The sequence below is a fragment of the Esox lucius genome, chromosome 20 (assembly GCF_011004845.1).
Source record: "Esox lucius isolate fEsoLuc1 chromosome 20, fEsoLuc1.pri, whole genome shotgun sequence".
In the NCBI taxonomy this organism is placed as follows: Eukaryota; Metazoa; Chordata; class Actinopteri; order Esociformes; family Esocidae; genus Esox; species Esox lucius.
Genome location: NC_047588.1, coordinates 15,888,771 through 16,032,949, shown reverse-complemented (window position 1 = coordinate 16,032,949; position 144,179 = coordinate 15,888,771). Strand labels below are relative to the sequence as shown.

Sequence of the window (144,179 nt, the reverse complement as noted above, 5' to 3'; positions counted from 1 at the left end):
CTCCCAGGCCAATAACCCCACAGTGACTAAACCAATTTTCCACTTCCCGCATGCATCAGCTGATTTCAGCATCCCTCAAACCTTTCCTCATTCTTATCATATTTGAAAAATGGAGTTAGTAAACATGTATTTTTCTCCTCCTTCTTCCCCAAATCCTATAAGCATTTACAGGGTGAACAAGTCAGGAGGCTTTAAAAGGCATGTTTCACTTAGAGAAGGGTCATAAATCCAACTGAGTTTGTAGGATAGTGTGTGTGTGTGTGTGTGTGTGTGTGTAAATAACACATAAAGTATGTATTGTTCACATTATATCTGTGTGTGTATGTGTGTGTGTGTGTGTGTGTGTAGGCAGGCGTGTGTGTGTGTAATACTAAAACCGGGTGTGAATATTGTTGCATTTGATGCATCTTCCCATGTGAAGTAGATGGGGGTTCAGCAGGGTGAGAAGGTAAAGGGTCTGTGGTCAGGAATGTGTCTTCGCTCCCCTGCACACCGCCAGGCTCAGCTGATCAACAGGAGGATATTCTAGGATAACTAACTGTAACTTGCAGTGCTGGGGCCTATGTGGTCATAGCTTAATCAACTGTCTTGGCTTTGTGTGAGGACGTGTGTGTGTGTGTTTGTGTGTGGGGTTTATGGAGTCCTTTCGGTATCTGCCAGGCCATCTCTAAGGGTCATCTATTACAGTGAAACAGGTTGCTTTTACTGATAATTCAGTGTCTTTTTGCACATAATATTGAAAGCATTGTACAGATTATTTTGTAATGTAGAGATGGCATGTTGATACCAGACTACAGAGAAGTACCAATACGTGTTTCTATACATCGTGGCGTCCAAAGCGAAGCCATTCTCAACTTGACAGTGTCTGTTTGTGCTTCTGTGTGTGAGTTTGCACACCTGCCCCATTAGCGGTTTCTGTGTGTTTTAATCAGATGAAAGAGGTTGATAACCTCTATGCTTATGCTAATTAGCTACAGTGGTCTATAATGAACAGAGGAAAGCCCTCCGATCACATTACACACCTCCCTCTCTCTCTCTGATGAGCTGATGGCTATCACACAGACTGGGCATAAAGTCGATTAGTTCCTCACATCCAGGCACGCACACGCTCAGACGCTAGCAGGCATGGCACATTGGAAGGTTGCCTTGCTTCTTGTTTTTTTGGGGGGCGGTCGGTAAGGGAGTGCTACATCCCACATCCGCAGGTGTTTGTGTGTGTGTCCTGTTTTTCTGTCGGCACAGCAGTGCGTGTGTGTAACAGCCGTGTAAACTTGACTGTGATGTCAACATCCCTCCCTCAAGGCACACTGACGCCCACCTCTTTATTCAGACCATCTAAAGGTGCAAAGTGGGTTCCCATTTTCAGTCAAGTCTCTCCAAATCTCCCGTCAGTACCCATCAGGCCAGGAGAGTGTCAGGCCAGTCCTCACAGGTGCAGCCTGGAGAAGATGACAGGCTCTCTTCAGCAGGGCTTAACTCCTCCTGTGGGGCCTTCGCTATGTCTCCCCCTGGGGCTAATACTGTAGTTATGCCTTTAACTCCGGTACTTTACCTTCCTCTTTTTCTTCACATTTTAAGTCAGCTGAAACAAAAGGTGGCTTCGCTGGGATGTCTTTGATGTAAGCACGCGAAACAGCAACACCCCTGTAAAAACCTGAACCACACAGCGCATCTTCTATTGACACGCGACAGACACAGGTTGAGAGGTTGAAACACAGAGGCATGGGATTGATCAAAGGTTAGCTGGCAGTCTGATGTTTTCATCAGGTGAGTTCTGACACATGATGACTGGGGATGTATTTATAGTTGTTGTTAGTGGTGAGGTTAATTGCAGTAATATTGAATTGAGGCATGTTGACAGTAATTTGCCAGAAAAGATAAATATTTCAACCACATAAACTACACTCCCTAGCCTGATATCCTCCATGTCTCATAATTAGCTGGAAAACCAGAGATTCTATTGGTGGGTGGTTGTGGTAGATGGTCGGCTCACTGACTCAATTAGAAGAAATTCTAAGTTCATTCAGTGGATGTGACAACGGGAAAACAAGTTGCTAACAAACAACATCCTCCTTCCCATGGTGTGAATGATCGCAAGTGTGAGAAGTTACTCCTGTTGTTGTTAGCCGGTTTTAGGAGTAAGCAGTGTTGTGTTTGCCATTTTCTGTTTTCCTTAGGAAGGAAAAGCGCTTTATGTCAATAGCCTGTCGTGAGCTGTTGGCAGTTCCCACTCTAGAGCTTTTGTTCCTAAACTAATCAGTTTGTCATCCATCTAGACTAAACCTGAAGTTTTTAGAAAGTTATCAACAATCAATTCCCACTACCGTCAGAGAAGTGTGTGTGTGACCTGGTTTGAGCTCAAACTCATAGACAATTGAGAGGGCACACCAGAGATGTTTGCCAAGGCCCACAGCTAATTATTTTGTGCTATTAATAGCCAGAATTGAAAATTTGTTGCAACATTCTTCAGTGTCAGGAATCAAATGAGTCCTAGCAGTCTGGGATTTAAGCTGCTATTATCGCCAATACTATTTCCTAAATAAAGCTTAATTTGCATACCGAAATCACTGAATGTTTGATAATAAGTGTTTCATTAGACTATGTTGTTCTCCCTCACTCACTCTGTGTTCATTATTGTAATTGTTTTTGTTTGTTTGAGCAATGAGACAGTTTGTTTAAAATAAAAGTTTTTCAACGCTCAAACTGCCTTTCTCTCCCCTTCTCTCTCTCCAGTCCTCTGAGAGAGCTGCTGATGACATCATCAGACGAGGCCAGCTGTAATCTGGTGTTCTGTGTGGACTGGACGGCGCGGTGTCAGTCTTGGCCACCCCACCGTGTAGCTGGGGCTGGATCTGGGCTGTTCTTGCTGGCACTTCTACGACAAGGCCCAACTGTTTGTGGAGCCAGAATGGAGATTAGATTGACTGCTGCACTTTTCTGGGATTCCACTTGTTTTTTCTTCTTTTAACATGTCTGTTGCCCTCCCCCTCTCACTTCACTCCTCTTTTCCTTGTCATTATCTACAGCTGAGGGGCCCGACTTGTGTATGTGTGTCTTCATAGATCCATGTATAAGTGCGTTTGTGTGTTTGTATGTGTGTATCTGTGTGTGGAGGGGAGTGGCAGCAGTTGACTTGAAAGGCCACTCAACCCCAGATATGGCTGTCGCCAATGTTGTCATGCTTTGGAAACTCCACAACAAAATTGCTGCATAGTTATCACCGTGGTCTTAAAACATAAAGCGCAAGCACCAAATCTGTTAAACATTTTCAGCAGACGGGTTGGTAGGTTTCCATGTATGTGTGTGTGTATGTGTGTGTGTGTGTGTGGTGTATAAATCTGTGTGCATATGTGGGCGATAAGAGGGGAGGTGGCGCCATTCCTACTCAGCAGGACCACATTCCCATGCCGGCCACATGTTTTCTATAAGCCAGCTGGCTAAAGCATGTATGTTATTATGGATGTGTTTGTATGTAAGGATGTGTGTTATTATGAATGTGTTCATATGGAAAGATGTGTGGTATTATAAATGTGTTCATATAGAAGGATGTGTGTTTTTATGGATGTGTTCGTATGGAAGGATGTGTGTTATTATGAATGTGTTCATATGGAAGGATGTGTGTTATTATGAATGTGTTCATATGGTTGAATGTGTGTTATTATGAATGTGTTCATATGGTTGGATGTGTGTTATTATGAATGTGTTCATATGGAAGGATGTGTGGGATTATGAATGTGTTCATATAGAAGGATGTGTGTTTTTATGGATGTGTTCATATGGAAGGATGTGTGTTATTATGAATGTGTTCATATGGAAGGATGTGTGTTATTATGAATGTGTTCATATGGTTGGATGTGTGTTATTATGAATGTTTTCATATGGATGAATGTGTGTTATTATGAATGTGTTCATATGGAAGGATGCGTGGTATTATAAATGTGTTCATATAGAAGGATGTGTGTTTTTATGGATGTGTTCGTATTGGAAGGATGTGTGTTATTATGAATGTGTTCATATGGAAGGATGTGTGTTATTATGAATGTGTTCATATGGTTGGATGTGTGTTATTATGAATGTGTTCATATGGTTGGATGTGTGTTATTATGAATGTGTTCATATGGAAGGATGTGTGGTATTATGAATGTGTTCATATAGAAGGATATGTGTTTTTATGGATGTGTTCGTATGGAAGGATGTGTTTTATTATGAATGTTGATATGGAAGGATGTGTGTTATTATGAATGTGTTCATATGGTTGGATGTGTGTTATTATGAATGTGTTCATATGGAAGGATGTGTGGTATTATGAATGTGTTCATATAGAAGGATGTGTGTTTTTATGGATGTATTCATATAGAACAATGTTTTTTCATGGGTGCGCTTATGGAAGGATGTGTGTTTTCATGGATGTATTCGTATGGAAGGATGTGTGTTCTTTATGGATGTGTTCATCCAGAGCAGGGCTATTCAAATCTGGTCATAAAGGGCCGAAACACTTCTGGTTTTTGGTTCTACCTGCTAGTTGATTGTCTTCACCTGGCATCTCAGGTCTGAATCAGTCCCATATTAATAGTAGAGGATAAAAGCCAGACATTGTGGCCCTTGAGGACCGGAATTTAATATTCCTCATATAGAGGGGGTGGGTTTTTATAGATGTGTTAATATGGAAAGATGTGCATATATGGATGTGAAGGAAACAGTGGACGTGCTCCTCATAGGTAAGTTATGTGACTAAAACATCAAAACTGACAGTGTGGCCACTGTTCTGGTGGAGGTACTGAAGGACAAGGTCCGCATCATGTGTCTCTGTAGATGCCAGTTGCGTTGCTTGCTTGTACATGTGTGTATAGAATATGAGAGTGTGTATGTATGTGTGTGTATGTATGTGTGTGTGTATATATATATGCACGTGCGTGTGTGTGTGTGTGTGTGGGTCTGGGGAGGGACATCCTGATGCCATTGTTAGTGAAATCTAATCTGGGTGTGTGTCGTACTGGGGCAGCATTGTGCTGAGCTTGGGGCTTCAGCAGTCTCTTTCTCCATTAATGCTACATTAGCCAAATTAGAGCCTTAATTGGGAAGGCAAAGAGAGCTAAGCGCTCTTAAAGGGATATGGGCGCTAGGATGTAAGTGGGGCAACTGACTTAAAGGGGAGGTTGTTTTGGTGTGTGGGGAGGTTAAATGGATGGTGCTTACCTGATAGGCATTATGCTAGCTACTATGGGGTGAAATGTTTATTGTTTATCATTGAAAATTTACATTTTAAGGAACTGGGAGTGAGATGAATTTCTCCAACCTTTGTGGAAAATGTTCTAAAGTTGACAAAATGGTCCTGGGTTGATAAGCTAGAAAAAAAATTAACTGTCTAATAGTGAGAACCACTCTTGTTGCTCAAGCAACCTCATAGACTGTGTTCTGAGATCTCTGCACTTAATGTAGTATAATCTTATTAGTGTGTCCCCCTCTTCGCCTTTAACCATGATAACGGTGGCACCAAATGGTGTGGTAGAGCAGGGATATATGGGGACACAAAGACACACTTGACCAAATTCCATTTAAAATGAGGACTGGAAATGAAATACCCTTAAAAAATGAATGTACCTACACCCTAGTCCCTAACCCTAAGGGATGTTTTCCCTACATCCTAGTCCCTAACCCTAAAGGCTGGTTTCCCTACATCCTAGTCCCTAACCCTAAAGGCTGGTTTCCCTACATCCTAGTCCCTAACCCTAAAGGCTGGTTTCCCTACAACCTAGTCCCTAACCCTAAGGGATGTTTTCCCTACATCCTAGGCCCTAACCCTAAAGGCTGGTTTCCCTACACCCTAGTCCCTAACCCTAAGGGATGTTTTCCCTACATCCTAGTCCCTAACCCTAAAGGCTGGTTTCCCTACATCCTAGTCCCTAACCCTAAAGACTGCTTTCCCTACATCCTAGTCCCTAACCCTAAAGGCTGGTTTCCCTACAACTTAGTCCCTAACCCTAAAGGCTGGTTTCCCTACATCCTAGTCCCTAACCCTAAAGGCTGGTTTCCCTACATCCTAGTCCCTAACCCTAAAGGCTGGTTTCCCTACATCCTAGTCCCTAACCCTAAAGGCTGGTTTCCCTACATCCTAGTCCCTAACCCTAAAGGCTGGTTTCCCTACATTCTAGTCCCTAACCCTAAAGGCTGGTTTCCCAACATCCTAGTCCCTAACCCTAAAGGCTGGTTTCCCAACATCCTAGTCCCTAACCCTAAAGGCTGGTTTTCCTACATCCTAGTCCCTAACCCTAAAGGCTGGTTTTCCTACATCCTAGTCCCTAACCCTAAAGGCTGGTTTCCCTACATCCTAGTCCCTAACCCTAAAGGCTGGTTTTCCTACATCCTAGTCCCTAACCCTAAAGGCTGGTTTTCCTACATCCTAGTCCCTAACCCTAAAGGCTGGTTTCCCAACATCCTAGTCCCTAACCCTAAAGGCTGGTTTCCCAACATCCTAGTCCCTAACCCTAAAGGCTGCTTTCCCTACATCCTAGTCCCTAACCCTAAAGGCTGGTTTCCCTACATCCTAGTCCCTAACCCTAAAGGCTGGTTTCCCTACATCCTAGTCCCTAACCCTAAAGGCTGGTTTCCCTACATCCTAGTCCCTAACCCTAAAGGCTGGTTTCCCTACATCCAAGTCCCTAACCCTAAAGGCTGGTTTCCCAACATCCTAGTCCCTAACCCTAAAGGCTGGTTTCCCAACATCCTAGTCCCTAACCCTAAAGGCTGGTTTTCCTACATCCTAGTCCCTAACCCTAAAGGCTGGTTTTCCTACATCCTAGTCCCTAACCCTAAAGGCTGGTTTCCCTACATCCTAGTCCCTAACCCTAAAGGCTGGTTTCCCAACATCCTAGTCCCTAACCCTAAAGGCTGGTTTTCCTACATCCTAGTCCCTAACCCTAAAGGCTGGTTTTCCTACATCCTAGTCCCTAACCCTAAAGGCTGGTTTCCCTACATCCTAGTCCCTAACCCTAAAGGCTGGTTTCCCTACATCCTAGTCCCTAACCCTAAAGGCTGGTTTTCCTACATCCTAGTCCCTAACCCTAAAGGCTGGTTTCCCTACATCCTAGTCCCTAACCCTAAAGGCTGGTTTCCCAACATCCTAGTCCCTAACCCTAAAGGCTGGTTTTCCTACATCCTAGTCCCTAACCCTAAAGGCTGGTTTTCCTACATCCTAGTCCCTAACCCTAAAGGCTGGTTTTCCTACATCCTAGTCCCTAACCCTAAAGGCTGGTTTCCCTACATCCTAGTCACTAACCCTAAAGGGAGATTTTGCCGACAAAGAAAAAGCCTCGTCATGGACACAAACAAATCAAGCTCAGTGGAGTTGTCCTAAACCTAAATCCTAAATTTGACCGTAAGCCTAACTCTAACCCCAAACCTAACTCCAACCATAACTCTAAATGTATCCCCAAACCTAAACAATTTTATTTTGTAATTGAGGACCAGCCAAAATGTCATTCACAAAAATGTCTAACTCAAATATTGTAAAACGTACTTGCACTTACTGTGCATGCACATGCACGCACACACACACACACATACACACATGCACACACTAGTGGCTTCTGCATAGAATAATGTTCTTAGGTCCTTCTTGTGCCTTTTAGAGGTCTTCCTGATAGCAGCTAAATACAGCTCCGGAAATTATTAAGAGACCACTGCACCTTTTTCTTTCCTTTCCAAAAAAGTCGAAAAGGAAACTTTTGAGTGACGAACAGAAGGGTTAAAATTAAGAGACCACTGCAAATTGAACGCTTCTGTTCCTCACTCAAAACTTTCCTTTTCAACTTTTTGGAAAAGGAAAGAAAAAGGTACAGTGGTCTCTTAATCTTTTCCGGAGCTGTATAGAACGTTTAGGAGTACAGAACGTTTTGGACTCATGGTCACCACTGAGTCCAAAGCAAGATCTAACAGACTCACTTGAATTTCTGGACATTTGTCCGGGGAGAAAGATGATCATCTATTCGGATGAGGTACAGTAAAATGAAATCAAAACTCAAAAAGGTTATAGTTACGTATTAAGATTAACAATCAGTTACTGTAGCATAATGCACCCAAGCTGAGCTTCTAACGGGTGAACTCCTCATTCCTCATTCAGAACACAGTTTTTCACAGCCCATTCTTTGAAATCTTTGTTGTTGCCTTAACTGCCCATTCACCATGTCCTTTGACAATACTCTAGCAAACAGGCAGTTTATCTAACTGTAATGGCACTCACCAGTGCCCGTAGTAGCTATCAAGTCATATATATAGTAGGCGTTTACCCCACCTTTAAAATAGACTTCTGGTGCATGTTGGCTGGAGTCCAAGCCTTACTACTGATTCATGGGCTGTTTTCAGTCCAAACAGAGTGGCATCCAGGTATTGTGCAGTGGGACAGCGGCCGGGATGTAGAGACAGTCAATCACCTTGTGTGGTCACGCTCTCTATTAATAAATGCAATGATCCAGACTGCTGTTCATATGTTTAGAGGCTGTTTTCCCAATGGGAAATGTCACCCAATGTGAGAAAGAGAACGAACTGGTTATTATTTAATATTGTTATGGTATGACAGCTGTAACGGCAAGAGGCACAGGGAACGGTCGTATGACAGGTATTCAAGGTCCTTGGAGGCCATTTTAATTAATGGGAATATCCAGAGGAGCAGAGACAAAATCAGAACTGAGAGGCAAGCCCCTTTGCCGGGAAATGGGGTCATCTGTGTGGCCTCCCCAGTGGTGGTTTCTGAGGTATAGGTGTGTGGACGAAGCTCTGGCAGACACTCTGCCCCTTGTCTCCTTGTCTGCCTTCCTGCTTCTACAGCTCCTAAGTCTCTGGAGTAGAGTGGCATTAAGGACTGTGGGGTTTAGAGTTGTCCTCTTCTTTTTCCAGTCTTATTCTTTTGTTTCTCCCTCGAGCTGCCTCTCTAGACACTTTTTATCCTCCCCTAAAGGAGAATTGATTGAGCTGCCCTATTTTAGGGATTCATGCTGAGCTCCATACATGGGCAAATAGTTCTCACAGGGGCTAAAATATCTAAATTTCTCCTTCCACCTGTCCTAATGTCTTTTACCTGGACTTTTCCTCTGGTCCAGCACTGTTTCTATAATGACTGTGCATAGGGAACGAGGGACATTATCTCCAGGCACGTCCCGCTTTATCGCCCCTCTGGTGGTGAGACAAGATTTTAACTTGTGGTTGATTGATCAATGATAGTGATGGGCATTCTGACTCTGTGGAGCACTCTAAGGGAGTAGGCCACAATTATCCACAACATTAAGGTAGTCCTACCAAAGAGGCTGGTCTCTGACGGGGATAGTACCTTTGTCAAATTGTCAATATCGCAGAAAGGAAAGTTAGCCACCTACCGGTGCTTAAAACATTGCCAACATTGCAGCCCGTGGTCATATGACTCTATTTATATGTCAGCTGGCCCTACAGTCTCTCTCAGAGGCCCCATGCTAGCCCTGCAGCCTTTCTCAGAGACCCCAAGCTGGCCCTACAGCCTCTCTCATTGGCCCCATGCTGGCCCTACAGTCTCTCTCATTGGCCCCATGCCGGCCCTACAGTCTCTCTCAGTGGCCCCATGCCGGCCCTACACGCTTTCTCAGAGGCCCCATGCTGGCTCAGTGGCCCCATGCTGGTCCTACAGTCTCGCTCAGAAGCCCCATGCTGGCCCTACACTCTCTCTCAGAGGCCCCATGCTGGTCCTACACTCTCTCTCAGAGGCCCAATGCTGGTCCTATAGTCTCTCTCAGAGGTCCCATACTGTCCCTACTGCCTTTCTCAGAGGCCGCATGCTAGCCCTGCAGCCACTCTCAGAGGCCCCACACTGTATATTTATCTTGTTTTCAGGTTAAATTCCCTACCTTCATTAAAATAAACATTTTATTTATTTTTTATTTTCAAGCTAAAATTGTATTCGATTTTTCCGCTTATTATTTTTGGAAAATATGCCTTGAATATCCTGTAATTTGTCTTGTTCCATTGGCAGATTATTTCATTTAATTCAAGCAAATATATCCTCAAATATAGTTACATTGTCAACATTTTGTGCAGTGCATGCTGGCTGGACTATGGTTTGTCCTTGGCTAAAAAGCTGTCCCTCTAACCCCTTTAGATGTCCAGATGAACCATAAAGCCTCTCTATGTAAGTGGGTTACTAAGCCTGTGATTTGTAAGCAATAGAAGTTGTCCTGGATAAGGGCACATAAATATTGTCTAGTAATGTTTTTAAATGGGGAGGCTGGAGGAATCCAGAGAAACCTCTCCATTTCAATCCTGGTAAACGAGGACAAACAGGATTAGCTTAGAGAGCTAGTGGGCTGGGGAAGGGAAAGAATTGGAAGGTGGGGAGGGTTGAGGGGTGAGTTGGGACTTTCAACAGCTCTCACATCATGGGACTGGATGTTGCCAAAGAACGAAGATAGAGTGGTTAAAGTAACCTATTCTCTTAGTGGGTAGTATAATATGGCCCATTGCTGGATGGAGAAAGCAAGATAAAACACTGTTGGTGGGTCAAGAGAATAAACAGTTGGCTGTATTCAGGAGGCAGTGCAGGAGAATTGGAGCCAGAAGGTGGAGTGAGGCTAATAGAGAGAGCGAAAAGGGTACTGGCTACTCTCAATAGTAGAAAACACATGACTAACCAATTTGTTTGATGAACGCAGCAATACATTTTTTATTGTTGTCAGAAACATATTTTTGTGCTGCTATTTAGTCCAGATGGTAATGTCCTTGTGATGATATTAATGTTCGTGGGCTGATGATAATGTCTATGTGATCATGGTAAAGACGATGCTGTCTTGGTTGTGATTGTAATGATGGTTATGTCCTTGTTGTAATTGTAATGATGATTATGTCTGCTTGGTGATGGTAATTATAGTAATGTCCATGTGATCATGGTAATAGTGTTAATGATGATTATGTACATGTGGTGATGGTAATTATGGTAATGATGTCCATGAGATTATGGTAATGTCCCTGTGATGATGGTAATGATGGTAAAGTCTGTGTGATGATGGTAATGTCCATATGATGATTGTAATGACCGAACCAGCTAGCCATCTAAGAGACTATACTGCACACTACACTTGTTAATGTTGAGCTAACGTTTCTCCTTCACCTGACTGCTATCACATCAACATCTGCCATGTTTGCTGCCAGCTCCAGGTGCCTCCTCTTCTCGCACACACACTCATGCTCTGACATTCCTGCCATTCTCAGTCAATTCAGAAAGGTTGTGAAAATGGCTGAGCTCTTCATGTCCAGCAGCGGTAAAGGTAGAGCTACATGTCGATCATGGGGCTTGTAATCAAATAACTCAATCCCTATAAAAGCAATTGTAAGGTTATTATCTTCTTAGGGCCCCATTTGTGCCGAGTGGCACTTAGGAGAAGGGATTCGAGAGACTAATCTTATATTTGGGGTTCTTAGTCATCAGATTGGCCCATATCCTGCTCATGGCCAATGTCATTGTGCTACTGTGCCACGGTTGGTTTCATCCAGTGTGAGAATGATGATGGGGGTCGCACTGACCTCTCCCACACTGATGCGTGTATGTGTGTATGCATGGGTGTGTTTGTGGGTGGGTGAAAAAGTGTGTAGCTCATCAATGAGGTCACTATCGAGTGTGTGGCGGTGCTGCTGGTGTGTAAGGTCATTTAGCACATTGTCACGGTTTTGGAGCAAAGTACTGTATGCAGCAGAGAGCAACACACATGAATATGAATGATCTGTTGGCTGGTTTCAGTCTTGAAACCTGGTTATATAACCACAATGCGTCATTTACAAATGATCCTATGAACAGGTTCTGCAAATAGGAAAATGGGGTAAAATAAACAACCCGGAGAAATAATGGGACTAAATAGTTTATTAGTAAATTGCTTCAAATGTTTTCCGCAAATGTTTTCTCATTGAGTCAAATCTATGTACTCACCAGTGTTTTGTGCAACATACTTGCTTCAAACCATACTTAAAAATACTTCTGTTACACTGACCACAGCAATCTAACAAGAACCTTGTTAGTGAACATTACCAATCAAATCTGCTGACTGAATGGAACCCAGAACACCTTTGGTTGGTTTGGTGGCAGTGGTTCCAGGAGGATCTGTTATTCGCTTCCCAAGGACAGGCTGTCAGTGAGCTGCTCAGACGATGGATGTCACCAGTGTCAGACTAAATAAACGAGGGCAGCCAGGCTTATTTGTGTGGTGTTAACAGGTCAGCGAAACCCCGAAGAGGTCCAGGGCCACCACCCAACATGCAGGTGAGACCAAGGGAAGACTAATTCCCACACACTGAAGAATTTGTAGGGAAAATATACACTGAGGAACAACGCACATACTGTATACATACACACAGTGGACAAACACATGTGGTATATACAAAAATCCGCTCTGGACTAACACACACATAGTGGACTATATACACAGTGTGTTTGTGCTTTTCAACCCACACACAGGTACACGCACACACAAACACGGACACACCACTGGAATAAGCTCATGAGTAGTCCAGCCAGTATTGATCTTTAAACACAGGATTATACAGTCTGGCTCTATAGGCTTAGCCTCTTTTAATTCCCTCACAGCATAGATAGACTAACTCTGGCTCTATACATATCTGGATCAATGCAAATCTAGTTATATCCCAGCGGTTCAATTTTAAATGAATTCCATTAACCATAAGTAAAAGTTTTCTTAGATAATGTGATTAGTGGCCTCTCACCGATGGAGTTTCTCTGCAAGCAGTGACCCCCCCCCTTCACTGTCTCTCACTTTGTCTTTTGCAGCATTTACCATCTCCTCTGCCAGTGTGACCTGGAATGGACAAGGAAGTGACGATAACATTGAGACTCAGACACACACACACACACAAACCCAAACTATTCTCAAATCACAGTTATTTATGTAAGTCTCACATCACAGTGGTACACCACACAAAATAGTATTTGTATATGAAAAGTATTTGTCCAGTAATTTATTTTGCATAATAGTAATCACTTATTCCATTGTGAAACTGGACTATCCTGACCCTGATAATGTTCTCCTTGCAGTTTTTAATTGTATTTGTTTCAGATTGTTCTTTGTTTCCAGTTTCCCAGTTCGTTTTAGTGTACACTTTGAAGGTAATTAGATTTCTTTGTGCCTTGTCTTACAGTCATTTGGTTGACTGGATCAGTGTGTTATTGTCATGCACTGAGGCTGTGGGATGTTTAGGGGTGTTAGCAGTATTAGGTTTAGCACCAGCTGGCTAACAGGACCACTCTCCATGCTCAGTTCTTTGTTGTACTGACAGACAAACGAGGCAGGTCACTTATTTCAGCAGTGGCACAATTTTGCTGAGCCCTTTTACTATGTCAATTACAAGGGTGAATTTGATCAGCTTTGTGCACTGGTTATTGTTATTTTTCAGACACACCATACTTTACCATATGAGCCAGTCAATTGACTTATTGCTTTAAGACTTTACAAATGACATCAGTATCTAGGTTCAGTTAAATAAAATATTGGAGCTGTATCCGGGAAAACAGTTGCACACAGACAAACAGTACCTCAGGCCAAGGGAGACGACCAAAGTTGTCCCTTCCCTAACAACAAGCCATATGAAAACAAACATGGACTGGCCTTCAGATGAAACCATGTTGCCCTCCACATCTTGTCAATAACACCTGCCCAATGAGAGAGGGAGGATGGGGGCGTGGTGGATGTGGCAGGTGATCTCAGTCTTATTACAATTATGGTACCACGCTGCTTTGATTAAGGGACAGGTAAGCAATGGAGATAAGCTGACACCACCTTTCATATATTAAGCTCAGCCATTGCAATGCTAGTGTAATCTAGGCCTAACCATAAAGGGGTAGTGTACAGCATAACTAATTATACTGTAAAACAGTTTCTACAGGAAAACTGTTTCTACACTAATACTGGTTCTAGGGGTCTAACTGCTGGTTGTCGATTCACCTCATGACCACTCTCTCGCTGTCCATTGGGCTGACGGTAGCTGCTTGCAGAGCTCTGAAATACCGCAGTAAAACCCTAACAAGCTGCTGACAGGGCGCTGAATCAGGGGGCAGAAGCAAGAAAAACGTGGAGATGGATTTAAGTATGCCTCTCGTCATTAGCGTCAACATAATCAAATGATTTTCCTCATTCAGAACTTCTCGGGCTGCTGGGATGATGACGGTGGCTGTGGAGAGTGCTTGACTTTGGCCAGGAGAGCTGCTACTGTATCTAAGAATAACGTGGGCCTCGTTGCCAAACAAGCTCACTTAAATAGCTCTTAATTGAACTTATCTGTTTTTAAACACTCCCTAATACAATGTGTTGGCAGATACTTTGAAAGTCCCACTGCTAAATGTCTCCCATTTCAATACCAACAAGTTAAATAGTTAAAGCACCTACATTAATACCTTTTTAAAAACCACTAACGGTAAAATAAAAGCACAACAGCTTCCTAAATATAAGCTTTTTTTTCTGGTAATTTTCAGCTATTGCCCTAAGCCATAAGTGCAGTGTTTGTTCATTCTGATGCCAAGGACGCTCAGCCAATGTCAGGCTTCTAAAGTGGTCAACTCAAGACAAATTCATGTATATAGTCACTGATGGCATTGGACATTAACTCATCTCAACATTAGACCAATTTTTAAATAAACCTTTTTAAGTCTACACATGTCAGGGTTTTTCTTGCTCTTGTAACCTTTGAGGTTTCCCTGCCACTCTCCTCTCTGTGTATCCAATGGTCGCCCCCTGGAGTTCAGAATCAAATGTTGCAACTGCTGTTGATAGGAAGACAATGAGATACTGCGGTGCTGCTTTAAGTTTTGTTAAGGTCACTGAAACCATAGCTATAGGTTTGGAAGGCCTGAGGGGAATGTGTGTGGGAAATTAATGCAAGCTAGATAATGTGTTTGCATGCATGTGTATGTTTCTATGTGTGTGAGATTGAAGTCCAATTATACAATACCAGGAGTGTCCACAAAGGTAGTAAAACATGGACCATTCTAAAACATTGCATTTTAACAGGGTTACAGTAACCCACTAGAAAAAAGGTTATTTCAGGCTTAGGTTAAGACTAGGTTTAGGGTAGGGATTAGGTTTAATGATAGTGATTAGGGGAAAGGTGCAAGTGATTTCTGCTTTTCTGGTCCCCATACATGTTAGGGTGTGTGGAGACACTGGGAGTACTATTCTGGGTCTGCTGTCCATGTTTTTAGCGTGTGTGTGTGTATACATATGCCTGTGTGTGTGCCAGTTTGTGAAACTGTAAGTAGATGGAGTCTTTAGTCCAGCTGCATGTGTTTGTTTGTCTTTGGTCTGAGGGCCCAGCCCAGTGACAGACGTGCAGTCCTAGCGTTCTTCCTCCTTCAGCCTCTGAGAGAAATATGGTTCTGTGGAACTCCCAGTTCCCATGAATCCAAGCTGTGTGTCCCAGGCTGGCAAGGAGAGAACACCCCAGCCCAGCGCATCAATGCATCAACGCCACCGCCCTCTCAATCTACATGTAGCCATCTCTTCCCAGTGTGCCAGCAGAATGAGCGTGTGTGTGTGTGTGTGAAGCTGAAAACACAGCTCCTTTGTCTGTGCCTGCTTGCATAACTCCTCTTGATTCCCTGGCTCTCAGTTCTCAGTCTCATTGTTCCATCAGTGGTGAAAATCACAGCAGTGTTTAAGTGCATTTTTTGACAGTACCTTTACAAAGGAGCAGAGACACCAACAGTTTCAGTGTGTTATTCTTTATACCCAGTGGAATTGGTGTATGGAGTAGTGTGGTACGCTGTTACACAGTCAAAGCATAATTGAGTTGAAGTGTTATTCGTATCTGTTAGATTAGTGGGCTCATTCAATTGAGGCAGGTATGAAACACATTCAATTGAGGCAGGTATGAAACACATTCAATTGAGGCAGGTATGAAACACATTCTATTGAGACAGGTATGAAACACATTCAATTGAGGCAGGTATAAAACACATTCAATTGAGACAGGTATGGAACACATTCAATTGAGGCAGGTATGAAACACATTCAATTGAGGCAGGTATGAAACATATTCAATTGAGACAGGTATGAAAAACATTCAATTGAGGCAGGTATGAAACACATTCTATTGAGACAGGTATGAAACACATTCAATTGAGGCAGGTATAAAACACATTCAATTGAGACAGGTATGAAAGACATTCAATTGAGGCAGGTATGAACTACTGCCACTTTGAGGCTGGGAAATAGCTTAAGTAATATAAAGATTTAAATAAAGGGACAAATAATTGGCATTGGAGGTATTGTTATTATTGTAATGTAGGGGAAGGTGATAAAGTGAGGAACATCCGCACTGAACAAACTTTATCTTGCAGCAATTAGTCACAACAACATAGCCACTACCCAGTAAATTTCATGTAAACTAACTACCATTTAGATCTATCTTTTCAGACCCCATATCTTTTCAAACAGTCAACTCTGCAGTATTTCGATTATAAAATCACTTTCCAGATTAAACCCTGAAATATAGGGCAAGAGTTGATTGATTTTACACTTAATGAATGTAGGATAGCCCTGGCTGTACTCATTTAGCAATTTTTTCATTTACTGTTTTTCTCAGTTTATGCCTTAATAATTTATTTTAATTTACTCTGAATTTATTGTGAGTGTCACCTCTAACCACTGAATTTAATTTGTGTTAGATTTTAGCAGACATCCCATCCATTTTCTACTTGGTGTAAGGCTATGTTTATTTATTGAATCATGTTGGGCACCGTGTGTGCTAATGTTGCCAGTAAGAGCAAACCAAAAGATGTATAAATTACTTTTACATGTATATAGTACTGTTTAAAAGATTGGGGTAACTTCGAAATGTCCTTGTTTTCCGTGAAAACATACATGAAAATAGTTTGAATAGTAGGAAATATAATACAAAATGAGTAGGGAATATGGTCATTGACAAAGTTAAAAAGTATTGTGTCAAAGAATCCTCCATTTGCAACAATTACAGCCTTGCAGACCTTTGGGATTCTAGTTGCCAGTTTGTTGAGGTAATCTGAAGAGATTTCACCCAATGCTTTCTGAAGCGCCTCCCACATGTTGGATTGGCTTGAAGGGCACTTCTTACTTACCATACAGTCAAGCTCCGCCCACAACAGCTCAGTACAGTTGATATCTGGTGACTCTGCTGGCCATTCCATTATAGACAGAATAGCAGCTGACTGCTTCTACCCTAAATAGTTCCTGCATAGTTTGGTGCTGTGCTTTAGGTCATTCGCTCCAATAACGTGCCGTCCACAATGTATGGCATAGTGTTGCAAAACTGAGTTATAGCCTTCCTTCCCTTAAGATCCCTTTTACCCTGTACACATCTTCCACTTTACCACCACCAACACACCCCCAGACCATCACATTGCCTCCACCATGCTTGACAGGTGGCATCAAGCACTCCTCTTTTTTAGTCTGCATCTCACAAAAGTTCTCCTTTGTGATCAGAACACCTTAAACTTAGATTAGTATGTCCATAACACTTTCCAATCTTCTGTCCACTTACTGTGTTCTTTTTCCCATCTAAATCTTTTTGTTTTATTGGCCAGTCAGAGATATGGCTTTTTCTTTGCAACTCTGTCTAGAAGGCCAGTATCCCAGAGACAACTCTTCACTGTTGATGTTGACTGGTGTTTTAAATTAAGTACTATTTAATGAAACTGCCAGTTGAGGACCTGTGAAGCATCTGTTTTTGTCCTCTTGCTCATTTGTGCAATGGGGCCTCCCACCCCTCTTTCTATTCTGGTTAGAGCCAGCTTGCACTGTTCTGTGAAGGGAGTTGTACACAGTAGTATGGCAATCTTCAGTAGTATTGAAGATCTTCAGTTACTTTGCAATTTCCAACATTGAATAACCTTCTATTCTCAAAACAAAACTGACTAGTTTCATTAAAAATCTTTTTATTTCTGGCAATTTTCAGCCTGTAATGGAACCCAGAATTGCTGATTCTCCAGATACTTAACTATTCATAAGAAGACCTGTTTTATTGCTTCTTAAATCAGCACATCAGTTTTCAGCTGTGCAAACATAATTGCAAAAGGGTTTTCTAATGATCAATTAGCTGGTTGCTGATAATGGGCCTCTTTACGCCTTTGTAGATGTTTCATAAAAAATCAGCCGCTTCCAGCTGCAGTAGTGATTTACAACATTAACAATTTCTATACTGTATTTCTGATTAATTTTATGTTATTTTAATGTACAAAAATATAGCTTTCTTGTCAAAAACAAGGACATTTATGACCCCATACTTTGGAGTATTTGTTTTAAATGTTCCTTAAATATGTAAGCACGGAAAAGCTATATGTAATTTACAGCCTGTTTAAAAAACAATCTCTCTGTCTCTCTCGTTTTCTCTTCTTACACTTAAAGAAATAATCAGTAGTCCTATGATAAATATATGTGGTGAATAGCTATCGTAAAATTGCCTTGGTTCCAGGAACAGCAAACAAACATAATCCGTTCCGCCTCATCATCCGTCCAAAATGACAATGCTAACCGTTAGCTAATAAGCAGTGGAACCGGGCCGGGTCTCGTTTGTAGGACAGCCTTTAAACGTTAGGCCTGTGCACACCTCCAGGCTCATGCCTTTCTATTGGATCGCCAGCCAGCCTTGGATGTGAAACTAAATAAAGATGTTTACTGACAGCCTAATGAACGGATGGGCCCTCTAGATTTAACCTTGATGAATGGTTTGCCCAGGTGTTTTCAATAATGACAATAAGCACTGCAAGCCACAAGCCCACTGATACTGGTATAATGCATTATTAGACCATTAGAGGCAGGGGAAGGGAGACCACTTATGCACTAGCCTATCAATAATGCTGTGTCCCAGTCTGCATTTAGGCCCAGGGAATTAGTCATACTGATATTCTATTTAATAAAAAAATCACAAAAAGAAGCAGAAAGAATCTCATTACATTTTAACAGGGTTACAGTAACCCAGGAGGACCGCAAGTTTAATTTTCATAAGAGCATCCATTCCTCAATTATGTCAAGCAGAGAAAATGTAAATGGCAAATGGAATGCTAACAATATCTTTTCCAGCGCATTGGCAGATAGGAGAGCTGGGGTTTGGAGAGGAGGAGGAGGAGGCGAGGGAGTAAGTGTGTGTGTGTGTGTGTGTTTCAGTGAATGGGTATGCATGCGTGCGAGAGAGATTTTGTCAATACTGTCTCCCCTTCTCTCTCTCACTTCAGTCTCCCAAACTCTCCTTCTCCCTTGAAGTTTGCCTCTTTCCACCCCTTTGCCCCTCCCTCCAGCGTGCCCCACCAGCCCTAAGCAGAGAGGTGAAGGTCTGTGAGCGGGAGACTTAGCAGGAGCTCAGAGTTCTGAGGATGTCTGGTGTGGCTACAGACCGACAGAGACAGGGATATCTCTGGTTATTTCTGCTCTACTGTATGAATACCCCTAATCGGAGAAAATCTCAAACACTCGTAGCCTGACAGTATCCTCAGGGGACGGTTATAGAACTGACTGAGTCTAACACCAGTGCAGGTCCTGGCGTAAGGACACAGAACTGAATACATATTATTTGACCATTCAGTACATCTGTCAGGAACACACACAGACATTATTGTCCTTACAGGGTAGAATGTGTAATGTATAGAACAACTTTCACCCAAATACCTCAGTCTCAGACTTCGGTTAGAGGTGTCACTTTTGCGGCACACACAGATTCAAAGACACACGTGCACACGCACAGACACACACATGCACACGCACAGACACACGCACACACATACAGACACATGCACACACACAGACACACGCACACACACAGACACACACACTCCAAAGTGTCACTAGCCAGTATTGGCATGTAGCTATCAGCGCCTGGTGGCTGGGGCCTCTGCAATAATAAACTGCTAATTGAACGTCTGCTCTGAGCAGCCTGTTAGCGGGGAGCCAGGCTGCCGCTGAAAGATTACTGCAGCACGCAGCCGGCCCGCAAAGGTGCTGAAAGAGGCTATTACGCCTGGTCTCTGTACCTGGAGGAGTGTTAATATAAACCTCCCTCTCTTTCACACTCACAGGCACGTACAGTTTCTCAGGGAGTATACTGATGAACAGGACTACTGTCAGCCTCTGGAAAATGAGCATTTCGTCATTACATTTTGAAGTGTCATTATTGTTTTGCTATGGTTTTTATTTTAATTAGTTATCAAGAAAATGTTGTACAAAAGTTCAAACCAGTTATAAACAAATCAGGTTTGGCCTGTAAAGACTTGAGACATAACACTAAGTTATTATTACAATTACATCAGGTTCCTTCCTAATTTAAGCATGTATCATTTCAGTAATGAGCAGGCCACCTGAAATAAAGGAGGTGTTTAAGCATTCAGAGGCATAGTGAATCATTTGAACTCTAATTTAAAACATCAGGATTAACTCAACTCTGCCCCTCCAAGCCAGTTCCTTTCCATTTTTTCATTACAAGCCCCTAATCAGGGACTTATTTAGACCTGGGACACCAAGGGGGTGCAAGTATTGATGAGGTAGAACAACAAAACCAGCAGTCTCCAGACATGGTGGGTAATATTTGAATACTCCAGGTTTAGAGTATCCATCATGGGTCAATACATCTTTTATGTAAAACTGATGGGAGGTTTTACAGGAACTTGAAAATGTGTTACATTTAAGAAACACTTCCAAGTACCCTGTTTGCAGGACATTAATATTATTGTATATAATTGTTATGATATATGGACAAACAACAGGAACATGCTTTCTGTTTTACGGTTGATAATTAGAATTTGAGGTGAAAAGAGACAAAATGTATGTGAACATTTTAGGGTATTTTGAATTACACAAAAAATAGAAATCTTTGTCCTCAGAAAGAGAGTAGATTTTTTTCCAATGCTTAATGGTTCGTTACTCAATTTACTACAGAAATTTGAAAACGGCTTTCACAAGAATCAGCCACTGAACTTAGAATTGACACTTACTACTGTTAACACAGGAATGTTGTGTGAGAGTATAGAAGAATATAAAATAATATAGAGAAATAAATACAGCAATGACCTACAGACTTTTTCAGATCCGAGTCTGGATGAAAATGTCAAACAGGCATCATCAGCAGAATAAACGGTAAAGAAATCGTTCTACTTTCCACAGCCTGGATCCAACCCCCACTGGAGCAGAGGGCTCCAGTGAAGAACAGGCCCTTATGCGGCGGCATGAAGCCATGCAGAAAGCTCATAATCTTTTAATACACGCACAGGCAGGAAAGATTAAAATGTTGGGGTGTTGACAAATGACAGAAGAACCTCCTCGAGTGTATAAGCCGCTCTGAAGAAGTCACACACTACAGGGTCTCAGCGATCAGCCAGGACTCTTCACCTTAATTAAAGTAATTGGCTTTCCCAATAGTCGATCAGGTACATCTGTATGAGTAAGAGGCTTAGCAGAAATATTTCTGGTAATGAGAGGGAGAGGGCACAGCCCAGGGGCAACAGGGTGTGCAAGATAGACAGACAGAGTGTGTGTGTGTGTGTGTGTGTGTGTGTGTGTGGGTGCGTGTGTGTGTGCATATGTGAAATCTCAAACTTATCCATGAATCCATACCATTTTGACACCAAAACGTAGCTAAATAAAATGAATGAACACGTTAATGTCCGCTTCAAAATGCAGCACCTGCTGGGAGCCATTAAATGTGCATATGTTCAAGCCTCTCTCACATACCACAAAGCCAGCCTGTCCTTTGACACTGTCTCTCTTTGACAGACAGTCACAGAGTGCTGTCTGATTGTGTCGCCATTAGCTGGCCGGTCCCAGCTGGGTCAGTGTAGGGAAAGAGCAGGGAGGTAGGGCCCCTTGGTATTGTGAAGAAGCTGAATGAGAGGTCAGTGTATTGGGCTAATTACATCACAGCCCCTATTCAGCATGCATGCGTGTGTGTGTGTGTGTGTGTGTGTGTGCGGGCATTCGTTCATACGTACATGTGTGTATACTCTTAATAATATTAGCCCTGATCCCAACAAGCTGGATGGTTGTATAGGACTTGCGTTTATATGGCGGTCAGTGGTATCATTTCTTGATGTGTCGCTGCTAGTATTGCAGGGCTCAGAGCCAGTGTTAATGTGTAGCACATAAATGACGTGCTTTTTACACTGTGAACTCCTAAACTAATCCTGTAGGCTGCCTTGCGCTGCTGCGCTTCATCTCTCTCAGTGCCCTACCCAGGCCTGGCCCGGTGGCGTAAGCCCATCATATGACTGCATGCCCTGCACATTGGCCTAATCATATGGAAGAGATGATCACAGGGCAGGAAATCGCAGTGCAGGGCCAAAGGAAACAATCTTTCTGCACGGGCTTAAGCCAATCATGTCCTCTCCCTCAACTCATAGCGGCTGGACTTCTCTCACCCTTTCTCTATATTTCCATTTGTCTTTATTTCCCTCGCTCCCTCTAGGATTCATCTGTGAGATAATTGTTCTGCTTCTTGTTATTGGTCAATTTATGTTATCTTTCTCACTCCGTTAATGTGTAACACCACTACGTTTTTATCACAAAAGTACAAGTAATGGAACCTGAACAAATTGAGCATGTCTCTCATGTCCTGGCTTGCCTTGATAACAGGAAACAGGCAAACAGGAAAGAAGCCTCACATTTAATCCTCTCAGTTTTAGTCCTTCTCATAGAGAAACATAGGCCTTCACAATGCCATAGGCCTTCACAATGCCATAGGCCTTCACAATGCCATAGGCCTTCACAATGCCATAGGCCTTCACGATGCCTGTTCAGACCTTGTGACCTTACCTGATGGGAACTCAGTGACCGTATTTTTCCTCAAGCTGATTTCTCTCCTTTATTAAAGCCTTTATCTCTCCCTGGGCAACCATGCAGGTGAGGCAGGCTGGTTCTTTGTCCCAGGAAGCCAGGGATAGGAAACCTGGAGGTCAAGGCATGCCAGAAATCTGCCACTGGTATTACCAGGATTAAAATGAGGCCACCGTATGTGGTCAACCTGAACAGGTGTGCCTGTCACCATGCCATCAAGTGCCATGACAACCACAGGGACAGAGCTCTTAGTAAAAGGCTGTCACAAAATCTGTATTGTCAGCTCTCTGTGCTTTAAACCCAAGTTCTGTTCACAAGCAGAGAGTGAGAGCAGGGCTGGACACTCGAGGCTGGAGTATTGTGGCTTATTAACCACTGGAGAGGACTGCATTGGTCCAGGCTTTTGTGGAGAGAGGTCAACATGACAAAAGGGGTGAAGGCAAAATGAATCCCTTTTCTTATGGGGATGAATTCTGGTCTGGACATACCATCCTTCTTAACTTTGATAAGCACATTAAGGTCAATAAAATACGTTTGTCCAGGTGATTAGAATGTTTTTAAATTGTTTGGAAACAGGCTACTAGGGGGCAATGGTGAGTGCTGTGTCATTTAGGTACGCTGACGGCCCACCTGGGCACTGGGGATGGGAGTTGAAGCTTGACCTCATCAGGTCAAAGCCTCCAGCTCAGCTGCATCACTGGAAGACCAGGGTTTGTGAAGGACACTGCAACTGGACATTACCGTCTGGGTTTGGATGGCTAGTAATGGAACGTGGTTGCCTTGCCTCTTCATACTCAAGGAACGTCTTGGTATGGCTTGTGAGCTGAATTGGAAGACACATATGTAAACATCAACTGTCCCACATCCACTGAGAGTTGCTGCAACAAAGCAGGCCTTAATAATATCGGATAACCCTCATCATCCCAGTGCAGGTTCCATGATAACCTTCACTGTATTTTAAACCTACAGCTGTTTATCTCCTTTGCTTCAAATCATGGATGTTTGCTTTCACTTAACCCATAGACTTTATCTGCCACTGGACAAATGTGAAATGCTGATGTGAACGTGGTACTGGGAGATCATGTAGAATCGCCATCCTCTCTCCCTCCATGTGGGTGAGTGACAGAGTCCTGTCACGACAAACTTCCCTACCGCCCCCCACCTCTACACACACACACACACACACATGCCCAAAACCTTGCACTGATTTGACAGCCGCTCTCCCTCTCAGTCTGATTGATGCTGGGTTGCGGCCGCAGCCCCTGGAGAGGTCTAATTGAATTGGTTTCCAGAGAATACTAATGGGGCGTAATGTTGAGATAACTGATACCCAAAGAATAAGTGATCATTGACAGCATGTGTTTCTTGCCAGTAATAAACATGTCACAGAAAGGAGGAGCCAGTTAGGGCATAATTCATTTCCCCTGACACTCCCCCTTTGTCTCACACCAGGACTGCCTGCTAGAAGCGTTCTGTTTAATTAACGTTACTAGTATGACCAGATGTGAAGTTGTACTACCGAAATCAAATCAAGTATGTCATGCTATACTAGATTGTGTATACGGTAGACTTATCATAAAAGTGACATAACAACTGATTCTAAAAGCCCAACCAGTGTTGTGATGAAACAGACAGACAGATACATGCACATGGACCCGCAGACACTGTGTGTGATGGCAGATCTACCCCCACGGTTCCTGGTTACTTTGGCAGTGGTGGGCTTCCCTGGCTCTGACGCCTCCCTCAGTTCTCTAGCTGGACCATCTGGGAGGTATTTGGGTAGTGGAGACTTCAGTTAGCTCAGTACATAAACACTGGTCATTTATTCACACTTCAGCCTGCAGACGCTGCGCTAGCCTAGCTGACAGTCAAATCCAGGTCGAAAACAACTCTCTTTGCAGACCTGCAACCATTTCATTTATGTAGCCAAACTGTGTAGGTGAAGGGCCACATCGAAAAAGATCCATGGGAGCACAAAAATGAAAAAAATAAATAAATACATCCTAATAATGATATTTCCGACAAGAAAACTATTTCATACAACCAAGACGGCTGACAATGATGTGGCCCCATTAATTTGACACGGACAATATCTAAAGGCTGGGAGAGTGTAGGACGTTGCAGCTTCCGAGAAACTGAAAAGCAAACACCCTCCCTATTCCCAGCATGTCATTTAGTCTCAGCGTGAGGCGGACAGTCTGGGGCGGCTGGTTTCAATTACCCCGGGGCGGTCGGCAGCACCCAGCCTCCTGGACAGGAGGTGTCATCAGCAACTCTGGGCTGGGCCGTCCTGCCTGCACCACGAATCGACTGCCCCATCTGCCTCTACGTTCGCCCGACCTCCTTCCTGCCAGCCCAGCAGGCGCTGCTGCTGCTGCGCTCTGCTTGGTAAAAAAAACAAATTCCCTCAGTGTGTCTGCAAGCTGAGCTAACAACAGAGCAGTTTTCAGTGGCTAGTACCCTCGCAACTGGTCCCACCAGCCTCCCCCAACCCACCGCGCCTGTTTCTGACAGTCCTGACGGGGCACTAGGTCCCAGATACTGTATTTAGGCTGTCTGGTCACCATGAATCAGACAGAGCTCCAGAAAATGCCACCCTGAGCTTGGCATTAGGATAGGAGGGGAGGAAAGGATTGGGGGATTGGGCTGCGATGTTGAAAGCATGGCATGTAGAGGACTGTGGTGAGGATATCATGTGACATGCATGTGTCTCTGCAAGCATGGCTTTGGGCCGGAAAAGGAGAGGCCAGAGGAGGACTGGTGCTGTAAGAATCTGGGGTACTCCAAAGAAAACGGTTCCAGGGTGGTGTAACAATAAGCATCCTGTCAGATTCTGTATGTGGATATGGAGGTCAGTGACAGGGTGTTGGAACTGGTGGGGACTGTGTCTCTCATCTAAATATACCAATTTTTAATTCTGTGTTATTATGCTGAGATTGTGATCCAGAATTTATTAAATCATTCCAAAGGCCAATAGTATTATATTGTGAAAATATATATTTAATGCTATTAAGGTTCACATAGCCCTTTCTCCTTCAGTGAAACTATTTGACACAATGCTTTCCTTAGGGAGAGGTTGACTACTGTCCACTGTAAAAAGGACAGTCCCTTCAGATTTGGATGTGAAAGGGAAACAGTAATTATCTTCATGCTCTGCATCAGTGGTAGGGATAATGTTCGGAGGGTTGCCTCTGATGGAGGACATCAGAAGACTCTAAGGTTCATCACCCTGCCTGGCTTTCAGCATCAGAATAACATTCCCACATTCTGCACCGGCACCTGGCCAGACAGACCTCTGTGAGGGCCTCTCAGGGTCCTCGCTCCTCATTCTTCCTCAGCCGTGTTTCCCAGAGAAAGTAGGCAGCTCCCATGTCCCAGGGCCAAAATGACAGAGAACACCAGGGAAAACAAACAGCGTGCTTGTTTACGGAGATGGTGAGAAGCAGTCATAATGTCATCACCAGAAGGCCTTTTAACCACTAGCGATTTCTGTCCCTCTCCAAGCCAAATAGTTGAGTTCAGAGGCACTTTCCTGAAATCTTCTAGTTTTGCCTCAAATGCAGAGTGACTCTAAGACACTGTGTATCTGGTCACCTGCCACAAAGGTTGAGGATGGTATTTCTGATATTACAACAAATACAGTACAGGCCAAAAGTTTGGACACACCTTCTCATTCAATGCGTTTCCTTTATTTTCATGACTATTTACATTGTAGATTCTCACTGAAGGCATCAAAACTATGGATGTACACATGGAATTATGTACTTAACAAAAAAGTGTGAAATAACTGAAAACATGTCTTATATTCTAGTTTCTTCAAAGTAGCCACCCTTTGCTCTGATAACTGCTTTGCACACTCTTGGCATTCTCTTGATGAGCTTCAAGAGGTAGTCACCTGAAATGGTTTTCCAACAGTCTTGAAGGAGTTCCCAGAGATGCTTAGCACTTATTGGCCCTTTTGCCTTCACTCTGCAGTCCAGCTCACCCCAAACCATATCGATTGGGTTCAGGTCCGGTGACTGTGGAGGCCAGGTCATCTGGCGCAGCACTCCATCACTCTCCTTCTTGGTCAAATAGCCCTTACACAGCCTGGAGGTGGGTTTGGGGTCATTGTCCTGTTGAAAAATAAATGATGGTCCAACTAAACGCAAACCGGATGGGATGGCATGTTGCTGCAGGATGCTGTGGTAGCCATGCTGGTTCAGTATGCCTTCAATTTTGAATAAATCCCCAACAGTGTCACCAGCAAAGCACCCCCACACCATCACACCTCCTCCTCCATGCTTCACGGTGGGAACCAGGCATGTAGAATCCATCCGTTCACCTTTTCTGCGTCGCACAAAAACACGACGGTTGGAACCAAAGATCTCAAATTTGGACTGATCAGACCAAAGCACAGATTTCCACTGATCTTATGTCCATTCCTTGTGTTTCTTGGCCCAAACAAATCTCTTCTGCTTGTTGCCTCTCCTTAGCAGTGGTTTCCTAGCAGCTACTTGGCCATGAAGGCCTGATTCGCGCAGTCTCCTCTTAACAGTTGTTCTAAAGATGTGTCTGCTGCTAGAACTCTGTGTGGCATTCAGCTGGTCTCTAATTTGAGCTGCTGTTAACCTGCGATTTCTGAGGCTGGTGACTCGGATGAACTTATCCTCAGCAGCAGAGTTGACTCTTGGTCTTCCTTTCCTGGGGCGGTCCTCGTGTGAGCCAGTTTCGTTGTAGAACTTGATGGTTTTTGCGACTGCACTTGGGGACACATTCAAAGTTTTCTGAATTTTCCGGACTGACTGACCTTCATTTGTTAAAGTAATGATGGCCACTAATTTCTCTTTACTTAGTTGATTGGTTCTTGCCATAATAAGAATTCTAACAATTGTCCAACAGGGCTGTCGGCTGTGTATCAACCTGACTTCTGCACAACACAATTGATGGTCCCAACCCCATTAATAAGGGGAAAATGTCCACTAATTAACCCTGACAAGGCACACCTGTGAAATGAAAATTTCAAAGTGAATTGAAAAATTCTTCAAAGTAGCCACCCTTTGCCTTGATGACACCTTTGCAAACTCCTGGCTTTCTCTCGACCAGTTTCATGAGATAGACACCTGGAATGTATTTTAATTAACCGCTGTGCCTTGTTAAACGTTTTTGAGGAATTGGTGGATTTTTTTTCTACTTAATGCATTAGGGTGGATATACAGAGGTTGACAATGTAGGGTTGGTATACAGAAGACCATTATGTCTCTACTGTGGCAGTCCATATTATATATAAAAAACCCTCTAAAAGAGAGGATTACTTTAGTTAATCCAAAATATTTCATTAAAATCTTTATGCTCTGATTGTTGCCCCATGTCAGCAAAACCACTCACTTTCAAACTTGGAATGTCATGGCTAACTGAGTTATGATAAATGTTCTACTTATAAATTATGCACACATAATCAACACATTACAAATCCAGCCTAAAATGGGAATTAAAAAATTATTTTGTTAATTTCAAAAGTTCCAGACTGCATCTTTAATCAGTGATGTCCTCATTACAATTGTATGTACTGAATTGAGATAAAAGGCGACACATCAAACATTTACAACAAAGTATCTACAATATCTCTGCTTCTTCTAATCAACTAATGTACTCCTCCCATCCCAAATGGCCTTATATACTTTAGATATTTATCCAGTCCCTTATATCGTCATCTTTTTTGCATTTATTTTCTGCTTCCATCAGCTCTCGTTAAACAAATCCTAGGTTACTTTGTATACAGGGAAGTATTTGGTCTGTAACACATTTTTGTGACACATTTCTTCCAACCTGACGTAAATCACAATGCAGCGCGAGAAAAACTTGCATATTGCTGTATTTTTCTGCAGGAGATCAGAGTGTCACCCGGTGCCCAGGGCCACGACCACCTCTCCCCTGTCTACCCATGTTTCTCACCACCTCATGACACTATGTCCTTGAGGTCAACCAATATAAAAACCCATGCTGACCACACTGAAATGTATTATTTAATAATTTCACTACCACCAACCAACACAGCCCAAATGAGCTTCGGAACTAGATTCTTAGGTTTGGATCTATACCAGGACACGGGAGCCTTCCCGTCCCTGCAGTAACTGCACTAAATGAGGGCCCTGTAGCTTCCAGCGGTGTGGCTCCCCTGTCAGCTGTCCAAGCCCACCAGCCTTGGGTTCTTCCAACACAACCCTGCAACTGATGACTATCTTTCGATACATTTTCGATTCATTTTCCCCCCAATGTTGTTGGCAACATCCAGTCTAGACTTTTAATGTATTTCAGCATTATCACAGCAACCATACACTTTTGGCCTGTTTTACCTCAGACAACCAGGTAACATCTACTTTATCCAACATGACGAGGCCATCATTGATCAAAAGTCCCCTACACCACTAAACCCCAGTAATTGAGAATGAAATGAAATGCTATAGAAATAACTAACCATAATACGGTAACAATAAGTTCATTTAATCTATTATTTAATAATTACAGGTGTTTTTAATAAAGTCACTGTAGTGTATTTTGTATTGCAATCGGTTACTCTTGTGAGATAAAAACAGCCGTTAGGAAACTAGTCTTGCAGGACATGTACGGTAAATAGCAAGTCATTTAGGCTAGTTTGAGATGGTGTTATTCACACCTGAAACTGCAGTGACACCTAGTGGTTAACCAAGACCGGTGTAAACCAGCAGGCAGAGAAGTCTCGATTGGTCCATTTCTGGAAGATTTTGTGTCACGATGAAAATGCATTGATAGTTTTTAACATATTATTTTTCTAATTCAATATTGGTTTTAATATACCAGCATAATCTATAGTACTGGTTTAATTTTAATCAATCTTCCTGTTTTTCCTATCCACTCCCAAAGATAATCATAATTTCCCATGCAAATAGCATCGCAGTGGTATTCAGAGCGTTATTAAAAAGCTTTATCATAAGGCTAGAACAGGCCCCGCTCAGATCGCGTTAGGATTCTACTTGTGTTCCAGCTAGTGACCCAGCAAAAACAGAAAGTATTTGTTACGTTCTACAAAGTTGTATTGCTTTGTAAATGGTTGCAAAATTGGTACAGATTTAATCAATATACTCACAGTAATTGAAAATGCTGCTTTAAAAAAAAGGTTGAAATCAACTCTAATAATTGTAATGATTGACATTTTTTACTGTTTCCGCCGTTTTCTTTTGTTTCCGCTTGCAATTAAGCTTTTTGTTGCTCGGGAAGCACAGTTTCAATTCATGATTTGGACCAACTGCGTAGGTTTGTACTGTATATTGGGGGGGGGGGGTCGGGGTCAGGATTTTCACTCTTTTTCGGGGGGGTCACATTGACCTGTCTGTAATATTGGGGGCGGGGGTCACCGTTTCTAACTTTTCTAAAACGTTTCTAATATTTCTAAAACGGTTCCTTACATCAACATTTCCGCAACGTTGTCAACCTTTCCAGCTTGGGTTTCCATGGTTACTAACACGTGCAATTTGTAGTTCCTCCAGTGGGGGGCGAAATGTTGTCAGATTTGTGCAGTGAACACAGTCACTCAGGTAACTTGGCAAAAGGAGAAGCTAGAACCTAAGCGGAGGGTAGACAGGAGCCGTACATATCCAGATACTTCTGCAAAACGATTTTCATTGCACCAGACTAAAACATGGCTGTGAAAAGTAGAAAACAAAACGGGAAGGATCAACCGCTGCAGGCCAACGACAGGGGTCCTCTTGTATCGCCAGGTAACGGGAAAAGTAGACGAGCAGGAAAAGATTGCAAAGGCAACCCTTTCAACAGCTTGCTTCACAATAAAAATGGACAATTTTCGGGGTTATCTTTCATCAGAAGTAAGCTTGGCCTTACTCCGTCTGCTTTTGTGAAGCTTGTATTCACAGTCGTTCTTGGTAAGTGTCACAGACAATACAATAGCTAACGTTAGCTAGCTACACAGCACTGTACTTGTACGTTATGTTGTACGTTATGTTGCCAAAGTTGGCTTGCTAACTTAGTAGTTAGCTTTGTTAGTTATCAGTAAAGTTTGCTTGCTTCTTAACGTAGGCGCAGTGTACAACCAAAATGTAAATAGCTGGCTAACTGTACGTTAGCTAACTTAGCTAGCTATCAGTGACAGTATCTTCTACTACTGACTCTACAGTACAGTAGCATTTGCAGTGTGTAACGTTGCATTTCAGATCATGTAGCTGATTAAACTAAACTCCGCTTAAGTTTAGTTTCATCGGCTAAGTACGTGTACTACTGGACTTCTTGTCAGTGGTGGTCGCCAACATGAGAGTACAGTATATAACCCATGTTATTTTGCTATATATAATATTAAACCCTCTGAGTACTATACATTCGTAATAATATTTACCATATTTAGCTCATGTTTGCGATTATAGCAATGCATTGTCAACGTTTTGTTTTTGTATTCCCCTTCTTAGCTGCTTTGGCTGGCTATTTACATTGGTAAGTACAGTAAAGATAACCCCTGTGTAAATATCACTGCACGTCTTATTAAATATTTTCTGTAAACCGCTACGTAGCTATTGTTGTATATTTTTTTAATTGTCGCTGCCCAGATAGCTAATTAGACAGCTCTTCAGATTCTTTGCATGTTAACAGTTACATGTAGCAACGGTAACGTTAGATAACTAGTAGGGTTAGACATGTCCCAAACGCCCAAATATGTATTTTCGTAGGCATCATCTTTCTCGCCTCTTTGAGAATGACAGACACTTCTCGCATCTGTCTGGACTGGAAAAGGAAATGGCATTTCGGACAGAAATGGTGAGTCGTTAAACCTGATAGAGAAACTAAAAATAACAGTTACTCAAGTTGTGCTTACTTTTATGATTGCGTAATTGTAGGTAGCTAGCAGTGGTAATTTTTTTTTTTTATGGTGTCATACTATAACTTAGTTTTCTCTTAAGTTATGTTTCTAAACACTCTTTAAAGGAACGATCCTCCCAAAATCAAATATTTGTTAGAAATTGGAAATATATAACAGTTTATGTTGTGACATTTTTATGCATTTAAGTTGCCATGAGATAGTAAGTGACTTAGTAACCCCAAAATGCAGTGCTGCCTTGAATGGCTGGCTAAGTACATTTTTGCCAGAATTGATGGGTAGTCTAGTATCTAGCTTGTGATGCCTGGTTTGTGGGTTTCAAAAAGGTGTCCACACACTAGGGGTGTGCCGAGTTCTCAGACCAAAACTGGATGTAAGGAATTTTTTGAGTACTATTATAATACAACTTGTCATTTGTAACTATCCATGACTGGAAGAAACTAGTATCTTAAGCTGCAGAACACATCTCTGTTGCTCCAATAACACAGTTGGCTAGTTCTACAGTCTGTAAATTAAATTGTGTGGTGTAGGTCCTGCTCCCTGCTTATCATTCTCCCTGAGATACACCACGCCAGTCAGTTCACTCAATTGTCTAAAGGCATAACTTCCCTTCTCACTTCAAACATGTTGTGAGTCAAAATCGCTATTTATTGTTGCACTAGCCATCAATGTAGTCTGTTTAATTGAGGCACTATTATTTTATCTTTATCTATATATGACCTCGTATTTAGTAGCCTACATTGTATGTCGATACTCCATTGCTGACATCTTTGTCATTGGCTATTAAGCCCATTCTTGTTTTCCCAGTGTTATTTATTCTTGCCCAGTAATTTAGATTTTACAAATTTTATGGCATAAGTGTCAAGAGAGAAAGGTGTTCTCCTTGATGTTTCTCTGCAAAGGGCAGATGAAGATCGTGGACTGCCTGATTGCAATCTATGGGGATTTTATTTTAAAGCCCTCATTTAGGCTATTATTGCTTGAAATGTGTTGTGCCAGTGATGAACAAAAATCAACCACCCTCAGTTGTTTTGTTAGCTGATATTTGCTGAGCCCCAAGTGTTTTGCATAGCCAGGATTGTGTTAATTAAGTGTGCATTGCCAAAACCAGCAGGCGCTTTGTTTCGATTGCACTGGTTATTTTAGAACTGCAAATCCGACTGACGTCTTTTGTCTGAATCCTGGAGAACTGCCCTACATAGTCTCGTTCAGCAATATCAGAGACTATTTGGCATGTAGTTGCTTACCCCTAGTGCTGTGAACCATAAACTAGCATTCTTTTGTTGTGTAGGTTAGTTAACAAGCCTGCTTAGAAAGACCTGTGCACCTACTTCTGAGTTATAACATTGGACTGCTGTACAACATTTGAGAATGTCCACCAACGATTATTGACTTGTCTGTGGTAAATGTGAAAAGAGTCTTGGAATGGAAGAAGTCAGATGTAAAATAGGTCTCTCAGAAAAGCATACTGTTATGAAATATGAGACCTCATGGAAATTCAATGCATTATTGTAAAATGCATAAATAAAATGCAATATAATGAAAAACCTTTTCTAAATAGTCTTAACTATTCACACATCTTTATTTTGTTCCTCCATACAAAGTTTGTGTGTGATAATATATACCTTATGATCCATTCTTAGGGCTTATACTACTCCTACTTCAAGACCATCATTGAAGCCCCAACCTTTCTCAACGGCCTGTATCTGGTCATGAATGATCAACTTACAGAATACCCACTGATTATAAACACCCTGAAGAGGTTCAACCTCTATCCAGAGGTAAAGGTGATCATTGTTGTCACTGGCCTTTGATTGGATGATAGACAGTGTATTCATGCTGAATTCTCCTCTGCTGTCTAGGTTGTCCTGGCCAGCTGGTACAGAATCTACATAAGTATAATGGACTTCCTTGGGCTACCTACTAAAATGTGTTGGTCAATCAATAGAGGAGAGGGCATGTCTGCAGTGGACGGCTGTGAAGGTATCAATCCAGCCTTGTTTGACCTGAACACTTACTCACTCACAAGGGCATTATTTAATCGAACCAGCATAATAGTAATCATTAAGAAAAATGATTATTCCTGTACCACCCAGTTTCTGTGGTTAATCTGAAATACTAGTTAAATAACACATTATTGCCGTAGATTAAATTGAATATGCAACACATTCTGTGGAGAACATATATAATATATCTTTTTTAATTTCAATTTCAGCACGTGCTGTATTTCAGTACACTAGAATCAGTGTTATTTTTCGGTAAGGAATTTCAAAAGTGCGAATTTGAAAGACTACCAGATAATAGCAAAAATATTTAGACTCTGAGTAGCAAGTTTTCTCTTGGATGTTAATTTTAGACCTCCATTCACAGGCTTGTTGAAGTCAGGCTTAGCGAGGAAAAATGTAATTCTGTTTTGAATGAACTGTGCTCTATTCATAAGTAAATAAAGCCATTGCAACTTTTCTGCTTAAATGTTGTTCTGAAAAGTTGTTAGGTGATGCTACATATGGGGTTTGAGACTGTCGTGCCACCCTTTAGAGTTTAGTATGAGGTTTTTCTCTTGCAAAACAGCTAATTCTTTCTACTTCATCCACACTTATATTTTAGCAGAAGATTGTGACAGGAGCCACATACCGCTTTAGAAAACCCAGCATTCAGTGTTACAGATCCTGTTATGCAGTGGGGCAAAAAAGTATTTAGTCAGCCACCAATTGTGCGTGTTCTCCCACTTAAAAAGATGCGAGAGGCCTGTAATTGTCATTATAGGTACACATCAACTATGAGAGACAAAATGAGAAAAAGAAATCCAGAAAATCACATTGTAGGATTTTTTATGAATTTATTGGTAAATTCCTCAGTAAAATAAGTATTTGGTCACCTACAAACGAGCAAGATTTCTGCCTCTCACAGACCAGTAACTTCTTGTTAGAACTTGTTATTAGTATAAAAGACACCTGTCCACAACAGGGGTGTAAAAAGTACAAAGTAGAAGTACTCTGCTGTGTTCACCAGTTTTGGGAAGTTCCTGAAGAAGGGTTAAATGACCATGTAAACAGAGTTCATAACTCATCAGTGTCCTTAATTGATAATTTACACTCTTCCTTTTTATTTAATTGATCACTAGTTAGTTTTGAACTCCCTTAACCTGGTTATTTAGATCTTAATTAGATACTTCCCAAAAGTGGTGAACACCGCCAAACCCAGTTGAGTACTTTTACTTTGTACTTTTTACACATCTGGTCCACAACCTCAAACAGTCACACTCCAAACTTCACTATGGCCAAGACCAAAGAGCTGTCAAAGGACACCAGAAACCAAATTGTAGACCTGCACCAGGCTGGGAAGACTGAATCTGCAATAGGTAAGCAGCTTGGTGTGAAGAAATCAACTGTGGGAGCAATTATAAGAAAATGGAAGACATGCAAGACCACTGATAATCTCCCTCGATCCGGGGGGATCATTTTCACCCCATGGGGTCAAAATGATCACTAGAACGGTGAGCAAAAATCCCAGAACCACACAGGGGGACCTAGTGAATGACCTGCAGAGAGCTGGGACCAAAGTAACAAAGGCTACCATCAGTAACACACTACGCCGCAAGGGACTCAAATCCTGCAGTGCCAGACGTCTCCCCCTGCTTAAGCCAGTACATGTCCAGGTCCGTGTGAGGTTTGCTAGAGAGCATTTGGATGGTCCAGAAGAGGATTGGGAGAATGTCATATGGTCAGACGAAACCAAAATAGAACTTTTTGGTAAAAACTCATCGTGTTTGGAGGAGAAAGAATGTTGAGTTGCATCCAAAGAACACCATACCTACTGTGAAGCATGAGGGTGGAAACATCATGCTTTGGGGCTGTTTTTCTGCAAAGGGACCAGGACGACTGATCCCTGTAAAGGAAAGAATGAATGGGGCCATGTATCGTGAGACTGGCCAAAATACCAGCAACAGTGTGTGAAAACCTTGTAAAGACTTACAGAAAACATTTGACCTCTGTCATTGCCAACAAAGGGTATATAACAAAGTATTGAGATTAACTTTTGTTATTGACCAAATACTTATTTTCCACCATAATTTACCAATACATTCATTAAAAATCCTACAATGTGATTTTTTATCATGGATTTGTCATTTTGTCTCTCACAGTTGAAGTGTACCTATAATGAAAATTACAGGCCTTTCTCATCTTTTTAAGTGGGAGAACTTGCACAATTGGTGGCTGACTAAATACTTCTGTGTAGTCCGGTTGCAATAACGAAAATGTACATAGGAAAAGGTTATGTTTGTTTTTCAAAGACTGGTATAGTTTACCACATGGAACACACATCCACATATTTTAATGGGGTTTAATGAAGGCTTTATTCTCATCAGCACCTTCACATTGCATGCACAATTATTAGGCAAGTGAGTATTCTGATCGTATTATTATTTCTATGCACATTTTCCATACCATATAAACTTGAATGCTGATTGGATTTAATTATTTTCAGGTGATATGTATTTGTACAGCTTTATCAAGGTGTACATAATTATTAGGCAGCTTTCTGACCTCAGATAAAATTGGCCAAAAAATTGAATTAACTGACACTGAAAAGTCATAAATTGTAAAATGCTTTTCAGACTCATGCAACACTCTTGAAATAGGTAAACTATTGAGGCATGACCACCGGACATTCAAACATTTGTTGCAAATAGTCAACTGGGATGCAAAAAATGTATGGAGAAGAAAATATGTAAATTAACTGCAAAAGACTTCCAGAACTGCAACCTACCTGGATTGTCCAGAAGTGCAAGGTGTCAAATGCTCAGAGACATGGCCATGGTCAAGAAGGCTGAAAGAAGACCACCACTGAATAAGATTCACACGCTGAAGCGTATTGTTTGGGCAAAGAAATACCTGAAGACAGATTTTTCAAAGGTTTTATGGACAGATGAAATGAGAGTGACTCTTGATGGACCAGATGGATGGGCCTGTGGCCATCACTAAAGGACACAGGGCACCACTTCGAGTCAGGCACCAGCAAGGTGGAGGAGGGGTACTGGTATGGGCTGCTATCATTAAGTATGAGGTAGTTGGACCTTTTTGGGTTGAAGGTGGACTGAAACTCAACTCTCATACCTACTGCTAGTTTCTGGAAGATACTTTCTTCAAGCGGTGGTACAGGAAGAAGTATTCAAGAAGTCTATGTTCTTTATGTAGGACAGTGCTCCATCATATGCATCCAAGTACTCCACTGCTTGGCTAGCAAGCAAGGGCCTCAAAGATGCCCGAATAATGACCTGGCCCCCTTCCTTACATGACTCAAATCCTATTGAGAACTTTTGGACCCTTCTAAAACGTGAGACTTACAGTCAGGGAAGACAATACACCTCTTTGTACAGCATTTGGGAGGCTGTGGTTGCTGCTTCAGCTAAAGTTGATCATGAACAGATCAAGAAACTGACAGACTCTGGATGGAAAAGGATGAACATGAAAAGTATGAGCACAATACAGCACAATACTTAGTTGGGGCTCCTTTTGTCTGAATTATTGGACCTCAGAAAACACAGTGGACCAACACCAGCAGATGACATGGCACCCCAAACCATCAATGACTGTGGAAACCTTACACTGGACTTCAAGCAACATGGATTCTGTGCCTCTCCTCTCTTCCTCCAGACTCTGGGACCTTGATTTCCAAAGGAAATGCAAAATGTACTTTCATCAGAGAACATAACTCAGCAGCAGTCCAGTCCTTTTTGTCCTTCTGACACGCTTCTGACGCTGTTTCTTGTTCAAGAGTGGCTTGACACAAGGAATGCGACAGCTGAAACCCATGTCTTGCATACGTCTGTGCGTGGTGGTTCTTGAAGCACTGACTCAAGCTGCAGTCCACTCTTTGTGAATCACCCCCACATTTTTGAATGGGTTTTGTTTCACAATCCTCTCCTTGGTGCGGTTATCCCTATTGCTTGTACACTTTTTTCTCCCACATCTTTTTCTTCCCTATTTCTATTAATGTGCTTGGACACAGAGCTCAGGTCTTTAGCTATGACCTTTTGTGTCTTGCCCTCCTTGTGTAAGGTGTCAGTGGTCGTCTTTTGGACAGCTGTCAAGTCAGCAGTCTTCCCCATGATTGTGTTGCCTACAGAACTAGACTGAGAGACCTTTTAAAGGCCTTTGCAGGTGTTTTGAGTTAATTAGCTGATTAGAGTGTTGCAACGGGTGTCTTCAATATTGAACCTTTTCACAATATTCAAATTCTCTGAGATACTGAATTTGGGGTTTTCATAAGTTGTCGGTTATAATCATCAAAATTAAAAGAACTAAACACTTGAAATATATCAATCTGTGTGGAATGAATGTATAAATCATGCATGTTTCACTTTTTGAAAGGAATTACTGAAATAAATCAACTTTATGACCAGCACCTGTAGAAAGAGAGGAATTGGAGAGTATCTTAAGACATAAACCTAACTGTGTGTGCGTGTGTGTGTGTGTGCGCGTGCGTTGAAGGTATGGGTGACCCCGCCTACTTCTATGTGACATTCGTGTTCCTCCTCAATGGGCTGATGATGAGTGTGTTCTTCCTCTACGGTACATACCTCAGGTAACTGGTTAAAATTTAGCATGACAGTTTAGCCACTTTTGTGAATAGTCTTTATTGAAAATACAGGTAGTTTTGCATTGTGTTTGCCTCGTTTTACCACTACATTGGTCGTCTCTGTCTTATTCCAGTGGCAGCCGACTCGGTGGCATGGTCACTGTCCTGTGTTTTTTCTTCAACCATGGAGAGGTGAGTGTCGGCGGCACAAGTCCATGTAGACACTCATAAAAGTGGATAGGGAAGGAGATTTACAATGCAGGCTGACAATAACATTTGCATTTATCTCAGCCGAAGATGGACTAAGTTGTTCCCTCCTGCTTCGTTGCTGCCAGCAAGCCTCTTGGTTCTATTCTTCACACCAGTCAACACACTGACATTTCAATCATACGCTCACTCATCTCTTCCGTCCCCGCCCACGTGTGTCTCTTAGACCTCAGTCTGTGCTTGCTGCCATGTTTCAGTGAAGCACTTTGAATGCATCCACATTCTGCATCATTTTTATAGAAGCATTAGTGCGGTCTGTGTTGAATGATGATAAGGACTAAATGTACTGGATGAGATTATTGGGTGCATCTGTTTACAAATAGCTTTTGGCAGTTGTCATCCATTCATTGTGTATTTGTAGAGAATCTCTTCCTACACCGTGTGGTCTCAGTTGGTATAGTGCAGTGCTTGGAATGTCTGGGTAGAGTACTGAAGAAAAATATGAACATGCACTCACTACTTAATGCCTAAAATGTATATTCATTTACCCCATTTTCTCCATTCCACAATTTAGTAATTTCCAACTGTATCTTGCGGCCTTGTGTCATGACAACAACTCCCAACAGATCTAGAGGAGTTGAAACCTTTCTTCTAGGCGTCCATTCCAAGCCTTTCTGCCTCCCCCCAGGTTGTTCTGCCAACTAGGATGTCACATCGCTCATTGTTTGCAATGGCACCTTAAGGGAGTGGTTAGACCGGAAATCCATTCGTCACTTGAGGGCCCACTGAAATGTAAATGAAACTGTGTTGTTTGAAATTAAAGTGAGGCTGCATGTTCATATGTCCCTGTGTATTAGAGCACCCGGGTCATGTGGACTCCGCCCCTGAGGGAGAGCTTCTCATATCCCTTCCTGGTCCTGCAGATGTTACTCCTCACACACATCCTCCGGTAAATCACCATTCTCTTCTCCCCTTTCTTTCTCGTTCCCTCTCTTTTGAGGTTTCTCTGCTTGCCTCTTCTTGTGGTAGTGAGTGATAATGTAGAAGATATGGAATTCTCAGAAATCATCTTGATCTCAATTAATTGTGGTCTCAATTTGTGGGCAGTTGAAAGTTAGTTGGTTCAGATCTGAAATTGCCCACATGTCTCTAATTCACTTGGCGTAAAAGGCTATTCTACTTGACAATGTTTGTTTGTTCTCGGAAGCTGTCTTTGTGTGTAGAGGGCATCTGGTTGATTCACTGTCTCTGGAGACAGCCTGAATTGGAACTGTGTGCTTGTGTTAATGGATTTCTTTATCTCTCACCTCTTGCCCTTTTCCACATCACACTCTGAAGGACTCGCAACCCCAGCAAGAAGGCAATGTGGGCGCTGGGCATCTCCACTTTGTTCTTCATGCTGCCCTGGCAGTTTGCCCAGTTTGTGCTACTCACCCAGGTAAAAGTGGAGCAGAGAGAATGAGTGAAAAGGGAATTGAAAATGTGTGCTGCTTCGAGGGAGGGCAGAGGGGGAAAGGAGAGAGAGAAGACAAAGAAAGTGACAGTGAGGAGAAATGGCTTGAGAGTGAGTGAATTGGAGAACAGTAGACTGGTAAGGGAACATTGTTAGAAATGGGTGACAGGGGTGAAAATACAAACTACAGAGTGATAGCAACGGATTAGAGTAGGGTGTGATACTAATGGACTAGTGGAGAGACTGCAGGGGGAGGAGGAAGGCATACAAAAGCACTGAAGGTTGCGGTCTCACACAAACAGGATCTGCTGGCATCTTTGCCTAGCAACGGCTTTGCTTTAAGTCTGGCTAGAGAATAGCAGGCTACAATTCCCTCTCAATAAGAGCTGTATAGAAGGGCTTCTATGTAGATAACCAAGATTGTTATTACTGCTCATTGTGTATGATGAAAACTTTGACTGCTTGTTTCAGGTGGCCTCTCTCTTTGCCTCATACATCTTGGGATACCTCAGCCCCATCAAAATGCAGTCCCTCTTAGTGACACACATGGTAAATTTTTATGAGTTCTAACTAATGTCTCTGTGTCTCGGCTGAGGGCTGTGCGTTCTGGTAAGGTGTGTGGGCTTTCGTCTTCAACCAGGGTTATGTATTCTGTAAGGTGTGTGGGTTAAGGGCTGGCATTGTAAACTAGGGTTATGTATTCTGTAAGGTGTGTGGGTTAAGGGCTTGCATTGTAAACTAGGGTTATGTATTCTGTTAAGGTGTGTGGGTTAAGGGCTTGCATTGTAAACCTAGGTTATGTATTCAGCCAAGGTGTCTATGTCTGGCTACATTACTCATCTCCACCATTGCTTCTGCCCTCCGGCTTATCCTTTCAGCAACACAGTAGCTGAGGCCAGTGTGCTGGAGGGATAAAAAAAGATAGCCTTTGAGTTGCGATAATGCCGGAGATTTGTGTTGTGTGGCTGAATTATTCATCCCCCTGCAAAGAAGCAGTGTTTCTTTCCTGCCTGTATGTGTCTGCCATCATGGGTCCGTGTGTTTGTTTGTGTCCCCTGTGTGTGTGTGTCCCCTGTGTGTGTGTGTGTCCTGTGTGTGTGTCCCCTGTGTGTGTGTGTGTCCTGTGTGTGTGTGTCCTGTGTGTGTGTGTCCCCGTGTGTGTGTCCCCTGTGTGTGTGTGTCCTGTGTGTGTGTGTCCTGTGTGTGTGTGTCCCCGTGTGTGTGTCCCGTGTATGCGTGTGTGTCCCGTGTATGCGTGTGTGTCCCGTGTGTGCGTGTGTGTCCCGTGTGTGCGTGTGTGTCCCGTGTGTGCGTGTGTGTCCCGTGCGTGTGTGTCCCGTGCGTGTGTGTCCCGTGCGTGAGTGTCCCGTGCGTGAGTGTCCCGTGCGTGAGTGTCCCGTGTGTGTGTGTGTGTGTGTGTGTGTGTGTGTGTGTCCCGCGTGTGTGTGTGTGTCCCGCGTGTGTGTGTGTGTGTCCCGCGTGTGTGTGTGTGTGTGTGTGTGTGTGTCCCGCGTGTGTGTGTGTGTGTGTCCCGCGTGTGTGTGTGTGTGTGTCCCGCGTGTGTGTGTCCCGCGTGTGTGTGTCCCGCGTGTGTGTGTCCCGCGTGTGTGTGTCCCGCGTGTGTGTGTCCGTTCGTGTGTGTGTCCGTTCGTGTGTGTGTCCGTTCGTGTGTGTGTCCCGCGTGTGTGTGTCCGTTCGTGTGTGTGTCTGTGTATGTTTGTGTGTCCCTGTGCATGTGTGTGTGCCCGTGTGTGTCCCCCTTCTGTGTGTGTTTGTGTGCATGGTAAACGGACAACAGTGTTTGTTTTTTTAACTATCACACAAACCAGTTTTTATATCACCAAACATGACCGTTCCATCCGTCTCCATGTCCAGATGACGCTGGCTGTGTGCTTTGTTCTGATGTTTGGAAACTCCATGCTGTTGACCTCCTTCTATGCCTCCTCACTGGTCTCCATCTGGGTGAGCTGGACTAGCACTCTGTCCTCATGGTTTCAACACCGAGACCGTAGTTATGCCTTTAAGCACGGTGTTATGTTAAGATATTATGGTGATAACATTTCTTTTTTTCCTGGTTGCAGGGAATAATCGCCCTGCGGGACACATTTTCGGTAGCCTTCAAACCGGGTCTCCTCACATGGGTAAGAGGACTTTAGGTGTGTGTGCCTTAGATCTACACAATTAATGAAATTCACTTCAAAGTCGCCATGTTAATTCATGTTCATATCACATGCAGTATTTTGAAACATCTCACCCATGTGTAATGTCAGTGTTATAGTATGCTATAAAAGTCTCTCACACTTAGCCATGCCCTCTGTTTTAAGCAGGGCAGTTCCTCCGCAATGTTCATTAGACATACAGTATCTCACAAAAGTGTGTACACCCCTCACATTTTTGCAAATATTTCATTATATCTTTTCATGTTAGTTCCTTTTTTTTCTCTTTTTTTTTTTTTACTGCTTTTCAATAAGTCAATCTATTTCTGTGATTCCTTCCGTTCCACTTAGTGTTCTAGTGTCATTGCTCTGAAAATGTAAAAATCCATTGCATCATTGCACAAATTGCATGCATATGTAACTTTTTTGGGAAACAGGATTACGTTCAGTATGAGCATATCAGCAGTGCTATTACCCAGTGCATTGGAACAATGCATTGGAACCGGTTTGAACCCAACCCCAATTACTATTCTGATTAGTTTTATACATTTAATTAGTTTTATACATTTGAACCCAACCCCAATTACTATTCTGATTAGTTTTATACATTTAGAGCTATCATAAGCTACAAGGTAAGCTCTACGAAAAGAACTCTGGCGTCAGAAAAAACTCTGATGTTCTTCCTTGTGGCGTCGCATCTTCTCCCATGTCAAACGTGTCAGGTTCACGGCCTAATGGTGGTTATATAGGGCAGAGATGACAAGTTAAATGACAGCACTTGAAAGTCTGTTAAATCAGTTCTCTGCCCTACTCACCTAGGATGCCGTTCCCTTCTGGTTGATGCAGGGTCTGGTATGGGTTGTCTCCTGGTTGATCTGTCTGTCCTCTCCCAGGTCATGCAGGGTCTGGTATGGGTTGTCTCCTGGTTGATGTGTCTGTCCTCTCCCAGGTCATGCAGGGCCTGGTATGGGTTGTCTCCTGGTTGATCTGTCTGTCCTCTCCCAGGTCATGCAGAGTCTGGTATGGGTTGTCTTCTGGTTGATCTGTCTGTCCTCTCCCAGGTCATGCAGGGCCTGTAATGGGTTGTCTCCTGGTTGATCTGTCTGTCCTCTCCCAGGTCATGCAGGGCCTGGTATGGGTTGTCTCCTGGTTGATCTGTCTGTCCTCTCCCAGGTCATGCAGAGTCTGGTATGGGTTGTCTTCTGGTTGATCTGTCTGTCCTCTCCCAGGTCATGCAGGGCCTGTAATGGGTTGTCTCCTGGTTGATCTGTCTGTCCTCTCCCAGGTCATGCAGGGCCTGGTATGGGTTGTCTCCTGGTTGATCTGTCTGTCCTCTCCCAGGTCATGCAGGGTCTGGTATGGGTTGTCTTCTGGTTGATCTGTCTGTCCTCTCCCAGGTCATGCAGGGCCTGTAATGGGTTGTCTCCTGGTTGATCTGTCTGTCCTCTCCCAGGTCATGCAGGGTCTGGTATGGGTTGTCTCCTGGTTGATCTGTCTGTCCTCTCCCAGGTCATGCAGGGCCTGGTATGGGTTGTCTCCTGGTTGATCTGTCTGTCCTCTCCCAGGTCATGCAGGGCCTGGTATGGGTTGTCTCCACTGTCATTCTGAAGTTCATGCTGTCAGCCATCTTTGGAGCTGCTGATGATGTAAGTCTTAGAATAAAGACCTGTGCATTTGAAACAGCATAAATGTATGCCTTGTAGTACTTTTTATTGAATTAATCATTTAGCATTTCCAGACAATCCATCATACATTTATGTATGGCTGTGCAGATTTAAAGTCAAAAGGAATATCATGATCTTACTTGATGTTACTTGAAGGCTATTTTTACTTTATTTTCTCACCCAGGCTCACATCAGCAGCCTAATCAAATCTAAGTTCACCAGCTACAAGGACTTTGACACAATGATGTACACATGTGCTGCCGAGTTTGATTTCATGGAGATGGAGGTATGTCAGATTCTGTATGGGCCCTATCTGGCAAAGCAACATGGGCATTATATTTTCTCTCTGCAATACTTTACGTTCATGTTATGATTTTGGGATCCTCTGTGTGTGAATGGTTTCCTATAAATAGTAGAATGTCACATATGTGACATTTCTCTTGTCAGACCCCTCTGCGCTACATGAAGACCTTGCTGCTTCCCGTCAACATGTTGGTGGTTGCGGTTATAGCGGGACTGGTGAGACTTAATTTGTGTATGGTCTGCACAGGGCTCCACTATTCTAGCAGACATCCTTGTAATGGTATTTCTCCCATTAGATGCTTGTGACAGGCTGTTAAGCTCAATTTGTCATAATTGAGGCAGGCTTGAAGAATCGGCTGGATAATTATGTTCCAAAAATATATTGTCATCAAACATCTCTTGAAGTGTGTCCAGACGTGTTTGATCTCATTGTGGGTGTCAAATGTGGAATTAGTAAGACAAGTGACATTTTTGTTCAATATGCATGACTAGTGGAGATATAAATAGGGCTTTGGAAATGGTTAACTATTTAATATTAGCTCCATGCTCACTGTTAGTATAGTAGTCATTATGGTCAAATTTACAGTAACTTTTGGACACTCATTCATTTGTATGGCTGTACTGTATGTACCTGCTGACATTTGTTTTTTTAGCTGTGACATTGTTTGTCCCTTCATCTACTCTGCACAGACAATCCAGGACGTTTTAAGGTTCCTGGGCAAAGGACAGAAGTATTCTGTCAGACCTGAGGACGATGACAACGAAGAGTTAGTAACATTCCCTCGGTCCTCTGTCTTGTCCTACTCTCAGTCTTAATAACACACGTCGAAAAGCAAACTCCATACACTCACAAATATGACATCTTGACTACTCCATAACTGTTTTAAAAATTTTCACAGGCCGGAAATGTTGGCAAAAGGAGAGGTAAGCAAGGCTCCACATTTCCCCTAAGTTTAAATGCTGTGTACAGCATGCCAGACATTATTACCCATCAGTCTTGTCAGCTCATTATACTGTAAGATTCAAGTCTGTTTCATTCTCACATCCGGTAACATTTAACTTATCTAGCTACAATAGTAAAGATCTCTTGAGGGATATTGATGACCTGCGTCATTACACAGACTGATGGGCACATTTCTCCTGCTTTCTTTCTCTTTCATTCCCTACCCAGCCAGCTTTTCTCCCTGTGCCCTTATTATCAACATGCTTGGTCTCTCAGACTTTGTCTGATTCTGTCTCTTTCTCACACAGCTGGTGTACCATAGCCTACAGTTGGTAGCGTTTGCCGTGCTGGCGATGCTCATCATGCGTCTCAAACTCTTCCTTACACCTCATATGTGCATCATGGCCTCATTGATGTGCTCCAAACAGGTACCTGGAGTGACACACCTTGACACAACATGACACTACACACCTTGACACCACATGACACTACACACCTTGACACAACATGACTCTACACACCTTGTCACCACATGACAATACACACCTTGACACCACATGACAATACACACCTTGACACCACATGACAATACACACCTTGACACCACATGATAATACTCACCTTGACACTACACACCTTGACACCACACCGCACTACACGCCTTGACACCACATGACACTACACACCTTGACACCACACCGCACTACACGCCTTGACACCACATGACACTACACACCTTGACACCACACCGCACTACACGCCTTGACACCACATGACACTACACACCTTGACACCACACCGCACTACACGCCTTGACACCACATGATAATACACACTTTGACACCACATGACACTACACACCTTGACACAGTGCAACAAAACCCAACAAGCTTCAGGATCCCTACATTACCGCAGACCGGTCACAACACCGCTGCCATCACAGACCCTTGTCACAGACACAGATATACAACAGGTTCCTGTCTTCTGCTCATTTTGATCTCTCTCTCTCTGTGTCAGTTGTTTGCCTGGATAGGGGAGAAGTTCAAGCTCCACATGATGGTGTTCGCTGTCCTGGCCGTCATGGCCGTTCAGGGGTTGGCCAACTTGCAGGCCCAGTGGGGCATCATGGGAGAATTTAGCAACCTGCCTCAGGAACAGCTGCTGGAATGGATTAAAGACAACACCCGGCCCAGTGCGTGATGTCATCCTGCTCCTGAAACCCCCTGGTTTCCAAGACTAAAGCCATTTTAAAATTAATTTTAACTGCATCCTTCCCAAAGAAAGTTTACAAACTGACTAGGCTTGATTGGTTAAAGCATTGAGTTATTCAATAACATATTGATATCAGTAAACCTGGCCCAAGCCTTTGTGTGCTGTTTTCCTGAAGATGTTTTGTGTGGTGTAGACGCTGTGTTTGCCGGAGCCATGCCCACTATGGCTAGTGTGAAGCTTTCAACAGGCCGGCCCATCGTCAACCACCCACACTACGAGGACGCTGGACTGAGGTATGCTACTGCACCAGCTATGTGCTAGGCTAACGCCAGTTCCGTGTTGTCTAAGTATGGTTGTGTTCTGCTCAGGGCAAGGACTAAGCTGGTCTACGCCATGTATAGCCGCAAGCCTGCCGATGTGGTGAGGAGGAACCTGATGCAACTGGAGGTGGACTACTTTGTTCTAGAAGACTCGTGGTGCACCCGGCGTTCCAGGTAGCTTTGTGGGGCCTGCATTATATTGGCAGAGCTCAGCATTTACACTTTTTAGATTTAAATATTACCAATTTCTCACAACAATGCATTTTCCTGTATTTCGTGGTTATGGGAAGTTAGCAACTAATCTGCTGAAAAATTTTGACTACAAAACCCATTCTACACCACTAGGTAGAAAACTAATAATAATACTAATGTCAATATCACCATGTGAGGTAGCTACAGTGCTTTTCAAAGTATTTAAAGTCCTGTCCAGTTCTATTGTGTGAAGATAAATAGCAAACAACAATGAATGTAATTCATTATAAACTAAGTTTCTAAGACAACAACATGTTGAGAAAGTGAAGGGATCTATATAGTTTCCTAAGGCACTCTACCTTTTGGGGGGGGGGGGGGGGGGGGTTATGTCACGTCCTGCTTCAGTAACACACTGCTGTTTATACTGACATGCTTTTTCACATGACTGTATACTGCACTTTAACACATGACACAAATTTTTTTTGCTATTCAAATAAACACAAATACAATTTCCCTATGTGGGTGAAAGTTACTTCACCTCTACCTTTACTATGACATAAAATGTCTAAACTTAAGATCAAATCCAGCAAAATAAATGGAACTGATTAGAAGTGAAATCTTTAGAGAATAAATTGGGAGGTTTCTCATTTCCATAAAGGCCGTCCAGGACTCTCTTGTCACAATCAATGTCAAAGTGAATGAGTCAACAGTCAGAAAGAGACTGCACACACTTAGCCTGCATGGGAGGTCAGGAAGGAAGAAGCCTCTGCTCTCAAAAAGGAATATCAAGACGCCTGGGTAAAGACCAAAATATCTGGACAATGTACTCTGGACAGATGATTAAAGGTGGAGTTGTTTAGCAAAAACAAAACATTGCCTTCGAAGAGCATGGAGGCAGTGGCATAATGGTTTGGGGCTTCTTTGCTGCCTTAGGTCCCAACCAACTTGTCATCCCAGCTGCCCCCCCCCCCCCCCGGATTGTCCCTGTCCTTGTCCATCCAGTAATGTTTCTGACTTGGATTATGTTTTATAGACTCTGGACACAGCCCACATGCATTTATTAATTACTATAATTTGTACTGTAGTACAAATACTATTGAAATGACTCTGCACAGCCAAAAAACTGCTGGCCACCCCTCAGAGCCTGGTTCCTCTTTCTTCCTAAGTTTGGACCCCTTTTAGGGAGTTTCTCCTAGCCACTGTTTATCAACCCTGTTATTGCTTGCTCCTTGGGGTTTCAGGTTGGGTGTTTTGTAAAAGCACTTTGTGACAACTGCTGTTGTAAAAACGGCTTCAGAAAAAATAAAATCTATATTTTACCAGAGAATGCCAAAAGTTTCAACTGAACCGAAACATTGATCTTGCCACTGGACAATGATCCAAAACTAACAAACAAAGTTAAAACAGAATTGGAAGAAGAAAAAAAAAAAAGAAGAAATGGAGGGTTATGAAATGTTATGAAAAGTCCAGATCTTAATCCTATCGAAATGGTCTGGGGGTACTTAAAGCAATGCAAGAAATCCCTCAAACCAGAGACAGCAGAAGAAAATGTATTCACTGTTAATGTTAGAGACTGATAAACTGTTAAAATAAACGCCTACAATTTTTCCAGTTGTACCGCACAACACAATTCTGCTGCCAAGTGACCTTTTCACTAAACTTTTGCAGTCAGTCGTTCACACAATATTTTGCTTCATTTGTTTCATCGCTAAAAAAAATTCTCTTTCTCTGCCTTTCTCTCTTTGTCTATGTACACTCCCTAGGCCCGGCTGCAGTATGCCTGAGATCTGGGATGTGGAGGACCCCCAGAATGCTGGGAAAGTCCCCCTCTGTACACTCATGTCCAGGGACTCCAGGCCCCATTTTGCCACTGTCTTTCAAAACAATGTTTACAAAGTGCTTAAAGTTCCCAGAGCAGCTAAAGAGTTAAGATAACCACTGATTTGTCCAGTTTTAGCAAGACCTTCTAGTATTTTCACCACGTCTGACCTGGTGCAGGTTTTCATATAGTTCCCTTTTCCTTTGGTCCGTCTCCCTTCTGAGGTACCACTGCTTTTTAGGTCTCCCTTTCTTAAGGCCCTTTTGAAGCAGTGGACAAATAGGATGGCCTGAATAATAGGGTGTCACCCTTGTGCTATGATTTGTGAGGACTTTGTTTCCCCATTTATTCTATTATAATTGTTACTGCATTCTGCCAGTCCAAGGCCAGTTTCAATTAATGTGGGCTTCCTGAGCAGAGACAAATTCAAGAAGTGTACGTTTCTTTAGAAAGTTTGTTTGTGGCAGACATAGAATATATTGTATGTGTTCTGTTCATTTTGGGTTGAGCTACAATATGTCACTTTTTTGGTGTGTTTAATTATAAACACAAATCTGTGTTTTCTGTCTAATGTGAAGCAGTACTATTTACAAACATGACAAAGGTTATGTTTGTTTACCACACGATTCTTAGTATTGATCGGTAATCTGGCGGTATTCCTTCCTATACAGTATTTTGTTTTTCCATAATTTATTACTGTAAGCATTTTACTTTATGATTTTATGCGAACATATACTGAAAGTTATAAGAACAAAACTATGTTTTTGATGTCAGGCATATTTTGTGTTTGTATTTTTATGCTTTTTTGCAAATGCTTAATGTGTCTAAATAATTGTGAGTATTTAGAATTTTTATCTTCTGACATGTGATATAATTCTGTTATTGCCAAAGCAAAGTTTAGTTAAAGTACTGGTGTTACAGCAGCAAATATCAGGATGATGTAGCACACCTAACCTTTATTCTTTTAAAGAAGTAGAATATGATCATCTGCAAAATCTTTTGTCCTACATATCCATTGCAAATTGTAGCAGTGCATTAACATAGATAACTCATCCAACATCAGGGTTTTGGAATCTGATTTGATAGAGACATGATGAGTATTTCAGGCATATTTGGAGTTGTTAAAGGAGCAATATGTAGATTCTATTCTTTATGAAGAAAGCAAGATGAATTACAGTAACACACAATACACATTCAAACCAACTCTTCCAAACCAGCAAGGTAAAGATACTTTTATAATAGACATTCAGTGGATAATTGGTTTCTCTTGTTAATAGCTATTATGGCAAGCATTACAGGACTGGAAATGTATTTGAGAAACAAAATAACCAAAGAATGTCTTTTATAAAACAAACTTTTCCTTGCACTAGTGAGTTTCGTTTTTGGAAATTGCTTTTCTTACTTTAACCGCAATTGTGAACCGTATAGACTTAAAGCAACAAGGAAATAACAGATTGATTTGGTGTTCCACAATTTTCCGTTGTTTGTAGATGTGATTGTGGAGAGGGGGGGCTGCAGTGACCAGTAGAAAGTTTCTAAATTTTAGGATGCGCTTTACTATGGATCCAAAATAATTTTGGGGTAATTAAATATTGTGAAACATTATCATTCCACTATTAATGAAGATATATTATGAACATGTTCTAAAATTGCAGTGAAAAAAATTCTAGATATTGCTTTGTCATGTACAACACAGGTAGTGAAGATCATGAAATTGTAGTGTTCAACACGTGTCATTTACATATGTTGAGAAAACACAACATTTGAATTTGACACATCTCCAGGGCAGAGAAAGACTACACCCACTTGGCAGTTGTGAACTCTATACACATTCTTTCTTTGTTTATACTGCTTTTTGTGACTGAAAGTCATCCATGACTTTCAGTCATGTGCATCCATATTAAATGAGATCAAGGGTCAGATTGAAGAGGGCTCTATATCTCTGCCTGATCAGTGTTGTCTATCCCTGGGACTCACTGTCCTTTACCCCTGAAGTTAATATAAAGCAGTTGACTGCAGAATAGCTTCAATATCAGTGCCCTGTTAAAGGGTCCAAACTCTACTTTCTCTGCCGTTTCTGCTACACTGGTAGTTAACAGGCTCCTCTGCCAGATGTAATCAAACTAGAGAGCAATGTTATTTAATGTCTGGAAGATTCCATAACTAATACATCATTTTTAAACTACCTAACAGGACTGAATATATTAAGATAGTACAGTATAACAATGCTGTAAGTCAGACAATAACCCCATAGCCTAGAATCAAGAATGGTAATTCCTCTAGATTTAACATTCATGCGAGATCATGCAGTATATCTATGAATTTTGAAGCAGATGGGGTCAACTAACTGTAAAGTACTACAATATGTATTTCGCCTACTGGCACCTGCTGTTAATCATGACTGGCACATGTAGAGAAGCTCTGGAATCTCAGTTCTCTGTTTTGACAGACTAGATGCTGAAATGGTCAGATCCACAGCCAGCCTGTATTTCACAAACCCCAGTGTTCTTTCCAGTGTACAAGCCCATTGTAATATTGGGTGGTCCTCATTTCGCCATTAAAGTTGAGGCTTTTTAGCAATAAACATGAAGTTACAGGAATGTGTCCATACAGTGCCAACACAGACCCATACAGTATTGTTACATTATCAACTAAATGCAAGGTGGAAGCTGGAAATATATTTAATTGTGTTCTGGAACTTCTGTGACATTCTTTTCATGAATAACACACAGCAGGAGCTTCTGAGTTTGAATGGTTTCTTTTTGTTTGTGTCTGGCTCCTCAAGGTACTCAAGTGTTCTTGAGGTACTGAAGTGCCCGTAGTGGTGTGGTGTTGAACCACTGAACCAGAAACATTATGATGTCACTAATTTGACACGTTTCTTGTGATATGCCTAGCATTGTTGAAGATGTATTTTCTTATACTTGTCTACTTTCTGTCTTTTGAAAATAAAATGTTTCTTATGAGAGTCTCTAATATTTGTGATTATTATTTGTGAGTGACATCAAATTAATTGTGCTGGTAAATCATTTGAGATCATTTTATAAATGTTTGGTTTGGTTGACTGGTTATGTGACTCATTCTCATAAGCCTTCTTTGTAAGAATGCACACCAGAATACAAATATTACACTGTCTATAATTGGGTTTTAATACAGAGACCTCTAGTCATATATTGTTTGCTAACAAGTTGGGAAAATTATGATTTTTGCAGACCAGTAGTAAATACAAGGTTTGGAAGAGCTAATCTTGTATAGAGTTTATTACTAAGTACAGAGCAGTCGTCACAAACAGCAGTTGTCACAAATTGCTTTTACAAAACATCCAGCCTGAAGCAGTGTATCTTCTGCTTCATATGGAATGTTAGGAAAGTTTTCTGGATGTGTCATTCCAGTGGTGACCCATAGACCTCTATCTCACACAGGGTGAGGTATTATTTTCTTCCTGGAATGACAACATTGATGTATCTTCCCTCCATTCCATTACACTGGAATGTGCTGGAAAGGCCAGCTGTAATAGAGATCACAGCACACCTAAAGGATTAAACAGAAACCGTTTTAGAACAGTAACAGTGATTGAAAAATGTTAAACAGCCCATTGTTAAACTACATTTAAGGATCTTAATAAATTGTCCACATTGCTTTATGTTGCAAATCTCTTGAGCGGACGTAATGCAAAACAGGTCAATCTGAGGTTGTATGGACTTTGCAAGAGGTTAATCCCCAGTGAACCATGGTCCTATGTAAAATATTGTAGCCACTGCCATACAAAATTAGGATGTGACAACCAACAAGCACTCCAGACCTTGTGGGGTGTTCCTGGTCTGTAGTGGTCAGTACCAATCAAAAGTTCAAGGAAGGAAAAGTGGTGAATCGACAACAGGGTCATGTGTGGCCAAGGCTCATAGATGCAAGCGGGGAGTGAAGGCTTTACCGTGTGGTCTGATCCAACAGATAAGCTACTGTAGCACAAATTGCTGAAAAAGTTGATGATGGTACTGACAGAAAGGTGTCAGAACACAGTGCATCGCAATTTGTTGCACCTAGAGAACACATGACACCAGGATGCACTTTGGGAAGGAGACAAGCCGGCGAAGGCAGTGTGATACTTTTGGCAATGTTCTGCTGGGAAACCTTGGGTCCTGCCGTTCATGTGGATGTTACTTTGACACGTAACACCTACCTGAGCATTGTTGCAGACCATATGCACCCTTTCATGGCAACAGTATTCCCTGATGGCATGGGGCTCTTTCAGCAGAATAATGCACCCTGCTACAAAGCAAAAATTATTCAGGAATGGTATGAGGAATACAACGAGTTCTAGGTGTTGATTTAGTCTCCAAATTCCCCAGATCTCATTCCAATCAAGCATCTGTGGAATGAGCTGGACAAACAGGTCCAATCCATACAGGCCTCATCTCGCAACTTACAGGACTTAAACGATCTGCTGCTAACGTCTTGTTGCCAGATACCTCAGCACAACTTCAGAGGTCTAGTGGAGTCCAAGCCTCAACGGGTCAGGGCTGTTTTGACGGCAAAAGGGGGACCTACATAATATTAGGCAGGTGGTCAGAATGTTGTGGCTGATATGTTATGGCTGGTGTATATTAAGCACCATCAGGGTAGCTTTGTGGTGAAGAGGAAAAGTAAACAATTGGTTGCTGGTTCTAATGTCCAAGCTGACAAAGTGAAAGAATCCTGTCCTTCTGTCTCTAAGCAAGACAAATAACCATCATTGCAACCATGTTGTTGCTGTAAATAACTTCTTAGCATACTTACCTTGTAAAATAATGGTACAAAAATATGAACAGGTCTACTGTCCACAGGTTAAACTTGCGGTCAGTAAAAATGCAGGAGCCATGATTCATTTATGATTTTTTGTCCCCACCATGAGGCTTGACTGTAACATGAGTATAGGTTTCCGATTAGTTCTGACATAGTAGCTTTTCCCAGCATGGAAACATTTATTACAGAAGTTAATAACTGTATTCTGCAATGGAGCATTTTAATAAACAAATGAGACAGAATAACATGATAATCTGCTCATTCTAATTTATACTTTCTTATGTAAGATCATAATTCACTTTATTATAGCAATACAATAAATTATTCTGGGACATGGCTACTCATGAACAAATATAATTTTTTACAATTTCACAATTCACCAATTGTGAAATTGTACAGGCTGGTTAAAAGATAAAGTGACTTAATTGATGATAGTCAAAGAATAAAGTAATCATTAATGTAAATGTGTAAAATATTATTGTACAAAATAATAAACTTGGAATAAACAGTACATTGACAATATCAAGTCCCAGACTTCATTTTTGTCAATATTGTTTCAGATTTTTACCTTGTGTCTGTGTAGCATTGTCTAGTCAATTCATTATGTATTGTGTAAATGTTACTTTTGTAATTTCCTAGCATGTATTCTTTGAGTATTGTGAAAGGCATTTCACAAAGGCTATTCAATAATACAGAATGTGGTCCATTTATGGTCTTCAGCCAGATAAGCCCAGAGAATAACAGGTGACAAATTTTAGGGTCTTTTAGATTTCTCTGAAAAATATTAAACAATAAAACCTGTCAGTGAATAGCTTCCTGGTTCCTTAATGATTCCTAGCCTATTACACTGTGTGCACAATTATTAGGCTGCCAAAAATGTTATTACTGCCAAAAGTGTGTCAATCAAATATTCACTAAAGGAAGTGAACATTTATGCAACCAGTTATTTGTAATTCATTCTCAACAATTTGTAGGTTTAATTTTCCACTTTGACAAAACGGACCTTTTCATGATGTAACAATAAAAGGTTGATAAGTCCAACGGAGTGAATACGTCTAGCAGCCACTGTACATGGCAGTACCGGGCAATACCTATGCGACTACAACACTATATATCGCGAGATTTAATAACACTAATGTAATTTGGCAATCTGCGCCTGCGCATTATGTGTTCGAAAACTTGCATGGTGCGTGACGCGGAGAAGGAGCGAAATAGCAGCGGACAGGACAAGAAACAATGGCGACAGCGGCAACTGCAGCGGGTGGAACGGGCTCAGGGGGCCCAGCAGCCGGACCAGTGGGCCTTGGAACCGCGGTAGGCCGCAAGAAAGATGGAGGTCCGTCCTCAAAATACTGGGAGAGCGCAGAAACTGTCTCTCAGCTCGATACGGTTCGCCAATGGATCGGGAAACACTACAAAAAGGTTAGCGAGCGGTGGTTTAACCTCCTTTGATTTCCAACGTCAAGGCCCGCGTCAATAGCACAATGGAACTGCTAACTGGCTAGTAGCTAGTTATTCGGCTATCTCTTTAATTATTGCGTTCCAGTTTAGGTGCTTGAATAAAGGTAACTTCACCACCCCAAATTAACATTAAACACGTGTTTGGCTAAAGTTATTCGTTAACTAGTGTAATTAATAGTAATGTTATACTGGCTGCCAGTTAGCGTCAGCTAATGATTGTCTGTGTGACATGCACGCTTAGCTAGCTAACTCGTTTTGTGTGAACGTTAATATGAGGGGTGAACTCCGCTTAAAACAACATGCATTACCAAATCAAAATATAAGTGACAGCGGTCGCGTCTACTACTATGGTTATGTTGGTAGTTACAGTACAGTAGTAGGTAGATGTGCTTTCAAAGCTATCAACATTAGCGTAAACATTGTTAGCTGTTATTAGCTAGTTCGCTAACGTAGGTACTGTACTTTGTTGGCTGATCCAACAATGCTAGTCACGGGACTTAAATGTGTATCTTTAGCCTCTGGTAGCATTGTGATTTAGAACTGTAGACAAGTCGATTGTTTTGATAGTTGCTGCAACTATATTGATACAGTAGTAAATGCCTAGGTAGCCACCTGGATTACCATCATGATGTGATGGAAAGTCCCGATCACAACCGCTAGTGTTTGTCCTGAGCTCGTTTTCGCTTGGAAAGAAACGGGGTCACTAAGGTAAACAAAGGCTGACAGCAACGCGCTATAACGGTAATTAAAAAAAACCATTGTCAGCGTGCTCGTGTAGAGTATGCACATACCAGCCTTATATCGTGTGGATTTCCATAAACAATTATGGAATTTAACTGGAAGCGATTATTTTCAATGAACATTCGAGAGGCCTCATTGAACATTCACGTCACCCACCTGTGGTATGGTTCTGTTTACTAGTCGTTTAATCTTGTTTCTGCATTTTAGTTTTACCATTTAACGTACACATTAATATTGTGATCACATTAAGTATCTACATTTTCTGTTTGTGTGCCCATTATTGTGCCGCCCTTACTTAACAGTGGTTTTGTGGTGTCTCAGTATGTACAGGCAGACTCTCCCTCCAATAAGTCCCTGGCAGGTCTGGTGGTGCAGCTGCTTCAGTTCCAGGAAGATTCTTTTGGCCGGAGGGTCAACAACCCTGCCCTCACCAAGTTACCTGTGAGTATCACCTCCACACACATCTTCACTACAAATCAGGCCAGGAAATACAATCAGTGAACATTTTCAGATTTCACAGTATCTTTTTATGGGGAGGCTTCCCAATCATTTCTGCACATTTTGTATCACAGTAGTTTGCCCTGTCTATTTCTTAGGTGTCTTGTGTGAACATCCTTTCCTCTCTGTATTGCCTCATCAGACCAAGAGCTTCCTGGACTTCAAGGCAGGTGGCGCTCTGTGTCACATCCTGGGCTCGTCCTACAAGTTTAAGAGCGAGCAGGGCTGGTGAGTAGTATGGAATATCTTTCCTACCTTGTAGTAATAATCATAATGTATGTCAATACTCTTGTCTCCTATGGAATCACACAGGGTTTGTCATTGCTTCTAGAGTGAGAAAATGCCCTGTGAAATTGAGTTGAGGCTGAAATTTCACAGAACCGTTTTCTCACTCCCCCTTCTGTTCTTGTCTGTGCAGGCGTAGGTTTGACTTGCAGAACCCCTCCAGGATGGACAGAAATGTGGAGATGTTCTTGAATGTAGAGAAGACTCTGGTTCAGAATAACTGCCTGACCCGGCCAACTGTGTTCCTGGTACCTGACATGGACCAGAAGCAGGCCAATAAGCTGAAGGACATCATCAAGAGGCACCAGGTAAGACACAGTCGCACCAACCACATTTTCACCAGATATTCCGATGGCGTTAATGTAGCTACATTTCTGTGTGCATCCCACTCCCCTTTCTCTCATGTAGGGCTCCATCACTGAGGACAAGTCAAAGGCCACTCATCACATCTATCCCTCTCCATCACAGCAGGAGGATGGTAAAATCATAGATGTTTTATCTTACTGCCACTGGCTGTTGGACAAAAGTGTCTTTCAAGCCTGCTGCTTATCTGCTCCAAACAGTCAGTATCCACTCTGAAAATCTGTGAGTTCTGATTCAGTCATCTGCATGCGTTGCTTTAGTATGACTGTGTAATATGGTGTCTTGCAGAGGAGTGGCTGCGTCCTGTCATGCGTAAAGACAAGCAGGTGCTAGTGCACTGGGGCATGTATCCAGACAGGTGAGAGACCGCTGTTTCAGCTCCGGCTGCTGCCCTACAATACGTCCACCCACGGTCACCTGTTACTGACCTTTTCCCTTTCTCTGTTGTCTGTGTGGCCAGCTATGACACCTGGGTGTCCACCAGCGACGTTGATGGGGAGGTGGAGGACCCGCCCACCTCAGAGAAGCCTTGGAAGGTAGGGGCGGAGCATGTTAACATTCTGTGGGCTCACCCAGCCCCCCAGTCTGAAGCAGAACAAGCCCAGTCGATGGCTGCTGTGTGCACAGCTTTACTCCTCCCCTCTCACCTCTCCCAGGTGCATGCCAAGTGGGTCCTGGACACAGATGCTTTCAACGAGTGGATGAATGAGGAAGACTATGAAGTGGACGAGAACAAGAAGACTGTGAGCTTCCGCCAGAGGATCTTCCCACGGGAGGAGGAGGTAGGGTCAGGTTCTGAGGTGTGCCCTGGGGCGGGGGTGTTCTGGGTGGAGCACGCTTGCCACCAGGCTATGCAGGGTGGAATGCTGTCTTGTTTGTTTTGTGTATGTCTCTCTGTCGTGTCGCACATCCTTTCGAACTCTTCCTCGCTCTCCCCTCCTCCTCACCACCACATTCCCCTTCTCCTCCTCCCTCCCCACTCCCCTCTGTGTCGACTATTCCATCCTCTCATTCTCTCGCTCTTTCTTTCGTCTTGCCATCCCCCGTGGTTTCTGATCAGTCTTCCCGTACATCCGATCGTAAGGAGCGCAAGGCCAATGCCGCCGGCAAGAAGAGGAGGCGCTCTCCGTCTCCCCCAACCACGCCAGTCGAATCCCGCAAAAAGGGCGGCAAGAAGGGGTAAGTCCCTCATCACCACAGATCCAGGGTTGGCCTCTGTCTTAGGGTTGGCCTCTGTCTTAGGGTTGGCCTCTGTCTTAGGGTTGGCCTCTGTCTTAGGGTTGGCCTCTGTCTTAGGGTTGGCCTCTGTCTTAGGGTTGGCCTCTGTCTTAGGGTTGGCCTCTGTCTTAGGGTTGGCCTCTGTCTTAGGGTTGGCCTCTGTCTTAGGGTTGGCCTCTGTCTTAGGGTTGGCCTCTGTTTTAAGGGGAGAACATAATATTCAAAGTTCATTGTCTACTGCGAATATCTTCCTTCCCCTTGAACATTTCTCCTGTCCCCAGGAACCCCGGGCCTCACTGGAAGCGTCGTGGCCACCGTGGCGAGGAGGAGGAGGAGGAAGACCTGACCAAGGACATGGAAGACCCCTCGCCTGTCCCTGGTGTGGAGGAAGTCATGCTGCCCAAGAACAGTCAGTCGGTTTTTAACTCCATCTGGTTGACCATGCCTCTGTCCATCAGTCTCAACCCTACTTCTCCCCTGCACGGGCTCCTCCCCTTAGGCTTGGGCGGGATGCTGTATCTTGGGATATTTAGAATTGACTTAATGGTTTTTATACGTATTACATTTTGACCTAATGGTTTTTATACGTATTACATTTTGACCTAATGGTTTTTATACGTATTACATTTTGACCTAATGGTTTTTATACGTATTACATTTTGACCTAATGGTTTTTATACGTATTACATTTTGACCTAATGGTTTTTATACGTATTACATTTTGACTTAATGGTTTTTATACGTATTACATTTTGACCTAATGGTTTTTATACGTATTACATTTTGACCTAATGGTTTTTATACGTATTACATTTTGACTTAATGGTTTTTATACGTATTACATTTTGACTTAATGGTTTTTATACGTATTACAGTTTGACTTAATGGTTTTTATACGTATTACAGTTTGACTTAATGGTTTTTATACGTATTACAGTTTGACTTAATGGTTTTTATACGTATTACAGTTTGACTTAATGGTTTTTATACGTATTATATTTTGACTTAATGGTTTTATACGTATTACATTTTGACTTAATGGTTTTTATACGTATTATATTTTGACTTAATGGTTTTTATACGTATTACATTTTGACTTAATGGTTTTTATACGTATTACATTTTGTTCTGCTTTTGAAATACCTGAAGTCAACATAGGGCTGGAAATTAGGCATTTGTTTAATTTATTTTGTCACATTTGATGTTTCTAAATTTGGCTTACGTAGTTACCCAGAAAAGTTGGGCCCAGTCATTTTAGTTAGTTCTTTGAACGTCATGTTTTCGCCACACCTGGCTTCTTTGATTGTGGGTTCCTTACACCAATCAGTCAGACAGCTGATGATATTTGGGGTTTGCACAGTTGAAGAATTTCTTTGCAAACTGTCAGAAGCCATTACAGTGAAGCTCCTCTGCATATTGGTCGTCCTCGCCAGGTTCTTGACCCTGACAGTAGCTTTGTGTCATAACTAACTCCAGTGGACAAATGGTCACCTTCTATGGCCACTGGCGTGCTGGAGGACTGTGCTGTTTAAGATATATCCTGGTTTCAGCTGTACTCCGGAGCGACTCAGTAAAATATTTGAAATTCTTGTATATTTTAGTTCATAACTATGAGCTGGATTGGTGGTCTTTGGAAATAGTTTGTTTGCCCTGTAGTAATTGACTGCAGTCTACTAAATTCAGAATTTTTCTCTCACATTGCACATCCAAATACTCTGTGGCCAAGATGGTTTGAGATATTTCAGGCTGACTTATGGCAGTGTTAAGCACTATTTGGTCTGTAAGTGCTCTGAAACCAAACACACTCAACAAAAAAATTTGCTTTTTGGACCAAGTCCCACCTGTGAAGTCCCCTTTTTTTCATGCCCCTTCTATTTTTGTCTGCGTTTGAAATGTTAGCCAATGAAAGAAAAGAGCCGCCAGCTACTCTACTCACCCCTCCCCTCGCCGTTCTATTCTTTATCTCTTTCTCTCTCTTTCCTGCCTCAGTAAACCCTAAGAAAGACAGCGAGAACACCCCTGTGAAGGGAGGGGCGGTGGCTGATCTTGGTGAGTATTATTTAGAACTATTTCAGTGTGTAGCGCCGACCCAGTACACTTCTGAACTGGGTCAAGCAATGGGTATAGTGATGTCATTATGTCCTTTCTGTCTTCCAGATGAACTAGAGGACGACTCGGTGGTCTCTGGGGGCAAGGTAACATCAGCCTTAAAGTGCCTGTGAACTCAACATCAAATCTTGATGTTCACGTGACATGTATTCTCACCCAGATGTGAACCCCAGTATCAGCCAGTAATTCTAGGAAATGCTGATTTTATTGCTTTATTGCCTCTTCAAGCAATTCAGCCATTGCCGCGGATGTGCACTTTATTCTCATGAATATGCATAACACTTAGATGTCATACATAAGAAATCACACATGGCAACTGTCAAAAACATATTGCTGCAGCAGGGCTGTAGTGGTATGCATTCTTAATCAAGGGGCTATTTCTGGTTCGCATGTAAACTCAAATCAATACTTTTTACATAATTCAAAATATATAGCTAAATAAGCTGTGGCAAAAAAATGGCTAGTTGTGGTATTGATAGACCAGCATTGTTGAATCCTCCCGCTCCGTTTAAATCTCCAAGAATGCCCCCCCCCATGCATTTTAGCAGCAATTAGGATCACTCTAATTTGTATAAGGTAATTAAAAGAGCAATGGGTGTGTTTATAGCCAAATATATGCGCCCACAGTCTGTGGTTGAGAGGAGGGTTTCAGCCCCCAAGGTGCTCGAACCACGTTATGATTGTCAATACATGATTGCACTGTACCAAACCGTGACCAGCAAACATAATGTACCACAGTGTGGGTTAGGCGTTCCGCTGCACTCCCACGCAACAGACGTTACCGACCACAGTAAATACACCTACACTGCAATTTAGGGGATTGTACTGGCAACTGCCTTTTGTAGCTAATGCAAGTTGACCTGTTTGTGTAGCTGTTAATAGCACAAGATTGAACTAGCTAGTGCTTAGCATCTTTGCAGCCCTTGCATCTTTAATGTCAGCTATGCAAAAAGATAAATATTCTGAACTAGGTTTGAGATTAGAACAAACCACATGCAAGTACAGTCAGGCCCTGCTGACTGTTGTATCCTGTAGCCCAAGTAGTTTCGTGAAAAGAGCTACAGATCTAACGACCGGGTCAATCTGGCCAGTCTAACGGCTACCTGGTGGAGATGTCAAACTGGCTGGAGAGAAATAGTTGCTGCACACCTGGCTCTTGGCTGTAACACATCTTTATACGTTTAGGATCACACATTTGTGACAAAAAGACATACCTATAATCAAAGTAATTCAGTCACTTTAACTGCCCCTTCATTAAGTAAATGATCTAGCTTCCATAATCATCAAACTGTTTTACTGTATTCAGTATTACACTTTCAACAATATTTGCCTTATTTGGACAAATCTAGGAACATATTATCTTAACCCCCTGTCCTTAACCAAAAGAGGCATGAAAAACAAGCGGATGTTATAAATATCTGGCTTGGCATCTAGTCACATGTGATTTCTACTGCCTGCTAAATCTGTTCTGTTAGCTGTGAAGTATTTCAGAGCTTGTTCCCAACTCCAGGGATGTGCTGTTCCTGGTTCATCTGAAAACCGTTTTAGATGTTTATCCTCCATTCATTTGTAATGGATCCCACGCCCCGTTCCCTGCCAGTCTGTCCTGTTGATCCTTTGTGTTCCGCTGTCGCCCCCTGCAGGAGGAAGAGGAGCAGGGCAAGGCCGAGGTCAACCGCCTCATTGACTCTAGCGAGGACAACGTGACAGAGCAGACCCACCACATAATCATCCCCAGCTACGCTGCCTGGTTTGACTACAATTGGTGAGGGATGAGGCCACTGTCCTTACAGAGAGGGTGCGCATGCATGTGCGCATTACAGGGGGGGTTTATTTATTACAACTTTGTTATGGGGGATGTTTTTATTTTTGTGAACTTACGCCCGGTGTCCCTTCTCTTGAAGTATCCATGAGATTGAAAGGCGTGCATTGCCTGAGTTCTTCAATGGCAAGAACAAGTCCAAGTCCCCAGAGATGTGAGTCAGAGAAGAACCAGCCCCACCCACACAACTCACTCAACCCCATTCAATATGTACACCCACTACGTACAGTATAGCCGTTGGCTGTCTGAAACGGGATGTTACCCATTCCAGAAATTCCGTGGAGGGTTTGTAATATTTCTCTTCTCAGATACCTGGCTTACCGCAACTTCATGATCGACACCTACCGGCTCAACCCCCAGGAGTACCTGACCTCCACCTCCTGCCGCCGAAACCTGACGGGAGATGTGTGTGCTGTCATGAGGTGAGGGAGGCGAGAGTAATACGTGCGTGGAGGTTTTGGCTGTTTACGTGTCATTTGTTCCCGATGCTAGGAGCTAGATAAATGTTGCAGAATAGTTTTGCCCCCCTTACCTAGAAATGTCTGTTACTTAATGATTAACGGTTGCCCAGGCTAACGTTTCTTGTCTTAAAGCACTGATTGGTGCCATGGTTGATTTCTGTCCTGTTGGGTTCTCTTAGGGTCCATGCATTCCTGGAGCAGTGGGGTCTGGTGAACTACCAGGTGGATGCTGAAAGCCGGCCGCTCCCCATGGGGCCCCCACCCACCCCCCACTTTAACGTGCTGGCTGACACCCCATCTGGCCTGACACCAATGCACCACCGCCCCCCACAGGTAAGACAGGCGCCTACATGGAGCTTTCACTTCACCAGTCTTTTCAGGTCTGTGGATATGGTTGGGGCAATGGGAGAACTTAACGGTTAGTGCTTCTGTTGGCCTTTCTCCTGTTTTCGTTCTAGATCCCCCCTAGCCAGCAGATGCTTAACTTTCCAGAGAAGGGAAAGGACAAGCCGTCTGACCTGCAGAACTTTGGCCTGCGCAACGACCTCTACTCCAAGAAGAACCCCAAAAGTAAAGGGACCAGCGGTGGCAGGGAGTGGACTGAGCAGGAGACTCTGCTCCTATTAGAGGTTGGTCAGTCACGACACCCACTGACCCATCAGAAACCTAATTAAAGTTGCACCCTCTTATCCCGAATCTGCTCACCATTCCGTCTCCTTCCCACCAGGCTTTGGAGATGTACAAGGACGACTGGAACAAGGTATCAGAGCATGTGGGCTCACGCACCCAGGACGAGTGTATCCTGCACTTCCTCCGCCTGCCCATCGAGGACCCCTACCTGGAGAACTCAGAGTCGTCCCTTGGGCCCCTGGCCTACCAGCCTGTCCCTTTCAGCCAATCGGGCAACCCTGTCATGAGCACCGTGGCCTTCCTGGCCTCTGTTGTGGACCCCCGTGTGGCCTCCGCTGCAGCCAAGGCAGCTCTGGGTACGTCACGGGGGTTGGGGCGTTTGGCCCTGGGTACGTCATGGGGGTTGGGGCGTTTGGCCCTGGGTACGTCACGGGGGTTGGGGCGTTTGGCCCTGGGTACGTCATGGGGGTTGGGGCGTTTGGCCCTGGGTACGTCACGGGGGTTGGGGCAGTTTACAGTGTGTGGTAGAAGAAAATCTCCCTCTGGTTATATATCATGTGGCACTTTCACACAGCATGTGCGTGTGATAGTATAATATCACTGTATGTGTGCCTCTGTGTCTGACATTTGTGCGTTTCCCTTTGTCCAGAGGAGTTTAGCCGTGTCCGTGAGGAGGTACCAGCAGAGCTGGTGGAGGCCCATGTGAAGAAGGTGCAGGAGGCGGCGCGCAGCACAGGCAAGGTAGACCCTGCCTTTGGCCTGGAAAGCAGCGGCATTGCTGGAACTGCCCCTGAGGAACCTGAAAAGACAGGTAAAAACACGCACTCACGCACACACACACACACACACACACACACACACACACACACACACACACAATATAAGGTGAAAACACACAATAAAATCTGTTGCACACTCAGATTTTTGTGTGGGTGCTGTAGTCACCAGGCGGGCCTATATGATGAGGGACATTTTGTTTTATTTGATGCAATAGCTGCAGCCCTCTGAGTCTCAGCACCCCTAACAAGATTTAGAAATGTGCTTTCCAGTGTGCACGTGTAGTCGTTTCTCCGTCGGCGAGAGACTCCTCTTTGTTCAAAGGCCTTGCTTCATCCGTCGATGAATTAGTTTGATGCTCGTAATTATGCATAACTGGATCATGTTCATCTTTTAGCAGCACCCCTGATCAAAACATCATCTTCCAGCTGCCATGATCGTGTGGGTGATGTGGATTCTCACCAGTTTATTTCAGTTGCAAGCTGTAATCAGGACTGCCAGTGGGGGGCAGTGTTGGGTTTTCATTTGTTTGCTTGGTCTCTGTCTGGCTGCCGTGGTAACCAGTGGATTAGAAAGGCTGTAGCAGATGGAGCGGGGGGTTGAAACTGGGTCAATGCCTTCAGAGTCTGGTATAGCCTTGTAATTCTATTCTTCTGGGGACCAGAATACAAAGAAATAATGTTCACTAACCTTTACCTAACCTAACTGGAACTTAAACTAAACCATAATGGCCAACCCATAATGCCTAAATCTAAAAGTAACCCAATTCCAACATTGACCCAAATTGTAGGTTTGACACCGGTATTATGGTCATGAAATATAATCAAAGTAAGCTTAACAGTGCATAAGAATAGGCTACTAAAACCTACAGAGGCTGAATAGAGTGAATGCCAAAGAGAGTAGCTTATCTTAAAGTTAGGAGGTTACACAGCAGTAATTTGTCTAAAGACATCTGGTTGACTAATCATTGTCTTGATCGCCTGCTCTTTATTCTGACAGAAGGGTTTTGACCATGTTCTCACAGAGAATGCTGTAATATCTATAGAAAGTAACATCATGAATAATAAACAGTTTCTCCGCTAATTATAGGGTTGATTTTGTACACCAATCAAAGTGGATGATATGTAAAAACCCTAAACCTAATCAATAACCTGAAAATTGACCTTTTTCTCATCACTTTTTTTTGTCTTTACTGCCTCTGAAATTGGAATAGCTTTTTTAAGTACTTCATACATATGAAGCAAAGACAACTGATCTGTTCGTTTTACCCTTGATCCTGACTAGTCTCCCAGTCACTGAAAAACATCTCCACAACATAATGCTGCCACCACTACGCTTCCCTGCGTGGTGGTGGCAGTAATAGCCCAAAGAATATTGTTTCTCATGTTCCTAGGGCCTTTTTCGGTGCCTTTTGGCAAACCTCACACTGGCTTTTACTGAGGAGTAGCTTTTGGCTGGCCTCTACCATAAAGTCCTATTTGGTCGGAGTTCTGCAAAGATGATGTTCCTTCTGGAAGGTTCTCCCATCTCCACTCAGGAACTATTAGAGAGACCATTAGGTTCATGGTCACCTTCCTGACTAAGGCCCTTCTCCATCAGTTCCTCAGTTTGGCCGGACAGCCATTTCTAGGAAGGGGTTGTGGTGGTTCCAAATTCCTGTTCTTGGGGACCTCCAATGCTGCAGTTATTTTTGGTGCCCTTTCTTAAATCTTTGAATCGTCACAATCCTGCTCAGATGGGTTTTCCTGGCGCCCAATTAGACGACGGTGGTACCCCGTCCCCCGCATTCTACCGGAAGCCCCTCTGATATACTTTATATAATATCGGGCTACACACTTGAAAAGAATAACTTGTTAAATCTGCCCTATTATCCATGTCCACTTGAGCAGCTAATGCACACTACAATGTCCTCCCTACTAACATGTTACACTCCAAGGTTGTCCAGCTCTTCAAGGATGGCACATCCATACGTGCCGTCGCAAGGTTTGCTGTGTCTCCCAGTACAGGCTCAAGTGCATACCAGGAGACGGGCTGTTACACAATGAGAGCTGGACAGGTCTGTAGAAGGGCATCAACCCAGCTGCAGTGCTAGTATTTATTCTTTTGTGTGCGGTGGAACAGGAGGAGCACTGCCTGAGCCCTGCAAAATGACCTCAAGCTGGCTACTTGTGTGCATGTTTCTGACTGAACTGTCAGAAACACACTCCATGAGGGCGAGGCATGTCTTTGGAGGGTGGCACAGACCTCCACACGGTTGCCAACAGTACCCTGACTGCTGTTAGGTACCGGGATGAAATCCTCAGACCCATCGTTGGACCTTACGCTGGTGCTGTGGGCCCTGTGTTTTTCCTGGTAGGCAATCCTGGATGACAAAGGCATTGATGCCATTGACTGGCCCTCACGTTCCCCAGACCTGAATCAAATTAAGAACCTTTGAGACAGTTTGTATTGGTGCATCTGACGCTGCCAAGCAGCACCACAGAGTGTCCAGGAGCTCACTGATGCCCCGATCCAAGTCTGGGAGGAGATCCCCCAGGACACCATCCAGTCTCATCCGGACGATGCCCAGACATGTCGGGAGTGCATACAGGCACGTGGGGGCAGTACACACTAATGAGTCACATTATGAGTTGCCGTGATCAAATGGAAAGTCGGAACAACCTGTGATTTCAATTGTTTATTTAGATTTTCAGTGTGAGTTTGAATACAGCCCTCAATCAGTTGGTCATTTTGGTTTCCTATGACTGCTGTTACGTCATTTTGTTCTCAACGAGTTACTCTTCATTGTAAAGATTTTGTTCTTTAATACATTTTGTTATTCGAGGGCCGATGTGTGATTTCACTGTTTTTGAGCAGTATATAAAAAATAAACGAAATAACGGCTTTATAATTAATCACCTTAAATGTTGTTGTATTGTTATGCAATGTTCATGTTAATTTGACTTGCATAAAAAATTGCAACCGAGCTGTATCACCTACCTAGTATAGGTCCCCCATTTGCTGCCAAAACAGCCCTGACCCGTCGATGCATGGACTCCTCTGAAGGTGCGCTCTGGTATCTGGCACCAAGACGTTAGCAGCAGATCCTTTGAGTCCTGTATGTTGCGAGGTGAGGCCTCCATGGATCGGACCTGTTTGTCCAGCACATCCTTGAACTTGTGGTTGTGTTCCTGAACCATTTGTGCTTTGTGGCAGGGTGCATTATTCTGCTGAAAGAAGCCAATGCCATCCGGGAATACCATTGCCCTGGAAGGGTGCACATGCTTTCTCCAAACTGTAATGTCAGGACCCAAGGATTCCCAGCAGAACATTGACCAAAGCATCACACTGCCTCTGCCAGATTGCCTCCTTCCCATAGTGCATCCTGGTGCCATGTGTTCTACCCACATAAGCGACATGTACACACCCGGCCATCCACGTGATGTCAAAGGACATCCATTGCTCCGTGGTCCAGTTCTGATGCTCACGTGCCCATTGTAGGCGCTTTCGGCAGTGGTACAGGGGTCAGCATGGGCACCCGGACTGGTCTGTGGCTATGCAGCCCCATATGCAACCAACTGCGATGCACTGTGTGTTCTGACACCTTTCTGACACCTTTCTATCAGTACCAGCATTAACTATCCCAGCAATTTGAGCTACAGTAGCTCATCTGTTGGATCGAACCACACGGGCCAGCCTTCACTCCCCACTTACATCAATGAGCCATGGCTGCCCATGACCCTGTTGCCGTTTCACCGCTTTTCCTACCTTGGACCACTTTTGATAAGTACTGACCACAACAGACCAGGAACACCCCACAAGGGCTGCAGTTTTTGGAGATCTGACCCATCACAATTTGGCCCTTGTCAAAGTCGCTCAGATCCTTACGCTTGCCCATTTATTCTGCTTCTAATACATCAACTTTGAGGACAATGCTCACTTGCTGCCTAATATATCCCACCCACTGACCGGTGCCATGATAACGAGATTATCAGTGTTATTCACTTCACCTGTCAGTGGTCATAATGTTATGGCATGTCACACCGTTTTTTTTCTTGCCTTGATGCCGCATGGTTTATCTTCCTCTCTCGACTTCTTTCCTCTGTACTTGGGTGTGCTGCTTGCGCTGATCCCACATCTTCACGTTCATTTATTTATATTGTTAGTGACTCAAATATGTTAATTGTAGATTATTTTTTTACAATGTATATAATGTTTTTAGTAACAGTGCATACCCTTAACTGGTCGTCGATTCACCAGTCGTCTTTGTTTGTCTTGCAAACATTGTTTGTTGTGGATTGGATTTAGTTTAGGGGTTCAGTTATTTTGAAATATTTTGACATGCTTTGGTGTAAAAAGTAGTTGAGGGTTTTTACTTTTCCGTTGTAAATGTGGGTTAATTGCTCTGACTAGTTGAAGTTGTTGGGTATTGTAGGTTGGTGTGCGCTACTGAGGGGGAGAGAACCTAACTGAATACTTGTTTGATCGGGACTTGGTTGTTCCCACACGTACGACTCCCGCGGTTCTGACATAGTTGCCTTAAAACATTCAGGGAAATGTCGTGGTTTTAACAAACCCGTTTTACCTCATTATCTGCTTTAGTGCTTGAGGTAGTGCCTGTAGACATACTGTTCAGTGACTGAGATGGTGCGGTGACTGAGATGAATCGTGTAGCAGTTGGCATATTTGCCTGTGGGCATACTCCATCTCTGATTGGCTGTAGGGTTCAAGACTGACACATTTATATTAATGCACTCTTGTTCTGGCAGCAGAATGTTATTTGTTCCATTGAGAAGGATTCTGATACTATGTTGATTTGATCAATGAAGTTTATCTCTTCTGTAATGCTAACTAGTAGGGCAAACTGTTTCACTTTGTGTGTGACCTAGTGGGCCTGGGCGGCTGCACATGAGTGCAGTTTAGAGGGGACATTGCTTGTGAGGATTTCTTTTTCCAAATTGATCTGTGAAATGAAAACACAATGGCACAGCCATCCCTCAGTTGGCAACCCACATGAGTAAAAGCATGTTACCCAGACACAAGCTATCAATCAGTAGCCTGAATGCATTCAATACTCCCCAAAGCTAACGGTTTTAAAGTTTAATACTCACATGGTAAAATATCATGCACACATGGACATGCTTTTTCACTCAGCAAATGCACAATAACATTCATGCTTTCAGACTGCATAGATTGTCTGTCTGTTGGTTATGTTCTCCCCCATGCGCGCGCACACAAGCACTAATATCTAAATACTACAGTGCCTGTCTAAGTCATGATGAGTCTAGTGATTTGTACTTGTTCTTTTTGTCTGTTTCTTTAACTCCTGTCCGTCTGTCAGAACCAGCAGAAGCCGAGAAGATGGACACAGACTCCGACTCCCAGCATCCTGATAAGGTGAGGCTCAGAGGAGAAACGTCACAGCAGTCGGTGTCCCCTCATCATCTCTTATTCTTTTTTCTGCCCTTTTACCAAGTTCTTACCATCCCTCCCTTTTATTTATTCTCCTGTATGTATTGTCTCTTCTCAGCTGCTCTCTTTATTTGGTTGCCTCCCTGTGCTCTACCTTTATTTCACTGGGGCACTTGTCATCAGCCCCGAGTAAATTTAAGGTTTGAACTCTGAAACCTGGGACCGATGAAGGACTTGGCCGTGCAACACGTTTCTTGTCTGTGTGTCTCTTGTCTCAGGGTGAGTCAAAGGACGAGGCAGAGAAGCCCGGTGAGTCAGCCGAGAAGCCATCCGAGGCAGAGAAAGTGAAGAGTGAGACGACCGAACAGTCGGAGGAAGGCGAGAGTGACGGAGGAGAGGACAAGGATGCAGCTGGTACGGTGGACATATGATTCAGGCATGCTGGGAAACGTGGTTCGTTGACCGAAACATTAGGAGTCCTTCTGAATGTAGGTGAAGTCTGTGCCTCATTTTCAGATAAAGACAAGGAAGAAGCCATGGAGACGTCGGAGGAGAAGGAGGAGGACCAGGGAACCACAGAGGAGGAGAAGAGGCGGAAGCTGGAGCCGGATGGAGGGGAAGGGAACATTGCCACTGCAGCTGCTGCGGCCCTCGCCTCTGCCGCCACCAAGGCCAAGGTCAGTCTCTTCTTAGAGTGGACCGCTCTTTGTCTGTCAAACTCTCAAGGTCAGTCTCTTCTTAGAGAGGACCGCTCTTTGTCTGTCAAACTCTCAAGGTCAGTCTCTTCTTAGAGTGGACCGCTCTTTGTCTGTCAAACTCTCAAGGTCAGTCTCTTCTTAGAGTGGACCGCTCTTTGTCTGTCAAACTCTCAAGGTCAGTCTCTTCTTAGAGTGGACCGCTCTTTGTCTGTCAAACTCTCAAGCTGCAAAGCAAGCATCATTTCTGTACTCATTCTACGCAAACAGCAGCTAACATAAATATGGCTCCAACTAATGACTATTTGGAAAGCACTAAATCAGTGTTACTTTTCTCAATATGTTTATACATTCTATCTGTAAATGCAAGCATTTCATGAAACCCCCTGTCCTGCATTAAAGATGTTGAGCTGATGTATGGGCTGTGTTATGGTGCTCATGCCTGCGGGCTGTTGTGCTGCAGGGTGCCTTAGACTCACTATAGAACATTGCTAGCCAATTATAATAGCCCTCAACATTAGGAAATAGGAAGTGGCTTCCTTCCAGAACCCAAAGTTCACAAACAAGCGCTCACATTATAACGCTGTCTTTAATTAAGGGTTCATAAACCCTCTCTCCCATTCCCCTGCAGAATGTTGACATCATTGTGACAGGTGGTATTCCTGTTACTGTGGGTTGTATTCCAGGCCTGGTCTTTAGCATGGTAACAGAATGTTGACACCATTGTGACAGGTTGTATTCCTGTTACTGTGGGTTGTATTCCAGGCCTGGTCTTTAGCATGGTAACAGAACGTTGACACCATTGTGACAGGTTGTATTCCTGTTACTGTGGGTTGTATTCCAGGCCTGGTCTTTAGCATGGTAACAGAATGTTGACACCATTGTGACAGGTTGTATTCCTGTTACTGTGGGTTGTATTCCAGGCCTGGTCTTTAGCATGGTAACAGAATGTTGACACCATTGTGACAGGTTGTATTCCTGTTACTGTGGGTTGTATTCCAGGCCTGGTCTTTAGCATGGTAACAGAATGTTGACACCATTGTGACAGGTTGTATTCCTGTTACTGTGGGTTGTATTCCAGGCCTGGACTTTAGCATGGTAACAGAATGTTGACACCATTGTGACAGGTTGTATTCCTGTTACTGTGGGTTATATTCCAGGCCTGGTCTTTAGCATGGTAACAGAATGTTGACACCATTGTGACAGGTTGTATTCCTGTTACTGTGGGTTATATTCCAGGCCTGGTCTTTAGCATGGTAACAGAATGTTGACACCATTGTGACAGGTTGTATTCCTGTTACTGTGGGTTATATTCCAGGCCTGGTCTTTAGCATGGTAACAGAAGGGGACTGCCTGTCTTCTGGGTAGGGCTATAATGCGCACGCCCACCTACCCATCAGTATAACGAACTTTTCAGTAACCTTTTTAATAAAGGTTAGCACTCACTACTAGCTTAAGTTACATTAAACTAAACTGGATTGTTGTGAAGCCGCAATTGAATAGGACTTAGTAAAGCCTTTATTAAGTAGTGCTTATTCCATCTTTTGCAAAGCACTTTTTAAACATGGACAGTGTCAAATTTGACCAGCTATGTCAATGAAACATTTTCTAAAGCATGACCTATGATAATGCTTAATAACCCATATGTTGTTCTTCTGATGGCATTATGAAGCATTTATAAGCTCAATGTTATTTATAACGGGACCAAAAAACACTGCGCAGTATTGTCTTTAGAACAACTTGAGATATACTTGTCATGTTGTAATGAAACTCCATGTGTACAAGTAGCCCATTGGTTTGGTGGCACTGTTAATGCACAACTCAACCATGCATTAGATAACATCTCACTTCAAAGTGCAGCTCATGCCATCAAGCGAAAGTAAAACGGGCACTCTGAAAAGCAGACAATGACACACTTGTTTTAAATCATCTTAGTGTTTTTTCATCCTGGCTCCAATGTGTTTTATCTTCTGGTACCAGCATCACTGTCTCTCGTGTCATACTTAGAGCTAACTGATTGATGCAAGGTTTTTATTATCAATGTTAACTGTCTGTTTCGGCTCTGAACAGAAGCAGTCGGCATTGCCAACTCATTCACATCAGTTTTGCTTGCATGGCTCATCAGTATGTGTCAGTTTTACCCACGGTTCATAAGCACTTGCTCGGCTCTTATACTACCTTGCCAGTTAAGGTTGGATAGAAGGCTGAGCTTTATGTGTGTCTTCCTTCTCTGTAGCATCTGGCCGCGGTGGAGGAGAGGAAGATCAAGTCTCTGGTGGCTCTGTTAGTGGAGACTCAGATGAAAAAGCTGGAGATCAAGCTCCGACATTTTGAAGAGCTGGAGACCATCATGGACCGAGAGAAAGAGGCTGTAAGTAATGTATCTTTGTTCATCTGACACACATCCTGGCATTTAATGTGTTTGAGGAGCAGACAATAATAACATGGTTATAGAATTGAAGCGAGAGAGGGAATGCATTTTGAGTTCTGAATTAGGAAATGTTGGGAACTGTCTTTGTTTTGTGAATAATACTCTCTGTATAGACACACCTATGTAGTAATACTAAAGCTAAAGACGGTAGACATGGATGGTCCCTAGACCAGTCAAAAGGTGTGGGTGTGTGGGTGTCCTATGAGACTGTCATATATTGTAAAACTCTGTTAAGCATGGAGCTGCTGTGCGCTGTGGCCCAGTTTAGCAGCCTGATAAATAGTGCATGAAAAAGCCAGCCAGCCTTTACATAACCTTCTTCAACAGCACCCAGGCTGCCTCTTTTCTACCATTACCACAGGCTTAAAATATGATGGACACACACCTTCACACACACACACACACACACCGCGTTAGAGCACGCCTCCCTGTCCTTACTATTGCACACTTTACCATCTCCACATGTTGACTTACTGTGGTACAAACGGGGGGTGCTGGTGTAACACTTGTCATTAGAGGTGGAGAAACATTTATCCTGCACCATTAATACTTGTGAATTCATTTTCAGGGTATATCACTTCATAATGAATAGCGCAGGAACAAGACTAGCTATGTTACAGTACTTCTGTTCCTGCCAAGCGGTTCTTATGCAATTTTAAAGTGCTCTGACTCATTTCCATTTGTTTGGTTTGTAATGCGCATTACTTTCACCCAACATGTCAGCCATCGTTTTACGTTAGTGCCGATTAATTGAATAAAGCCATATGTTGTAAGTTCATGAACATGAATCGTTTTGACTCAACATGGACAACTGTTTAATTGTTGTCTGTCAACATTGGTTTCCACCTCTCTATCCAGTAACTTGTTCCAAGCCAACACCCCAGATTAGATAGGTTTCATCATCTTTTTATTTTATTATATTAAACAGAATTGAGCTACAACTGGAAAAGTCCTCTGCATGAGAGACAAACTGACTTCACTATGTCATTCTACGTTTTGCGTTATCTTCCCGGCCCTCCCCACCTTCCTGCTTCACTTCTCCAGCTCTCTCCATCCCAGTGTCTCTGTATTGTTCCTGGTAATGAAATTCGCTCATTGATTCTCTGCCAGAGAGAGTGTTGGTGGTTTATAGGGTTGGTTTTGCATGGAAATCAATCACTTTATCGACATTTCCAGCCATTCCTCCCTCTCTCCTTCCTGCTTCCAAAGTGCTCCTGTTTCACTGCCCCCACTCTTCCTCCCCACAGTCTGCCGGTCTGTCTCACTCTCTCACTTCAGTTGGCTCTGCTGACATAACTATTTTGCTAACGCGATACTACAGGTAATGATGATCCTGACAATATGGTCAATTGGTTTTTTAGAGGGTTGTAAGGAAAGATGTTAATGATTAATAGGATGATGATAGCATGACCTCACTCTCCTCTCTCCCTTTCTGTCACCCCACTTTTCCCCTCTTTTTGTTCCCCCGTCTCCCCCCTCCTCACTTACCACCGCCCCCCCTCTTCCAGTTGGAGTTGCAGAGGCAGCAGCTGCTGACAGAGCGCCAGGCCTTCCACATGGAGCAGCTGAAGTATGCTGAGATGAAGGCCCGCCAGCAGATGGAGCAGCAGCAGGCCAACGCAGCAGCCCAGGGCCCCAGTCCTGGACCCCACCACGGGCCCCCAGGGCCCAACATGCACCATGGGCCCCCTGGACCACCCCACCACGGACCCCCTCCCGCCATGCACCCTGGACATGGCCCCACCGGACCTGGGTTCCCCCCCATGGGGCACCACTCTATGGGCCCCCACCACTCACAACAGACAGGTCAGAACTAACAGACACACGGAGCACAGCTTCCCCCTGTGATTAAACACTGACACACGGAGCACGGCTTCCCCCTGTGATTAAACACTGACACACGGAGCACGGCTTCCCCCTGTGATTAAACACTGACACACGGAGCACGGCTTCCCCCTGTGATTAAACACTGACACACGGAGCACGGCTTCCCCCTGTGATTAAACACTGACACACGGAGCACGGCTTCCCCCTGTGATTAAACACTGACACACGGAGCACGGCTTCCCCCTGTGATTAAACACTGACACACGGAGCACGGCTTCCCCCGGTGATTAAACACTGACACACGGAGCACGGCTTCCCCCTGTGATTAAACACTGACACACGGAGCACGGCTTCCCCCTGTGAATAATCAAACTCCTGGAAACTGGAATGATATTCATGGTATAGGAATAACCCCAAATAATAGCTAGACAATCAAACCTTTTTTTATGGACACTGATTCTGTGATCGTGTCTCACCCAGCCTGTCCTTCCTTGTCTACAGGACCAGTAGGAGGGCCTGGTCAGCCCATGCCAGGGCGCATGATGCCAGGCCCCCTAATGGGCCCCCGCCATCCTGGAGCTCCCAACGGCATGTGTGAGTACCCACCACCCCCCTCCCCCATTCGTACCTGCCTTTCTGTTCCCATTCAAAAAGTATTTGTGTTAGTATGTCCCATACTCAAACCAGTGTGTTTTCCATCCACAGATGCTGGCCCCCCGCCTGTCCAGCCTGATGCCATGCCCCCGGCGCCCGTAGGACCACAAGCGGCTGTCCCAGCACGAGTTGCTGATAACTAAAAACCCCTCCCCCGAAACCCCTCACGCCTCACAACCTCAGCTCATTGGTGGCTTTGCTACTGGCTGGGTGTTTTCTCACATCCCAAAACTTCTCCTGGCTTACACACACACACACACACACACACACACACACACACACACACACACACACACACACACACACCCCTCCCACCCACCCAGGGCACAGCGTCCAGGGGGCTGTGTATCTGTACCCCTTGTCTAGTAAGAACACTGTTTTGTCCTCACTCAGTTTGCTATGGGGCTGATGAGATGGTAGGTTAGAGAGATCCCCTCCTGGTCACTTTGAGCATATATTGTTGTTCTCTATTTAAAAGAATATAAAACGAATTCTGGAAGAATATAGGAAAATGCCCTCTTTTTTCCCCCTTGTTTCCGTCTTACTCTTTTATAATGATATGGTAGTCTCCTGTTAGCTCTGCTGCCTCCCTGCCTTCTTACCCCAACACAACACCAGGGGGAGCTAGTTGAGTTTAAAGGCTAGTTCATCATTTCAGGGACCTGTGTGTTGGACACTGTAACTGAATAGGACCACAAGGGGTTCTACCACACACAGACACTGAGGGGGCCAGCAACCCTCCCCTCACACACTTGTCTCAATGAGAATCTACCTCTCCACTTTGCTCTTCTAAAGTGAAACACTGTAGTCAGAAGTGTGTGTGTGTGTGTGTGTGTGTGTGTGTGAGATACAGAACATTGTGTGCACAGAGACAAGGGTGTTTGATGACTGTCTGCTTGACTGCTCCGCCCCTCTTATGGCATGGGTCACACCACCGATCGAAGAGGGTGTCTACAGGGCCCATAACTCGTACCAGCCCTCCCTCTATTCACACATGGCCAGCCCCCACCATTCAGGCGTAGCATTGTAACACACACACTTTGATGAACCCTGCTCTAGTGCACTGAAGGCTGCGCTCTCTCACACACAGGCCTAATCTCCCACTGACCTTCATCCATTATTTTAGTGAGCTAAATATGGTGATCTAGCTTCAGTCACAATATGCTCTTCCTCTGTGGTGGAGTGGGCTTCTAGCTGTTCAGGTGCTGATAATGTAGCTACTTACCCTGCGTACCGCTACCTCTCGTCATCCATTTCCATTCATTTCAATGCCCCTCACATCACTTCTCTGCTAGCACTGTCGTCTTCCCGCAACCTCTTTTACCTCCCTTGTCTGTCTGCTACCTCTCTAGAAGTCCTCATGTTCTCTGCTGGCTACCTCTGCTCTGTGCACCCCTCTGCTACCTCTAGTACCCGTCTCTGACTTGCTGCCCATGTGACTGCTGCATTACCGCTCCCTCAGGTAGAAGAACACACATCTCTCACATACTTCCTTATTTTACATCTTTCCATGCTGTTAACAAACATGATGGGAACCCTCTTATATGGCTTTTGTTGTTTTATGGTAATGTATTTTAAGAATAAATTTTGTGTAGGTTGAGTTCTTTGTTCTTGGAAGTTTGTAGCATTATTGTTTTTTTTATTCAGGTCTTGGTACTTTGACCTGGACGATGTCTAATAAACTTTTTGTATCAAGGGATGTCTGATGTTTTGACTTATTCTGAAGAATGTTAGATATCACACTTGATCAAATTGATAAGATTTCTAAGAAATGGGAGGGAAAGGGCACATTTCCTTGAATATATACATCTTCCTCTCATTACGTTCACATGTACATAAAGAGGATTTACTGTCTGGAGAAATAACCATTGAGATACATTGATCAGCCATAACATTATGACCACTGACAGGTGAAGTGAATGACACTGATAATCTTGTCATCATGGCACCTGTCAGTGGGTGGGATATATTAGGCAGCAAGTGAACATTTGAACTCTGTCCTCAAAGTAGATATGATGGAACCAGGAAAAATGGGCAAGAATAAGGATCTGAGCAACTTTGACGGGCCTAATTGTGATGGCTAGACGGCTTGGTCAGAGCATCTCCAAAGCTGCTGCCCTTTTGGGGTGTTCCTGGTCTGCAGTGGTCAGTACCTATCAAAAGTGGTCCAAGGAAGGAAAAGTGGTGAACCGGTGACAGGGTCATGGGCAGCCAAGGCTTATTGATCCGCGTGGGGAGTGAAGAAGGCTGGCCCGTGTGGTCCGATCCAGACAAGCTACTGTAGCTAGAATTGCTGAAAAAGTTAATTCTGGTACTGATAGAAAGGTGTCAGAACACAGTGAATAGCATTTGCCACTGCCTGAAGTGCCTACAATGAGAATGTGAGCATCAGACCTGGACCATGGAGGACTGGAAGAAGGTGGACTGGTCTGATGAATCACATTTTCTTTTACATCACGTGGACGTGTGCATCACTTACCTGAAGAACACATGGCACCAGGATGCACTATGGGAAGAAGGCAAGCCAGCGGAGGCAGTGTGATGTTTTGAGCAATGTCCTGTTGGGAAACCTTGGGTCCTGCCATTCATGTGGATGTTACTGTACTTTGACACGTGACATGTACCACCTACCTGAACATTGTTGCAGACCATGTGCACCCGCCATTTTCAGCAGGATAATGCGCCCTGCCACAAAGCAAAAATGGTTCAGGAATGGTTGGGGGGGGGACCGGTGGGGTACGAAAACCAGTCAGTATCTGGTGTGACCACCATTTGCCTCACGCAGTGCAACACATCTCCTTCGCATAGAGTTGTTGATAGTGCCCTGTGGAATGTTGGTCCGCTCCTCTTCAATGGCAGTGTGAAGTTGCTGGATATTGGCATGACCTGGAACAACAATTGGTTTGTGAAGCACCTTTTGATTTTATTACAGTACTTAGTCTTTTTGGGTAGGAGTCTATTAACATGGTACATCTTGACGTGGCAATATTTGCCCATTTGTTTTGCATAAGAGCTCCAAATCTGTCAGATTGCGAGGACATCTGTGCACAACCCTCTTCAGATCACCCCACAGAGGTTCAATCGGATTCAGGTGTGGGCTCTTGCTGGGTCATTCCAAAATGTTAATCTTCTTCTGGTGAAGCCATGCTTTTGTGGATTTGGATGTGTGCTTTGGGTTGTAGTCGTGCTGAAAGGTGAACTTCCTCTTCATCTTTCTAATGGACGCATGAAGGTTTTGTGCCAAAATTGCCTGGTATTTGGAACTGTTCAATTAATTGCCTGGTGAAAACCTAGCGCTTTCGCATCTGCTTCAAAGGCGTTCCCGATGCACTCTGATTTAGAACAATGCTGCCACCACCATGCTTCACTGTGGGTATGGTGTTCTTTGGGTGATGTTCAGTGTTGTTTTTGTGCCAAACATAACTTTTGGAATTATGGCCAAAAACTTCAACCTTGGTTTAATCAAATCATAACAATTTTGGAGGGACGTTCAGTTCTTGGTAATGTCTCTATTGTGCCATATTTTCTCCACTTGATGATGACTGTCTTCACTGTGTTCCACAGTATATCTAATGCTTTGGAAATTATTTTGTACCCTTCTCCTGACTGATATATTTCAACAATTAGATCCCTCTGATGCTTTGGAATCTGTGGACCATTACTTTTGCTCTGAGATGCAACTAAGAAAATGTCAGAAAAATCCTACTAGAACAGCTGAACTTTATTTGTGATTAATCAGTCACTTTAAATGATGGCAGGTGTGTAATTATTTGTATTTAACATGAGTTTGAATGTGGTTGGTTAATAAGTTATAAGAGGGTGTGCACACTTATGCAACCAGGTTATTGTAAGGTTTTTCATTTTTCCCCCTCAAAGATTTCAATTGAATTATTTACATTATAGGTCACATTAAAAGTGGAAAAAGTTGTGACATGATTTGTCTTTGTCTCATTCTTTTACATCACAAAAAAAAAAAATCACAGGGGTGTGTAGACTTTTTGTATCCACTGTATATATCAATGGTTATTTCTCCAGACAGTAAATCCTCTCTATGTACCTTTGAGTGTGTGTGTATGTGTGTACATATAGCACAGCATTTAAACAATGGTGCACCTCAATCTGCTATTGTCTGATGAGTGGTCTAGGACAGGCTCATGAGTGTTAAGAGGACGAGTGGGTCTTTGTCTGATTGTTTTGCTGTTTATGCACTTCTGCAGCAGCTGTTAATGTGTATGAGGAAAAATTATAAGAATAACAGTGTCTATCCATCCTGGTGTCATTTAAACCCTAATCCCAAGCAGCAAGAGCTGTAATCTGGCCGGGGTGGGGGGAGTGTTCTCTGTCAATGGAGATGGACCAGGAGGAGGATGTTATTGAGAGGGATGAGGGGTGATTAGGTCTTGGGTTGTGGGGTCTGGGAGGGGTGTTTTTGTCCCACCTCCCACTGTGCTAGCTGAGCACCCACAGAGGGGAACAGTGAGCATGTACACATCCAGCCCTGACAAAGAATCGACCTCTAGATCATCTTCACATAAATAGATCCTCTCCTTTATGATGTGAAGGAAAAGGTTAGCATAATGCATGCCAAAATGGTAGTCCTTTTGTTTATTAGCGGTCACACAGGAAAAAAGTCAGCGGGTGGAATACAACTCCCCTCCCCAGGGAAGTTAGTGAGTTAATAGTTCTGCTGTGTGGTGGTGATGAAAGTGGGGAGGGAGGCTAACGGATCCCTGAAGAAGTTCTGATGTTTCATAATTAACACTGTGCCTCCCCCTGCCCTCCCACAGCTGTGCTGATTCTGCCACTACAGATGAGATTTATACTTCACAACTCAACCATAACTCTCCTTCTTCCCTTCTCCCTGCTTCCCCCTTCATAACATTCTCATCATTTTATTGTGACCTTAATGAAGAGTTCACTCTGCACTCACTTGTTACGGCCTCTTGATCAACTCTCATCTCCTTATTCAAATCCTCTTGTGTTGAATCAATAGGTATTAGATTGGTAGATTAACATGCTTATATCAAATATGTTTAATTGGGAAAATATGCCAAAATGGCATGTCCAGAAATCCTCAAAATATGCTAACCATATTCGCAAGAATATTGCACGTAGAAACCGCCAGAAACACGTCATCGCGTCTAATAGTTCTCACGCACAAATTGTGCAGGCTTTATAGTCATAGGCCCTCACAATACCGAATGTAAGTGGTTCATATTTAATCAAAATTAAAAGATTAAACAAAAATGTTTGTCATATTTTTTACTACTATTTTACTCTCACGTGTTTGTAGGGTAGTAGCGTAATTACGTTTAACTATTTGAGAGCTTGGCTCGAATCTGTATTTTAATTTTTGAAGTGTAGGACCCACATTTTCAATTGCCTGGTGAAAACCTAGCGCTTTCGCATCTGCTTCAAAGGCGTCCTCGATGCACTCTGATTTAGAACAATTCTTAGCAACAGCCCAGCTGTCTTGCTCACTAGTATTTTACATGTAAGTAGATACACAAATACAATAACTAAACAAATAACATTTTCCATTTTGACAAATTCATTTAGACTAATTCATTTCTGTGACTAAGACTTGACTGCTGTTAGAAAAGAGAGCTTTGGAAAGAGAGCGCTTTTCAGTGCGATCTGTTCCATTATTATTATTTACATCCAAAATGCACTCAGATCCGTGGCATTCGGTGCATTACTTTACTACAGACAGGATTGTCGTTGGAACTGTGCTATTCATCTCCTGTGGCAATTAGAGGCTGCAAGAGCGAGTCCTACGTTGCTTGCCTGTGTATGGAGCCTGGGATGACGTTAGAGATCGACTGTCAAAATATGAGTAATTAATGACGTTGTATTGCTGGTTTATTTTTGTAGATTTGTCAGGATCATGTTTTTGCAATAATAATTATTGGTATTTCCGTAATTGTTGGCTACTCCCCAAAGTAGCGGGTAATATTGACAGAGATACTCGCCCATAACAGTTGACGCTTGTTAAAACGGATCACTTTTTTTCAATAACTAGACTACATTTTAGATAGAAATTACACAAATGTCACTAAAACGTAAACCTATTTTAGACTAAAATTTGACTAAATGAAAAAGGGTGCCATAATGAACCCTTCTACACACCTGCTGTGTAGGCGTCACCAGGCTAGGCCTTAATTTGAGAGGAGAAAACTGGGGTTTAAAATATGGTTTTAATTTGATAGAAAGCAATGAGACCAGTAGTTCAGGTCTATGTGGTTGATTCACTGGCTGTCAAAATAAACAAATCCATGATAATTAACTGTTGACTATTGTGTTAGGAAAAAGCGGTGTCCCCCTCAACATCCCTACGGTACAGCATAAGCTAGGCATGGTTTGGCATGGTTGCAGTGTGCCATTACAAATACACTACCAATGCATTGCACATATAAGTATTGATTAACACAATAATATCAGCCTGTGTGAGCAACACAGTCTGGTTCTCCGGTATGTGTGCAATCATTCATTGCATGAGTGTAACCGATAGGGTCCATATCTAGTTGAAACACACAGTCCTAGCCGTTGTCAGAGGATGTTGTCATGGTGACTTTATTTTCACCGTATTGTGAGTAGTGGTTCCAACCAGGTACCATCACACAGGTAAATGTCAGGAAAAGCTGTCATAGTGCAATAATGTTCATAAGGCTTTCACCACACATCAGGCGCTTCATTCTTTTTAGTTAACTGCATCAACTACCAATACATAGCAACCAGCATCAGTAGGAGGTGCACGGCAGCCATTTTGTGCTAGAGCCTGCACATGAGCTTTTGCCGTCAGACAAGTGCTGTGTGCGGGTGTGTGTGTGCGTGCGGTGCTCCTGTCTGACAGGTTGCTGTCTCATACCGTAAGTGCTGAAGGGCATGTGAGCGAGAAGGAGCTCATTAAAGATGGACGATGCTGAAGTAGGCCACTGGTTCACACTGCCAAAGGAGTAATGGTGGAAGGAGCAACATAAACAAACCTCTTCTGCTTTCTCCCTCCACCCACCTCACATTCTCCTGAAATCAAATTAATCAAGTTATTGCAGGTATCTGACCACGTTCAGGCGCAGTAACGCCAACACTGTCAATTATTCTGTGTTTACTGTATTTTGCTATCTTTGTAGTACAGTTGCAATATTTTCTTCTCCCTATTAACTGACCTTCAACTTCGACAATGACACCTAGTATGTCCATTTAGTTCCCATTCAGCAATGCAGCTGGGTTTTCAACTTCTAATTTGAAGTTGCTCTGAAATTGCAGTGTTTCCTAATTCACTCAAATGTAAACAACCTAATCCGTAAACTTAAAAGTATTTCTCCCTTTCAGGGGTTGGCAAAATGTCCCCTACAATGGTTCATTTGTTTTACTATCTGTGCGGGGATATTTCCCATACATCAAATAATATTAGACTGACTGCCAAGTTGAAGTTGCTCCTGTCCTGTTCTGTTCTGTTGTTCTGATTTACTGTCAGTGAGTGAAAACCATTACTGAGCTGTAGCTTTGAATGGGGCTAATTATCATAGACTATGAAAGTACTTTTGGCAAGAGGTTCAGTACTCCCTAGTGCATTCTGTCTGTCTGTCTGTCTGTCTGTCTAATGTGTCTATCCATTCATGTATCCATACATTTGTCCATCTCTCTGTGTGTCTGTCTGTCTAATGTGTCTATCCATTCATGTATCCATACATTTGTCCATCTCTCTGTGTGTCTGTCTGTCTAATGTGTCTATCCATTCATGTATCCACACATTTTTCCATCTCTCTGTCTATCCGTCTGTCAATCACATTTTCAGGCCCGCACACACACACGTGACATTACCTGTGTTCCCAGAGCTCAATGCATTGTGGGCAGTGAATAAAAAAAACATTCTGTTTCGCTCCACCTACCTCATTACCTACATACCCTTTGTGTCACTGTCTATCCCCAAATGATGCAGAAGAAAAACTCATTGGCTCGACAGTAGGCCACAGACAGGGGCTTGGATTGTTCTCTGTATCTGCAACAAGAAACAAATTCAGCCTGATTGTAGCCTCAAAGGAATTGGACCAAGCATGCTTGTGTGTGTGTGTGTGTGTGTCACTTACCTCTTATTGTCCTCTCTCCATAGACCCTAAGAGATCAGCATGGCACTGGCACAATAATGATGCCAGCCACTTATGTGGTAGGCCTGTAGTTGAATCGAAGGTTCAAAAGACCCACGTAGCTGTCAGTGACAGTCACTCATGACTTTTCCTCTTAAATCATTGACCTTGTCTTTACAGAGTTACACCATGAAAACGTGGCCTGTGTGCCCATTTCTCATGTAGAGTTTTAAATGTTGTTTTTTAAGCTAAACCTCCACTAGTCTCATTTGAGCCAATGTTTCTTAAATGGTTGGGTAACTGGTGCTGGTATACAGTCCCCTGCTTAAGTACTGGGGCGGTAAATTCCAAATTGCTATTTTCGTTGTACACTCAAGGCATATGTAAATATGATTAAAAGTTTAGTATGAAGGAAAAGTACAGACTGTCACCAGAAAAATATAAAGTTCAATTTCACTGTCCCAATACCTACTGAAGGCACTGTACGAGAGGCCTTCAAATATTGACATGTGCCAAGATGCATTTTATTTTGAAACTGGTATATTTGAGGACAACTGGAAAACCGGTCCAGGAAATGTTGGAATGATTATCGTAGAAAAAGAACGGAGTGTTTTCTTGTATGACCTGGTTTAACAATTAAAATTTTGGAATGAAAGAGGTGTGTGTTTGTGTGTGTGCATGTGGGCATGCATGCTTGTTTTTCCATCTGTGTGTTAGAACAGTATTGCAGAATCCCATCTTACGTTTTGGGAGCCTATGAATGTGTGGGTGGTTAGCTATGTATATAGTGACACAAATGCTCTGAGAGCAAAAAAGGAAAAGAGAAAGAACAAGAGGGAGAGAGATGAACGAGGAAAGCGGTGGCGCGGGGTGCACTCAGAGAGAGACACGGGAGAGGTAGAGACTGAAGCAGATGAGGGTGGAGTGTATGCATGGGGGAGGGGCCTTGTTTGGTTTTGATGATTGATGGCCAGCGGAACATTCTATGTTTGGGATTCGGCTTTGGGGATAGTACGTTATTTAAAAAGGGGGTGCACAAACAGTTTAGTTATGCTCTGGTTAGCAACACATCAGCTTCTCCAAAACCCAACACAACACCAGGAATAACAGCAGGGCTCAGACGGCGATGGAGAGAAAGACTTGCAGGGAGCAGTGAGGAGAGAAAGAGAGGAGGAAGAGTACCATGTACTAGCAGTATGGGTTCTAAATGGCATGAGTAACAAAATACAGTTGGAACATGGATCTCTACAATAAAATATGTGTCTGTGCATTTTCTGACACTGGTACGTACTGCATGTATGCACCACCTTGGTAGGATCCATGCTACTCTGCATGCTAATCCATGAGATTGCAAGAGAACAAGAACCTGTGAGGTTGTTCTCCTTCCCTTGTTAAAGATGTCATGGCACATCACCAGAGTGCAAACCCCCTCACACACCCATGTCAAATGCTTTGTTTGTATACACAAATCAAATGTACATTCAAATGAATGGATTGCCTAGTGGTTAGAGCATCTGGACAGTAACTTAATGCTCGGTTGACCATGTACTTGAGCCGGCAAGGTGAAAAATCGTTCTGTCTTTGAGCAGGACAGTTGACCCTAATTGGTCCTGTAAGGCACTACTGTCTGCTAAGTGACTGAAATGGAAACTTGATTCAAACAATGCAAAGGTTATGATGTGCACTGATAAAAATGACAAACGGCACCTTCTCTGACCGGCAAGGCTGTCCATGACTGCCGATATGAAGCGGTACCTTGCTAGCCTCTTTGATGTTGGCCATGCCCAGTCAGCCTACGCTGCATGTGTGACCTAGGCCAGTGATTCCCAACTCCCATCCCACAAGTACACCCAACAGCACAGGTTTTCGTTTCAGCTCCAGACCAATTAAACTAACAGAGGACCTGATGATTAGCTAACAAGTTAAATCAGATGTGTTTGTGGAGGATAAACGTTGGAAGCCTCTGGTTTAGACCCTAGTGTCATCCATTGAGATGCTTTGCCAAGCCTTTACTGCATCCATTGTAAGCGGTTGCTTATAGAAACCAACATGTCAGTCAGTACTAGTCAGTACTGTTCAATCACTTATTACGAAGTGGAAAATTCGGGGGTTTCTTGATACCAAGCCAAGGTCAGGTAGACCAAGAAAGATTTCAGCCAAAACTGCCGTAAGAATTCAGGATACAAAGAAAAACTCAGAGGTAACCTCAGGAGAAATACAGGCTACTCTGGAAAAAGATGGTGTGGTTGTTTCAAGGAGCACAATATGACGAACAAAAATGAGCTGCATGGTCGAATTGCCAGAAAGAAGCCTCTACTGCTCCAATGCCACAAAAAAGCCTGGTTTCAATATGCCCAACAACACTTTGACACGCCTCACAGCTTCTGGCAAACTGCAATTTGGCATGACGAGACAAAAATAGAGTATCTTGGTCACAACCATAAGTGCTGTATTTGGAGAGGGGTCAACAAGGCCTATAGTGAACAGAATACCATCCCCACTGTGAAGCATGGTGGTCGCTCACTGATGATTTGGAGGTGTGTGAGCTGTAAAGGCACGGGGAATCATGTGAAAATGTATGGCAAGATGAATGCAGCATGTTATCAGAAAACACTGGCAGACCATTTGCATTCTTCTACACAAAAGCTGCGCATGGGACGCTCTTGGACTTTCCAGCATGACAATGACCATAAGTCCAAGGCCAAGTTGACCCTCCAGTGGTTACAACAGAAAAAGGTGTAGTGGCCATCACAGTCTCCTGACCTTAATATCATCGAGCCACTCTGGGGAGATCTCAAACATCTGGTTCATGCAAGACGACCAAAGACTTTGCCTGACCTGGAGGCATTTTGCCAAGACAAATGGCAAGCTACACCAATTTCAGGGCCTCATAGACAACTATTAAAAAAGACTACATGCTGTCATTGATGCTAAATGGGACACTGTATTAAGAACTAAGGGCATGTAGACTTTTAAACAGGTGTAGGTTCTCACAGCTTCTGGCACTCTCCAAAGAAATGTAAAAGGAACATTTTAAGTGAGGAAGAGAAGTGTTCAATTTGCAGTGTTCTCTTAATTTTAACCCTTCTGTTCCTCACTCAAAACCTTCCTTTTTGACTTTTTTGGAAAGGAAAGAAAAAGATACAGTGGTCTCTTAATTTTTTTCTGGAGCTGTATATTACCAATTCTCCAATGGTATACAAATGTTTGAGCACAAACTTTTGAGCACAACATATACCTAATACTTGTACATTTTCTGCCCTCCCCTATTTGCTTTCATTGCTCATTTAGAAATGAGCAATGAAAAGTCTTATTATGCCCTGGCTGTACTTATTACATGCAAGCACAAAAATAACTGCACTATAAATAGGGTAAACTATCTTCATGGATATATTCAAAATGCATTTTTTCTGATACTGTCAACCTCAGATCACTCTCAAATTAAGTATTGATTTTACAAAACTTACAGATAGAACTTGTAGGTGAGTATATATACTGTGTATATATACACTTGCACAGTAAATATACACCACCATTCAAAAGTTAAGGGGTTATTTAGCAATATCCTATTTTTCAAAAGAAAAGCAATTTTTTTTGTCCTTTAAACTAAGATCAAATTGATCAAAAATACAGTGTAGACATTGTTAATGTTGTAAATGACTATTGTAACTGGAAATGGCACATTTTTTTATGAAATATCTACATAGGCGCACAGAGGCCCATTATCAGCAACCATCAAACACAACGTGTTCCAATGGCATGTTGTGTTTGCTAATCCAAATGTATCGCTTTAAAAGGCTAATTGATAATTAGAAAACCCTTTTGCAATTATGTTAGCACAGCTGAAAACTCCTGTGGTGATTAAAAAAGCAACAAAACTGGCCTTCTTTAGGTAAGTTCATCAAGGATTTTCAGGATCAGTGTTTGTGGGTTCAATTACAGGCTCAAATTGGCCTGAAACAATGAACTTTCTTCTGAAACTGAAAAACAGAGGCCTCACAGGCCCTCAACTGGCAGATCCATTAAATAGTACCCACAAAAACACCAGTCTCAATGTCAACAGTGAAGAGGTGACTCCAGGATCCTGGCCTTCTAGGCAGCGTTGCAAAGAAAAAGCTGAATCTCAGACTGACCAATAAAAAGATTTTAAAAAAGACTCTAGACAGAGGAAGATTGTAAAAAAAAGTGTTATGGACAGACAAATCTAAGTTTAAGGCGTTCGGATCACAAAGAAGGACATTCGTGAGATGCAGACCAAATGAAAAGATGCTGGAGGAGTGGTTGACGCCATCTGTTAACCATGGTGGAGGCACTGTGATGGTCTGGGGGTGCATTGGTGGTGTTGTAGTGGAAGATTTGTTACAGGGTTAAAGGGATCTTGAAGAAGGAAGGCTATCATTCCATTTTGCAACATCAGGCCATACCTTGTCGATGGTGCTTGATTGAAGAATTTCCTCCCACAACAGGACACTGACCCAAAACACAGCTATAACCATGCAAGAACTATTTAGGGAAGAAGCAATCGGCTGGTATCCTGTCTATAATGGAGTAGCCAGCACAGTCACCAGATATCAACCCTATTGAGGTGTTGTGGGAGTAGTTTTTTTCCAAATAATTTCAGGACAGGCCACCACATGGCACTGGGCCAAAAGTTGTCTCACAATCAAGCAATAGATGCATTTTGGTAGTTATGTAATGTTTTTGCACCATGCACGACAACAGAAATAAGTTATGTGATTTCCTTATCATAATGGAAAATAAAAGTTGAAAACATTACTGAAAAAAATCTGTAACTTCAGAAAAAACGGTTGATCACGGTGGCTAAGAAAATCCAGACAGATTTTCTTAGCCACTGTGCATCAATGTATTTTTGTCACTTTCTCTTTTTGGGTTTTCGACTGGGTATCTTTATTATGTACTTGGTGACAACGTCTGCTGTAAAAAGGCTTCATTAAATATATTTGACTGATTGAATTTGACTGTACAAATGGCGCTGTTTCAAAACAAACTACGCATTTGAATACATGTATAATATACTCAGACAAGAATCCCCACTGTGGATATAAATGATATTTTAGGTATGAAAACAAGCCTTCATAATTATAGCCTACCTATGGATTACACCCAAAGTCACTATTTATTGTCTATTATTAACCATATGGTTCAGGTCCTCATTGCCAATTGGCTGAAATCTATGGTGTATGGGGCCATGTACCACAGAAATAACATAAACTAACTGCTGTTCTAATTGCTTTGGTACCCATTTCATAACACCAGTTCAATGGAATCTCTGGGGTTTGTGCTTTATTTGTGTCCAGAAACTTCACAATGTGTTATGCCTTAAGGTACATTTATACTTTTCAATTTGAATGTGTATGGAAGGATTGCATACATTTGTCTTGTTTGGGGTTTGTGATTGTTTCTGGCATTTCACATGATTCATTTTCTAACTATCGTAGGTTTCACTTCAGTTTGCAAATGATTGGTCAGTGTCACAATGCGGGGCGGGTAGGACACAAGGCATAGAGCAGTGGAAGGGAATCATTCCTTTTTTTATGTTCTCTCCAGCAACAAAAACAACCAAAGGAGAGGTACACCACAAACTATGGCATGACTATCATAAACAATAACCAACAAACTAAGGAACAGGAGCAACTTAAATAGGGTCTCCAATCAGAGACAACATGGTGCAGCTGCCTCTGCTTGGGGAGAACAGAAAATGATAGGGTGGACATGCCTAGAGGCATCCCCATGGTCAGGCCCTGCCTGTGGCCCCCTGGCTCATAGAGATGCCTAGAGGCACCCCAGCCAGGACCTGACAGTCAGAGATCCTCACACCAGCCTTTGTCCAATTATTATATTACTGTTCTCCCCCCTCTTCCAGAAAATAGGTTAAAAAAGTATGCATTATGTTAACTTACTTCACGCCGTATTGCTTAACCTTTTCACGCGTGAGTTTCAAATATTCCTTACCGACCCCCCAGCGTGAGTTTTTTTGCACGTGACTTCGGTACTCTGCAGCATTTGAACTCATGCCAGCCTTTGAACAGTCACCTTGCTAGGTAAGGAACACTACATGCATTGCATTGCAAGCTTCTCTCGTTGACTCGAATTCTAAGAGCTACAAAAGTTGGTTGATTTATTACTGTAGCTAGCTAGAAAACGTCAGCTAACCGCTAGCAAACATCAGCTGCCCGCTAGCTAACAAATCGTGACCAGTTATTCAATGCAGTGAAAATGAATAAACTATATAAAATGCATACAACGGGGAACGTAACTTCTAGAAAGTTTTTGCAATGGTTTTGATCGGTAGTAGTCGCTAATATAATTCGTTTTTGTGCATTAGTGTTGGCTGTCTGTTGGTACGTAACTAACACTTCTTGTCCCGATTTGAATGCTTTCTACCTGGTTAATATCATAGTATGGTCTTGAAACAATTACAATCAGGAAATAAAGTTATAAACACTGTTTGAGCTAAATGTGAGTAAATAATAGCGCGGTTTTACCAGCCATTGTTACGTTACTTGTAGCTAGGTATGCTAATGGTGCGTTCTAAACATGACGTTCTAATCACACCGGTGTGATCGTACGCTCCAGGGACCACTCAAGATTGATCACACTGGTGTGATCGTACGCGCCAAAGGGTTAAATAACAAAAATACAATATACCATTTATCTCCTCCCAAAAATGACTTAAGAACAGTTGTAATGAAGGAAATACAAATGTACTAGATACTTTTTATCCTACCCTCCCGATGTGAAGCAATAACTTTTTAGACCCTCTTTGAGAAAATGGCTTGAATACTGGAAGCTTATTCACTAGTTTAATAAGCCTAACCAGCATAGCAGAACATCCTCTTTCTGACCCTCTCTCAAACCACCAGGCAGATAGGGCCAATACCAGATTGACTACAGTTTAGTTCAGTGGTTCCCAACCAGGGATACTAAGACCCCTGGGGGTACTTGGCCTCTCCACAGGGGGTACTTGAAAACACTCATGACACCATAGACTTACTAGTGAAATTAACATGAGGGGGTACTTCAGGGGTACTGAAAGCAGTGCAAAAACATTTTGGGGGTACAGTAACTGAAAAGGGTTGGGAGACACTGGTTTAGTTGATTATCTTTAGTATACACTGACCTCACTTCCATTTGAAGCTTCATGGTCCTGGTCTTGTTTACTCACCTTGTGAGCACAGCCTGCCTACACACCCTGACTGACTTTTCCCTGTACCTATGACTCCTAAGAACGTACTGCCACCTGTATGCTCGCACTAATCTAATGCACTCTGGATTTGAGCAACTGTTATACTTGTTTTTTTTAGCGTCTGTTATACTTATATCTGATATACTTTACGGAGACATTTTACTTGTTTTATTTTACAGTCATCAAACTATTAGCCAGCTGCTGTTGCAATGTTTCAACACAATGTTTTTCCCCTTCACTCTTTGCTTTGCTAATAGTAAATGCCACCCTGTTATTATTTAACATATAGTAGGGTGTGTAGGAACAGAGTTCCAGATAAAACCTCAACTCTTGAATATAAAAACTGTCACCCAAAATCCACTGTATTGCTTGAATGTCTTATCAGTCTCCAAACAATCATGTATTTTATTCAATACAAGCATTGCAAAAACATAATTCAAGGTGTGTTTGTGTTATTTACAACTTGACACAGTCCGTTTTGTGTTGTTATTTTGTTATTTGACACAACTAATTATTTGCACAATAAAATAATGTTCTAAAATGACCTAGCCAGTGTGCAAATGTTAAATAATGTGGTGATTGGGGAGTATCTGAATAGTATTACTGATTTTCTCAACGTAACTCACCACCATTAACCTAAAAGGGTTGTTTATCTGATCTAGTAGATTAACCCTTTTTGGTAACATATTGAAAAGGGTTTACTTGGAACAAAAAAACTTCTTCCAGAAGGCTTTAAAAAGAGTTCTCATATGGGGACAGCCAAAAAGCCCTTCTGGAACCCTCTTTTTTAAGTCTGTAATGAGCTGTAGAACTTCAAAGTTTCTCAGTTAATTTAAGACCCATTTTTATGTCCATTAAAAACGACAATCTTTTATAGCCCTCTCTCCCACCATAATCACTGATTTGTAAGGGAATATCCTCATCACAGTCATAAAATACTTGATTGCATTAGCTTCCTTTCCCAAAATATATCTGTGTCTGTCTGGGGCACATTATCACAGAAATAATAAACGTCCATTTGGAATACATCAAAGTTATAAAGTTATAAATGTACAGCAGATTGGCATTATTTGCAAGAGAAATTGTAGATTATATTTGCACTCCATCTTAGGGTAGAAGGTAGTTTAGCGGGTAAAAGCACTGGATCAGTAAGTCAGCTATTGTGCAAGGTAGTTAACCTTAATGGCTCCAGGGCCTCACTTTTTGAGAAAGCCTCAGGAACAGTGGGATTGCAAAAATGTGCTATTCATACATGAGTATGATACACCTTGTACAGGTGTGACGCAGGACAAACACAGGCATCAATGTAATTATTATCATTACTAAAAGAGGTTGTTGAGTCCTGCTGTAGCTATTGGATTTTTCCATTGCTTTTCCTGATTGTAAATTAAATGTAGTCTACCTATTGGAAACTGTTGATGGTACTAGCATTTCTTATTTGATTATTTGAGAATTTGATTCAGAAGTGTTTCGTGCCATGTCACAATGTGCCCCTCTATGTCAGTCTGATACTTTGTCTACCGGGCCTTGGTACCGCTATGTCTCTTGAATCCAATTTAAAAGAAATGGTAACCTCTCTCCAATTTCACCCCCCCCACCTTCCAGTAATATTGTTCTGGTACAGAGCCTATTGTGTGTGCAATCCTGGATTTACTATATATGTGGGGACCAGACGTCCTACAAGGAATGTAAAATGTGCCAATTTATTACCCACAGCATTTTCATGTTTCTGGTCCTCACAAATATACACAAGCAAATGTGTGTCTGTTTTCAACACTCATGAATGTGTCACAGTGTCCAGATATGAATAGATCTCCTAGAGTGAGAAGCCAGGGTCATTTTATTTTTGGGGATAGGATTATTGTCTAATCTCAGCCTCGTTGACGGCCCATGTTAAAAATTAAACCGATTGGGAAGGCTGTCATATCAACAGCCTTGGCTTTACATGATAGCTGTAGTACGAGGCATTAATCCAAAAATGGGTACATGATGCTCAAAGACAGATCTAGGGTGTAGTGGTTTAGGGGGTTGGGCATAGGGGGAATCCCCTGTAACCAGTGGTTAAATTGGGATTTTGGATGTGGGGGAGCCCTATATTTTGACAGTTGAGGGAACTCAACTGTGCGTTTGTCATTTTGCCCATGACATTTGTAGGATAACTATGCAATTATAAATAAAAAGCAAATTTACCAGATATTCTGTCAGTTTTAAATGTCATATTTTATACAGTAATCCGCCCAGATATACTGTAAGTTATTTATGTAGCTAGCATTATATACTCACCTAAAGGATTATTAGGAACACCATACTAATACTGTGTTTGACCCCCTTTCGCCTTCAGTTGGCCCATATTGATAGGATCGCATCTTGCAGTTAATGGAGATTTGTGGGATGCACTTCCAGGGCACGAAGCTCCCGTTCCACCACATCCCAAAGATGCTCTATTGGGTTGAGATCTGGTGACTGTGGGGGCCATTTCAGTACATTGAACTCATTGTCATGTTCAAGAAACCAATTTGAAATTATTCGAGCTTTGTGACATGGTGCATTATCCTGCTGGAAGTAGCCATCAGAGGATGGGTCCATGGTGGTCATAAAGGGATGGACATGGTCAGAAACAATGCTCAGGTAGGCCGTGGCATTTAAACGATGCCCAGTTGGCACTAAGGGGCCTAAAGTGTGCCAAGAAAACATCCCCCACACCATTACACCACCACCACCAGCCTGCACAGTGGTAACAAGGCATGATGGATCCATGTTCTCATTCTGTTTACGCCTTTTGGTGAGCTTGTGCAAATTGTAGCCTCTTTTTCCTATTTGTAGTGGAGATGGGTGGTACCCGATGGGGTGTTCTGCTGTTGTAGCCCATCCGCCTCAAGGTTGTGCGTGTTGTGGCTTCACAAATGCTTTGCTGCATACCTCGGTTGTAACGAGTGGTTATTTCAGTCAAAGTTGCTCTTCTATCAGCTTGAATCAGTTGGCCCATTCTCCTCTGACCTCTAGCATCAACAAGGCATTTTCGCCCACAGGACTGTCGCATATTGGATGTTTTTCCCTGTTCACACCATTCTTTGTAAACCCTAGAAATTGCTTAAATCACCTTTCTTTCCCATTCAGACATTCAGTTTGGAGTTCAGGAGATTGTCTTGACCAGGACCACACCCCTAAATGCATTGAAGCAACTGCCATGTGATTGGTTGATTAGATAATTCCATTAATGAGAAATTGAACAGGTGTTCCTAATAATCCTTTAGGTGAGTGTAGATAATAATAAACATGTAAAATATTGTTGGCGTTATCTAGTCTGTTTTACCTCTGGAAATAGTCAGTCAACTTCCTCTTACACTCTGTTTCTGGCTTATTTATTCCCATTTTGACTGTGGAGTTAAAAAAATCCAACCTTATCCAACCACCCTCATTTCACTAAAACTAATGTCAGATAGTTAACTACACATCACATTCCACAGAAAGTTAGCCAATGTTAGCCCAGCTACCTAGAAGAGAGTATTATTTGCTTCTTTAGTTTACTAACTTCAGTTTAGATGTAGAACACCACATTTCTTAGAATGGCTGCGTAGATAAATAGCAATATACTTAAATGTATTTTATTGAACATTTAAGTAAAACGTTCCATATAATCCATATAACTAAACTGTACTAACCAACATGATAACGTGAGAATGCTATTTGTTCTTTTTAATTGATGTATTCTTTTTTCCTGCTAATTTTTCTGTCAGTCTATTTTAGTGCTTCTGCAGCAACCTCTTATCTCACACTCACAGATCAGAAGTGCGTTATGAGTTGTTTGGAAATTCATAAAAACAGAGCCCATTGGTGCTCTAACTACAGCGCTTGTATTTCAGAGCAGTGTCTAGGGTGAATTGACCAACGCCTCAAGGTCTCCGAACTTGAATGCCGTCAGTGACCATAGATCGGAGGACATGACTGTAAATTCAAGACAAAACAGGGGCTGTTGTATCTAACATTTTAACTGCTGGTCATTGGAAGTACCGGAGCTCAGCTAGTTCCCATTGTGACCACGTGCTGGATTTTATCTCCAATTTAACTCATGCCTTTAACCCATTAACTTGACTCTCACATAACCAAATGGTTGATTCAGCTCCAGACTGGCACAGTTTTTAAGGGATATGAATGCAAATTACAAGAAGATATTCTATGTGTACATTCGTTTTCTAATTTTTCCACAGATAATAAACATGTCCTGGTGAAGTGGAGACAATTCCCTCATAATCAAATGGTTGTTTGAGCTCCAGACAGACACAGTTTGTAATGGATATGAACACAAATTAAAACCTTGACCTTGTTGAAGACCCAATGCAGATCCCAGGGCTGAATTGGGTTGACCCCTCTGTTCTCAGGACTTGGACAGACATCCAGGATGGTTGTAGTGTGGGTGGGGTGTAGTGAAAGCAGAGTTGCTGTAACTCAATGGACTCCATGCCAAATAATGATATCTACATCAGACCTAAAGGACATTTTCAACCTACCTTCACACAGACTCTGTAAACTGCATTGTAAATTCATGGGGAATGGTCTCAAAGTCCATAGAGGGGATGATAAATGTCCACCAGTCCTTCATCAGAGCTGAAGGTGCTGTCTGTCTGCTTACCCTTCAGAGGTTTATTTGGGGGTAGCAGACATGCTCAAGTACTTAGGCACTCGCCTGAGTCCTTAACGAAAAGCCATCATTCTCAGGTCAGGATCTTTGTTGATGTGTGAGTGTGAGTTGTGTCCTTCATTTATGCAAAACCTGCATGCAGGTGGGTGACATTTTGTAATTGTCTAATTTGAAATCGCCCACTCAATTATTCATTCAGCACACAGTGCATTTCTACTTGACCTACATTTCATAATTCATTTAACAAATTTTGTATTTTCCAAAACCATTTTTTCAGAAATCGTCCTCATGCACTAACACCCACACACACACACACACACACACACACACAAACACACACATACATACACATACACATACACACACACACACACACACACACACACACACACACACACACACACACACACACACATACATACATACATACACGTACACACACAATCAAAGCCTGTTGCCGAGGCGTCTTCCTCTCTTCCTCAATGGTCTTGTGTGGAAGAATGCATACGACCCCCACCGTTGGTATAGGCTACCCACGCCCTCGCGCATTCATCACTGCAGCGAGGAGTCTCTCACGCCCCCACCCTTCCCCTCTCCCATTGTTTGTTTCTCCATTTCATTAAAAATATTATTATTGAAAACATTTTTTTTCTACAGCATAAAACGCTAAATTAAGTCTACATTTATTGCCAGTAGGCTACTTAAATCCCATGACTGATTTATTCAAACATTGCGATGAAGCCATCAATCTCTGCAGGGAAATGTTTCAACGATTGAGGGCGGGAAATGTGCACACGTACGCACAGACGCATGCAAATCCGCGCAAACCCAGACACACACACACACACACACACACACACCCGCACACCGTGAGTTTTTTGCCTATTAACACAACCGTCTCACTTGATAAATGGTTTTAAAATGCCTCGGGAGCATCGAGCTGAGTGTGTGTGCACTTGCCAGACCCAGTAGTCTCAGTTGAATCGCAAATTATTGAAAGAAAAGAAAGCCTTGGGAGAGTAGGAGTAGGGGGAGGAGTAGGAGAGACGGGAGTAGGTCGGCCGTAACAATCCTTTTCCTTTCCCAGATGATGAGAACGGTGCCGATCGCATCACATTCCGCGTAGCGTTCCACAGCCGTCCTATGTTGAAGTGCCATCGCTCTAATACAAAACTAACGGAGCCGCAGCGTCTGATTGCGCTCAACTCGGCTCCAATACGGAAAATCGGTCAGTGGCTGTGCGAGGTCTCCGTCTGGCCGATATTCGGTGGCGACGGGACCTTGAACGATTGAACTGTTGAAGAAGTGGGTGAAGTAAATACGAGCACACCACTCAAGACGAAATTAATATGGAGAATCGCAGAGAGGAGGGAGTATAACGAGGATAGGGGGAACAAATCAAATCCAAATATTTACTATTCGGATTATTTCTATTTTGAACACTACACTTTGAATTGGAATTGAGATTTGCTGGGCATTTTCACAGGCAAGCATGAACGGAAAGGAGGCGAGGTTTTGCACAGGATGCTGGAGGCTACTGATGCTGTCAAGCATTATGGTTATACACTTGATTCCACTCTTTGTACATGGTAAGAAATCGTTCTTTTTATTTGCAAGAAAGCATCGGTTTTCTTCAAGATTTGTGTGATCACCACAGTACCAGTGAAAAAACAGTACAGTGTTCGGTTCGGTTCGGGTGTAGTCTAGAGCACACTGGTTATGCACTCTTTCTCAGGTGGTATGGGCACCGCACTAGCCTACACGCTGTGCCTGACCAGGACGCAAACCAACATTTTTGTTTCGTGTGATTTGGTGTCTGAGATTACATTGTGAATGGGATGTTATAGTAATGGTTAATTACGAAAACATCCCATTGGGTGCAATCCTTTTTTTGGAGAGCAGGGTGGTACAATTTTGCTTCCAGTCATGACCCACTCTGTAGCGGTGTTATGGGGTAATAGTGACAAGCCGATGCACTAAACTCGCTCCCTCGAGGCTGCTGCTGTCACTATGGCAATGATGGAGCCCAGGCGACACAAAGGCAGGATTACGGTCGGGGTCCCTGTTGCGTTATTCATCAACCGATCTGTACACCAAACGGACATTCTGATAGAGCGCGGCACAGCATAGAGGACATGAAAATAAAAATGAAATAATTCCCTTTATCTTCATTGTTTTGTGAGGAATCACGGCACACCTTCCAATTTACTAAAGTCAATGGCTATGGTAGTGAATATCCCAAGGTTAAAATCAAGCGATCACAGGGATAAACATAATCTACTTGATCCATTTCAGTCCAAAGCCCCGACTCGTTCGAAGTTACTGTTAGATTTAATACTTGGTCACCTGCTTGGATAATGTCGAATAGTAGTGTGAATGGATGCCTGAATTGGTACCTTACCTACTGGCAGTGAAGTCTGCAAGATGGAATGTTAGGCTATATTTAGACATCCATATGTTGGTAAAAAAAAAATAACTGCTCTGGAGACTTGAATCTCTTTGACGCGTTATCGGCTGGGGTTGGTGCGCTATTGTCCAACCGGCAAGAAGAGGATCTGTTTATGCCCATTGCCGCCCAGCAACAGGGCAGTGAGGACGTTACCAATTTGATCAGAGTGCTGAAACAATTTCAAAATGCCCTGATTGAACTGGTGGAATAACAATTAAACAGTCAAACATGCCAATAATTTAAAATGCAATTGTATGGACCCCTCCCTCATCCCCCATGTCTTTTCCAATTGGCACCACCTGCTCGTTCAACTGTGAAAACTGTGGTGGCCACATAAAGAAACCATGACAGTTAATGACATGTCTGGGCATCTCTTCTTGGACGCCATTTTCAGCCTTCGGTATTTAAGAGGTGGTTAAGGGGGATGTTGAGCATGTCGTCGATGCCCCTCCCCTCTTCCACTCAGGATGATGGCTGCGTTAGCGGGTTAGGATGGGTGATGGCAAAAAGGGATGATGGCTGCGTTAGCGGGTTAGGATGGGTGATGGCAAAAAGGAATGATGGCTGCGTTAGCGGGTTAGGATGGGTGATGGCAAAAAGGAATGATGGCTGCGTTAGCGGGTTAGGATGGGTGATGGCAAAAAGGGATGATGGCTGCGTTAGCGGGTTAGGATGGGTGATGGCGGGGGTAATGATGGTCAAGGCTCAGACACAGATTTATGTCCGGGAACGGTGATGGACTCAGGGAAGGTTGGCATAGCTGCCTCTCCATCTCTCCGTCCTCCCGCTCTCCTCTGGCCTGCTGACACACATCTGCCGCTGACAGATTATCTTTGATGAGCAGTGTTAATCTTCAAGCCAAATCCCCCAGCCTTTTATAGCAGTTTAGGAAAAAACATGCTGAACATCATAACCATGATTTGGTCTAATAGGCCTTTAAAATCAATTAGAGAAATAGAGCTACTCTCTCTTTCTCACACTGTCTCCCTCCCTCTCTCTTTCCTAATGTCTCTCATGGTGCTCAGTATATTGTGGATAATGTGATAACTGCTCTCAGAAAAGTGAAATGTAAATGAACAAGGTTAGATGCCACTTACCAATACAGCCTTTCTGCATCCTTCCTCCATTGTTCTAATAAAACATACTTGCCACTGGGTGCAGTCACACCCTTCCCATTACACAGGTCACTTTATTTACACTTTATTGCTAGTTTGGACACAAAACCGATGGAAAGCAGAAATCATTAGATTAGCTCAGCTGACGTGCTTAGTGGAATCACTGTCTCCATCTGAAATGAAGACAAGCTCAGCACAGACACATCCCATTTCAGACACTTCCCACTTCACCAGCAGTTGGTTTGGTGTCGCTTCAGGGGCTCTGTGGGGGGGACTTGAGGGGACTGTGGGGGTGGGGGGACAGTTGGGGTCTGTGGGGGGGCTGTGGGGGGACTGTGGGTGACTGTTGGGGGACTGCGGGGGTTCTGTGTGGGTGAGTTTGGGGGGACTGTGCGGGTGACTGAGGGGGGACTGTGGGAGTCTGTGGGGGGCGTCTGTGTGGAGTCTATGGGTGGACTGTGGGGAGACTGCGGGGGTCTCTGGGGGGACTGCAGCGGTCTGTGGGGAGACTGCGGAGGTCTGTGGGGGGACTGCGGTGGTCTGTGGGGGGACTGCAGGTGTCTGTGGGGTGACTGTGGGGGGACTGCGGGGGTCTGTGGGGGGACTGCAGGAGTCTGTGGGGGGATTGTGGGTGGTCTGGGGGGGACTTCAGGCGACTGTGGGGGTCTGTGGGAGGACTGTGGGGGGACTGTGTGGATGACTTTGGGGGGACTGTGGGGGGACTGTGCGGGTGACTGTGTGGGGACTGTGCAAGTGACTGTGGGGGGACTGTGGGTGGGACTGTGCGAGTGAATGTGGGGGGACTGTGGGGGGACTGTGCGAGTGAATGTGGGGGGACTGTGCGGGGACTGTGCGGATGACTGTGGGGGGACTCTGGGGGGACTGTGCGGGTGACTTTGGGGGCACTGTGGGGGGACTGTGCGAGTGACTGTGGGGGGACTGTGCGGGGACTGTGCGGATGACTGTGCGGATGACTGTGCGGGGACAATGTGGGGACAGTGCGGGTCATTGTCACTGTACTACACTTGCAATGTTAAAATAGAGTGCTTAGAAACACAAAAAAACTATTGGAAACTGTCATTTCACCAAGACAATGAACATGAAACCGTAATTAATTGGGAGTATTTAGACAAATCATCCTGAGACGTTTTAAAATGTACAGAATATGGTGCGTTGTAACATTACTTAATTAACACCTTGCCAGGGAATAGAAGGACTGAGAGAAAGCACTATTGCATTGTGTTGAGTTCAGCTTAGTGCATAATTAACTGTGTCCTCTTTTGATGTTGTTTCCTCTCTCTAAAGCTTATAAACACTATTTGGGTGTTTCAAATCCTCTTTAGTACAGAATTAGGTATGTCTTTCTGTAGTAGTTCATTGTTTTACATTGATTTATGTATATCTGATAATTTGCCAGTTAACCCGTTTCAGCAGGCATTCACCAGCTGTGAGTCATTTGGGAAAATTCCCAAAAAATGTACCATCCTACTGCCTCAGAAGCCAGATGTTTCAGTGGTGCTTCTGCATGCCACTCTCTATTCTTCTCTGTTTCCTATGGTTCATAAAGAATTGGAAAGCATTTGAAAATATAGAAAAAGTGGAATTGAATTAGAGACAGGTTTCGGTTTAGGCTAAAAACATGCTTTAAAATGCCAGAGGACAACACACGTAAAAACGGCAGGCTCTGAAAATGCTAGGTAACTGCTGACAAGGAGACACTGGCTTCAGAAAGAACACCTGTGCATTGTAATTAGGTAACTGCACAAAGCTGGTTGATTGTTGTTCACCTGCACCCAATGTTCCGGTATTTGTTAGTCCATGTGTGCCTGGGGGAGCATTGGCTGATAGCCTTGCTGGTGTGAAAATGTATACACTCTTCGCTGCCAGTTGCTCTGTTTAAGGGCCTTCACTAACTGACAAAAATGGAAAAGCTTGCATGTTCTAGTCAGTATTTTGCCCTATAAACCACTTGGTGCTTAAATACTTTCTTTTTATACAACATATTATTCTCTGTTAATCAGCACCTCTGCCAACTTTATGCAAGTTGATACCTTTTGCATGTTGTTCACTGCTCTTTAAATACCTGGTTTAAACTCAGCCTTTGTCCTGATCTTGGCCACATTATGATAATACCCACATTTTTACACAGGTGTAGATGGTTAAATATGTATTCTCATTGAAATCAGAGTTTATGAGTGTAAACAAAAAACGATCAGGACAATATCCGGACATTTGAAACAAGTAGGAACCAGGAATCAACATAGCTTCTATGCCCCTGAGTTCTTGTCTATTCGACTCCTAGTATCAGGGCACGTCTTGTGTCTAAGTCAGTGTTTCTCAACCCTGCTCCTGGGCACCCACCTACCCTGCATGTTTTAGATCTCTCCCTGCTCTGTCACACCTGATTCAAATGATCAGCTCCTTATTAAGTCCCTCATGATCTACCTCAGGTATGTTAGGGCATGGAGAGATCTAAAACATGCAGGGCAGGGGGGCGTCCAGGAGCAGGGTTGAGAAACACTGGTCTAAGTTAACCTTGCTTTTTGAGTGTAAGTCAGTTACATCACAGACACTGCTACTTTAGTTGAGCCCTGTCATATTAGCATTAATTTCCTTACCTCCCCCTGTCGAAGAAATTCACCACACATCACATTCTGCTGAACCAGCCCAATAAAAACAGAACTAAGTAAAGAAGAGAAAGGGGGATCATAAGCTTACTGATAGCTGGATTAATATGGTCTAGGTGATCCCTGGATGCCTTTGAAAGAGTTCATCGAATCCTCTCCAGTCCTTCATTTTTAATTAGGCCAATCACTTAAAGTATAGTCCCTTTGAATGTTACAGCTCCCCAATCAACATTCTGTTAACACAAACCCACAGACATGCAACAAGGCACACAAAAACCGCAAACCACACATTATTCCCCACAAAAACCCTTCATGCGACCAATGGAGTCCCAACATTTCAACGTTAGTGTCCTTGTTGTGTGAGTTTTAGTGTCCTTGTTGTGTGAGTGCAGACGTGTCGCGCACGAGTGTGTGTTTCTGTGTGAGTGTGTGTGTGTCCTGGTGCATGATGCGGATCTTTTACGTTAGCAACGCTGCATCAACCCGCTCTCTCGGCACAGTGAGGGCATTACTGTTACCATGGCAACACATCCCTCCTCCAGCCTGCCACCTGTTGAGCCCAGAAATGAAAGGATTTATGTAAAAGAGGAAGGAAGGGAGAAAGAAAGAGGAGAGAGTGATGCAGGGAAGTAGGTGGAAATCAATGCAGGGGTATTCAATTAAGGCTGAATGTAGAACCAGTGCATCTCCACTTGGAAAAATATGAATGAGTAGTACGGAGAAAGATAAAACGGTTCCTGCATTATTCATAACCATATAGCGTGGGGGTATTTATGTGTACATGTGTGGGCGGGTGCATGTATATGTGCCCATATGTGCCTGTACATATGAAGGTCTGCTCTTTAGGATTGCTTGAAAGAGCTGAGTGCAAAATCAATGGCAAGTATTCAAAAATCTGAAACACTCGCGCACAATGTCAGACAGACATGCTATAACCACCTCTCATATACAATGTCAGACAGACATGCTATAACCACCTCTCTCATATACAATGTCAGACAGACATGCTGTAACAATCTCCCTCACACACAATTTCAAATAGACATGCTATAACCACCTCTCTCATACACAATGTCAGACAGACATGATATAACCACCTGTCCCACCACACAATGTCAGACAGACATGCTATAACCATTCCTCTCGAACATAATGTCAGACAGACATGTCATAACCATCTCTGTCACACATTATGTCAGACAGGCATTTTATAACCATTTCTGTCATGCTCCACTGCCATGCCACCTCCTCAGATCTCCACTACACCACCTGCTTGCACTCTCTTTTTCTGAATCCAGTTCTTTATTTCTCTTCCTTTTTCTCTCTTTCTTTTTCCATCTGTCTTTCACTTATCTTTTCATCTCTTTCCCTTTTACTCTTTCTCTTGCTGTCTCATTCTTGGGACCTCTATACTCACTTTCCTATTGCCTAACTGCTCTTGACCTATCCATTTTCCTCTCATCCATGTTCTCTTTACATCCCTCTTATTCCCAGATACTTATTACATTATTTGATACATTTTAGTGTTTGCAGCCACCACCAACGGTACAGGGTCTCCCTGCTTTGACCGCCCTGACCTTTGACCCTTCACTTAAGGCCCCTGTCTGGGTCAGCAGACACTGTCCGGGATCTACAGTCTGTCACAACCAATCACCATCCTCTTTACCGTCTGTCACAGCCAGTCACAATTCCCTGCTTCATTTGGAGGCACGCAATGCATCCCAAATAACCAGTAAACAAAAGGCCTAGCAACTAGCCCCCTCCAACCCTGTTACCATCGCTCCTGGCAACGCCAAACACCTCTCATTACCACCACCCACACCCTGAAACCCAGGGGCTGGAATCTCCCCCAAATAACCCCCCCCCCATACACCCCGAACCCCTAACAACAGGGCGAGGGGGTTCCTTACGTAACACTGTCTGACCGTCCCCGCTGAATAAGGAGCACAAAGACCTCTTTATCCCCCCGCCCGCTGCCCTCCCAGGGGCCCACACACTCCTCTCCGACAGCCCTGCGCCGGGGGTCCTCCGTTGGTCCTGTGAGCCTAATCCGTCTGGGCCCGGGGGACAATCAATGCTGGACACCAGTGATCTGTTCCAAATTGACCCTATCCTGGCATTGCCCAGGCAATCCCAGTTCTGAGTGGCCCGATGCCAGGCTGCCACCCTGCTGGGCCTGTGGATCTAATGACCAATCTATTGGGTGTCCCACAAACCACAGACTGGTTAGCACGCTCTGCTGTCTGTGTGTCAGGGGGCTGGTCCCAATCAATGCTTAGTCAGCTAAGTAACTTACCCCTCATGCAAATCTTCCCGTGATATCAATCCGCAGTACACACAAATGTTTTCCATAGCAGCCTCCAGCTAGGCCCTGAATTACGTACCATTTGTTTTACTTAATTATTAGAACCCAAAAAACCCTTCGGGACAAAATGCATAACATGTTTTCTCAGATCCCTTCAAACGTAGCTTACTGGAACTCAGTCAAAACAGTCACAAACTCAAGTACACTGTAACATATTTAGACTGGTATTAATAGTCTTCTCTGACAACTAAAATCAAATCAGTGTCTTCCCATGGTTTACAGATATTGAGGTTGTTATTTGTTTCTGATGTGTTTCAATGGAAACTTCAACTCAAAGCTCCAAGAATGGCATAAGTGTCTCCATGTGTTCCTTTTCGACTTCAAAAACAGCCACACTTTTTAGCTGGTCTATTTTCCTTACATGTGAGCATTAGTCTGTATAAGTAACTCTTTAAGGAACGTCCGTTTTAATGATTGAATCAAAAGCCTCTACTTGTGCCCTGGTCAGGTAATGAGGATCTAGCTGTGTACCGATGCGAACGCTGAGGCTACTGTTCACACTGGGTCTCTATCAGGTCCTGGTTAATGGTGCCCAGCAAAATCAGCGGCCCATCAAAAGGCTCCTTGTTAATCCAATTACACTAACGAGGCTCGCCACAACAAGGATACAACTTTAATTGAGGACACCACTGCTGTCCCCTCCTAGAGGAGAGAGACCTTGTTTGTGTGCGTGTACATGGTTAAATAAAAAAGCTTTGAAGATCATTATTTCATATTGTTGAAATATTCTAGTTTTAGACAGCAAGTTCATTCCATTATATTGCTTTTATAATGACTATATTACCAAGAGAGAAAACATGTCAACCTGAACGAGTTGATGCCAAGACACCTGTGAGCTCATGTGCGGTTGTTGAACAGAGAATGTGTTCACCACTCAGCGTATGTGCAACTAGGTCAGTCCATAATGTTTTATTGCTCATTAGGAAAATTGGGAGAAAAAAATGTAGTTTCTCTTTAATAAGAAAGAGATGATGGGCTACACAGTAACACTCCTACTTTCCTAACATAACCCTAACAAATCTAACTGCCATGAAATCCAAACATGAATAAGTACCATTGGAAATGACCGGTGTGCATCACCACGTGTTTAGTCTATTATACTCTTTTGAATGATACTGATATACAGTAGATGGTATAGAAAAAGAAAATCCTGATTCAGCTTAGGTAACTGACCGCTTTGCTCAATAAACTATCACTAAATGATGTGTGAGTTAGTATACTGTAGGTGCAGGGTGTGTGTGTGTGTGTGTGTGGGTGTTTGTTTGCTGAGAGACTATTCATTTGGACTACTCCCTGAATATGTGCGTATGCATGGTGGCCTGTAATACATTTGGCAGAAGCAGCAGTACTGAGATTGTTAGATGATGTCTTTAAAATCAGTGTGAATAGCAGAAAAGAGTGATTTCAATGCATGGATTTACCTACAATACTCCTTAATTTCAACAGCCTGTTCTGTGACTAGGGCAGAAACCCAGGACACCACCTGGTTTCTACCATAAACTACCATCTACCTTTATCTGCTCTGTAAATGCAGCGCAAACTGTGTATTTCGTGCAAATAATGCTAATAAAACAGCAATTGTTTTTGTTGAAACTTTGTAAAAAATTTAAAGCAATGTGTTCTCTTGAACAGCTTTTAATGAAAAATTTTTTATATTAACTTTATATGCGATATTGCTGTGTGGGAGTAAATGTGTTTTTTGGACCGCACTTAAAAACCCAGACATCACGTCACAGATGACATTGTCATATTGTTGAGAAGATGGTTTATTAAATGTGTGAAAAAAATTATTTCCCTGATAGAAAAATACATTACTCTATTTTAAATTCTGTCATGTTTGGCTAAAGTGAAGTTTCTCACTGTGTCTCTCAGTATTGCATCCTGTCAGACAGTGAGGGTAAAGACAATGTCTGACTGTCCCCCTTCCAGATCATTCCACCCCCCCCCCCCCCCCCCCCAGAGGGATCCCCCGGGACCCTAAAACCTAATCCCTAATCCCAGCTCCTTGCCGTTCAAGTACATTAGTAAATTATTAAACTAAATCCATTGGGCTCGTCCAAGCTGCTTTAAGAGGGGAATCAGGGGCCACACTTGGCTGAAGGAATTGATCGGTGGATAAGTATACCAGCCTGTCTTGGTTTAATTTGTTTCATTGAGTCAGTCAAGCAGTTGACGAATCCCACTGCTTGTGTGGATTCTGGGCTGAAGCCTAAATACAAGAAAGTCCCTGGTCATCTGATAGTTTATTTGCTTGGTGTTTGTTTACTATACTGACCTTGTTCACCTGGCAAAGCCAGAAGAGAGGACTAGCCACCCCTCAGAGTCCGTCTCAACAGGTTTCTTCCTAGGTTCTGACCCTACTAGGCTGTTTACTACTAACCATTACTTTATATGCATTACTTTCTAGCCATTACTTTCTTGTTGTTTCTTGCTCTTAGGAGTTTCTGGATTATATATCGGTGTAAGTACTTTGTGACTGCTGATGTAAAAGGGGCTTTATGAAAAACATTTAATTGATTTGACTAACCCTAGTGTGAATTGACCTCTTTAGATCTAGTTCTTGTGTTTGTTTTTTGTGATATGAATTACGTTTAGTTTTAAAGGTTAAAGAAAGTGTACACACTGACAGCTGAGAGGCTTGACCTGTGAAAACATTGTTTCCTTGTATTTCCTCAGGGAAAACTGCAGGGTCCAATGTCACTGAGTTGGACACAGCAGCCAACGTGACATCCCTGCCCAGTGAGGTTGAGGAGGCTGCCAGAGGAAATGACGCCTCTGTTGAGGTGACCGAGGTCAGAGGCTCAGTAAGCCCGGTCGTCACCGTGACCCAGAGGGCTGGCCGTATGCCCCGTGCTGGAGAGGAGCAGGGCAGTGGCATGCTGGAAGAAAGGGTGGGGCCAGCTGAGGAAGAGGCGGCGGCGACCACCCCACCCAGGATCAGCCCTGACTCGGCCGAGACAGAGCTCCTGCTGCCTAGCAACCCCCGCGGAACAGAAGAGGAGGATGAAGAAGACCGCATTGATCCACCGTGGCTCAATGCCAGTGACAGCGTCTTTGACCTGGACCATAGCTTACAAGAGGATGTGGCCAGTCGGGTCACCATCACCGCTCCTCCCCCTGCCGCTGCCAACCCCTCCCACCCTGACATCCTCACCGTGGACTTCTTCGACTCCGCCTCTCACGGCCGCGGACTGGACTTGGCTCCACCCTCCCCCTCCTCATTGGCCCATGAGCTTCAGGGCAGCGACCCCACTTCCTGGGCCATGCCGGAAAGCTATGACTACCTCACACCGTACGAGGACGGTGCGTCACCCACCCCTGACGAGTACTCCTACAGCACCACTACGGACACGGTCGACGGAGAAGACGACTTGAGGCTAACTGCAGGGCCTCCGTCCCGCTCCAGGCCCAGGGCCCCCCCAGGCTCCGGCTCCTTCACCCCTGACGAGAGGTTGCGCGGTGGGGGCGCTGCGGTTGCTCCGGACGGCCCTGCGCCCGCCCCTCCTGCGTTGCCCGTGGATGGCTCCGACGGGGCAGGCGGCTGCCGACTGGGTTATGTGAAGCAGAATGGAACATGCCGCTCCCCTTGCGACACACTGCCCAGCTACTGCTTCAATGGAGGCCAGTGTTATCTATTGGAAGGCATGGGTGTCTTCTGCAGGTGAGCTGTGACCCCACACATTCTGGTACACATAGTCATCACAACTGCATGTCATAACACCACCGGGGTATCAAGTGTCCGGACTGAATTATTCTAATTCAACAAGTCAGAGATGAACAACACAAACCACCGTCCAATCAGAGATTCCTCTCTGTCCACATTAGAATAACCAGAAGTCTTCACCCTCTGCAGTGTGTTGACAACATTTGAGCCTATTGAATGAATAATGGAGGGACAGGCAACAGCTTTGAGTTAGATGGAAAGGGAGGGAGAGAGAGGGAGATAGAGAGTCTTCCAGTAATAGAAAACACGATGTTCATGTGAAAAGTGGCCTTGCAAATGAAGCAGTCTCAGCTCTGCATACTACACAACATAAAACAACACATTTGTTCTTGGATGCTTTACAGGGAATGTTCATAAGAAAACGTATCTTGTTTTGCCAGTTGAATTTCAATAATTTGCTTGTAATACGGTAGTCAAGGGACGCACATGAGCACAGTTACAAACACACACACACAGAAATAAACATGCACATGCATACATGCACACTGGGATCTCTAAACTTCACCCTAATTTTTTTGGCTTCTATCTGCATTACCATGAATAGTTTTCTGTCTCTCTTTCATAGTCAAAACGCAGCCTATCAAAGTTAGATACCTTTATTGTTGTTTAAAGTGGTAAAGTCTGTAATTTAGTCAGCCTTATATTCAAAACTTGACTTTGTGCATTAATTTTCAATGCAGACATCTCTCACCAAACAGCCACTGACTTCAATTATTGTTCTGGCCAAAAGTATTGGCACCCTTGCATTTTCTCAAATAACTGTCTCCAAAAATAAGTAGAAAATGACCCAATTATTTGTTCTCCATAATGCTTTCTTTTTCAGTTAATATTACACAACTTGTTTTTTAATCAGAACCTAATACATGACACAAAATTTACTACCTAGGCTTAATATTTATATAGTGTATCCTTTAGCCAAAATAACTGGAATCAACCGCTTTCTACAGCCAAAGAGGAGCTTCCTGTCCCTCTGTACAGGCAGTTTGGCCCACTCTTTTTGTCAAAACTGATCCAATTCTTCAAGTTCCTCCAACAGCTGTTTTCAGACCAATCCACAGGCTTTCATGGAGATTTGTATCTGGACTCATTACTGGCCCCCTCAAAGCATTCCAGCATTTTGTCTGAACTATTTTGGGTTATATTTATTAAGGTGTGTTTTGTTAGGGGCCCAGCTTTCTGACACTTGATATGACATTGCAAAAGGCCCTGATTTCATGATGCAATCCACACACCGCTTGAGGGAGAAAAGCAGCCCCAAAAGCTTCGTGTTCGTCTGTGGGGTACATTTTATTTTGTTTGAAGGCTTCATTTTATACACATACAGGTGCTGGTCATAAAATTAGAATATAATCAAAAAGTTGATTTATTTCAGTAATTCCATTCAAAAAGTGAAACTTGTATAATGTATACATTCATTCCACACAGACTAATATATTTCAAGTGTTTATTTCTTTTAATTTTGATTATTATAACTGACAACTAATGAAAACCCCAAATCTCAGAAAATTAGAATATTACTTAAGACCAATAAAAAAAAGTTTTTTTTGGAAATGTTGGCCAACTGAAAAGTATGAACATGAAGAGTATGAGCTTAGTTATTTAGTTGGGACTCCTTTTGTCTGAATTACTGCAGCAATGCGGCGTGGCATGGAGTCGATCAGTCTGTGGCACTGCTCAGGTGTTATGAGAGCCCAGGTTGCTCTGATAGTGGCCTTCAGCTTTTCTGCATTGTTGGGTCTGGCGTATCGCATCTTCCTCTTCACAATACCCCATACATTTTCTATAGGGTTAAGGTCTGGCGAGTTTGCTGGCCAATTAAGAACAGGGATACCATGGTCCTTAAACCAGGTACTGGTAGCTTTGGCACTGTGTGCAGGTGCCAAGTCCTGTTGGAAAATGAAATCTGCATCTCCATAAATTTGGTCAGCAGCAGAAAGCATGAGGTGCTCTAAAACTTCCTGGTAGACGGCTGCGTTGACCTTGGACCTCAGAAAACACAGTGGACCAGAACCAGCAGATGACATGGCACCCCAAACCATCAATGACTGTGGAAACTTTACACTGGACTTCAAGCAACATGGATTCTGTGCCTCTCCTCTCTTCCTCCAGACTTTGGGACCTTGATTTCCAAAGGAAATGCCAAATTTACTTTAGTCAGAGAACATAACTCAGCAGCAGTCCAGTCCTTCTTGTCTTTAGCCCAGGCGAGACGCTTCTGACACTGTGTCTTGTTCAAGAGTGGTTTGACACAAGGAATGCGACAGCTGAAACCCATGTCTTGCATACATCTGTGCATGGTGGTTCTTGAAGCACTGACTCAAGCTGCAGTCCACTCTTTGTGAATGTCCCCCACATTTTTGAATGGGTTTTGTTTCACAATCCTCTCCAGGGTGCAGTAATCCCTATTGCTTGTCCACTTTTTTCTACCACATCTTTTCCTTCCCTTCACCTCTCTATTAATGTGCTTGGACACAGAACTCTGTGAACAGCCAGCCCTCCTTGTGCAAGGTGTCAATGGTCGTCTTTTGGACAGCTGTCAAGTCAGCAGTCTTCCCCATGATTGCGTTGCCTACAGAACTAGACTGAGAGACCATTTAAAGGCCTTTGCACTTCTTTTGAGTTAATTAGCTGATTAGAGTGTGGCACCAGGTGTCTTCAATATTGAACCTATTCACAATATTCAAATTTTATGAGATACTGAATTTGGTGTTATCATTAGTTATCAGTTATAATCATTGAAATTAAAAGAAATAAACACTCAAAATATATCAGTTTCTGTGGAATTAATGTATACATTATACAAGTTTCACTTCTGAAAGGAATTACTGAAATAAATCCAATTTTTGATGATATTCTAATTTTATGACCATCACCTGTAGATGGTGTGCTGGGCCATTTTTGTATTTTTGACATTGTACATAATAAAAGTGAAGACATCAAAACCATGAAATAACATATGCAATCATATTAGCAGTAGTAGTATTAACAAAAAAAAGTGGTAAGTGTTTATATTTTATATTATTTGAAGTTGGCACCCTCGGTCTTGATGACAGCTACTCAAACGCCCATTTTAACATCTACCAGTGGAGAACTACTGTTTTAAACTGCTCGTCAGATTTGGCAATATGGGACATGAATTGGCAGTCTATAGACATGAAGACAGTATTTAAGCCAAGGCTCCCAATCCTGATGCATTGAGACCGACAGATGTTTATACAGGTCATCATGATGAGATTCTTTAATCTATATGATATGTCAGTATGTTAGGTAGGGGATTAATAGGGAGACATGCGTGGATGAGGCAGAATGGCTGGTTGGTTGGTTGCTTGCCAGGAGATGTGTTGGTACTAAACAGGCAGGGCTGTTCTGCCTCTGCCACCGAACCAGTAGTATTGATTTACTACCCATTACATACATTTACATGGGATTGAAATTGAAACATTCCCATTATCTATATTGGCTTTCTAAGAGGGTTTCAAATCCAGTGTCTAATTCAATTTCAGGAATTTGCTTGAGTTAAAACGGAGCACTAAAACCCCTGGAGCCTAAACTGTGGACAGGCACTCCTGTGTAACTCCAACACCCTATTTTAACAACTCTGTCTTCCCAAAACCCCTCAAACCCCAATCCTTATAAACTGTTCTGCTTATAACTAATAGAGCAAATTGTCATCATACAGAAAGAAAGGAAGATCATATTTATCCCCCTGAATTCTGTAGCTCATGAAGCAAAGGAATTATCATAATAATATCAGAAATCTTTGAACATCTGTGTTGATTAGCATGCAAATGTATGAGCGGTTGGCCATCGCCTCCTGACTGACGCTGATGGAGATGATGATTGTAGTGGGGGCTGGAACAGACCTATGGAATAGACAGGGTCGCCATGCCAACATAATTCTGTACAGGGCAGGAGAACACACACAATCAGGCTGAGACGTGTGTACACATACGCACACACTATAAACCCACACAAAACATTTTTAGCTTTTAAGCTTAATACTAATGAATGGCCTCCCACCACCACCACTCAGTGTCAGCCACCTTGTTGCCCCTGACCTCTCCTAACCTAACGTCAGTCTCTTGATTGCACATTACGTCTCCCTAGTCATTCCCCTTATCATGACAATGACTCTCCTTCCCTGTTAACACAGACAGTGAACTTGACCTCTTGACCCTAACAGTTTCCTGTGTCAAAGGTCAGCAGAAGGTCTAATGCCCGTGGATATGGGTAAATTAAATGGCAGCTGTCCAATCAGTGGAGAGATTTGATTCATCCTAGAGTAGGAAAGCCTGAGAGAAATACAGCAAATCACAGCTCTCATAAACTCAACAGGATATTACAGTAATGTGGTTATCCCTGCTCCTTTGGTAGACTTTGGCCTAAAGAGATCATTGGAAACAATAAACAAACATTAAAGACTAGAGGTTGATGTCTGTGAGAACAAGATATTAGATGACAGTGTCCCTGAGGGCTGTTGCACTGAGTCAGTGAAGATCTTTTTTGATGCTGAGGGACAGTCTCAGTTCTGCCTGAGTTTTGGGCTGAGAGGCAATATGGGTTAGTGGAGCTCTGGCACAGCATCGGTGTTTCATGGTGAATTGCGGCTGATTTATACTCCAGACCAAATCTATTACAGTGGGATGACTACAATAAGCTCTACCCTGGGTGTCATCCATTATACTACTAGTAGTTGTTTCTGTGTGTCTGTTATCTCTGTCCTGGGTGTCATCCATTATACCACTAGTAGTTGGTTCTGTCCATCCTCCATCTCTGTCCCGGGTGTCATCCGTAATGCCACTAGTAGTTGGTTCTGTCCGTCCACCATCTCGGTCCCGGGTGTCATCCGTAATGTCACTAGTAGTTGGTTCTGTCCGTCCTCCATCTCTGTCCCGGGTGTCATCCGTAATGCCACTAGTAGTTGGTTCTGTCCGTCCTCCATCTCTGTCCCGGGTGTCATCCGGTTCTGTCTGACCTTTTTCTGGACTTGACTTGGGAAGCCACATCGATCTGCATGTTTATGTATGTGTGAGTTTGTCAGTGTTTTGGTTTGGAATAAGTGTAAAACTAAAAGTGGATCATGTGAATATTTGGCCGTTTACTGCTTTCTCCGACTCGGACATGATCTAAGAGCACTGACCTAATTGTTCCCACCATAGCTGGAGGACTGAGGACAACACCCCATATATAATGAAAGCAGCCATGTCAAGCTGGAGAGAAGGAGTGTAGGAGGGGAAGAGATGGAGAGAGAGAGATGGAAAATTAAAATGACAAAGAAAACGAGAAGGAGAGAGAGGGCAGGAGGGATGAAATGAGTCAGAGCCTGTCTTGCCAGTATGGAAAAGAATCAACCCAGCCAGGTTGAATTAACTTTGAGTGTGTGTGTGTGTGTCCTGCATCTTGATATAATTAAGAAGACATATTTGCACATGTAGTCCAGTGTGTGCATGGTGATATAGATTTCTAGACCCATTAAATGAAGTACACACACATTTAAATAAACATGCATGCAAATTCACGCATGCATGACAGCAAATGCAGACACGCGCACACACACACACACATTTTAAGTTTTACTATCCATGTGGGAACTTGAAAGTATTCCAATTCAAATTCTTACTAATTCTAACTTTTACTCTAAACCTAACCCTTAAGACTAAAATCTAAATTTTCCTCATGGGACTATCAGAATGCCTTTTCCATGTTTTACCAGCTTTGTGGGGATTTCTGGTCATATTAGGACACACAGCAGAAATTAGCAGCACTTTTGATTATGTTAAGGTTGTACCTTGGTGCTATTGATTGTAAACGACTGGGATACTCCCCACAAGATATCGAACTCAATATGCTTCAGATGGTGAATATTTCACCACTTGATGTACAAAATGACAAAACATATTGTTACAGTCAGTAAACAGAGAATTGTGATGTTATGTTTTGATGACTTAACCAATGTGCTCATTATATTTCACCATCTTAGTGGTTGAATCCATGGTTTTGTGGTGAGATGTTTTCTAACAAAACGAAACCAAATTAAAGATTTAATTGGTTACACGTGTGATCAGTTTGGAGTTTTGTCCTAAGAGTTTACTATTGACAATAGTTCCAAAGCAACATAAAAAAAAAAAGTCGTTTCCGTGAACTATCTTGGCTGCTCTTTGGGGACACATTAAGGGATTTTAAACTAGGGGGAACCTTTTGATGAAGGACAGGCGCCCTAGAAACACCTTAGAAAGACAAAAACTTAGAAAGCACTAAGGGTTTGCCAGACCTCTTCTGGCTGTGCCGGGTCCAGATCTTACCAAGTGCATTCATTTCAGATCTTCCGATGTTCAGACGATCAGACAATAAATGTAAATGTCAACTGGCCTTTCACTGACGACCAGGAGGATGAGCCAAAAATAACCCTGCAAACAGAACAGAAGGGCTGGTTACAGTGAGTGGTAGTGCCAGGTAGTCCTGAGAATCTTCCCCCCATTTGCCCTCCATTATCCCTGTGGACTCCGCCCTTCCCACTCCGCCCCGACACCCCCACTGCCCATTTACCCTCTTTCAGCCTGAGCCACTACGGGGAAGCGCAAAGAACGGGGGTGTCCCATCTGTGCTCTGCTCCATCCCCCTCTCCACTCCTCCTCTTGGCCAGGTTAGGATGTGCTACCGGGGGGATTTGGCTGGCGCACAGACTTTACAAGACTAATCAGGTAAATATTGAGGGGATTTACAAGCTCTTTGTAATGTGGCTCAAGCTTCTGTAATTCCATTGTGTCACTGGGTTAGAGGGCCTGCATTGAGTGGCGGATGGAGGTCCTAGTAAACCTCATTGATTCAGTTATTGACAAGCTAGGCAGGACCGGTTCTGTGGTCACACCAGGTAACTGGCTAGGCTGTAGCTGTGGGAGTCCTGAGTATTTCATTCACAAGAGAGGGACAATCCAGTGTAAAACTACAACACAGTCATTTTGGATTGTGGGATTGCAGGTTTCAGGTTGGAACCAGACAAGTGATTGTTACTGGGTGTAGTTTTTTTTTGTTCTAACACTGAGACAGGAAGGCTGGAGGAAAGGGAGAGGCACATTGAAAGTAGGAAAAGAAGAAGAGGCTGGGCATCAGTAACCGACTGAAAATGTGAGATGAGAGACTCTGTGGTAGAGAACGTTTTGATGAGACAGAGACCGTGTGTGATGGAATGACATGTCAGCACTGCATCTGCTTCACGTGTGGCTCAGCTGGGTTGCCATGGCAACCGGCGATCCTCCTTCCCTTTCCTTCTAGGTAATCTCTCTTGCTCTGTTCTTTCTCCCCTTCTTTCTATTTCTGCCCTTTCTCTCTTTCTCCTCTCTCTGCCATACATAGTAGATCACCCCCCTTTTTTTTTTTTTTTACCAACATACAGTATCTAAGAGATGGATAGAGCATTCTGGTCTTGTAAATGGTAAATGGCGTATCAGTATTCTGCTGACACCTTCTTCAGCTAGAGATTGCCCCCTGGCATGGGGCCAGTGGTCTTTGGTTGGCACGTTTGGCACGGGGCCAGTGGTCTTTGGTTGGCACATTTGGCACGGACACAAAGGGAGCAGGATGCAGGAAGAGGTACTGAAAGGAAGCAAGCCCCCCATCACCCACTCAGTCGGTGGAACTGAAACTGGATTTGAAAGGCCATGCTCACACCTTTTATGCTACAGATTTACATTCATCTCTGGAACTCTGTGACTTGATTGGCCTGTGACTGTGGAAGAGTGAAGGGGCCTTTCTGTTGCTTTCCATGTTTAAACGTTTGTCTGTAAGTGGTGGTTTCGCCTTAAAATCCAAATATAGACCTTTAAAGAGTGAGTGGGAACCTTTGTGTTTTTGTCTTCTCTTAGCCTGTATAGGCACTTCTCTCTGTGTGTTTCATTTTCAACATTTTCCCCTCCCTCCCACAGCCCGTTTTGTTTTCAGGGATCACATGTGAATAAAGCAGCAGACATATTTTGTTTCTGGTTACTATGGTTCCAGCTAACAGCTGAGACAGATAGCCATCCTTTCTTCCCCTGTTACCTTTGTGATTGACCCAGTTTATAGGGCCTATGTCGCCTTAATCAGGAATACACCTTACATATGAAACTATGTATTTGCTTACTGTTTTCAGTCTAGCAAAGAGATACATTCAATGATTTAAATGTGGGATAGTCAGCAGACAAAGCCATCTGCTGCTGTCATTTTTGTCCCCGGGTGGACACTGTACACTGCCAAACTGGAGCGAGTCTGGGGCTCAGATGGCGGCAAGTGTGTGGGTGGGTGTGTTTGTGTGTGTTTTATGGATGGAAAACTGCCTCTGGCTCTTTGTCTTTTCTTATTTTCACACAGAATGATCCCATTAGCCCTTTCAATATAGCCATGTTGAATGCCTGTTAGTGTCACTTCAGGCATCTAACAGTCTGTTTTAGACCAGGAGTTGTAGTTTCACTTTAGTGAATCACATTGTCTCTTGGGCTACTGCGGGATGTTGAGGTGCCATTTTTAGACCACACAATTTAAAGTTTTCAGAATCACGCTTGTGATAATTATGAAAAATGTATTCTAGACTATAAACAGAACCAACTGGATTTAAATGTGTGCCAACTGTATCACCCTCACTCAGATCCAGATTATTGTGCTAATGCGTGCGCATGCAGACACACACACATACACACATACACACATACACACACACACCCATACATAGCCCGGAACTCATCAGCACGCACACATAAGCACATAACATCATACACTTGTCTAACATGGATGATGTTATGTTTGGTGAATTCAACTCTTATATGTTTTTGTCTCCATGCTTAATCTTTTCCCCCACCTTTACCTTCATCTCATGACCTCAATCCACTCTTTCTTTACCTGGTCCTTAAACGTGTTACCCTATCCATCTCTCCCCTCTCTATACTCCATAACCTATACTACTTCTGTTTCCATTAATACTGCCTGTCTCCCTTCTACATACGCCATTACTCATGCCACATTTGTTTCCCCAATACTTCTTCTCATCCTTATTTTTCTCCATCTCATCCTTATTATTACTATTATTATTACTCCATCTCTCTTTCCCCATGCAGGTGTAATGTCCAGGACTACATCTGGCACAAGGGGGCCCGCTGTGAGTCAGTGGTGACAGAGTTCCAGGTCCTGTGCCTGGCCATTGGGGCATCTGCCCTCATGGTGCTGCTGCTCTTTATGATCATCGTCTGCTTCGCCAAGAAGCTCCACGTGCTCAAAACTGAGAATAGCAAGCTGCGCAAACGCAGGTAAGAGTACAGTCTGGACCACAAGAAGCCAGGCACGGCGAATATATAGGACCAGATTAAATCACACACACACAAACACACACATACATAAAATAGGCAGCCATAAATCATGGAGTCTTGGAAAAACACAGGGGATCTTATGGACAAAAAAACAAAAAGGTACACTACATTAGCAATAACTTAGCAATTTAGTGTAGAGCCAAGATGAAAGCCAACGGCAGGTCAAATAGAGGTGTGTTGGTTGACTAGCTCAAAGAGACACCAGGTGGACAGGCATAAAACCTTTTCTATTCTGTCAGTCACAATTTGTGAGGTCAAAGAAATAATCAGTCCTATTATTTGGTTGTAGTATTGCGTTAGTATTAGAATACATCAGGGCTATATGTGGATTAAGACTTTATAATCAAGGCTATAACAACCATTAAAACTCTGTTCAGGGTGACACCATATATGTATATGTATATATGATTTAGCAGACAAATGGAGGAAATGAGAAGGAGAATGGGAAAGAAAGAGAGGAGGAAGAATAGAGAAGAGAGAGAGAAAGGGAGGAAGCAGCTGAACTGGAATAAGAAGGATGGGGATGGGTGACAAAGGGAATAGAGAACGACAGGCCAGACGGTGGGGGGGGGGGGGGGGGGGGGTCGGACGGATCAGATAAAGCAGGGAAGAAATTAAATGAGAAAGACAATGGAATGTGGAGGGAGTTGAGTGACGTGAGGAGTTGACAGTGTTCAGCAGGCGGTCAACGTGATGACAAGACAGATGAGAGAGAAAGTAAAGAGAGAGTGGAAATGGAAAAGTGAGTGATGGCATTTGCCTCGAATGACAAAGGGATGAGAATCGCTAAAACGAGCGCCTACTCTAGGATGTGTGGCAGTTCCTTTGCCAGTGGTTTTGCCTAGCAACAGTGCAGCATGAGGTCGCATGGGTATGGATGCAAATATAAATTCAAGCATTGCTTCCATGAGCATTGGACATTTTCTGGCAAAGGATGATGAATAATAGGGAAACCGTCAGTGCAGTGGATAGCGTGCTGAGGGCTCGTGAACCATGGTAACTGAAAATAGTGATGTCATTGCTGCTCTGGTTCCAGCTGAAAGTAGGGCAGTCTGATCAGGAGTGTGTAAGAGGGGAGGGGTGTGTGTGTGTGGGGGGGGGGGGGGTTGACCTACATACAGCTGTGCAACCTGAGGTGTGTGTGTGTGTGTGTGTGTGTGAAAGGGGGTAGGGATGGACAGAGAGATGCAACTCAGGCTCATCTAGTCAAAAATAGAGAACATAATGTCACGTTGAATCAGAGAGAAAAATGGCAGGATAAAACAGGGGAAAACATGGCTGAATGAGAAAGAAGACAACAGATAAATGAGGGGGTGAAGGACAAAGGGTGGAAAGAAGAAGGGCAGGCAGAAAGAGAAAAAGGCAGGACCTGAAAGGACCTTTAACTGTCAGCAAACAGGGAAAAAGAGCGTGGAAATGAGTGTGCTCTGTGCAGCCGTCGAGCACAAGTGTGTGTGTGTGTGTGTATGCTTGCACACAAGTAGATGCACATACACACACTTGCACTCACATGTTTACACACCCACATGTGCATATACAAGTTTATGTGGTGTTCAGGCATGTGTATGTGTGTAAAGTGTGTGTGTTTGTGTGTATGTCTAGGGCTTATGAATATATGAGCCACCCACTCCACATTTCCTCCATCTGCAGCAGATATTTACAGTGGGCTACACTGTGTGTGTTTGTGTGTGTGTGAATGTTTGTGTGAGCGGGGCACTGCTGTGTGCTGCAGTCAAGATGGGGTCTGCATCCTTGTCAGAGAGAGAGGTGAGATGGAGGCAGAGAGAGAGGTGAGATGGAGGCAGAGAGAGAGGTGAGATGGAGGCAGAGAGAGAGGTGAGATGGAGGCAGAGAGAGGTGAGATGTAGGCAGAGAGAGAGGTAAGATGGAGGCAGAGAGAGAGGTTAGATGGAGGCAGAGAGAGAGGTGAGATGGAGGCAGAGAGAGAGGGAGGTGAAGATTGCAGGAGGGAGGCAACGTCTTCAGGAGGGAGTAGTAAATGGCCAGAAAGAGAGATCCACTTATCCAGGTATCTTAGTTGAGAGGAGACTCAAATAGACACCCTGGCTGCAATCCCTTTGTCCTTGTGCCATGGATTAGAAACCACACTTCACATGCACACACTACACGTTGACTCTCTTGGTCTCTCTCTCCATCTCTTTTCTCTGTCACAGCCAATTATTGCCAACATTTTGACACACACACACACACACACACACACACACACACAATCAGTATCCAAGCCCTGCAGTGATAGGCTAACTGGCAGCTGATCTCCCACTCTTTCCTTCCTTAATTCTTCTCCAGTATTTCTACATCTTTATTTCTGTCTGTTCTCCATCTCTCCAGCACCTCTCCCTCATCACTCTCACTCTTCCTATCAACATATGAACTATAAATCTGGGAGCTGCATCTTGAACAGTTAGCAGTAGGATCTGCTTAGGCTGTACTGCTGGATCAAGTTCAGAGGGTGTTTAACTATGAAAAGGATGTGGAGAGAAACTGAGCAGGGTGGGATATTCAATGAAGCTGCATTTCAGCTTAGGCTTCTAGAGTGGGACAAAATGACAAAATGTCCCTTCAATGTGAGAAGTGTTTTGTATATCACAATTCTCAGACATTTATAATGGGTAGACACACAGAGCCAAAATGATTCAATGGTACTTTAATAGTGAGTCATTGTTGCCTGTTTAGGAGTTATTCATGTTGACAACATATAAACCCACATGAATCACAGTGATACTGAATACAAAGGCAGTTCATACCGTGTTAGTGTATCAGTCATCATAGACCAACTATGGGACAACCTGAACTTGTCCGATAAGTATCTGTTGCTATAACAACTCGGGGTCGAAGTGAAAAGAGCTGTGGTCTTATCTTTGATTCACAGCTGTTTAGTTTCATCACAGACAATGTTTCGGTCGGTCTGTCTGTCTGCCAACTGAAGTCCTACACCTGCACTTTAACTAACTGCTGCTCTTTCTGTCCTTTCCTCCTCTTCTGCTTTTCTTTATCCAACTACACTTACCTTTTTTTTACAATGCTTTCATCCTCATCTTGTCCTCTTTCATCTTTCTTCTATCTTTCTGAATTATCCCTCACTCCATTCCTTTCCTCTATCTTCATCCTCTCCCTTCTCTGCTCACCACCCTCCTCTTCCCAGCAGTAAATACCGGCCTCCATCGGAGCAGCACAATGATAATTTCTCCCTGTCCACCATCGCTGAGGGCTCCCACCCAAATGTAAGGAAACTGTGCGACACCCCTCCTAACGTCCCTCATGCCCGTGCTTTGGCTTACTATGATAACATTATCTGTCAGGTAACGTGGTTCTCGTCTCTCTCTCACCCCTTTCTTCCTTCCCTCCTCCGCATGGGCCTGAGTGTCACCTCTCCTGGGGTACATGGGCGGGGTGTTACAGTGGTCCTGTTCTCTGTCGCTATGGGAACAAGTCTAAAGCCAGATAGGCAGACAGACACAGACTACACCCGCTACTGAGGCAACTATGCTGTTACCATGGTAACAGTGTGGCGGTAAATTCTCCACTGTGTATTGCCTCATTGTCAGTTAGTGATTGAGGTTCTTTATTTGCTTTGCATCCCACTGTAGTGTAATTGTAACCCCCTGAAACACACACACACAGAATATTTGAATATCCAAAACAGATGAAAGTATAATTTAGGGTGAGTATTCATTTTTTTATGATTATTTGTTAAAACTGGAAAGGCTTTTTCAAATGAAATTGAAACACCTGATTTTGTAACCAATGTTAGAAGCCCACTAGCGGATTAGCCAAAGGGTCCTGGGAAGTGTGGTGCAAATGGCCAGCACCGTGTTGTAGTCTAAGAATTAAATTATTTAAAATGCCAATCCCATGCACATATACAAGCAGCAGATGTGAAAACTTTATCGAGAACATCAATGTAATTAGTTGTGGTCAATTTTGCTTAGGCTAAGTCTTTACCCAGACTTAGAGAGAATTCCTATGGACCTTACTGTAACCCCCCTCCACCCTGTCTTTCCCTGATCTGCTCTCCTTTTGATCACCTTTGCATCGGTATGACTTTGCATGGCTGCTCTCTCTCACCCGGTGGCGCCCCCTGGTGACCAGGTCAGCTGCTACAGCTGCCTGTCGTCACACTGCCTGTTTCTCTGTCAGACGGTTTCACTCGTTTATCCTGACCTGGGCAGGCTAGGTGGGAAAAGGAATGAAAGACTCCCGATTGGTCAATAAAGTGAGATGGGGGGTGGTGGGGGGGTATGGGAGCAGAACAATTATAGGGTTATTATAAGGTTGATGGTAAATGGTGTCCATGATGTGTGCAAGGGGGCTATTCAATCAGGATAAACATCTGAGCTGCAACATCTCCCAGCTGCCTGTAGGTGATGTGGGAGAGTATCTGCCTAGATGCACAACTAGTAGAAGCATGGGGTAGCATAGTGCTAACATGGTCATAGCAGCATGTTTAGTGTTATGACATAAGACATGCATTCTAACAACTCAAGAAGTGCCAGTCATAGTTCTGGTCATCAGACTTGGTTTAACCGCAAAAAAAGTGCTTTAGTTAGCATTCCTTTGATATTCTTGTTTTTGTAGAAGCACCGTTATTCCTACTAGCAATTGCAATGTTTCTGTAAAAATCTGCTAGCAACAACCCAGAGGGCATCATATTGCAGCGCTTCAGAACATGAGACAGCACAAGCACCAACCAACATTACCCACGATTACACAATACCATCCACAACCAAATGTGAATCACCATAACACTCCCATTATCCAGAAATCTTCTAATCTCTGATGGCTTTTTCAGTCTCAACGTGCATGGTGTGCAGCTCAGCATCTCTCAATCCATAGGAGTCAGAATGGAGCACCAGCCATGCCCTGAGCAGGAAAATGGCTACCTAAAAATGCATGAATGGCTAAGATTAATCTTAGACACTCCAACTTAATAGAAATCTACAGTTTAAATTAACAAATAGAGTAAATATCCAATACCTTAATCCCTGTGTTTCTCTTTCAACATGTTACCATCAGAAATATTCCCTCCAGCACTTGCTATGGCAATGTCAAGGCCACAAAGCACTGCAGTTACTGAGATGAATCCTTAATTGTCCTGATATTGAAATTATTCTTTCACCTTTCGTCACCTCTTGGAATATCCGTCATTATCCTTGGGAGGTTCCCCAGTAATGGGTCTTCTCTTTCTGTTGCTTCTCTACCTCTGTCTTGCTCTCCTTTTCTCCCTTTCTATTGCTGTGTCTCTGTCTGTCTCTCTCTCTCTCTGTATCTAACTCGCACCAACTCTTCTGGTTTCTAACTCGCTCTGTCACACTCTACGTCACTCTCCCTCTTCCGCTTTTAGTCTCTCTCTTTCTGAGGATTTTATGCATCTTTGAGGAGTATAACCCTGTCCCCCCTGCCCCCCCCCCCTCAGAAAACCATGAGCAGATACACCTGGGAGTGTAAGACCAAAGAGGAACCTGACTGTGAGGTAAGATAAACCCCCCCAGATGGCCTGCCCCCTTCTCTCCTAACGGCTCTCTCATTGTACTGTGGCCCTGTCAGTCACCCTTTCTCAACTCCACGGACCAATCCACAGCCCCTCCCTTGGCTAGTCAGCGCTTCAAACAAAAACAATGTAATAAAACAAAGTAATAAATAATAATACATTATTATTTAAATTTCAAATTATAATTTTTTATATAAATGTACAGTCTCTTATCTAAAGTTAGATGTCCTTCACCAAAATGCTGTGGCTGTCCAGTAGTAGTACAATAATGGTCTTCTTAAAGTCCAAAATATTTAAGCAGTCCAGGAACAGTACAATGTCCTTTTATTGTCCATCAGACAGAGGATATTAATTCTTCTAAAAGGTCTTAGCAGAATCAAAAGTACTGCAGTAGATAGAAACCAAAAAAATCTTGCTAGACACAGAGTCGCTCTCCAGACACATACGCGGTCATAAAATATACATACCAATATTCATAACACAATAGAAACATCAATACTGTTCTAATGTACAAATAAACACAAATGCTGTTCTAAAATAGAAACATGGCCACCGTTCTAATACATAAACACTGATACTCTTTTAGAGATGTTATTATTCAGTTTTTTCTAATTACTTGAACTGAGTAAAGTGGATTGTATCCGTTTACCTTAAACCTCACCTTTTATGGACTGCTGGTTTACGATGTAAAATATGTCTGGTGTCAATTCCATTGTGAATTAGTCAATTTATAAAGTTAATTGTAATGTGGACCCAAAGGATAAATCAATGTTTATGCTAATTGATACAGATTTATGTTCATGGTCTGCATTTTGACTGACTGAATATGGAATTGAGATTAAGTCATTAATTTGTTAGGGTAATTCTCAAATAAATGTTCAAATAATGTGAACATGTCTTGCTCATCTTGACCTCTACCCTTGGACTGCCCTTGGACTGCCCTTGGACTACCCTTGGACTGCCCTTGGACTGCCCTTGGACATTTGATTCTGTTACAACATGAAAATAGAATTTTTGCCACTGATCAACACAAAAAGGTCCATTAAGTCACAGTGAAAACTAAAATCTACAAATTGTTCTAAATTAAGTGTACAACATTTGGTAGAGGCACCTTTTGCAGCAAGTCTCTACTCTCTTTGAACATCTGGACACAGCAATGTTTGGGCTTCAAAAAATGTTTCAAGCTCAGTCTAGTTGGATGAGAACTGTTTGTGAATAACAATTTTTAGTACACAAAGTGTCTTCAAGCATGGCCGTGGAAGACTGTAACTCCTTTAGGCCTCTCGGTAGCCTTGTTAACTAGTACCCTAGTAACCAAACACTCAGTTTTTGACGTTGGCCGGTTCAAGACAGATTGACAGTTTCTAAATAAGGAACATTACTGTGGACTTAACTGTGGGACCTCCCAGAGACAAGTGTATTTAACCTGAAATCATATGAAACACCTTAACTGCACACAGGTGTACTTCATTCAACTTATTACGTAATTTCTAAAGACAGTTGGTTGCACCACAGCTCATTCAGGTGTGTCAAAGGGGGTGAATACTTATGCAATCAATAATTCATTCATTTTGGACTTTTATTGTCGATCAGGGGCAAAAACACCTAATTTAATCAGTTTTGATTTCATGTTTTAACACATGAGAATGTGGAAAAGTCCATGGGAGGGTGGACACTTTTGAGAGCCGCTGTATCCACCACCTGTGTCCCCAATGTCCAGTCCTGTCCTGGGGGCAAAGTCCCGGGAGCTGTCCTGGGGGCTTCCTGTTGGATGTCCTGGGGGCTTCCTGGAGGCTAAGTCTTGGGGGCTAATTCCTGTTCTGTTCTTGGGGGCTGTTCTGGGGGCTGTCTTCTGGGCTGTCCTGGGGACTGTCTTCTGGGCTGTCCTGGGGGCTGTCTTCTGGTCTGTCCTTGGGGCTGTCCTGAGGTCTGTCTTCTGGGCTGTCCAGGGACTGTCTTCTGGGCTGTCCTGGGGGCTGTCCTGGGGACTGTCTTCAGGGCTGTCCTGGGGACTGTCCTGGGGGCTGTCCTGGGGACTGTCTTCTGGGCTGTCCTGGGGGCTGTCTTCTGGGCTGTCTTCTGGGCTGTCCTGGGGGCTGTCTTCTGGGCTGTCCTGGGGACTATCTTCGGGGCTGTCCTGGGGACTGTCTTCTCGGCTGTCTTCTGGGCTGTCCTGGGGTCTGTCTTCTGGGCTGTCCTGGGGACTGTCTTCTGGGCTGTCCTGGGGGCTGTCTTCTGGGCTGTCCTGGGGGCTGTCTTCTGGGCTGTCCTTGGGGCTGTCCTGAGGTCTGTCTTCTGGCCTGTCCTGGGGGCTGTCTTCTGGGCTGTCCTGGGGCCTGTCTTCTGCTGTGCCAGGCCAGTGGAGAGCACTGAGGCTCTCTATCTATAACAACGTGTTTGACTCAGTCCTGTCCCGCCCTCTTCGTGTCCTTCCTCCATTACACATACATGAATACAGACACACACAAAGGCACAGATGCAGACATACACACACAAATACACACACACACCAACAATGGACAGGCCCATTTACAAATGTGCATTCATGTCACAAAGACACACACACACACACACACACTAAGGCATGGATGGAGACAATAATATACAGGGGGCAAACCAGACGCACACGCTGAATCTAAACTGACATACACAGGCATAAACCAGGAAGGATACAAAGACCTGTACATGTGTCATCTTCATCTCAACACCCCGTATATCTCTGTTCCAAAAGCTCCCCAAAAAAGTCTTCACAAGTGTCCCTCTCAACGTCCCCCAACACACTAAAACCCACAGCAACAAATAAAACACATTTTCCAGTTTCACGCTGATGGACGGAAAGAAGGCCCCTATCCTGTCAGCATGGAAGTGACGTATCCCCACGTCCTGCCTGAAGTTACTATCTAGGTCATCAACCAATGGGTAAATGCTTTTGGAATCCCTTCTGAGTGCCATTGAATAACAAGCATTCAACTCTGTTTTGTAGTGGTACACCCCTTAGGGTCTGCAGGGTGTGTGTGTGTGTGTGTGTGTGTGAGATTCAGCACATGTTTGTGTGTTTGCACTTGGCACAGGCACCTCTACCTCTACACAGTAGCGTTGATGAAGCTATGCATTATTAATGAGCATAGCAGGATGGAAGAAAGGCTAAGATGTTCACCGTCCATTTTTTCCTCTGTCCTTACATAACTGCAGCCAAACGGACAAATTGAAGTGAAACAGAGTTATCAAATAATGCATTGGGTTTTTTCAGCTCCAGCTATACCATGGGTTCGTATGACAGTAGCTTCCCCGGCAATGTGTTAAATGTCAATGAGGGTCATTGTGTTTCAACTGGGACAGCAGAGAGGTGATGGAGGCTGGATGAGTGACTGTGGGTCTTGCATGTGACACTGCATGCGCTTCCCAGTGGGCCAGGAGGGGTGCTTGTTGGTGGGTTATGAAGAATGGAAGGGGAGGGCGTCACTCATACAGTTTTCCAATTGCCTCTATGTCCTGTCAGCCAAAACAAATGTGTAAACCTTACAGTCTATGGTGTAAACCATGCACGATGTTGGAACAACTGGATAGCCAGGACCACGCATGTTTACAGTAGGAACAATGCGTCCTTTTAAAATATTGCCTTTTTACGGCTACATGCTCTACCGTTGATGCATAGTCAGGTAGGTAGGGGATAATAGGGGTTTACGACCCAAACAGCAGTACAGAAGATTAAAAAGAAAGAAATGAGGTGGGGAACTGAAGCTCAACTATTTGGAAATGTTGCAATGGTTTGGTATGAGATAAGATGATGTAATAAAGACCACATAGAAGACTAGAAGGAGGGTTTGGTATGAGATAAGATGATGTAATAAAGACCACATAGAAGATTAGAAGGAGGGTTTGGTATGAGATAAGATGATGTAATAACGGCAACATAGCAGACTAGAAGGAGGGTTTGGTATGAGATAAGATGATGTAATAACGGCCACATAGCAGACTAGAAGGAGGGTTTGGTATGAGATAAGATGATGTAATAACGGCCTCATAGCAGACTAGAAGGAGGGTTTGGTATGAGATAAGATGATGTAATAACGGCCACATAGCAGACTAGAAGGAGGGTTTGGTATGAGATAAGATGATGTAATAACGGCCACATAGCAGACTAGAGGGAGGGTTTGGTATGAGATAAGATGATGTAATAATGGCCACATAGCAGACTAGAGGGAGGGTTTGGAACAAAAAATTTTTCAGGGGCCTGTCTGGGACCTAAACTGTGTTTCCTCTGTCCATCCCTGGCAGGATGACCCCAATACCCAGAACAAGCTGGAGGACCCCGTGAAGGCCCCGGTGCCCAAGGAGGACGAGTCCCTGAACATCCATAACTCCCTGACCCCCAAACACGAGAACCACAAGGTCCTTGGCGAGGAGAACTCCTCGGAGGTAAACTCACTGCAGAACAACATGATGTAGAAGTCTGGTCAGGATGAGCTCCGGCCACCACGACTGCAACTACTACCACCAACCAACCAACGTCAACAACACGGCAACACTTGCCACAAAGCGGCCTACGCCGCTGCAAAACAAAAACAACACACCACCCCTGCTGAAACACCTCCCCCACCTGCCGCTGTCTTGCGACCCCTTACGCCCAATCACACCCCCTGCCTCGCAGCCTTGCCCCTTCGTTGCTGTCACTTTACTTCCCCTTGCCCCCCACCCGCACGCACATAAACACTCTCTAACACATAGACAAACACACCAGCACACAAAAGAGCAACACACACGTACATAAACACACTTACATTCCCCTGCCTGCATTGGTGTATTTTGTAAAAAGAAAAAAAAATAATACGGAGTTTAAAAAATGATGTTAAACATTGTAAAAAAGATAAAAGCTACTGAGAGGTTTCGATGTTTGTCTTACTAATTAAGTGAGTATGTATAAATATATGGAGAAAAAAAAATGCTTGGATTGATATAAAAGAAACAACACAATGTGTCTTCGTTTTCATTGATGTGATTTCTAATCCTTTGATGTACTTGTTTTATTTTGTACTTTTTTGGGAATACAGACTTCAAACAGAGAAAAACAGTTGTTCAGACAGTTGTTGAAATAAACCTTTTTAACATGAAGCCTTTGTCTAGTGTTTTCCTGACCTATGGTGCTCCCTCTTACCCTTTCCAATCTATGGCATGGCATATTACATGGCATATTACATGGCATATTAACTGTGACACTTACCTAAGAAAGTTCAGATGTTGTCAGAAGACGCGCATAGACTGTCCTAAACTTTGGTGTGAGCTCAGACCAGTGTTTTCCACTGATGCTGTTCCGATTGGATATTAATAATCAGCCTAGTTTAGACATGCTCAAACATGTTAATTAACTTCAATGAGCATAATCCATTACGCAACAAATACAGACCATTGACACAGACAGAGAAAGGAGATGGATATTGGCACAGCAACAAGAATGACAGGTCAGCTTAAGGTAGCTTGCTATTGACAGATGTATTAGCTATTAAGCATTCTTGAGAGTAAGTCTCATCTACTTGAATGAACTGAACAACTAACATGATTTTGCCAGACAGGACTACTGTAGCATTGGGTGGGTGGCTACTTCATCAATACAGCTAACCTTGCAAGTACTACTATTAGCATAGAGTTCTTACGCGAGCACAGACAGAACATGACACGATTGTTGGCCTACAAACCCTCCCGCTATCGGAATCCCTACTGAGCCAGGGTATGTTAATGATTAAATATGAATGTTAACTTACAATAAAAGCAATACACAAGTATAAAATGATGCTACTAAAGTAATGTGAAAAATGAATGGCAACATTAGTAGTAGTAGTAGTAACAGTCAGTCGGAGCATCAACTGGGTGCCAGAGGAGAGTGCAGAGGTGACATAAGAGAACATTTGAATGTGGAACACCAGGCGGGTGTCAGTGGTTTGATGGCACAATCAAGGAGTCCAACCAACAGAGTTGTAGTAGCCCAGATAAGAGATGACAAGTGCCTGGATTAGTTCACACAAGTGCATACACACATTCATGTAGGTGCTCCAACTCACACTCATACACACACAACGTACACACACCCAAAACACAATCCATAAGTCACGTTCCTTCACTGATTCTGTCAGACTCCGACTCATTCACACGTCATCTTACACTGGCCTGTATTCTCAAAGGAGGCCTGTCCAATGCTGGGACATTTTATGCCATGACAGGGTCTTGATCTGGTGGTCCTCCATCCACACATTAATTAACCTGGCTGTGTGGCATGGAGCATTGTCTTGCTGGAAAAACAAATTCTCAGAGTTGGGGAACATGGTCAGAGCAGAAGGAAGCAGGTGTTCTTCCAGGATAACCTTGTACTTGGCTTGATGCGTCCTTCACATAGACAAATCTGCCTGATTCCAGCCTTGCTGAAGCATCCCCAGATCATCACCGATCCTCCTCCAGGTCTCCATCTAACCATTAAACGACCAGGTGATTGGCAAAGCTGAAAATTTGACCTGTCAGAGAAGCTGACATTACTCCATTCCTCTACGGTCCAAACTTCAGCCTGGCTCTTCTTTGCTTCTCATTGATGAAGGGCTTTTTTCTAGCTTTGCATGACTTCAGCCCTGCCCCTAAGAGCCTGTTAAGAACCGTCCTCGCCGTGCACTTCACCCCAGCTGCTGTTTACCATTCTTTTTGTAGGTCACTTGATGTCATCCTACGGTTGTTGAGTGACATTCAATGGTCATCTCGGTCAGTGGTCTTTTTTGCCCTCTGCCAGTCTGCAGCTTTTTTGTCCCCAATGTCTGTTGCTTGACCTTGTTCTTATGAACCACCGTCTTTGAAATGTTCAGGATGGAAGCAACCTGACGCTCACTGTATCCCTCTGCCAGTAAAGACAGAATTGAACCCTTCTTTTCCTTGCTCAAAGCTTTTCTTTTCAATTATTTTGTCATGCTGAATAGCTGGTCCTATTGCAAGAGGATAGTGATGACCACAGCAGTGGTTTTTATACTTGCCCTCATTAAATTAGATTTGGTTCAGGTAATCACCTAATCAGTACCTCATTAAGTAAAATGAGGTGTGCCTGTGTTGGAATTGAACAGGCACTGGAATGGAATAGCTCCCATACATGTAGAGATGCTTATTTAAAAAAAAATTGAAGTGGTCTCTTAATTTTTTCCAGAGCAGTATATGTACACGTATACACTTATTTATAAACACACAAATTTTATTCTAGTAATTTATTTAGTTCCATCACTCTAGATTCCAAAGAGGCAATAATCTTTCACAGTAGACAAAAAATATGTGTCATTTCTTCAGTATTGTCACATGAAAAGATATACTCAAATATTTACAAAAATGTGAGGGGTGTACTTTTGTGAGATACTGTAAGTTCAATTCTTCAATTTCAACAGAACACTGTAGCAAAACTGCGTGTTTCACAGATTTATGTTTTTTTGAGTTTGAAGTTAACATATTTCAATGTATTCTGTTCAGAGGAAGGGAGATCCGGTTTTTATTATGATCAAATGTTTTAATGACTTCATTCCAAGATAAATAGGCTAATGACTAAATCTGTTTTGAAACGATTCAGAGAAATCGCATTTAGAAAAATAATCTGTATGTAGATGTTCATTTACTATAAACTATAGGCCTAGTTGACAAAAGTATTTGTCAACTTTTGGTATTTTGGCAGTTTTTGTGCCTTTTGTTAGTGTTGGGTGGAGTGGACTTTAATTTCTTTACTTAGGTAGAATTTTTTGTAATTAGATCAGTTTCTAACACAAATTATTAGACAGGTGTACTTTTAGCCAACCTTGACCAAAAATAACTATATTTTGATACATTTTACACCCGTAAACATGTTTAGGGGAGTATGCCCAGACCCCCCAAACTGAGGCTTAGCCCCCCTTATCCATGAATTTTTTGTGACATCCCTGCCAGCAACAATATATTTCTCGGTCTTACTGTGATTATATACAACATGTTTGAATCTCTTGAGGCTCAAGGCGTCCATCGATGCAGTCCTGAAAATGAATGTTTTACCAAGGAAAATAATCATGTTTTCAATTGATTGCGCATTGCCGCAGGTTACCGATTAGGACTCTTTGTAAACTTCCAGGGTGACTCTGTGACACAATAACCAATCTTGAACTCGAATCCAGAATTTTGAAACTATAGGACAGTAGCAAAATAGATGATCAGCTGTTCTGTTTCGACCTGACTTAGTCTGCACTCGGGCAGACTAAGTCATTTTTTTGGTGGCCAGAATTCTGTACAACAAATTAAACCGAACGGCTCTCAGAGACAAATCGATAGTTGTTTTATATATAGTCCATACACTTGGTGCCATGGGATTGGAATATCAAAAAGATTTTCCCAAATGTTTTGAATACTGTATGGTGCCGCAGTCAGACTTTTTGTAGCAAGATGGAAGAAATACACTTTACGATTATGTTAATTTGGTTTAAACATGCATTATCTTTAATAGATGATCGACCAGGAGATTCATTGCTTCTAAAGTTTTAATTTTCTTTCTCCATTTGTCCCAGTAAAACAGAAAACTTTCAACAGCTCTGTGAAAAATGGGGAGGGCCATCATAGACCCCAAATAAGGACTATGGGAGGGGCGGTAATGTCTGGGGTCATGTGATAATGATAAACCAATCATTAAACAATGTTGTATAATATGTATATCCTTCATACACAAAGGGAGGGAACTGAAATATGATATTATGGTAAACCAATCATTGTACAGTTATGTAAAATGTGTATGTAAAATGTGTTTGGAGCGAAGACTCAAGAAGTGTTGATCTGACTCTTGGTTATTGGACCCTCCCGGAAACCGGCACTGTCTGTACTAGTGATTGACTAAGTAGGAACTTGTAAGAGCTCTGTCTCCATCTTGGTCTCTGTGTGTGGGTGTGATTGTCAAATGCTAGATCATAAATTCCTCTGCCTCTGAGACACAGCCCTGTTTTTACTAGAGTCAGTAGTCAGTAAGATTCTGCGTACTCCATAAATCAAAACTTAGACCTAGAGACGATATCAGTTCCCCGTCCAGGCCCCTTGCAGGCAACTGAGAGAAAGGGGTAGACGCAATCGTCGGAGAGAGTGTGTTTGGTACTGGTTTGCTCTAAGGTTGGGTAAAAAATACATTAATTCCTTGAGGAGTTGGTTCTGGGGTTAATAAAGTTTTTTTGATAGAATATTTTAGGGCAAAAAAGAAGTGGGTTGAGGATTCGTTCCCGAGAAGGAATACAAATCTTGAGTACCCACCATAAAAAGATCTGACCTCTGACCCATTCTGAACGGAGAACGCACAGACGGACAGAAGATCAGCATTAGTTAGATAAGATTTTAAAAAAAGGGTTTGTGAGTTATAGCTGGGAAATACCCACACCTTGGAGAAAACCAGAAAATAGTTTAAACGGACCACAAGGGGATCTAAAGGCTAAATAAAGCCAGCGCAAGTACGATAGGGGCAACTCTCTGTACCTCAGGCTCGGTGAGTGAACTGGTTCTAAATAAGCACGACTATAAATATTGTTGAGCGTTATAGGAACCGCCGGGTGGCAACATAAAAAGTTCCTCCGTCGAAGGATTGATCGATTGACCGTTCCAGACTTCGGACGCGTGTCATAAGCCAGGTTGGAAGTTAACTGACCTTGCAGTGGGTCAAGTTACGCCTTACGCTACATTCCAGTGCCTGGTAAACTGAGTTGGGTGTAATCCCTCCAAAGACGTAAAATCAAATAAAAAAGATCCTAGGGCAAGTGTGAAATAATCAAAGACACACGATTAAAACTTGAGGTCTGATAAATAATAGGAGGTAAGTTGATCGGGTGATCCCAGAGGTAAAGGCCGCAAAAGGACATAATAAACGGAGCTACTCGCCCCTAAACATCCAAAGCTAAGTACAGTACCATTATGCCTAATCATTGTAGTTGTTGTAATTTCAACACGGAGAACTATCGTCTTCAGATACATTTAGATAGCAGAGTTAGAGGCTCGGGCTTCAGACGCAAATGTCAGGCAAGGATTATGTTAGTGTAGAAACGTAAAAAACAGAGTCTGTACCACCCGGAAGAAACAATAGTGTTGTTAGCCCCCCGGCACAGCTCCTGCAGCTGGGCAATACATTTCTCTTGGTCACTGGGAAGAAATTCCGCCGACCAGTTAAACCTGGGTCGCTGCTAGAGCCGACAGAGATCTTCAACACGTTTTCCTACTGGAGTAAAGGCCCAAGTCGTCTTCGGGGGGGGAAGTTCGGCAGGCATTTTCTGCCGGTGGCCCAGAAAAACTGTCATCGGCGATTCCATTACCCACAGTATTAGACTAAAGAATCAGTCGGCGATCGTACACTATTTAACGGGGGGCGGAACCACAGACGTAGCCTTTAATCTGGGGTTGGTGCTAGCGAAGTCTAAAACTGGCAAGTATTGTCATGGCTTCGAGTGAAAAAGGAGGAGCAGGAGAATGAAGCGGTACGTCTTGTAGTGTTTTTAATAATAGTGACAACGGCGAAGCATAACAAAGCTCTTCTTCAAAGAGAGGCAATAACACACAAAGAAAGGGGAAGCAGAGGCAACATATATACTGGGGGGAATGATGAGGATGAGAACCAGGTGCGCTAAACAGGTGAAATGCATAAATGAGATGGGCGGTGGTGTCAGAAGGCTGGTGATGTCGAACGCTGGAGCCTGCCTGCTGCAGGGGGAAGAGAGGCAGCAGAGGGCGCAGTCGTCACAAGTTTAGAGATCTGGTAATTCATGTTGGCACCAACGACGTTAGGATGAAACAGTCAGAGGTTACAAAGCAGAACATAGCATAGCTAAAAACTAAGAACTTCACTAGAAATATGTCACCATCGAGTAATTGTCTCTGGCCCCCTCCCAGCTTTTGTGGTGAAAGATTAAAAAATTAAAATGACTTGGTCCGTGAACAAATACGCCACTTAATCTGTTTATTGAAGTCTCATTATTCATTAAAGGATGTAAAAGGATACATGCCGTTTACTTTTGGGTAACTGTTATCCTAATGTTATCATTCTGGCTAGCTAGCCTTACATTGTTTGTTGTCGTCATTTGACGCTCCCAAACTTCTAAAATGAAACAGATTCCAGAATCTATAAATATTTTGAGGGAGGAGTAGATGTAATTTGAAGGATTAAAACATTATAGTTTATGACCTATAGTTTATGTGGGGAAAAAACATATCAGTTATAAGTTATAATTCAAAAAATGACATTAAAAAGTGAATAATGTATATGTATTTATGTCATGAATGTTAGAAGAGCGAATGTCTCTTACTGAGTGAGTGAACCGACCCTTGTTAAATAGCGTAGTAGTTAGGGATGCGGATTACGTAATGACAGGTCCCGTAACAGTCAGAACACATTATGCCTAGGATTTGTTAAGGACAGACAAAGACTTTGCTGGCTATAATGTTCAGTGGCTACGATACAGGAAGCCTAAAATAAAACAGCTCTGGTGGATATTAGGATTTCCTCAGGATAGACAAACACGATTCTCTTGTTGAAATAGTCAGTTATCGTCACCTGTATTGATAGATACTGTATCAATGTCATTCATGAAATGGCCAATTAGCTGTTAAAACGGCCAGTGGCAAAAGTGGATTTGTTCCAAATAGACAAAAACTTTGCTGGCTAAAACATTCAGTAGCCTAAAATGAAATTGTTTACTGTTATATTTTGACTATTTCTGGTAGATTTTTTAATGATGTATTATGATTTGTTCAGGATAGAGAAAAACCTTGCTGGCTACACAATTCTCTCGCCTTTTCACTTGACAAAAAAAGTAAATTATCGTCACCTACAGTGGGGAGAACAAGTATTTGATACACTGATGATTTTGCAGGTTTTCCTACTTACAAAGCATGTAGAGGTCTGTAATTATTATCATAGGTAAACCTCAACTGTGAGAGACGGAATCTAAAACAAAAATCCAGAAAATCACATTGTATGATTTAAAAAAAAAAATATTTGCATTTTATTGCATGACATAAGTATTTGATCACCTACCAACCAGTAGGAATTCTGGCTCTCACAGACCTGTTAGTTTTTCTTTAAGAAGCCCTCCTGTTCAATCATTACATGTATTAACTGCACCTGTTTGAACCCGTTACCTACATAAAAGACACCTGTCCACACAGTCAATCAAACAGACTCCAACCTCTCCACAATGGTCAAGACCAGAGAGCTGTGTAAGGATATCAGGGATAAAATTGTAGACCTGCACAAGGCTGGGATGGGCTACAGGACAATAGGCAAGCAGCTTGGTGAGAAGGCAACAAATGTTGGTGCAATTATTAGAAAATGGAAGAAGTAAAAGATGACGGCCAATCTCCCTCGGTCTGGGGCTCCATGCAAGATCTCACCTCATGGGGCATAAATGATCATGAGGAAGGTGATGGATCAGCCCAGAACTACACGGCAGGACCTGGTCAATGACCTGAAGAGAGCTGGGACCACAGTCTCAAAGAAAACCATTAGTAACACACGATACCGTCATGGATTAAAATCCTGCAGCGCATGCAATGTCCCCCTGCTCAAGCCAGGGCATGTCCAAGCCCGTCTGAAGTTTGCCAATGACCATCTGGATGATCCAGAGGAGGAATGGGAGAAGGTCATGTGGTCTGATCAGACAAAAATATATCTTTTTGGTCTAAACTCCACTCACCTTGTTTGGAGGAAGAAGAAGGATGAGTACAACCCCAAGAACACCATCCCAACCGTGAAGCATGGAGGTGGAAACATCATTCTTTGGGGATGCATTTCTGCAAAGGGGACAGGACGACTGCACCGTATTGAGGGGAGGATGGATGGGGCCATGTATCGCGGGATCTTGGCCAACAACCTTCTTCCCTCAGTAAGAGCATTGAAGATGGGTCGTGGCTGGGTATTCCAGCATGACAACGACCCAAAACACACAGCCAGTGCAACTAAGGAGTGGCTCCGTAAGAAGCATCTCAAGGTCCTGGAGTGGCCTAACCAGTCTCCAGACCTGAACCCAATAGAAAATTTTTGTAGGGAGCTGAAAGTCTTTATTGCCCAGCGACAGCCCCGAAACCTGAAGTCTGTATGGAGGAGTGGCCCAAAATCCCTGCTGCAGTGTGTGCAAACCTGGTCAAGAACTACAGGAAACGTATGATCTCTGTAATTGCAAACAAAGGTTTCTGTACCAAATATTAAGTTCTGCTTTTATGATGTATCAAATACTTATGTCATGCAATAAAATGCAAATTCATTATTTAAAAATCATACAATGTGATTTTCTTGATTTTTACAGACTTCTACATGCTTTGTAAGTGGGAAAACCTGCAAAATCTGCAGTGTATCAAATACTTATTCTCCCCACTGTATATTGAAAGTTTTTGTATCAATGTCATTCATGAATGGCTAATAAGCTGTTAAAACGGCTAGTAACAAAAGCCATACAAGTCTTGGAGGCTATTTGTGGTGGAGGTAAACTTGATAAGAAACGTTAGTCAGTTGAACACAATGCCTAATGGTATCTAGCGATATGTTCAAACTTGACATGATGTTATTGATTGACAAAAGGATTGAATGTTGAAACACTATACCAACTCTCGGGAACTGTATAGTTCTGTGGTGTAGTGGTTAAATACATTATGTGGGAGACTCGGGTTCGACTGCATCGAGTACATTAACGATCATCCCTTTTTATTGCGTGCCGGCTGAACTAGGCTTGCCTGGTTTCTTGTTCTTATCAGTAATTCAAGTTGTTTATTTGTATGCTCAAAATCCTCTTATTTCACTCAATGGCCTTTGTGCGCTGGCATGTGGCCTTTATGCCATAAAAACATGTTTGTGATTCCGAAGGCCAAATGGCATTGCCTCTAAAATGACAAAATTCCAAGCTTGCTCACTATATGGTTGTTTGAGTTGCTCATGAGTGTTACGTTTCCCGTCTTTGTTCATGATGACTTTAAGAAACAAGATAACATTTATGAACATTAGTTTTCCATGAAAATGTGTTTATTTTCAATTAATATAGTAATATCATTAATATAAGTTTAGCCATATAATTTGGTTTAGGATGTTTTCAAGCTGTTCATGGGGATGGAATTGGAATTGTAACCAGCTTTGTATAGATTCCTTCAAGGTGGATGTTTCAAATTATGTACCATTGTCTATCAGTTTAAAATGGCCCACTTTAATCTGCAGCATGGCAAACTTACTTAAAATGTGCTATGATAAGGCCTTCTGATTTATCATACAGCTCTATTATTTTCAGTAATTGACATATATTGTCTCCAATGTATTGGCCATGTATAAAACCTGTTTGATCAGGATGTATTATTTCTGCAATGGATTTTTTATTTGAAGTGCTAAACTTTTTGTGTCGCAGCACTGTTAAGAGGTCTAAAGTTTTTTAACTGAGAAGGATCCTTATAATTCTTGTCAGGGTGTTGTTTGAGCAGCATTGATATTAGACCCTCTTGCTCAATTGCAAATTATTTAGTCACCTGATATGAGTAGTTAAAACAAGCTAATAATGGGTTGTTTTGCTCTTCAAAAAAGGTGAGATATACTTCTGTGGGAATGCCATCGAGCCCTGGTGACTGCCAGTCTCAAAAGATTTGACAGCCTCCAGGAGTTCCTCTACTGTTATTTTTTCCTTACCCAGTTACTTTTGTAAAATTAACTTCCTGTTTATTAGGAAAGCAATCCTTGCAATTTTCCTAAGTTAGTGGGTAAAGTGGAGGATTTATTGAGTATATTTCCTCAAAATACTGTGTTGTCTCTCCTAAGACATCTTCAGGTGAGTCATGAAGGTCTGTGTCTGTTGTTGCAATTTTTGAGATATTTTTTTGTTGAGTTCCTGTGTTGAAGATAAAGAAATAAAAAAACCACCGTTTTCCATAAAGTTGGCTTGGTTTTTATAATAGGAGCAGTTTGATCATTCCGGAATAATAGACTTCATTTCTTTTTGTTTCATTTTTAATTTGTTTTATATATTTTTTTGATCATTTTGACTACTATCTAACTCAACTATTATATTCTGTATCTCTGTCTTTAGTTTATTTTCCCTTGCCACGTATTTTGTTATTTGTTGCAAAATATAGTATTGAGTGGCCTTTAGATGTGCATTTGAATGCATCCCATACCACACATCTGCTGAGTCAATATGGTCCTTTAGTAATACAATTCTCTTGTTCTGGTTACAAACGATTCTTCCTATAAAGGCTTTGATTTAACTTCCAGTATCCTTGTCCTCTTGGGAATTCATTCAGAGAAGATTCCAATCAGATGGTGATCTAAGCCCATTCTATCAGCACTTTTTTGTAATTTTTGGAACAGCTTAGAATGGAATGAGAAAATAATCCAGACAGCTGGCCTGAGATGGAGTGAGATATACTGGAGGAGGCTGTTAGGGTTTTTTAACCTCCATACATCAACTAGATCTCCTGTGTCCATAATTTCAGTAAGTGCCCATTTGGTGATAGTTTGTTGTGTGATGGCCTTTATGATCCTTTGACATATTAAGGACAGTGTTGTAATCCCACACCATTATAACATTATCATTCATGTTTTTAAATGTATAAAATTACTGTATAATAGTCTGCAAAGAAGTGTGGATCATCTTTGTTAGGAGCATTTGTGTTTTTTACCTTTTAGTCCACTATATTGCGTACTAAAATCGCGACCCCCTTAGAATTTGAAAGACCATGATTATAGTATATATATCCTCCCCATACTTTTTGCCATACATGTTCATTTGAAATGTTTATTTATAAAAAGCCCTTTTTACAACAGCAGTTGTCACAAAGTGCTTTTACAGAAACACCCGGCCTTAAACCCCACATAGAAAACAACAGTAGTGTTGAATTTCAGTGCCTAGAAAAAACTTTAAGAAGGAACCTAGAGAGGACCCAGGCTCAGAGGGATGACCAGTCCTCTTCTGGCTGTGCCGGGTGAGATATTAAGAATAATTAATAAATGCATGTGGGCTGAATGAAGAGTCTATTTAAATTTAGACTAGGTCAGAAGTATGACCAGATAGACAGGGACAGGGACAGCAACGTGCCCCCCAAACCAGGTACTCCGCAGGTGTGGACTAGGACCTCATGTCCTCCTAAAGGAAAATTCAGAAAATGCATTCCTCATATCAACAACGATTTATAGTGGAGAAGGAGAACTTAGTGGGGAGGAACTGACCCAATCCCCCAGCACAATAGTATAGCAGCGTAAGACCTTGGAACTGAGACGGGGGGGGGGCCCGGCAACACTGTGGCCATACCAGGGGGAGGCCCCGGACAGGGCCCAACAGGCTGGAAATCAATCCACCCACATTGCCAGGCACCAACCAAAGGGACACCCACCACCCGCAACCACCCTGGCAGAGTATTGCCAGCAGAGTGCAGCCCAATTGCACAAGTGTGCAACAGAGAGACAACAACAAGCCAGTGACTCTTCCCCCGAAAGGCATTGGAGGGAGGGCATCCCAGTGGCGACAAGAGCCCACCTGGCAAGACAGTAAGGGTGGACAGTATCAAGCCTTCTGGTCACTTTCACGCCCTGGGCCAGGCTACACCTAATCATAAACCGTGCTGTAGAGATGAGTTTTTAGTAGACACTTGAAAGTTTGCACTGAGTTTGCATTTCTAACCTTAATTGGCAGATCATTCCACAGTAGTGGAGCTCTATGAGAAAAGGCCCTGCCTTCGGCTGTTTGTTCAGAAATTCTAGGTACAATTAAAAGGCCTGCATCTTGCGATCGTAGGTTAAATGTAGTAATGTATGGCTGGGTCATTTCAGCAAGGTGAGTAGGAGCAAGTCCATGTATTGATCTATAGGTTAACAGTAAAACCTAAAAATCAGCCCTAACCCTAACAGGCAGCCAGTGTAAGGACGCTAGAACAGGAGTAATGTGTAAAAAATGTTTGGTTCTAGTTAGGATTCTAGCAGCCGTGTGCAGCACTAATTGAAGTTTATTTATTGATTTGTCAGGGTAACCGGAAAAAAGAGCATTGCAGTAATCTAGTCTAGAAGTAACGAAAGCATGGATTCGTTTTTCTGCAATAGTTTTTGATAGAAAGTTTCTGATTTTTGCAATGTTTCGAAGATGAAAATTAGCAAGTCTTGAGACATATTTTATAAGAGAGGTCAGGGTCAAGGGTAACGCCGAGGTCTTTTACAGTTTTTTGGGATACGACCATGCAGCCGTCGAGGTTCACAGTGAGATCTGCTAACAACGCTCTTTTTTTCTTGGGTCCTAAAACAAGATTTTCTGTTATTCTTGATTTTAAGAGCAAGAAGTTCTCTGTCATACCATCTTCTTCTGCTTATCCGGGGCCGGGTCGCGGGGGCAGCAGTCTAAGCAGGGATGCCCAGACTTCCCTCTCCCCAGACACTTCCTCCAGCTCTTCCGGGGGGACACCGAGGCGTTCCCAGGCCAGCCGGGAGACATAGTCCCTCCAGCGTGTCCTAGGTCTTCCCCGGGGTCTCCTCCCGGTGGGACGGGACCGGAACACCTTCCCAGGAAGGCGTTCCGGAGGGATCCGAAAAAGATGCCCAAGCCACCTCAGCTGACCCCTCTCGATGTGGAGGAGCAGTGGCTCTACTCTGAGCTCCTCCCGGGTGACCGAGCTTCTCACCCTATCTCTAAGGGATCGCCCAGCCACCCTGCGGAGAAAGCTCATTTCGGCCGCCTGTATCCGGGATCTTGTCCTTTCGGTCATGACACAAAGCTCATGACCATAGGTGAGAGTAGGAACGTAGATTGACCGGTAAATCGAGAGCTTCGCCTTGCGGCTCAGCTCTTTCTTCACCACGACAGACCGATACATCAACCGCATTACTGCAGAAGCTGCACCGATCCGTCTGTCAATCTCCCGTTCCTTCCTTCCCTCACTCGTGAACAGGACCCCTAGATACTTAAACTCCTCCACTTGAGGCAAGCACTCTCCACCAACCTGAAGTGGGCAAGCCACCCTTTTCCGACTGAGGACCATGGCCTCGGATTTGGAGGTACTGATTTTCATCCCCACCGCTTCACACTCGGCTGCAAACCGTCCAAGTGCATGCTGAAGGTCCTGGCTTGAAGGGGCCAACACGACAACATCATCCGCAAAGAGCAGAGACGAAATCGTGTGGTCCCCAAACCTGACACCCTCCGGCCCCTGGCTGCGCCTAGAAATTCTGTCCATAAAAATTACGAACAAAACCGGTGACAAAGGGCAGCCCTGCCGGAGTCCAACATGCACAGGGAACAAGTCTGACTTACTGCCGGCAATGCGGACCAAGCTCCTGCTTCGGTCGTACAGGGACCTGACAGCCCTTAGCAAAGGACCCAGGACCCCATATTCCCGAAGCACTCTCCACAGGATGCCGCGAGGGACACAGTCGAATGCCTTCTCCAAATCCACAAAACACATGTGGATTGGTTGGGCAAACTCCCATGAACCCTCCATCACCCTGTAGAGGGTATAGAGCTGGTCCAGTGTTCCACGGCCTGGACGAAAACCACACTGTTCCTCCTGAATCCGAGGTTCTACTATCGGCCTTATTCTCCTCTCCAGAACCCTGGCATAGACTTTCCCGGGGAGGCTGAGAAGTGTGATCCCCCTATAGTTGGAACACACCCTCCGGTCCCCCTTCTTAAAAAGAGGGACCACCACCCCAGTCTGCCATCCCAGAGGCACTGTCCCCGACTGCCACACGATGTTGCACAGGCGTGTCAGCCAAGACAGCCCCACAACATCCAGAGACTTGAGGTACTCAGGGCGGATCTCATCCACCCCCGGTGCCTTGCCACCGAGGAGTTTCTTAACCACCTCTGTGACTTCAGCCCGGGTGATGGACGAGTCCACCTCTGAGCCCTCCTCCTCTGCTTCCTCAAAGTACTCCTTCCACCGCCCGACGACATCCCCAGTTGAGGTCAACAGCTGCCCACCTCTACTGTAAACAGCGTTGGTAGGGCACTGTTTCCCTCTCCTGAGGCGCCGGATGGTTTGCCAGAATCTCTTCGAGGCCAGCCGATAGTCCTTTTCCATGGCCTCACCAAACTCCTCCCAGGCCCGAGTTTTTGCCTCCACAACCACCCGGGCTGCAGTCCGCTTGGCCTGTCGGTACCCGTCAGCTGCCTCAGGAGTCCCACAAGCCAACCAGGCCTGATAGGACTCCTTCTTCAGCTTGACGGCATCCCTTACTTCCGGTGTCCACCACCGGGTTCGGGGATTGCTGCCTCGACAGGCACCGGAGACCTTACGGCCACAGCTCCGAGCGGCCGCTTCGACAATGGCGGTGGAGAACATGGTCCACTCGGACTCAATATCTCCAGCCTCCCTCGGGATCCAGTCGAAGCTCTTCCGGAGGTGGGAGTTAAAGATCTCTCTGACAGGAGCCTCGGCCAGACGTTCCCAGCAGACCCTTACAGTACGCTTGGGCCTGCCGAGTCTGTCCAGCTTCCTCCCCCGCCATCGGATCCAACTCACAACCAGGTGGTGATCAGTTGACAGCTCCGCCCCTCTCTTCACCCGAGTGTCCAACACATACGGCCGCAGGTCAGATGAAACGACAACAAAGTCGATCATCGACCTGCGGCCTAGGGTGTCCTGGTGCCACGTGCACTGATGGACATCCTTATGCTTGAACATGGTGTTAGTTATGGACAAACTGTTACTAGCACAGAAGTCCAAGAACTGAACACCGCTCGGGTTCAGATCAGGGGGGCCGTTCCTCCCAATCACGCCCCTCCAGGTGTCACTGTCGTTGCCCACGTGGGCGTTGAAGTCCCCCAGTAGAACGATAGAGTCCCCAGTCGGAGCACTTTCCAGCACCCCTCCCAGAGACTCCAAGAAGGTCGGGTACTCTGCACTGCCGTTCGGCCCGTAGGCACAAACAACAGTGAGAGACCTATCCCCGACCCGTAGGCGCAGGGAAACGACCCTCTCGTTCACCGGGGTAAACTCCAACACATGGCGGCAGAGCTGGGGAGCTATAAGCAAACCCACACCAGCCCGCCGCCTCTCACCATGGGCAACTCCAGAGTGGTGAAGAGTCCATCCTCTCTCAAGGAGTGTGGTTCCGGAGCCCAAGCCGTGCGTAGAGGTGATCCCGACTACCTCTAGTCGGAACCTCTCAACCTCACGCACGATCTCAGGCTCCTTCCCCGCCAGCGAGGTGACATATTTATAAGTTCTCTGTCATCCACTTTCTAATATCTGAAACGCATGCTTCCAAAGTAGCTAATTTTGGGGCTTCTCTATGCTTCATTGAAATATATAACTGTGTGTCATCAGCATAACAGTGAAAATTTACATTGTGATTTCAGATTACATCGCCCAGAGGCAGCATATATAGTGAGAACAATAATGGCCCCAGAACCGAGCCTTGAGGAACACCAAATCATAACTTTTACTTGTCAGAGGATATGCCATCCACACTAACAAACTGATATCTTTCAGATAAATAAGATTTAAACCAGGCTAGAACATGTCCACGTAGCCCAATATGGGTTTCCAGTCTCTCTAAGAGAGGGGAGTGATCAATAGTGTCAAAAGCAGCACTAAGATCAAGAAGCAACAGGACGGATGCGGAACCTTTGTCTGAGGCCATTAGAAGGTCATTTGTTACCTTCACAAGTGCAGTCTCAGTACTATGATGGGATCTGAAACCGGATTGGAGCATTTCATATATGTTATTTGTCTTCAGGAAGGCATTCGGTTGTAGGGAAACACATAATTCTAAGATTTTTGAGAGGAACAGGAGGTTCGATATTGGCCTATGATTGTTTAATATGTCGATTTTTTTAGAAGAGGCTTTATTTCCACTATTTTTTGTGAGTTTGGTACACATCCGAAGGAAAGGGAGCAATTTAGCATTCAGCATTGGCTGACCTAGCACAGGTAATAGTTCCTTAAGTAATTTTGTTGGAATCAGGTCTAGCTTACAGTTTGTGGGTTTAGAACTCATTACAAATTTTGTGAATGTGTTGAGCAATACAGTATCAAAAAATGTATGTGTCCCCATTGACACCTGGTCAGGGAGGTTCAGGACATTTTTAGGACAACTGAGATTTTGAGGACCATAACTATTTAAGGAGGAGTCAGTTATTTGTTTTCTAATGGTGATGATCTTTTCATCAAAGTAGTTAATGTATTCATTACAACTAAAGTGAGCTTGTTGAGCTTTGCTTTTTCAGGTTGGAGAAATAAGCTGATCGAGCAGACGTGAGTGATTTTCGGTATTGTAGTGTACTGTCTATCCAGGCTAGTCAGAATACTTCCAACTTGGTGGAGCGCCACTTTCGCTCCAATTTTCTGGAGGCTTACTTGAGTGCTCTAGTATTGTCTGTGTACCAGCCCTTACCGAAAAAACATGTGAAAATTCAATTTTCACTTGTGAAATATTCATTATCACACGTGAAATTCACATTTTCACATTAAATTGTCATTTTTCACATGTCGAGGTAAATAACCACATGTGTAATCAAAGATTTCACATTTAAAAACTTTTTTTTACATGTTGAGCTCAGTCTATCACATGTGGAAACAAAAATGGCAAATGTGAAATCAATTCCTCACATGTGCAACTGTATTCTCACATGTGGAATTATTCTTTCACATGTGAAATATAATTTTCACCTTTAGCTGGGTACATAACATGTCAAAGCCTAAATGGCACATGTGAAAACAATTGTTCAGTATTTTCACGTTAACTTAAATGATTCTACAAAAGTAAAATGTCACATGTCCAAGTGTGATTTTCATACACTGAGCTCGATTTTATCACATGTGAAAGTAAACATAGCACATACAATATGAATACTAAAGATAGCAGGTGAAAATTATTTATAGTTATTTTTTCACATTTATCATAGTCCAAATCTGCTGTATACACATTCCACACCTGTGTTTATGTGCAATATCAAATATTTCTTAATGTAATTAAAATATATTACAGTTGGACCTTAAGCTATGGAGTAACCCAACTTACTATGGTGTGCATTCATGAGGGATGACAGAGTAAATCGATGTAAGACTAATTTGCAACAAAGAATGAATAAACACCTTCCCTTGCACTACTAAAATAGTGCTTTATTGATAGTGAAATGGTTGTCACTAATGCTGGACAGCATGTGAGGTTGTCACTAATGCTGGACAGCAGGTGAGGTTGTATATTCAGTGTTGTATACTTTTGACAGCCCCAATTGACATTTGAAACACCTATACTGTTCATCAGCATTTTAATGGACACATCATTTACTGAACACATTGAGATATCTGTTTTAAAATAATTTATTTTATCATAAAGATGCCATCAAGATGCGACCAAGGTATATTACATTTAAAGTAAGCTCAATAATCTATGAAGATGATATATTAATTTAATAATTGACATTTCCAAGTAAAATGGGCAACTACCTTAATAGTACTGCAAATCCAATTAACATGTATACAAGTACTAAAATTACAAAGATTATCCATTCCATAAATTAC

At 43.2% G+C, this 144,179-nt stretch overlaps 3 protein-coding genes across 12 annotated transcripts; all 3 read left to right on the top strand.

Moving 5' to 3' along the window:
• The first annotated feature begins 30,291 nt into the window (after nt 1-30,291).
• On the top strand, nt 30,292-51,466 carry dpy19l1l (dpy-19-like 1, like (H. sapiens)). Its single transcript, XM_010885315.3, has 22 exons — nt 30,292-30,703; nt 31,241-31,265; nt 31,499-31,586; nt 33,291-33,428; nt 33,510-33,630; nt 38,142-38,235; nt 38,364-38,421; nt 39,294-39,385; nt 39,775-39,874; nt 40,361-40,438; nt 41,765-41,851; nt 41,971-42,030; nt 43,611-43,691; nt 43,894-43,995; nt 44,157-44,228; nt 44,703-44,779; nt 44,912-44,936; nt 45,264-45,383; nt 45,973-46,147; nt 46,361-46,460; nt 46,536-46,661; nt 48,443-51,466. The coding sequence occupies exons 1-22, from the start codon at nt 30,463-30,465 to the stop codon at nt 48,612-48,614; spliced, it is 2,232 nt and encodes a 743-aa protein (XP_010883617.2). The 5' UTR covers nt 30,292-30,462; the 3' UTR covers nt 48,615-51,466.
• Nucleotides 51,467-54,448: 2,982 nt separating this feature from the next.
• Nucleotides 54,449-76,340, top strand: smarcc1a (SWI/SNF related, matrix associated, actin dependent regulator of chromatin, subfamily c, member 1a). Of its 3 annotated transcripts, none has more exons than XM_034288912.1 (26): nt 54,449-54,702; nt 55,804-55,923; nt 56,123-56,208; nt 56,399-56,573; nt 56,674-56,743; nt 56,917-56,986; nt 57,089-57,164; nt 57,285-57,410; nt 57,713-57,807; nt 58,128-58,255; nt 59,836-59,895; nt 60,004-60,041; nt 61,599-61,720; nt 61,860-61,931; nt 62,086-62,199; nt 62,418-62,571; nt 62,697-62,867; nt 62,966-63,224; nt 63,518-63,679; nt 68,966-69,021; nt 69,315-69,450; nt 69,535-69,713; nt 71,968-72,102; nt 73,671-73,968; nt 74,491-74,583; nt 74,695-76,340. In XM_034288912.1, exons 1-26 carry the CDS (start codon nt 54,517-54,519, stop codon nt 74,784-74,786), a joined length of 3,273 nt encoding a protein of 1,090 aa, XP_034144803.1. In that variant the 5' UTR covers nt 54,449-54,516; the 3' UTR covers nt 74,787-76,340. The 3 variants fall into 3 exon arrangements, with proteins under 3 accessions (XP_034144803.1, XP_034144801.1, XP_034144802.1); XM_034288910.1 differs by having other exon boundaries at nt 57,689-57,807; XM_034288911.1 differs by having other exon boundaries at nt 54,450-54,702; nt 57,689-57,807; nt 69,553-69,713.
• Nucleotides 76,341-95,481: 19,141 nt separating this feature from the next.
• Nucleotides 95,482-126,419, top strand: cspg5a (chondroitin sulfate proteoglycan 5a). 8 transcript variants are annotated; one of them, XM_010885325.5, is made up of 7 exons: nt 95,482-96,165; nt 105,809-106,793; nt 115,943-116,131; nt 119,355-119,433; nt 121,626-121,682; nt 124,518-124,619; nt 125,979-126,094. In XM_010885325.5, the coding sequence occupies exons 1-6, from the start codon at nt 96,069-96,071 to the stop codon at nt 124,602-124,604; spliced, it is 1,494 nt and encodes a 497-aa protein (XP_010883627.1). In that variant the 5' UTR covers nt 95,482-96,068; the 3' UTR covers nt 124,605-124,619; nt 125,979-126,094. The 8 variants fall into 8 exon arrangements, with proteins under 8 accessions (XP_010883627.1, XP_010883628.1, XP_010883622.1 ...); XM_020041515.3 differs by lacking the exon at nt 124,518-124,619 and having other exon boundaries at nt 95,488-96,165; nt 119,358-119,433; nt 125,979-126,419; XM_010885321.5 differs by lacking the exon at nt 124,518-124,619 and having other exon boundaries at nt 95,489-96,165; nt 125,979-126,419.
• The last annotated feature ends 17,760 nt before the right edge of the window (nt 126,420-144,179 follow it).

What these genes read in the sequence shown, in the direction of transcription:
- dpy19l1l (XM_010885315.3), top strand. Translation starts at nt 30,463, where the DNA reads ATGGCTGTGAAAAGTAGAAAACAAAACGGGAAGGATCAACCGCTGCAG. An exon ending in TGCAGTGGACGGCTGTGAAG is followed by an intron (nt 33,631 to 38,141) that starts GTATCAATCCAG and finishes CGTGCGTTGAAG; the next exon opens with GTATGGGTGACCCCGCCTAC. An exon ending in CCCTCTTAGTGACACACATG is followed by an intron (nt 40,439 to 41,764) that starts GTAAATTTTTAT and finishes CTCCATGTCCAG; the next exon opens with ATGACGCTGGCTGTGTGCTT.
- smarcc1a (XM_034288910.1), top strand. Translation starts at nt 54,517, where the DNA reads ATGGCGACAGCGGCAACTGCAGCGGGTGGAACGGGCTCAGGGGGCCCA. An exon ending in GCCTGGTTTGACTACAATTG is followed by an intron (nt 61,721 to 61,859) that starts GTGAGGGATGAG and finishes CTTCTCTTGAAG; the next exon opens with TATCCATGAGATTGAAAGGC. An exon ending in AAGTCCAAGTCCCCAGAGAT is followed by an intron (nt 61,932 to 62,085) that starts GTGAGTCAGAGA and finishes TTCTCTTCTCAG; the next exon opens with ATACCTGGCTTACCGCAACT.
- cspg5a (XM_010885319.5), top strand. Translation starts at nt 96,069, where the DNA reads ATGAACGGAAAGGAGGCGAGGTTTTGCACAGGATGCTGGAGGCTACTG. An exon ending in AGCAAGCTGCGCAAACGCAG is followed by an intron (nt 116,132 to 119,354) that starts GTAAGAGTACAG and finishes TCCTCTTCCCAG; the next exon opens with CAGTAAATACCGGCCTCCAT. An exon ending in ATGATAACATTATCTGTCAG is followed by an intron (nt 119,512 to 125,978) that starts GTAACGTGGTTC and finishes CATCCCTGGCAG; the next exon opens with GATGACCCCAATACCCAGAA.